General features: G+C 39.9%; 5 protein-coding genes and 2 pseudogenes across 5 annotated transcripts; all 7 read left to right on the top strand.

The window, feature by feature from the left end:
- Positions 1 to 19,343: 19,343 nt before the first annotated feature.
- LOC130070984 (erythroblast NAD(P)(+)--arginine ADP-ribosyltransferase-like) lies at positions 19,344 to 20,405 on the top strand. Its single transcript, XM_056235587.1, has 2 exons — positions 19,344 to 19,391; positions 19,464 to 20,405. The coding sequence occupies exons 1-2, from the start codon at positions 19,344 to 19,346 to the stop codon at positions 20,262 to 20,264; spliced, it is 849 nt and encodes a 282-aa protein (XP_056091562.1). The 3' UTR covers positions 20,265 to 20,405.
- Positions 20,406 to 53,313: 32,908 nt separating this feature from the next.
- LOC130071008 (ecto-ADP-ribosyltransferase 4-like) lies at positions 53,314 to 54,280 on the top strand. The gene has a single exon (XM_056235613.1). The coding sequence runs from the start codon at positions 53,480 to 53,482 to the stop codon at positions 54,278 to 54,280; it is 801 nt and encodes a 266-aa protein (XP_056091588.1). The 5' UTR covers positions 53,314 to 53,479.
- An 8,146-nt stretch (positions 54,281 to 62,426) lies between these two features.
- On the top strand, positions 62,427 to 99,724 carry LOC130070997 (ecto-ADP-ribosyltransferase 5-like; annotated as a pseudogene).
- LOC130070983 (ecto-ADP-ribosyltransferase 4-like) lies at positions 62,638 to 66,849 on the top strand (annotated as a pseudogene).
- A 6,689-nt stretch (positions 99,725 to 106,413) lies between the features above and the next one.
- LOC130071006 (ecto-ADP-ribosyltransferase 4-like) lies at positions 106,414 to 107,447 on the top strand. Its single transcript, XM_056235611.1, has 2 exons — positions 106,414 to 106,566; positions 106,643 to 107,447. The coding sequence occupies exons 1-2, from the start codon at positions 106,450 to 106,452 to the stop codon at positions 107,417 to 107,419; spliced, it is 894 nt and encodes a 297-aa protein (XP_056091586.1). The 5' UTR covers positions 106,414 to 106,449; the 3' UTR covers positions 107,420 to 107,447.
- An 18,424-nt stretch (positions 107,448 to 125,871) lies between these two features.
- LOC130070998 (erythroblast NAD(P)(+)--arginine ADP-ribosyltransferase-like) lies at positions 125,872 to 127,010 on the top strand. The gene is made up of 2 exons (XM_056235602.1): positions 125,872 to 125,919; positions 125,996 to 127,010. Exons 1-2 carry the CDS (start codon positions 125,872 to 125,874, stop codon positions 126,743 to 126,745), a joined length of 798 nt encoding a protein of 265 aa, XP_056091577.1. The 3' UTR covers positions 126,746 to 127,010.
- A 10,146-nt stretch (positions 127,011 to 137,156) lies between these two features.
- Positions 137,157 to 138,163, top strand: LOC130071001 (T-cell ecto-ADP-ribosyltransferase 2-like). Its single transcript, XM_056235604.1, has 2 exons — positions 137,157 to 137,300; positions 137,377 to 138,163. The coding sequence occupies exons 1-2, from the start codon at positions 137,253 to 137,255 to the stop codon at positions 138,106 to 138,108; spliced, it is 780 nt and encodes a 259-aa protein (XP_056091579.1). The 5' UTR covers positions 137,157 to 137,252; the 3' UTR covers positions 138,109 to 138,163.
- The last annotated feature ends 6,016 nt before the right edge of the window (positions 138,164 to 144,179 follow it).

Genomic DNA, 144,179 nt, shown 5'->3' with positions numbered 1-144,179 from the left:
TGGGCTCTCTGATACACAACTTGACCTTCCCTTAATTGTCCATGACGTACCTTAAGGTCGTTTGATCGGGCACGGTGTTCTGTGGCACATTGAAGGCGGGCTCGGGCCTTACTAAATATTTGTTCCAAATTATTTTTATGGTCCATCACCCAGTCTACTTCACTCTGGACGTGGTTATCTAATCCCAACAGAAAGTCAACAGGTAAATGGGGCTGTTGTCCAAACATCAGGACGTAAGGGGAATATCCCGTAGACTGGTGATCTGTGGTATTGTAAGCATATACTACCTGAGCAAGATGGTCTGGCCAATGACATTTCTTCTCCGGAGGCAAGGTATGCAGCAAATCATGCATTGTTCTGTTAAAACGTTCGCATTGACCGTTCCCTTGCGGTCGGTAGGGCGTGGTACGAGATTTTGAAATCCCATACAGCCGGCATAATTCTTGAATCAGCCTACTTTCAAAACACCGACCTTGATCCGAATGAATTTGTCGTGGGACCCCGAATAGGTGGAACCAACGTTCCACTAGAACCCGTGCCACTGTTGATGCCGTTTGGTCTCTAGTTGGGATGGCTTGTGTAAACTTTGAAAAAACGTCAGTCATCACCAATACATTTTCAAGTCCATTTGATGCAGGTTCGAGCAGCGTGAAATCAATGGCCAGAATATCCAATGGCCTCTCTGCCATCAGGTGCCCCATAAAACTTCGTACTTTTGGTCGTACTACCTTGGCCAGGGTGCAGCGCTGACATTTCTTACACCATTCCTCAATAAATTTGAACACACCAGGCCAGTAACATCGAGATCTCACTAAACTTGCTGTCCGCTCAATTCCTTGGTGACCATGGTCATCATGCAAACCTATAAGGACTCTTTCCCTGAGAACAGCTGGTAACACAACCTGACGAATTTCACGATGTTCCTCTTGGGGACAGAACCTCCGATACAGTATGCCCTCGATCTTGACCAACCTCTCCCACTGTCTCACCAACTCCAGCACTTCTGATGGTTCTGATCCCCTCTCCTGTGCATCTGGTGGCCTTTGACGATCCCAATAGACAAGGAATTGCCCAATAATGGGGTCAGTTGCTTGCAGAACACTAAGATTTTCTCTAGGCTGTTCGGGGAGGGCAGAAATTGTTTCGCTTACGACTACGCGATGACCATCATGGACATGCTGATAAAGTTCCTTTGGTAAACCAGTGGTCATAGCCAATTCAGCTACAGATGCAACATTTTTTCTAGACAAAGCATCAGCATTAACATGAGAACGTCCAGGCTTATACCTAATCTCTAAATCGAAGTCTGCAAGCTGGTTAGCCCATCGTTGTTCCAACGCTCCCAATTTCGCTGTCTGCAAATGACTGAGTGGGTTATTGTCTGTAAACACCAGGCATTTCTGACCCAGCAAATACTCTCGAAATTTTTCGGAAACAGCCCATTTAAGAGCCAAAAACTCCAACTTCATTGAGCTGTAATTCTGCATGTTGTGTTCAGATGGTCGCAGACCTCGACTTGCAAACGCGACTGGTCGAAATTTGCCTCCGTGTTCTTGAGATAAGACTGCACCCAAACCTTGATGGCTTGCGTCAACATCCAAGATGAAGGGCTTACTGAAATCAGCATAGGCAAGGACTGGAGCATTTGTTAGAGCCGTTTTAAGCGTCTGAAAAGCATTTTCACATGGGTCAGTCCAATTGGTCCCCAGATTAATCTTTGGTCGTTTACTTTTCTGTCCCCTAATCATTTCTGCCACCAATGTGTTCAAAGGTCCCGCAATATGTGAAAAGTTTTTAACAAACCGCCGATAATAACTAGCGAAGCCAAGGAAGAATCGAAGTTCTTGAAGGCTTTGCGGACGATTCCATTTAGCTACAGCCGAGATCTTTTCTGGGTCTGTACTAACCCCTGTAGAAGAGACCACATGCCCCAAATAACGCACCTCTGGCCGAAAGAAGCAGCATTTACTGAGTTTTATCTTCAAGTTCTGTTGTCTCAGACGATCCAGCACCAGCTCAAGTCGCTGAAGATGTTGCTCAATGGTTGTTGAGAAGACAATCACGTCATCCAAATAGAGCAATAAAGACTGAAAACTTTGATCCCCAAAAATTCGCTCCATTAACCTTTGAAATGTGCTTGGGGCATTGCACAACCCAAAAGGCATCCTATTAAATTCAAAGAGACCAAATGGGGTGCAGAAGGCAGTTTTAGCACGGTCATTGTCAGCTACTGGCACCTGGTTATATCCACTAGCCAGATCTAAAGTCAAAAACCACTTAGCTCCAGTCAAGGCATCCAGTGACTCCTCTATCCTTGGTAGGGGATAGGCATCCTTGCGAGTTCTGACATTGAGTTGGCGATAGTCGACACACATCCTCAGAGAGCCATCCTTCTTCTGCACCAATACAATTGGTGAGGCAAATGGGCTACAACTCTCCCTAATGACTTGACTGTCCAACAATTGTCTTATGTGTGCCTTCACTGCCTCAAACTGACTAGGAGGAATTCTACGATATCGCTGGCGTACCGGTGTTTCGTCTATTAACGGAATCTGATGCTCTATTAAATTTGTGCACCCCAGGTCACTATCATGCTTAGCAAAGACGTCAGAGTATCTTGTTAGCAATCTCACAACTTCCTCTTTCTCAGCCTCTGTAAGCCCAGGCAATTTTAAACCTTGGACATCAATGTTTGACATTGATGTAATAGCTTGACACTGAACAGTCACAGTATTAGGATCACATGGTAGATCTTCCTTAAACACAATGTCTTGATCTGATCTTATGACCACCTCAGCCTCAACCAAACTACCCAGTCTAATTCTTGGTGGCAAATATAAAGGTTCTGTACCAACATTAACTACCGGTACATGCACTACCCCTTGTGTACATTGCAGTAGGGAAGGTGATATTAACACTCCAGCAGGCAGTCCCCCCTCACTGAAATCCTGGGGTTCTAAAAAATACAGACTGTACAACTTTTTATGTTTTCAGGGCACAATGCAGGTACTAACCTCATGGTGCCAGCTGGAATCTGCACAGGATGGCAAGACTGCACTTTCACATAACCAATGAATCCAGGAAAAGGGGAACCATCTGCCCGGTGACACTGTGAAAAGGCGTCTCTCCATCCTAACTCAGCCTGCCTGACCTGTGGAGCTGAAAATAGTGCTGGGCCATGTTTTTCACACAGGTCATTATAACACTGTCCAATCACATTCATACCTAAAAGCCCAGGAGTCAGTTCTTTCCTCTGATGGAACAAAGTATCGACGGGATCTTTAACAACCAAAATGCCCTGCCCCAAAAGGGTTTGCCCCAACACAGTCACATCGGTTTCAAAATATCCCACATATGGAATCTCAAGACCATTAGCTGCTTTTAATTGAAGCCAACTACATTTTTTAAGTGCATCTACTCCTTGTCGGAAATGCTTCTCAAAAAATGACTGGGTTACAGTGGTCACCATTGACCCTGTATCTAGTAAACATGAAATCTCCACCCCCCCTATCTGGATATTTACAACAGGGCATCTGCCCACAAGACGCTGTAAGATGGTAGGGCAACAAGGTGATGGTGAAGCTTCACTATCTCCTATAACCTGACTCAGTACTGCAGGTGCTACACTGTCAGGCTCCCCAACAGATGTCTCATTTACATTCACCTGAGGGGATCTAGGGTTTGACTAGGGTTTGACTCTATGGGCCATGGTTGTCGACAATATCTGGCTATATGCCCAACTCTATTACAGCGAAGGCACCGTCGTGAGTTATTTTGCCGAGTTGCATTAACAAAAGGTTCATTCTTTTGAGACATAAGGCTATCAAGACGCTGGGTCAGTTCAATGATTTGGGTTTGTTGCTGTCTCAACATGTCTTTAATCTCTTTTAATTCTGTAGACTCATGAAATCTAACCTTAGGTTCAAGCTCAACTACCCGGCCTTGAGTAACGTTACACCATGGCTGAACATATGAAGCAGCTGCTTCTCTATTCCCCTCTTCCACCCACCTAAGAGCTTCACTTCGAACCTCTAGTAGTGTAGAAGTTGGCTTCTCCCTTACCAATCGCTTTAATTCACGCTTCAGCATCACATCTCGAACATGTTCAACAAACTGATCACGAAGCACTCTATCAGAATTTGGAACACTGCCTGGGTTGCTATTGAGAATCAAGTCCATCAAGGACATTAAGGCATGGGAAAATTCAGTAAAAGATTCATCTTCTTTTTGTTTACGTTCATAAAACCTTTGTTGTAATTGCACAAATGTCTGTCTCCCCCCATACAAATCTCTCAAAATATCAAAAACAGACTTTGGGGATTCTCTAGTAGCTGGTGAGCGGAGTTTTATCTCCATTCTGGCTTCCCCCCCCCCCCAGATGGTCAAGCAAAAACACCACCTTTTCTTTATCAGACCAACCCCTGCCCTCAATACACACCTCAGCCTCCGCAGTCCAGTCTTCAATACTCAAAGTAGAGTCCATGTTCCCATAAAAACGTGGGCACTTCCGCTCCCGGGGGACATAAAGTACCCCACTAAAAGACAAAGGAGATGAAGCATTGGGATTAGCCACAGAAGAGTGCGGTTGGTTAGAAGCGCTGCTACTGGCCGGGGGGCGCTCTCTCGTCAGCTGCTAATTTTGTGCCTGCAGGTTCCGTATTTGCTCCCGCAAGTCTATTATTTCTTGTTCCATGTCTGTTGATGAATGGGGAAAGTTCAAAGCGAAGAAAGGTGAAAATGGTCCCACGGAGACTGCGATGCTCGTCTTCACACACGATTACCGTTTACTTGAATGATATATAAAAAAAAAAAAAAAAAACACAAATATGCCAGAAAACACAACCACCTTCGCCAAACAAAAGTACCCAGCCGACTACGCCAATTGTAACATGACCCACAGGGGTAAATAATCAGGCGCAAGGCGGTTGTGCAGTTTCCATCAATAGGCACATTTTTATTCAAATAATTCAGCAGTTAAAGAAAATAAGTCCTTAAAAGCAAATACCCACAAAATAATAAATGAAAACTAGAAAAAAAAAGAGAAAAAAACCAACCCACAAATGGCCACAGGTTACCTATATCGTGAAGGCAGTAGTCTTGAAAGTGCTCTCACCACAGCAAAACTCACAGCAATCACACTGCAACCCTAAAGGTAAAAAATACAAATAAAGTGACCAACACCACGCGATCCCAGCCACCTCACCACCGCCATCCATTCAGTGAGGGTAACCAAGCAGCCATCATTGGGTTAAAAAGAAATCTACAAAAGGAAAGAAAAACAAATTAACTGTGGGTAATGCCAGTAGGACAAGCAAGTCAGCACCATTAGACCATCACTCTTATTTTACGGTCAAGGGTTTCCCCACTTGATCCAGCATCAGACAAAATAATAAATAAACCAAAGAAAATTCAATCTAAAGTAAACGGTAACCGTGCATCCCTGTAAGGGGAAACACAATTAATTACAACAGAGAATTATATACAATATACAAAAACACAAAATAAGACCCAATATAAATTATGCACAGATAGAAAACATTACAAGTTCCCTTTCGAACGGTCACTTCGTATTGCGTAGCTATACGCAGTGGGGGAAACTCCTTTTCCTCGATTTATTGAAGCCTATATGTAAAACGCATTTGCAGCTGCACAGCTAGCACACTGAGTGTCTGACACGCTCATAGGCTGTGCTGCAGCAACTGCACATCCAATGGCGCGGGCGACTCTGACGCGCGACCAATGAGCTAGCCCAACGTCAGAGCCCGCCGAGGGGGCGTGGCCCAGCCTATATAGACCCCCGAATTCGCCATTATAGCAGATTTTACTCCTTCAGCGACAGTACACATGTCCCTGAGCTTTTTACTGTGTATTCGCCGTCGAACAAGCCTTTCAGCCTGAGCGAGCTTCTCTTCAGCAGACTTCGCCTGCACGTCGATTGTCTCCTGACGCCGTCTCACCTGTGGCTATCCGGCGACATCCTATATCCTTTGCATTATTATATTGTGTTCTTTTCAGTATGCCTCGTTCATCCTGCGCCACGTGCGGAGGCCGTCTGCACGAGGCAGACCAGCACACGAGCTGCATTTCCTGCCTGGGTGTCGACCACGCAGAGAATGCTCTCTCTGCCGGCGGATGTGAGGCCTGCGACAGCATGCCTATCTCCGTGCTGCGCAATCGGCTAGCTCTCTCTCGGGACGGCGAGGCCGCTTCAACCACGCTTTCCATTCCGAGGAAGAAGAAGCGTCGCAGCCAACGGCAACCGGAGGGTATGGAGATTTGTGAACGCACGCCGGCCGCGTCCCCGCGTGCTTCACTTTCTCCGACTCAAACGCCATCACCGGTCCTGGTCGCAGGAGACCAGCGCCCCCCCCCCCCCCCCCCCACACGTGGCGGGCCTCGTCTCCTTCGGCCCAAAAGGGTTATGAGTCTTTGCCGCCCCTTGAAGAGGCCGTGGCAGCTCATCTTTGCCCGAACACTGCAGCTAGCTGGCGAGCTAGAGCCGCTCATCCCAACAAACCCTGCCGTAACACCTCAGCCCTCGCTGGACGCGCGTACTCCGCCTCCGGTCAGGCTGCATCGGCCCTGCACACGATGGCCGTGTTGCAGGTCTACCAGGCCAAACTCCTCCGGTCCATGGACGAGGCTGGTCCGGACCCGGAGACCTTTCGGGACCTGAGGAGTGCTACTGACTTAGCGCTGTGTGCTACTAAGGCTACAGCACAGGCCATCGGAAGAAACATGGCTAGCTTGGTCGTGCTCGAGCGCCATCTTTGGCTTAACCTCACCGAGATCAAGGAGGCTGACAGAACGAGGTTTCTCGACGCCCCGGTGTCCAGCTCCGGTCTCTTCGGCCCGGCGGTGAAGGGATTCTCGGAAAGGTACACTGAGGCACAGAAAGCGTCCCAGGCCATGCGACACTTCTTGCCGAAACGTTCGAGCTCCGCGACCAGCAAGCCCAAGCCGCCGCCTTCGCCTCACCCAGCCAAGCCGGTGAAACAGGCCTCTCAGCCCCGCCCTGCGGCTGATAGCCAACGCCAGTCAAGGCCCGCGAAGCGCTACCCGCTCCCCAGGCGTCAAGGCCCTCGACCCAGCGCCGTAGCCGACCAGGCGCCTCCGAAGTCATCCTAGCACGGAGGGGAAAGAGAGAGGGCTCGTGTCTCGCGCTAGCCGGACCACCCTCGAAAAAACCAGCAAAACTTCCCACAGCTCCCTGTTCAGTTCAGGCGGCTGGGGATTTTATTATTGTAAACAGGCCCGCAGCAGTGAGCGCGTCTTTGCAAACAAACGCCGTTTTCACGGCGACCCAAATAAAGCACAAAAAGAGCATGTTTCACAATCACAACACACGGGTTCACGGTCCCCCTTCACTAGGCGGCCCCCGCCCTGTTGTAACACTGACTTCCCCCCGGGCAAAAGCCTATATAGTCAGTCAAACGCTCAGTATGTGCACAAATCACATTATAAGGGTATCAGGTCCCCCTATGTTAGGCGGTCCCCCCATTCAGTGTGTCACGCCCTAGCCACACGAGTGATGGCCTGGCAAGCCATCCCTGGTGTGTCGAGTTGGGTCATAAACACGATAAAGCGAGGCTACTCGCTCCAATTCGCTCGCAGACCCCCGAAATTCCAGGCGGTTATCGAGACATCGGTGAGAAGCGGCGTGGATCATGTGCTTCGCACCGAAGTTCAGGAATTATTAGCAAAAGGAGCGATAGAGTCAGTCCCTCCCGCGCTAATGTATTCGGGGTTTTACAGCCGCTATTTTCTAATTCCAAAGAAAGACGGCGGGCTCAGACCCATACTAGATCTGAGGCGTTTGAACAGGGCTCTCATGAGATGGCCTTTCAAAATGTTAACACTCAAACAAATTCTCGCGCAAGTTCGCCCGGGGGATTGGTTTGTTTCAATGGATCTGAAAGATGCATACTTTCATATTCAGATCGACCCTCGTCACAGGCCATTTTTGAGATTCGCCTTCGAGGGGAGGGCATATCAATACACCGTTCTGCCGTTCGGTCTGGCTCTGGCACCCCGTACATTCACGAAATGTATGGATGCAGCGCTCTCCCCGCTGAAAAGCCAGGGAGTGCGTGTGCTGAATTATCTCGACGACTGGCTGGTGCTAGTGCAGTCGAGAGACGAACTAATGGTTCACAGGGATTTGATTCTCGGCCATTTAAAATGCCTGGGTCTCACAATCAATGTTGCCAAAAGCGAACTGAACCCCAGCCAGACTGTGGTCTTTCTGGGCACGGTTTTAGACTCGGTGACAATGAAAGCGCGGCTCACTCAAGAGCGCGCGCTCTCTGTGCAGACACTGGCAGCCGCATTCAGGTTTCAGAAACTGCTTGGTCTAATGGCAGCCGCATCATCAGTACTCCACATGGGATTACTGCACATGCGCCCGCTGCAGCACTGGCTGAAACGTCGTGTGCCAACCCATGCATGGCAGTCAGGCAGCCTGCGCATTATGGTGAATCACGGGTGTTTAAGAACACTGATTCCCGGGCTCAGGACTGGTACCGCAAGGGGGTGACCATGGGGATAGTTTCCAGGAGGAAGGTGGTTTTTACAGACGCATCCAACATGGGGTTGGGGAGCGCTGCACGAGGGCAAGCCTGCCTCCGGCCTCTGGTCGAGCACGGAGCACGCTTACATATCAACTGTCTGGAAATGAAAGCAGTTGGTTTGGCCCTGGAAGCTTTTCTGTCGAACCTCAGGGGTCACCACGTCCTGGTCCGTACAGACATCGTGTCTGTGGTGGCCTACATAAATCGCCAGGGCGGCATCAGGTCAGGCAACCTGTATGCTATGGCGAGGGACCTCCTCATGTGGGCACAGGCCAATCTGAGCTCTCTGAGAGCAGCGCATGTCCGGGCGTCCAGAATGTGGGCGCGGATATGCTCTCAAGGGGCAACACTCCCCTAGGCGAGTGGTCCCTGAATCCTCAGACGGTCAGTCTAATATGGGAGATGTTCGGCAAAGCCGAAGTCGACCTTTTCGCCTCGAGAGCCAACACTCACTGCAGGGTGTTCTTCTCGAAAAACAGGGACGTGCTGGCTCATCTCTGGCCCAGCCGCCCCCTTTACGCTTTTCCCCCCGTCTCGATGATCCCACAAGTTATCGAGCGGGTCAGGGAGAGCGGATGCCCAGTCCTTCTGGTGGCTCCTCTCTGGAAATCCAGACCATGGTTTCCGGAACTGGTTCAGTTGTCAGACACGACCCCCTGGCCTGTTCCGATGAGGAAGGATCTCCTCACACAGGCCAACGGAACGATATGGCATCCCCGACCCGATTTATAGGCCCTCCATGTGTGGCCCCTAAACGGGTACCCGGGGACCTTCCTGACAGGGTCTTAAGCACTATCTCTGAAGCAAGGGCCCCGTCTACTCTGCGCCTTTATGCTTTAAAGTGGTCGGGTTTTTCCAGCTGGTGCTCGAGAAATCGTATTGACCCAGAGTCATGTGAGGTTTCGGTGGTGCTCTCCTTCCTGCAGGAGCTACTGGACGCGGGCCGCACCCCGTCCACGCTCAAAGTGTACGTGGCAGCCATCGCAGCGCATCATGCTCTGGTGGCCAGCCAATCACTAGGAAGGAATGACCTGGTGGTAAAGTTTCTGAAGGGTGCTAGGAGGATTAACCCCTCCAGGCCCCCTTCGGTGCCGCCTTGGGACCTCTCCACGGGCCTTAGGGCCCTGAGGGGACCACCTTTTGAGCCGCTCCAGTCGGTTGATCTAAAACCACTTTCGCTAAAGACTGCTCTCCTGTTGGCATTGGCATCTATCAAGCGAGTGGGAGATTTGCAGGCCCTCTCTGTGAGTCCTGCATGTTTGGAGTTTGGATCGGATGACTCCAGAGTCATTCTCAAACCCAGGCATGGTTATGTACCCAAGGTGCTCTCAACGCCGTTTAGAGCACAAGTTATTACGCTGTTAGCCCTTCCCCCTTCTGCCGAGGATGGGGAGGTTATTCTTCTCTGCCCTGTCAGGGCGTTGAGAATCTATCTGGAGCGTTCTGCGTCTTTTAGACAATCAGAACAGCTGTTTGTCTGCTTTGGTGGCCGATCTAAGGGTGATCCAGTCACTAAGCAAAGACTGTCCAGATGGATAGTGGATGGCATTTCTTTGGCCTACACCTCAGTGGGTCAGGTTTGCCCCATAGGTGTCAAGGCCCATTCGACCAGAGGTATGGCCTCGTCGTGGGCTTGGTCATCTGGTTTTCCCATTCAAGATATTTGTGATGCGGCCGGCTGGTCCTCGCCTTCCACATTTATGAAGTTCTATAAAATGGAGGTACCTTCCCTGCAGGCGAAGGTGCTTTCGGTATGATTGAGACCTGACAGTGGCTGGTCTTGTCTACAAAAATTACTGTGCATAATCACTTACATATTAATATAAACCCGCTTCGGCCGGTAATAAAGGTATACTAATAATCCCGACGGTGTCTGGTTTTGTTAGTATATTCTGTTAGTTGTTACTGACTTTATATATATTATTCAGACCCAACGGTGTCTGGTCTGTTATATACATATACGTATATGCATATGTTATTGGGTTCTGGCTTGTTCTGTTAGCTCAGGGGTCCGGAGTTGCAGTGCAACCAGTTACTCGGGGTGCGGCGTTTTGCATGGCGTCCCCACTGCGTATAGCTACGCAATACGAAGTGACCGTTCGAAAGGGAACTACTCGGTTACTATCGTAACCTCAGTTCCCTGAGAGAGGGAACGAGTATTGCGTAGCCGGCCGCACTATGGTAACTGGTGAAGTTGTCGCTTCAGTCGTATAAACCTGCTATAATGGCGAATTCGGGGGTCTATATAGGCTGGGCCACGCCCCCTCGGCGGGCTCTGACGTTGGGCTAGCTCATTGGTCGCGCGTCAGAGTCACCCGCGCCATTGGATGTGCAGTTGCTGCAGCACAGCCTATGAGCGTGTCAGACGCTCAGTGTGCTAGCTGTGCAGCTGCAAATGCGTTTTACATATAGGCTTCAGTAAATCGAGGAAAAGGAGTTTCCCCCACTGCGTATAGCTACGCAATACTCGTTCCCTCTCTCAGGGAACTGAGGTTACGATAGTAACCGAGTAGTTCCCTTTAATAAAACAGTACCTCAAACATCCAATATTTCTGACTGACGCTCAGGCAACAATCAGTCAGGCAATAATCCGGCAAAAACACTAAAAACCAAAGAACAATAAAATTATTAAAACACAATCCTAAAAAAACAATTAGATAAAATAATAAAACTACTACCTCCTAAATGGTATGTAACATATGCTCAGCTCTCCATGACGTTAACATAACTGCTTATCTGCTACAATCCTTCAGAAGGGCTCAATCTGTCGTGACATGCACACATAACTCAATCGCAGCAAAAAGAAGTAAGAGCAAACTAATCTCTCTACTTACTAACCTTTGAAGATTTAAATGTGCCGCCTCCACAACACACACGACATCCCCAACACACGATCAAGGAAGGGAAGTGAGGGAGCAAACAAACCTCACTACTTCCTTATATAGCGCTGGGGCTGATGGGACTTGTAGTGCCCCAACCCTGTCCCATTACATACAGACAATGCCTTGGACTACCAACCTGAAGCTGCTGCCGCGATTTACACGATTGGAGGTTAATATCCAATATAGGATATGTATATAGTTCGTTCCTGCTTCTTTTTTTACGTTCTGAATTATATATAAAAAATAATTTTATTTATAAATGAATTTCACTGTATACAGTCTAAAGTTTGAAAGAAATGTATGTACATTTTTAGAATGACTAATTTCTACATTAAACACAACAATACGCCATCGCTTTCGCGACTCTCCTATGATTAAAGGCGACACTTTTCTTCCCACTGGAGCCATTTCAAAATGGCGGCTGTGTGAAATAAGCGTAGGGTTGCCTACGACTCAGCGTATGTGTTTGAAATGGCATACTATCATACTTCTCTTACTCTTTCTGCAGTATCCAGTATGTGCGTAGTGCAAATTTTCTGTATGCATGGAATACCCAGATATATTTGCCAGAATCAGCTAAATACAACTCAAGAACACTGAAATCGGTGTGGAAGCTGTGTTCGGAATGACATACTACTACCACCATACAACTCCTATTTTATTACAAAATGCAATGTGAATATTATGCTAAAAAAAAACATGTTATCTAGGCCTACTCCATTTAAGATCAACTTAACTGAATTGTGTAAATTGTGTAAATTGTGGCCTAATGGCTACGCTACTGCTACAGTCAGAACTGTGTAAAGAGAAAGACATCAACAAAATTGACTCTGCAGACTCCAGAATGTTATTCAATGAGTTTACTGATGACAATTCAAATGTACATTGGTGTGATTCTGGAACACAAAACAGAAATAAACTTACATGCGTGAGTAAAGAATTTACACAAACATTGTACAGGCACAATTAATATGCAAAAATCAATCTTCAAAGGTATGAATTAATAAATAAATAAAACACCCTATTATTTATAGGCAAATATATTGAACAGTCATTCTATGTAGGCCTATGCCCACAAGATGGCGCCCTTCGAGCATTACTGTTAACTGAACACATTTGAGATAGCTAAAATAAACAGCTACTTCATAGTCACACAATAAAAAGCAAAACATTGATATATTTCATGGTAAAATCGTGTGTATTACTTGCAGTAGCTATAGTGAAAATTAAAAGAAAGCTTAAAAGCTATCCCAGCTAACAGGGAACGTTAACTTTGGCTAACGTTCTGACAAGGAGTTAGGCCTATGTCTTCAAGAATTTTCTCAAAAGGTAAGCAAACTTTATTCATACATTGTTAGATAATGTTAGCAGAAAACAATCTTTGAACAACATTCTTCGAATATCCTTTAAATATTAAGGATCAGTAACTTTCTGGTTTAAAAATGTCTTAAGGTTGGATGTTACACAGCAAAATCTCAGTGTTCATATGTGTCCTCAGAGTGTTAAAATAACACTGAACAGTGCTGGGGATTATTACATATTCAGGTAACGCTTTAGATTACAGCCCAGAAAGTACTGTGTAATTAAGAGGAATTTACAGAGTAACTTTCGGTAATTATAGTGTACCTAAGTACTCGCATGTAAGTATAAGGGAACAATATGTAAAGTTTGGGGAATAAAGGGGTAACAAGGAGAATAAAAAAAAATATTTATACTGTAAGTATTATAGAACTAAGGGCCAAGGGGTACTTATTCTACTATTATGATACAACAATCTTACATTTGGGAACAATTTAGCGAGAACATAATTACCGAAGGTTACGCTGTAAAATTGCTTTAATTAGGACTTTCCGGGCTGTAATCTAAAGCGTTACCCATATTCATTACTTCAATGAGCTCATTGTTTCTGCCTTAAATCATTACATTGTTTAAATTAATGCATTTGTCGCTTTTTTCTGTATTTTTAACTGTGCGATTTGCATTTGTACATTTCTGTAATACATAACTTAGATACAGTGACCTCTGATAGGAAATAACTCTAAAATCAAAGCAAGGAGAGTCTGCTTTTAGTTATTATGCCAGCTGCAGCTGGAACCAGCTTCCAGAGGAGATCAGATGTGCTCCTACTAGTCACATTCAAATCCAGACTCCAAACACATCTGTTTAGCTATGCATTTACTGAATGAGCACTGTGCCACTGTGCATCCGACTCTTTGTACTGTATTTTATGTTCTCTTTTTTATTCTAAACTGTTTTAATTATTCTTATTTCTTTTGATTATTTTAATTTCTTCTATGTAAAGCCCTTTGAATTATTGTGTATGAAATGTGCTATATAAATAAAGTTGCCTTGCCTTGCCTAAAATGTAATGTAGACATGCATTTTATGTAAAGCTGCTTTGAAACGATTTATATTGTGAAAACTAGGCGCTGTACAAATAAAAGTGAATTGAATTGAATGAAGTGATTTTTGAGCATTAGTGATGAAACACTAAAAGAAAGAGGAACAAACATTTGAAGTCATCATTGTGTCGATCAGTGCTTCCTTTTAGTTTTTCTCCAACTGCTGTATTAGTGTTCAGAAAACACTTTTACTGTGTCAGAAGTCGAGATGCAATAACATCAGGTGATGTTGACTGTTAAATAATGTCATTACAAAAGGGTTTGATTCACTGATCAGAGTCGTGTTTACTATTATTTGTATACATTTCATGTTACTGGCCAAGTGATGCTACGACAATCAAATACACTCAAAAAAATGATATGTTGGCTTTACTTAACTTTTTTATGTAAACAGGTTCCACCGGTTCCACATAACTATGTTTCGTTAAACAAACATAATATGTTCATGTAACTTCAACATCATGGAATTTGGTCATTTTAAGCGACCCAATTAAACTCTGAGCTAATGAGCTAATTAAGTGAATAATTGAGTGATGATTGAGCATTATTGAAGACACCTGATGTTAACAAGCAGAATCTCTGAAGGAGAAAACCGGAATGTTTAAGTCACCATTATGGAGATAAGTGTGTGTTTTAGTTGGGCTCTTGACCATTAACTTATTAACTTTAGATTTTGTTTGGTTGCTGTACATGAGTTATAACAGCCAGATGAACAATGAACTAAGGAGATCTGATGATGTTGGTTGTGATTTAACATTTTTCATATTTCACAATCATTTGACCTCAATCACTGAACTTATATTGAACCCAATTTCTGAGTTAAGTTTACCTTACTGTCATTGTAGAGCATACTATTTTTAGGCTTTTCAATGAAATTCAAATGATCAAATCAGGAAATAAAAAATAAACTTCTTAAAAAATATCCTGAGTAGGCACACACAGACATCAATAATCAGCATATGAATCTCAGCAATGGTGACAAACAGATCATAAGCTCATTATTTATTCATGCAGCAATGCATGATGGGAGCCATGAATGAGTTTTGATTGGTGGCACCCAGAATGCACTGCAACATGCTTTATAATTGTCACCATTGTTGAGATTCACAGGCTGATTCTTGATGTCTGTGTGTGCCTACTCAAAATATTTTTTAGGAAGTTTCTTTTTTATTTATTGATTTGATCATTTGAATTTCATTGAAAAGTCTAAAAATAGTATGCTCTACAATGACAATGCTGTTATTATTCAAAAGGTTAACTTAACTCAGAAAGGTTAACTTCGGTTTAATATAAGTTCAGTGACTCAGGTCAAATGATTGTGAAATAATGATTATGTTAAAACACAACCAACACCATGAGATGACCTTTGTTTATTGTTCATCTGGCTGTTATAACACATGTACAGCAACCAAACAAAATCTAAAGTTAATAAGTTAATGGTCAAGAGCCCAACTAAAACACACACTTATCTCCATTATGGTGACTTAAACATTCCGGTTTTCTCCTTCAGAGATTCTGCTTGTTAACATCAGGTGTCTTCAATAATGCTCAATCATCACTCAGTTATTCACTTAATTAACTCTTTAGCTTAGAGTTTAATTGGGTCGCTTAAAATGACCAAATTCCATGATGTTGAAGTTACATGAACATATTATGTTTGTTTAACGAAACATAGTTATGTGGAACCGGTGGAACCTGTTTACATAAAAAAGTTAAGTAAAGCCAACATATCATTTTTTTTTGAGTGTATTCAGAAAAATGATGAAAACATTATGAGTAAAAAGTTATTAACCGTATTTAGACACAGACATCAACAATCACCATTTGAAATTCAAAAATGGAGACATGCTTCATTGCCTGCACACAAAACTCATTCATGGCTCCCAGCATGTATTGCAGCATGAATACATTTTGCCACATTTTGATGAATAATGCCGTTTAGAGTGCGGTGTCTACTGATTTTAAGACTAGATGTGGCCAGTTGTCTTCACAAAGAATTTTTTTAATATAATATTTGCGACTGACACCAGCAACTAACTGCACCTGTTTCCGAATATGTAGGCTAATAATTTAAATAAAGAATTAACAACAACAACAACAACAAAAAAATCACAAACATGACATTTCTAAATAAAACAATTTTACAAACTTATATAACCTTAAACTTATTATTGGTTTATGTCAAGTTGTCATGACAAAGACACTGACAGGTTATGATGTATTGGTTTATGTCAAGTTGTCATAACAAAGACATCTCAAACAATGTCATATTTGCATTTAAAATGTCATAATTGAGCAAATGCCACTTAATGACAGTGTCATGATTATGAAAGTGTCATGTCAGTCTTATGCACACCCCTTCAAGTAAAGTGTTATACAAACACACAGTAACAGCAGCCAGAGGAAAAGAAAAAAAAAGCACTCAAAGGTCAAGGATCAAGAGGCCAACTAAATCAAACACTGATCACCATAACGGTGACTTCAAATTAATGTTCAGGTGTTGCACAAAAGAGGCAATTCAAGAGATTCAACACACTCAATTAATCTGTTCAGAAACAAAGTTCTAATGACATAAATATTTTTTTAATTTATATTTAAACAGGACAGGACAGTTTGACAGGACAGTTTGAAGCGAAGCGAAACATCCGGGAAAAAAACGAGAAAGGAACAGAACATGCACATCATGAGTAAAGAGCCTGAAGGGAACCAAAGCTTATTTAAGAATTTGCTTTAGTGCAGTTTCACATCCTGGTGCAAGATTCTCTGAAAACCTTGATACATTTTACTTAGGATGACCATATGTCCTCTTTTTCCCGGACATGTCCTCTTTTTGAACGTAAAAATAAAAAAAGCGTCCAGCCGGGATTTCTAGATTGCCCAAAATGTCTGGGATTCGGCTTTTGCTTTCTACAGTCTCCATTCCTTATGTTTACATGCACAACTTTTGTTTCAAACGGACTGAATTCATTCCCATTGATGAATCTGAATGTAGTGTTTACATGAACGCTTGTGGATGGCTTGATGTGCGTTTTTGTATTGTTTTAGGTCCAGCCTTCTCGCAAGCCACCATTGGTCGGTCGGTCATGTACGTAACATAAACATTGGTCAAACTGCGTGTTGTAACAAAAAAGTAAGGTTCCTTTTTTTATGGTTTAAATACAGCTGTTGTCGACTGACTGGATGACTTTTCTGATCTTCTCTCATCAATGTTCCTGAACAAGTGAAGAACCTTACAAAAAAAATTCCAAGGTAATTTACATTTTACATGTAATCATTTAACAGACACTTTTATCCAAATCGACTTACAAATGAGGAGAGCAATCAAACTAACAGTAGGACATGCAGTCTCAGTTACAGTACATGTAGAAATGTTTTTTTTTATAATTTTTTTTTATAATAGATTAAGAATAGTAAGTGTTAATGGGTCAAGTTGACGAAAGAGATGCGTCTTCAGCAGTTTCTTGACAATTCGTCCCCTTGGAATTATAAGGTTCTATCTGCGTTCTGAGCAGTTTTGAGATATTGAGCTTCAAAGTTTTTGCATTACATATAGGAAAATTTATATGGGGAACAAGTTTCTTTCAAACATGAAAATAACAGGGACCCTAAATGTATTCTAAATATACAATATCAAAATCCTCTCAAATTTGTAAATGGTTTTTTTTTGGAATGGGTCAAACGCAGATAGAACCTTCTAATTCTAAAAAAACACTTTTCGCTTAGAATTATAAGGTTCTATCTGCCAAAACATTATTTGAACATTAAATATAAAATTAATGTTGTAACAATGTCTCAACATGTGTTAGAAAGTAAAATTTTATCCTTTCTATGACATTTATTTCATATTTTTTAGCACTTCCATGTATTTAGGACATTTCAAATTAAGCAAGGTAGGTCTAAATATTTTGTCCAGTGCAGAATCTTAATTTTCGTTACCAATTTGGTGGGTAATTAAACACATTATTGCAGAAATTGTTACTTTAATCTTTCTTTTGTTTAGACAGAAAGCAGCTACTGTAATACATCTAAGCAGGACTTTATTCCAGCTAAAGTGGGCCAGGTGAAATGGCTTTCTCTCTAGACATCAGTAATATGGCTGAAATAACATGCTAACGTTTATTGTTGTAATTAAGACCCCATCAATGAAATTGTTAACTATTTGACCTTTAAGGCTTAAAATTGTAAAAATTAAGACATTTCAAGACTTTAAAAACTACAAGAAAATCGACATGCTTCAGCAAATTAATTCATAAAGTTTAATAATCATTGAAAAATTATTCACTGACTATTATGATCACAAAAAATGTCAGACTAATTTTTTAATCACACACACACACACTCTCTCTCACTCACACACACACAGTCACACACTTTCACACACACACACACACACACACACACACACACACACACACACACACACACACACCAACACACTTTCACACACACACACACACACACACACACGCGCGCGCGCGCGCACACACACACACACACACACACACTTTCACACACTCGCACACACAGTCACACACACACTTTCACACACTCGCGCGCACACACTTGCATGTTAAATGTTTTTTTTAAAATATTCAATTTACCCACTGCATATTTGTATAATTCAGATAATAATAACTATAATAATAATAGTTATTAATAATAACCTCATTGATCATTAATAATAATAACCAATACACTATAAAGAAAATGGCCAAATTAAAGCCACTTCATAACACTACACAATTTAGTGAATATTTAATTTACTGTAAATGTATAGCATTATGCCTTTATTGGGGTTTCTTTTTGTCTTCAAGGAAAAAGCCTGCGACATGACATATAAAGTTGATTCTGATTGGTCCTCTTCTGTGCATTCGAAGTGCTGATTGGCTCACGCAGATAGAACCTTATAGAGCCAAGTTAGAGTTCGATTTTGTAGATAGAACCTTTTTGTTTTTTCAATAAAAAGTCCCACAATGGACACAATTTAAAAAAACACATCACATAATGTAAATAAGTTGTCACAGAATAAGAATATGTGAATAACTCAATTTTGACAAAAATGTCAGATAGAACCTTATAATTCCAAGGGGACGAATGGCTAAAAAATTTGCAGCTCGGGTTGAGTTAGGCAGGTCATTCCACCAGCTTGGAACAGTCAAGTTAAAGGTCCATGCTAGTGATATTGTGCCTTTTTGGGATGGCACCACAAGGTTCACTTGCAGAACGCAAGCCTCTGGATGGCAAGAAGGTATTTTAAAAGATTTAAAGGGGTTAAATGTATTATTCTTGTTTTATAAATTCACTAGCAGAACAGTCCAAGAACACCTGGGTAAAACTTTATTGTGTAACATTTTTAGTGTGTAAATCTGTACATATTCCTCTTGGAATGATTTAGTAAAAAAAAAGAAAAAAAAAAAGTTTTAATTGTCTTTCATCATCTGTTCTTCACTAGATCTACCTGATCATCTGAGGGATTTGCCTGAATCAAGATGCTGCTGATCATTGAAGCTCTTATCATTTTTGCTGCTCTAGGACAGGTAAGCTTGTGTTCTAGTATGAATATTACAGACATGAATATGATGTGATCATTATGATTTCTGTTGCTGCAGGATCACAGCGCTGCTGCTGCTGCTGAAGGACAGATATATCAAATGGATATGGCACTGGATTCAGTTGATGATCAATATATGGCCTGTGGAAAGAAAATGGCATATCTGGTGAGGAATAAATATCTAAAGAAGGAAATCAATAACTCAACTGAATTTAAAAAGGCGTGGCAAGAAGGTGAAGAGAATGCCAGAGCGCCAGAAGATAAATTGACAAAGAATCATTCTATTGCCTTGTATGTGTACACTAACCTTAATTCTAGCATATATAGCAATTTTGATATGGCTGTTTATAATGGTAAACAAAACTACAGAAACCAGACATTCAAATGGTATTCACTTCAATTTTTGTTAACAGATGCAATAAAGATATTGACTAAAAAACAAAAGAAATGCAAGTCAACATATCGTGGTACAAAAGCTGAATTTTATAAGAATGTCACAGGCACAGAGGTTCGTTTCGGTTCATTTGCTTCATCCTCTCTTGATCGTAAAGTAGCACAGGGTTTTGGAACTAAATCTTGTTTTGAAATCAAAACTTGCAAAGGTGTTAATGTGATCAAATATTCTAAGTATCCTGAACAGAAAGAGGTGCTGATTCCTCCAAATGAGAAGTTTAAAGTCACTGCTGTCAAGACAAGAAAAGACCAGAAAAATCTCTGGTGTGAGACAGTGTACAAGTTGGAAAGCTCTGGAGAAAGAAGTGAACTGAATTGTTCAGTGGCTTTCGAGAAATCAGCGGTGTCTAAATGCAGATGCTCAAAGGCAAAGGGCAGTTGCACAATGTATATGATATCACGGTGAAGCTTCTTTGAAACTACAATCTGTATTGTATAAATAAATATATAAAAGTACTATATACATAAAGGTGACAATAATGTATCCAACCATTCAGTGTGAGGGCTTTTTCTAGGGCGGAACGAAAATGAAAGGATAACAATTGAGCGAACTGATGGAGAAATTCACATTGGGCAGAAAATTGGGCAGAACGGCACTGCCACCCATTCCCTGTTATTTGATCCCATGATCTTGGCATTACTAAAGCCTTTCTGTACAGCTTGAACTAAAGTAATACTTCAAAATGCTGAGTGCTTTGAATTTACATCCTTACATTGTTTACTTCAAACAAAATGCTGAGTGCTTTGAATTTACATCCTTACATTGTTTACTTCACTTCCACACTTAATTACCCAATTTTTTTTTATTCTTCGAAATTAATTTGATCATACAATTGTGACGTAAATGATTTAAAGATCTGTATTGATTTACTTGTTTTTTTTTTCTATTACTGTAATCTTATGTTGTGTGCTGTATTGTCTTCACAAGTTAGATATAAGCGAATGACAATGTTGTGTAGCAGTTTCCATTGCTTTTGCTTTGCTTGAATAACAGATGTTGAATTTGTGCTAGTCAGATGAAGATTATTCAATAAACACAATAAATGCTCATTTTTATTATAACTTGGTCTCCTGAATCATGCTCTGTCTGCATCATGGCCATCATGGCCAGTTAGTTGGAAAGTTGTCTTGAATCTGTTATTCAAGACAACTTTCGTGAATCCTAAATGATTCTTTTTATCCTAGGCAAAAATCTCAAGTCTTTGATCACTTTTGACATGTTCGCCGAAAGCCGATTAATGACCATTGTGATCAAATTTTACCAAGACGAAATTCTGGCAGTGTCAGAAGTTTTGAGACACAGTCCTGCAGTGTGACTTCTTCGACAAACATCAAATCAAAAACCAATAGGAGCACAGAACCTGAAGACGAAACTTTAATGAGACAACAACAAACCACCACTTTTTACCAGGTTTCTTTTTTAAGAAAAGCCGTGATCAAAATGAATGCTAAATTGTTTTTCTTTGCTAGCCACTATTTCTCTCCTGCATGCAAATTCAGCTCACAGTCACCAGACATGTCATAAATGAATGATTTAAAACTCTTGGCAAGTCTCTTCTTGTGCATCTTTTAACACCTCTTGACTGCCGGCCTGACATTGATTTCCATTACACGAGAGTAGATGTTAAAACTTCATGCTGATTTGTACTCGGCTTTCGCCAAGATAAGCAAAACTAAGACGTAGCTTTACAGTAAACTATGCTTCTCCATCCATTTACGCTTCTTTCCATAAGGTAGTGTGACTCCCCTTCTGTCCGGCGTTAACGGCAGCAGTGTACTTGGCGCGTTAGCGCACGCGACGGCTGCAACTACAGGACCAGCACGACAACCGTCTGGATTGAACAGAGTAGGGGACATCTCTAGGGTCTTCAAGTGGGCACCTTCCGTCCTCAGTGTTTCGTCGACTAGCCCACGACACCTCAAGAGGGCTCGACAGTGACTCTGGCGTCCCAGAGTCACCCCCCTCCGTCCCCCACTCAACTCAGCCCAGCTTACTGACCTCTACATCCCTCCTGCTGCTGAGACCTAACCACAATATCACAATCTCCGCGACCCAACCATACGCGCCAACCCGTTGACTAAGGCTGTCGAGCCCCACTGGTGCGTTAATATGCAGTTTCAGTGGACAACGGTTCCGTATGGCATACCACCTACCGCAAAACACAATATCTACCCAACCACCCGTCATTCACGCAATATCCACAGGAACGTATACAAACAAACCAACAGACTCTTCAAGTTTTCAAGAACTCTACGAAACCGTAGCGTGGCGGCCTGTACACAGCCAGCTAGAATCTTTCCGTCTCAACCACAGCCAGTTGCTGCTCCTTTCTGCTGCTTCAGATAAGTTCTTTACTGTGCGACGCAACTCTTGGCCACTGAATCCGACGTCTCTGAGGAACCGGGTTGTAGAGTGTGCCACAAAACCTCGACAACCCACTTCCACTGGATAAACCTGGACTCTCCATCCTCGCTGTTCTGCTTCAGTGGCCAGATGAGCATACCGCAGTTTCTTCCTCTCATATGCCTCATCTACCGCATCCTCCCATGGCACTGTTAACTCTATCAGTTGAACAATGCGTGCTGATCCAGACCACAAAACAATATCTGGTCGTAGGTTAGTGGTGGCAATCTCAGGTGGAAAAATAAGCCGTTGGTCAAGATCAGCCAGCATCTTCCAGTCCCTAGCAGCTTCCAGTTGTCCTGGGCGAGAATTGGTGTTAACACCTTTTCTTGGTGGTTGCTCGCCTGGGCGGAGGAATATTGTCTTCTGCGTGTAATGTTTTGCTAGAACAGGTGGCAACTTATTGGTCATGTTACGCTTGCCTTCTAATGCTAAAGCCAAACATCGCAGTACTTGGTCATGGCGCCAAGTAAACCGACCTTGGCTAAGAGCCACCTTACATCCTGTCAAAATGTGCCTTAATGTGGCAGGTGATGAACACAAAGGACAAGAGGGATCCTCTCCTACCCAGAGGTTTAGGTTCTGCGGTGATGGGAGAACATCATATGTTGACCTAATAAGGAAACTGATCCTACTCTCTTCCATTAACCAAAGGTCTTGCCAGCCCATCTTACGTTGTTCCACACTCTCCCATCTCGTCCACTCTCCCTGCTTGGCCTGTGAAATGGCCTTTATACACCTCATCCTCTCCTCCTGCTGTCGCACCTCGTTGACTACCAGCTTCCTCCTTTGAGCTGGGCCTGCCTTGTGCCATTTAGGAGGAGCTAAACTGAGCCCAAAACCCCCTCTTCCATGCTGTACCTGTCCCACGATATCCCTAATTTGAAGGGCAGCCTTTGCCTCTACTACAGATTTCTTTGCTGACCACTTTCTACCAGTTTTTAACACAGGGGCTGCCTCCCTTACACATTTGTCGCGTGACTCTACTAAGGTCATTTCCAGCCTGACCTTGGCACACTTGAACTCCTCGGTTAAAGCAGAGACTGGCAGCTGCAATATTCCTTTACTATAAAGTCCTACTCTGCTGAGGCAGCGTGGAACTCCCAACCATTTCCTGATGTATGAACTTACCAACGCTTCCAGCTTCTCCACTGTTGTCAAAGAAACCTCGTACACGGTCAGTGGCCACAGCAACCTCGGCAGTAGACCAAACTGAAAGCACCAGAGTTTTAGTTTACCAGGTAGAGCACAGCTGTTTATGCTCTTCAACCCTTCCACTGCTTGTCGTCTAACTTCTCCCACCCGAACTGTGTCCTTTAGATCCCCATCGTACCATCTCCCAAGACTCTTTACTGGCTTCTCAGAAACTGTTGGTATTGCCTCACCATTAATGAAGAATGTTTTATCTACTACCTTTCCTTTAACTATCGAGATGCTCCTTGATTTAGAGGGCTTAAATTTCATTCGTGCCCATTCAATATTATCTGTTAACTTCCCCAATAACCGATTAGTGCAGGCTACTGTTGTAGTCATGGTTGTCATGTCATCCATGTATGCTCTGATTGGTGGTAGTCGCATCCCAGAAGCCAAGCGCTCTCCTCCTACTACCCATCTTGATGCCCTCATGATTACTTCCATCGCCATGGTAAAAGCCAGTGGAGAAATGGTGCATCCTGCCATTATTCCAACCTCTAGGCATTGCCATGCAGTGCTGAATTTTGGAGTTGAGAAACTGAATTGCAAATCTCCAAAATAGGCTTTCACTAAATTTGTTATTGACATTGGTACTCTGAAAAAATCAAATGCTGCCCAAAGAAGCTCATGTGGCACTGAACCATATGCATTAGCCAAATCCAGGAATGTCACATGGAGCTCCTTCCTCTCCTTTTTAGCTGACTGAATTCGTTGCCAGATAACATTGATGTGTTCTAAGCATCCTGAGAACCCTGGAATACCCGCTTTTTGAACTGAGGTGTCAATGAAGCCATTCTTTAACAGGTAGGTGGACAATCTCTGGGCAATAATGCTGAAGAAAATCTTACCCTCAACGTTTAATAGTGAAATAGGACGAAACTGACTGATGCTTGTAGCATCTTTTTCTTTAGGTATAAAGACTCCACCTGCTCTGCGCCATGCTCTAGGTACAACCTGTTTTTCCCATGCCACTTTTATCAATTTCCACAGAATTCGCAGAACTCCTGAAGCACTCTTGTACACTCTGTACGGAACTCCATTAGGCCCTGGAGATGATGAAGCCCTTGCCTTTCTCACAGCCTGCTCTACCTCTTTCCACTTAGGTGCACAGACCTCCATTTGGTATTCTGGTGGGTTGATAGGTGGTATGTCTGATGGAATTGACATAGGCTCATGCCTTTTTGCATCTGTATGCGTGTCCTCCAAATATCTCTCTAGCTCAATCCTAGATGTTTTTAAAGTGCCATTCTTCTCACTGGTGAATAACTTCTTTACGAATTTGAATGGGTCTTTATAGAAATTAGCCCTCGCACGTTCCTTCTTTTTGTAGCGTTTCCGTAGGCGCTCAGCTCTGCGTAATGTTGCCAGCTTATCTTTTATGGCCCTTTGTAAGAGATTGAGTCCCTCCTTCTGACTTTGTTCGGCTCTTTTCCATTGCTTCCTCAGCTGTCTCCTTTCTCTAACTAACCCTTCAATTTTCTGCTGCCGTCTAGACATTCCAGGAGTAGTTTGTACTTTTTCCTTCCTTTTTTCCACACCAAACCTCTCACTTCCATATGCGTAAATGATGTCCCCAAATTTATCCAGCTTCTTTTCAACTGTACCAGTTAATCTTTCCAATGCAAAGCATAGATCTGTGTTTACCGTGTCCCATGCAGTTTTCTCACAAGCTCTTGGCCATCTAACTCCAGGCCTATGCCCGTTGAGGTTCTTTTCTCTCTTATGCTCCCAGCCAGCACAGCCATGTGGGGCCCACATGGGTTAGACCTGGGCTATCTAACTGGGACCCAGACAGTTTTGCTCCCGGTTTCCATGTAGGCCCCACATGGGTTTGCCCAGATGAAATGAATACTGCTCAGTGTGCACACTATAGGCTGTTAAATGTAACACTGACCAGTGTTGGAGTTAATTAGATAATTAAGTGATTGAATAATGATTGAGCATTATTGAAGACACCTGATGTTAACAAGCAGAATCACTGAAGGAGAAAATCACAAATTGTAAGCCACCGGTATGGCGATCAGCGTTTGCTTTAGTTGGACTCTTGACCCTTAGACTGTCACTTTAAATTTTGTTTGTCTGCTGTTATTGATTTATAACAGTCAAATGAACAAAGAAAAGTGTGATCTTATAGTGTTGGTTATGTTTAGGCATAATCATGCTGTGATCTGATAAATGAAACTTATTGAGATGGTTCAACTTCTGGTTCAACTTGTTAGCAACAGCTTTGTGATTCCACAGCATATGATTATCAGTATTTTTTTTAATCCAAAATATTTAATAAACATTGTTCTGATCAAAACACTTTCAAATGAATTTATTTAGAAACACAGACATCAATAATCAGTCTGTGAATCTCAACAATGGTGACAATAATAATGCATGTTGCAGTGGCTGCCACCAATCACAACTCATTACTGGCTCCCATCATGCATTGCGGTATGAATAAATTATGATCTGAATTGTCTATGTAATTTACTTTTCCTAATTGAATATTCTGCTCGTCACCATTATTGAGATGCATTGACTGAATCTTGACGTCTGGGTGTGCCTAAAAGAAAGTTTTTTTTTTGAAAACAACTTTTAAGAAATCCTTTATATTATATCTAAAATTCTGGATATTTATGCAGAATCACAGTTATGCTGTAACCAACAGCATAAATCACTAAACATAAGGTTCAAATGATGACATAAATTTCATAATATAACCAACACCATTACATAACTTTTTTTTTTTTTTTTTTTTTTTTTTTTCTTCTGGCAGTTATAAGTCAGAAACAACAGCCAAACAAAATCTAAAGTTAATAACATAAGGGTCAAGAGCCCAACTAAAGCAAACAATGATCGCCATAACGGTGGCTTACAATTTTCTCCTTCAGTGATTCTGCTTTAGGTGTCTTCAATAATCTTCAATCATATTCAATCACTTAATTATCTCATTAACTCCAACACTGATCAGTGTTACATTTAACAGCCTGTAGTGTGCACACTGAGCAGTGTTCATTTCATCTGGGCAAACCCATGTGGGGCCTACATGGAAACCGGGAGCAAAACTGGCTGGGTCCCAGTTAGATAGCCCACGTCAAACCCATGTGGGCCCCACATGGCTGTGCTGGCTGGGCTGGTTAGCCTGACCGGGTTCACAAGTATGAATATGTTCATCACTAACTGTGCAAGCCCTCCTTTCGTCAATGACAGGGGTGCTGATATCCTGCGAGCTGTGGTTTGCTTCCTGTCGCTGGATTTCATTCGACTGACTTGACTGACTTCGTAAGAAGTACTGATCAATGCGAGGCCCTTGTCCCTTCTCCCTCAAGCATTTCATTTTCCCTTGATGAACCTTCAAACCCCTGACCGTTGTCACCTTGCTCCAGCCACAGACACAAACTTGGAGTTCAATGACTTTACTTACTGCAGATCTTGAACTAGTCTTACTCTCCATACTCATATCCGTTTCCATTCCTAAGTCGTTAACCATGTTGTCCAACATTGAGTCATCTTCCGCCCCCGCTCTCGCAGACTCTAGGGGTATTTTTCTCTTTAATTTCTCAGAAGCCTTGGGCGGGTGTCTCCAGCATCCTGTAAACACGGAGCTGGATACTGCCGACAAGGGTAGCTAACCCTTACCAGCCCCATTGGGGTCTCTTTCCTCCTGTCAGCTGTCTCTCCAGGCTGTCACAAGGTCTTTCCCTGGTTGCCAGCAGCACTATTCACCGCAGTCACTGGATGTATCCAGATCTTCATGATTTCTATTACACGAGAGTAGATGTTAAAACTTCATGCTGATTTGTACTCGGCTTTCGCCAAGATAAGCAAAACTAAGACGTAGCTTTACAGTAAACTATGCTTCTCCATCCATTTACGCTTCTTTCCATAAGGTAGTGTGACTCCCCTTCTGTCCGGCGTTAACGGCAGCAGTGTACTTGGCGCGTTAGCGCACGCGACGGCTGCAACTACAGGACCAGCACGACAACCGTCTGGATTGAACAGAGTAGGGGAACATTAATGACAACTGAGATCGTAATGTAATGGATTTAAGTTGATTCAACTGTTATTTCCTAGTCCAGTCAACAAATGTTGTGTTGTTGTATAAAAGTTAATTAAGTGGGGAAAACAAATTCTATTTTATAAGTTAAACTTTAAAAAAATTGAGTTAAAATGCCTTGTTAACTTAATGATTTAGACAACTTTTCATGCACATTTTAATCAATTCTTACTGCAAATAATAAGTGATCTAATGTCAGACATAGAAAAACTAAAAATCTAATAAATTAAATTACAAACCAGTTTGACTTCATTTCTGTCATATGTCTACAGAAGTTCTTATTGAGAATTAACAGAGGTTTGGATGTTGATGTTTTATTTAAAATATTTAATTTGAAGCCACCATTATGGAAATCAGTGTTTGCTTCAGTTGGGCTCTTGACATTTTAACTTAAGTTTTACTCTGGCTGCTGAAACTGCACTGTAAAAAAGGATTAGTTGACTCAACTAAGTCAAGTCATCTTGTTGCTTTGACTGAGTTAATTTGAGTCAACTTATAGGGCCCTATTTTAACGATCTGAAACGCAAGTGTCAAAGCGCAAAGCGCAAGTAACTTTGTGGGCGGATCCCGGCGCTGTTGCTATTTTCCCGGCGGGATAAATGCCTCTTGCGCCTGGCGCAAATCTAAAAGAGGTTGGTCTGAAGTAGCTTCATTATTCATAGGTGTGGTTTGGGCGTAACGTGGAATAAACCAATCAGAGCGTCATCTCACATTCCCTTTAAGAGCAGGTGCGCATGTTGCATGGCGGATTGCTATTATAACGGCGGATTCACCAGGCGCGCGTCAGGAGCGGTTCACAGCCGAGGAGACCGACGTTCTTGTCAGGACCGTGAAAGACAGAGAAGTGACGTTGTATTGCGTGTTTTGCGTGCACCTGTAAACTATGGCATAAACCCTCATTCAGTAACACCCTCAGACGGCACTGTTTATTGACTGTCTGAGAATGCATGCAGAAATAACAAGAAATTCAACGTTCAAATCAGACTTATCTATCTATTTATCTATCTATCTATCTATCTATCTATCTATCTATCTATCTATCTATCTATCTATCTATCTATCTATCTATCTATCTATCTATCTATCTATCTATCTATCGTGGGTGGGTTTCTCCCATCCCCATACAAATCAGCGTCGGTTAAACAGGCGTGGGAGGAAAAAAACTAAATTTTCATGGACACCACAATGATTTCCCTCATGTGTTAATATTTTTCCTTGTTATAATGTATGATTTGCAAAAATAAAAACTGCTGCATCTGTGTTGATGAGAGAATCAAAGTGTATGCGCGTTGTGCACCCGATACATTATGGCCAAGCATGCGCGCTTAAAATAGCATAATGAACAACGCGCAACGCGCCACTGACTTTAGACTAGTTTTTTTCTGGTCAGTGGCGCAATTGTTTTATAGAACAGCAAAATAGCATGAGGGAAAGTTTGCGCCGGAACACGCCTCCTCTTTGCGCTGAACCGCCCCGGGGAGCGCAAGTGTATTTCTTAGTTAACCGACGTGCGTCTGTGGAGGGAAAAGTCCGCTTTGCGCGGGTGCAAAATAGGAATGATACATGCGTCAGTGTACAAAGTCATTTGCGCCGAGTGCAAGATAGAGCCCATAGTGTCAAGTTTATTACACTTCAAAACACGAGTTGACTCAACTTCCTGTATCAAGTAATGTGGACTGGAAAACATTACTTAAGAGAACTAAAAAAAAAGATGTTGGTTGAACTTATTTCGGTAAATGGATTCACCTCGCAGTCACTGACGGCAGTGTCAGCCATGCAAGGCACCATCCGGCTCGTCAGGAGCAGCTGGGGTTAGGTGTCTTGCTCATGGACACCTCGACACTTGGTCAGGTGGAACCGGGGATTGAACCACCAACCTTCCAGTTTGTAGATAACCTACATGAACCACAGAGCCACTGCCACTCAGAGTCAAGTTAGGGCAACATTATTATTATTGCATTCGGGGTGATATTTGTCGGTTTCGAGAAAGTAGCCTACAGGAATATACTGTGAATTAACAGAGCTCAAAGTCGACACTCAGAGGCTGTGTTCAAAATCGTATCCTATATCCTCAATCACTATTCCCTACATTAGTTCACTAATATAGTCCACTTGACTGAGTGAATAATTCAGTTAATTTTCTAAGTTCATTGAGACCCTGATGAACACCTGCTGTTAACAATCAGAATCACTGAAGGAAATAGGAACAAGAAAAACAGAAAAAAAGACGAAATCAAGATAAAAGACATTAAATCTTAGCAAAAGATCTCAGCAGAAGAGGATTAAACATCTCCACAAACAGCATTACCAGATTCACTTACTACTAACCAGACTGACTTTATTTCTGTCAGACGTCTACAGAAGTTCTTATTAAAAGGTGACAGAGGTTTAGATGTCATTTTATTTTCATTTGATATTACCATAATGGTGATCAGTGATTGCTTTACTTGGGCTCTTGACCCTTATATTATTAACTTTAGATTTTATTCGCCCGCTGTATTCGTGAGTTATACCTCCCAGATGAACAAAGAAAAAAAATGATCTAATGGTGTTGGTTATATTATGACATTCATCATTTGAACTAATTGTTTGTGATTTATGCTATTGGTTACAGCATAACTGAGATTCTAATATAAAGGATTTCTTAAAAGTTGTAAAAAATAAAAATAAAAAAAATCTTTCTTTTAGGCACACACAGATATCAAGATTCAGTCAATGCATCTCAACAATGGCGACAAGCAGAATATTCAATTAGGAAAAGTAAATTACATAGACAATTCAGATCATAATTTATTTATACAGCAATGCATGATGGGAGCCATTAATTAGTTGTGATTGGTGGCAACAAGGATTATTATTGTCACCACGGTTGAGATTCACAGGCTGATTATTGATGTCTGTGTTTCTAAATAAATGCATTTGAAAGTGATTTGATCATAACAATTTTTATTAAATGTTTTGGATAATAAGAAAAATTCAATTATCATATGTTGTAAAACCACTAAACTGTTGCTATCAAGTTAAACAAGATCATCTGAATGAGTTTCATTTTTCAGATCACAGCATGATTATGTCAAAACATAACCAACACTGTCAGATCACACTTGTCTTTGTTAATTTTACTGTAATAAATCAATAACAGCAGACAAACAAAATTTAAACTTAAAGTATAAGGATCAAGAGTCCAACTAAAGCAAACACTGATCGCCATAACGGTGGCTTACAATTTTAGATTTTCTCCTTCAGTGATTCTGCTTGTTATCATCAGGTGTCTTCAATAATGCTCAATGATCACTAAATTAATCACTTAATTATCTCATTAACTTTAACACTCTTGAGTGTTAATTTAACACTTTCATATATGCATCATATCGTCCATCTGAAAGCAGGTGAAGGTGATTTACTACTAATCAAGGAACCGGCTTTACTGATGAGATGTGCATAACAATATTGTGCGATTAATCGTGCAGCCCTAGTATAACCTTTTTAAAACATTATTTTTTGAACGTCAATTCCCCGATAGATCTCAATCTGTAAAATCTAAACTACAAGACATCAACCATTTAACAACTTTAGGCAACAAATGAGATCAGTAAATCAATCCATATGATAATTGTTACTATTAACAAACAGTCATTGTCATCCTGTTATCTTCAGCTTTGTGCCATAGCTAATGTATTTTAAAGACACAGCTATAACACCAAAGAACAGCTAATGTTGAAAAGTCAAGGGTCAAGAGCCCAACTAAAGCAATCACTGATCACCATTATGGTAACATCAAATGAAAATAAAATGACATCTAAACCTCTGTCACCTTTTAATAAGAGCTTCTGTAGACGTCTGACAGAAATAAAGTCAGTGGTTAGTAATAAGTGAAGCTGGTAATGCTGTTTGTGGAGATGTTTAATCCTCTTCTGCTGAGATCTTTTGCTAAGATTTAATGTCTTTTATCTTGATTTCGTCTTTTTTTCTGTTCTTCTTGTTCCTATCACTGTAAAATCTAACATTATTCTTACTAAGAATTTTTAAGTTAACTTTACTTAATGTCTAATAATTTGTTGAACTTACTTAAAATTTCTTATTAATCTGTACTATTTGCATGCTATTCCTTCGTTACTCAGAAAAACCTAGTAAACATTACTTGACTGGTTTGGGTACCATTTTGCCAAAGCAAACAAACAAAACAGGCGGGGCAAACGGTTTATGAGGCGGGGCAATTCTTAATAGACCTTTCACTCATTTCTTCCACTTCTGCAGTCATCATTCTTATTTGCATTCGTTCATTGTGCAGTCATCTTGGATATTATTGTCAATACACCTACAAATTTTAAGAGAACATCAAAATTCTTTGGTAACACTTTATTTTACGACCCGCAAACAACTGCGTAAGTACACCGAAATTACAGTGTACGTTTCTGTAATTATAGCGTACTTCCGCGTAGGTATAAGGGAATAATATGTTAAGTTTTGGGTAATAAAGGGGTAACAAGCAGATATACAACCTGTAAATAACTTCGTAAGTAAATCAAAATTACGGTGTACGTTTCTGTAATTATAGTGTACCTCCGTGTAGGTATAAGGGAACAATATGTTAAGTTTTGGGTTGGCTAATAAAGGGGTAACAAGCATATATACAAGCAAATTATTTATAATGTAATTATTTTAAAACAAACAGGTACCTATTATGTTAATATATTCCAGGCAAAAATTGTACGTCTGTTGTATATAAAAGTTATCATCACATTTCTGGCAAAATATGTTCTTGTGCAATTTTACAGGGTAATTTTGACATCTGTGGGTTGAAAATGAAACGTGTATGGAAGCACAGTATGATAAAAAATGAATTTATTGGCTTTTCTTACTAGATTAAATAATGTTAAATCAACCCACAGATGCCAAAATTACATATTTTGCCAGAAATTTGATAACTTTTATACACAACAGACGTACAATTTTTGCCTGGAATATATTAACATAATAGGTACCTGTTAAAATAATTACATTATAAATAATTTGCTTGCATAGCTTACCCCTTTATTACCTTATACCTACACGGAGGTACACTATATTTACAGAAACGTACACCGTAATTTCAGTTTACTTACAAAGTTATTTGCAGGTTATATACTATCTGCTTGTTACCCCTTTAATACCCCAAACTTAACATATTGTTGCCCTATACCTACACAGAAGTACCCTATAATTACAGAAACGTACACTGTATTTTCAGTTTACTTACGCTGTTGTTTGCGGGTCGTAAAATAAAGCGTTACCAATTCTTTAGTTGACTTCATAAATTCATGTTGATTTCCCTTTTCTCACCATTATTGTGATTAATGTTCCCTTTGGTTGGGCACTTGGAACTTAATTTATATTATTGTAATTATCTTCCAATTGATGCGATGCAACATGAAATCACAAATATTTGATTTCAAAGGAAGTGAAGTAATACATATTATATATATTTATACTTAAATTATTTCCATGTTATGAATTAATGTATTAATTATTACATAGCTATATTTCATGTATAATAATGATCGTTTAACATTTTATTGCTAACACTTATGGCATAAATGTTTCATTGGGTTGATATAATCCCTCTATATTTGTGATGATACTTGCAATTTTGCTTGAGTCACACACAGACTTCAACATTCAGCATGCAAACCACAACAATGGTAACAATTTAAAAAAAAAAAAAAAATTAATTAGACCATTACAATTTTATTTGCTGTCTCTTGACAGTATAACCCCAATAACGATAGCAAATAAAATTGTAATGGTAAAACAAAGCCAAAAATAGTAAAACAAAGCAATTCATTTATTCATGCCCCAATGCACTCTGGGAGTACACTTCCTCAGATCACAGATAGAATTAAGTTGACAAAACTTAAATGGATTAAGTAAGAATAACTTGATGCAATTAAGTTATGCTTACTTGATGAAATCAAGGCAACAAGTTTGCATAATTAAATTAAGTAAACTGAACTAATTGTTTTTTTACAGTGTTCAGTGATTCTGATTGTTAACAGCAGGTGTTCATCAGGGTCTCAATGAACTTAGAAAATTAACTGAATTATTCACTCAGTCAAGTGGACTATATTAGTGAACTAATGTAGGGAATAGTGATTGAGGGTATAGGATATGATTTTGAACACAGCCTCTGAGTGTCGACTTTGAGCTCTGTTAATTCACAGTATATTCCTGTAGGCTACTTTCTCGAAACCGACAAATATCACCCCGAATGCAATAATAATAATGTTGCCCTAACTTGACAAACTCTGAGCGGCAGTGGCTCAGTGGTTCATGTAGGTTATCTACAAACTGGAAGGTTGGTGGTTCAATCCCCGGTTCCACCTGACCAAGTGTTGAGGTGTCCATGAGCAAGACACCTAACCCCAGCTGCTCCTGACGAGCTGGATGGCGCCTTGCATGGCTGACACCGCCGTGTCAGCCATGAGTGATGATTGACCATTGATTGAGTGATGATTGACCATTACCGAAATAAGTTCAACCAACATCTTTTTTTTAGTTCTCTTAAGTAATGTTTTCCAGTCCACATTACTTGATACAGGAAGTTGAGTCAACTCGTGTTTTGAAGTGTAATAAACTTGACACTATAAGTTGACTCAAATTAACTCAGTCAAAGCAACAAGATGACTTGACTTAGTTAAGTTGAGTCAACTAATCCTTTTTTACAGTGTGTGTTTATAAAGAGTCGATCTGTTTATCTGAATCTGTTGTTCATTGTCACCATTGTTGAGATTTATTTGCTGATTCTTGATTTCTTTGTATGTCTAAATGATAAAGTATTTCAAAATATGTTTGTGCACAATGTGTTTTTAAAATTAGTATGATTGTCACAACACTACTGGATGCTGTAGAAACACTTGAATTGATTATTATAATCAGTTCAATTATAACAGTTCATATGATTATAAATAACATGAAATTAATCGCACATCCGTATAAACACAGATATAAACTTTGAATAAAATCAGTGAATCAAAACATTACATGGTTGATATAATCATCATCAAAATCACATGCTCACTTGATTTTCTTTACTATAACAAATGTGTCTTATAAACACAGTTATAGCAGCCAAAAAAAAAAAAAACTAATGTTAAAAAGTCAGGAGTCCAACTAAGCAAACACTGATCACCATATTGGCGACTTTAAATGAAACATTTTCAATAAAACATCAACATCTGAAGCTCTGCTAATGCTCTCTCAATAAGAACTTTTGTAGACGTATCACTGACTAAAAGTAGTTATCTGTTAATAGATGATTTTGATGATTAAAATATCTAGTAGTGATGGGAGAAAATAAGCTTTACTTAAAATTAAATAACTCTTCCCCAATTTCTCAATTTGTGTCAATGCACTAAGTACTATTCTTTTTGTTGGTATATACTGTAAAGTGAGAGGCATGTTATAACATGTTCATTTGACAGTTTAAAACTTTGTCTTATCTAAAAAATATAATAAAAACACAAGATAAACTAAAATATTCTTTCAATAGAAAAAAAAACGAATTAAGCACAAAGTCAGCAAAAACAATGTAGGTAAATAGATGAAGACACATGGTTATGGTGAACAAAGCAAACAAGCACAACTACACATTAAAGGCGCATTAGACCTTTTTTTATTCCCATTTCTTCACTTCAGACAAACAGATACAAATGCATTTTAAAGCTGTTGTTTCTCTTCACCTGCAGATCTAAAACATGTGTCCGGTTCTTGGACCCTGGATGAAGACGTGCCGGCTGCTGATGGAAAATTAGAAAAAGCAACTGGAGAGAAATGCAGGAGCTGCTGAACGTCTTAAGGGAGACTTTGAACCCGCTTGACTGCAGAGGATTCATCGACTCCTTTCCATACAAACAAAGCATACAAGTAAAGTATTATACAAATGTACATGTATATATATATATATATATATACACTCACCGGCCACTTTATTAGGTACACCTGTCCAACTGCTCGTTAACACTTAATTTCTAAGCAGCCAATCACATGGCGGCAACTCAGTGCATTTAGGCATGTAGACATGGTCAAGACAATCTCCTGCAGTTCAAACCGAGCATCAGTATGGGGAAGAAAGTTGATTTGAGTGACTTTGAACGTGGCATGATTGTTGGTGCCAGAAGGGCTGGTCTGAGTATTTCAGAAACTGCTAATCTACTGGGATTTTCACGCACAACCATCTCTAGGGTTTACAGAGAATGGTCCGAAAAAGAAAAAACATCCAGTGAGCGGCAGTTCTGTGGGCGGAAATGCCTTGTTGATGCCAGAGGTCAGAGGAGAATGGCCAGACTGGTTCGAGCTGATAGAAGGGCAACAGTGACTGAAATAACCACTCGTTACAACCGAGGTATGCAGCAAAGCATTTGTGAAGCCACAACACGCACAACCTTGAGGCGGATGGGCTACAACAGCAGAAGACTCCACCGGGTACCACTCATCTCCACTACAAATAGGAAAAAGAGGCTACAATTTGCAAGAGCTCACCAAAATTGAACAGTTGAAGACTGGAAAAATGTTGCCTGGTCTGATGAGTCTCGATTTTTGTTGAGACATTCAGATGTTAGAGTCAGAATTTGGCGTAAACAGAATGAGAACATGGAACAATCATGCCTTGTTACCACTGTACAGGCTGGTGGTGGTGGTGTAATGGTGTGGGGGATGTTTTCCTGGCACACTTTAGGCCCTTTAGTGCCAATTGGGCATCGTTTAAATGCCACGGCCTACCTGAGCATTGTTTCTGACCATGTCCATCCCTTTATGGCCACCATGTACCCATCCTCTGATGGCTACTTCCACCATGTCACAAAGCTCTAATCATTTCAAATTGGTTTCTTGAACATGACAATGAGTTCACTGTACTAAAATGGCCTCCACAGTCACCAGATCTCAACCCAATAGAGCATCTTTGGGATGTGGTGGAACGGGAGATTCGCATCATGGATGTGCAGCCGACAAATCTGCGGCAACTGTGTGATGCCATCATGTCAATATGGACCAAACTCCCTGAGGAATGCTTCCAGCACCTTGTTGAATCTATGCCACGAAGAATTGAGGCAGTTCTGAAGGCAAAAGGGGGTCCAACCCGTTACTAGCATGGGGTACCTAATAAAGTGGCCGGTGAGTGTATATATATATATACATAATGTGAGTAAGTGCTGCATTTAAACAAATATCGGTAACACTTTACAATAAGGTTCATTAGTTAACATTAGTTAACTACCTTATAGTTAACATGAAATAATGATGAACTGCACTTATACACTCAAAAAAATGACTCTTTAAACTTACTCAATTTAATTATGGACAGTGGTTCCACACAAGCAAATTATTTTTTATTAACATTAATGGAATTTGTTGAATCTATGTAAGCTCCTTGTGTTGTGACAACACAACTGAATCAGATAGAATCTATGTGAAATAGTAATGTCCAAACAAATCAATGGAATTGCTTCCCTGTACCCAGCCAGCACAGCCATGTGGGGCCCACATGGGTTAGACCTGGGCTATCTAACTGGGACCCAGACAGTTTTGCTCCCGGTTTCCATGTAGGCCCCACATGGGTTTGCCCAGATGAAATGAATACTGCTCAGTGTGCACACTATAGGCTGTTAAATGTAACACTGACCAGTGTTGGAGTTAATTAGATAATTAAGTGATTGAATAATGATTGAGCATTATTGAAGACACCTGATGTTAACAAGCAGAATCACTGAAGGAGAAAATCACAAATTGTAAGCCACCGGTATGGCGATCAGCGTTTGCTTTAGTTGGACTCTTGACCCTTAGACTGTCACTTTAAATTTTGTTTGTCTGCTGTTATTGATTTATAACAGTCAAATGAACAAAGAAAAGTGTGATCTTATAGTGTTGGTTATGTTTAGGCATAATCATGCTGTGATCTGATAAATGAAACTTATTGAGATGGTTCAACTTCTGGTTCAACTTGTTAGCAACAGCTTTGTGATTCCACAGCATATGATTATCAGTATTTTTTTTAATCCAAAATATTTAATAAACATTGTTCTGATCAAAACACTTTCAAATGAATTTATTTAGAAACACAGACATCAATAATCAGTCTGTGAATCTCAACAATGGTGACAATAATAATGCATGTTGCAGTGGCTGCCACCAATCACAACTCATTACTGGCTCCCATCATGCATTGCGGTATGAATAAATTATGATCTGAATTGTCTATGTAATTTACTTTTCCTAATTGAATATTCTGCTCGTCACCATTATTGAGATGCATTGACTGAATCTTGACGTCTGGGTGTGCCTAAAAGAAAGTTTTTTTTTTGAAAACAACTTTTAAGAAATCCTTTATATTATATCTAAAATTCTGGATATTTATGCAGAATCACAGTTATGCTGTAACCAACAGCATAAATCACTAAACATAAGGTTCAAATGATGACATAAATTTCATAATATAACCAACACCATTACATAACTTTTTTTTTTTTTTTTTTTTTTTTGTTCTTCTGGCAGTTATAAGTCAGAAACAACAGCCAAACAAAATCTAAAGTTAATAACATAAGGGTCAAGAGCCCAACTAAAGCAAACAATGATCGCCATAACGGTGGCTTACAATTTTCTCCTTCAGTGATTCTGCTTTAGGTGTCTTCAATAATCTTCAATCATATTCAATCACTTAATTATCTCATTAACTCCAACACTGATCAGTGTTACATTTAACAGCCTGTAGTGTGCACACTGAGCAGTGTTCATTTCATCTGGGCAAACCCATGTGGGGCCTACATGGAAACCGGGAGCAAAACTGGCTGGGTCCCAGTTAGATAGCCCACGTCAAACCCATGTGGGCCCCACATGGCTGTGCTGGCTGGGTAACTGATACAGACTTAATTGAACCGATATAGACTTTCATCGAACCTTCGTACAAGGTTAAAAACTAGTTCAAATGTGGCCATTGTGGACATATTTTCAACATCATTTATGGTCTCATTTAGACAGAATTACTTTGACTATTGCTGTCAGATGATCTTAGTGAGAATTAACAGAAGTTTAGATGTTGGTTTCATTTGAAGTGTCACCATTGTGGTGATAAGTGTTTGCTTTAGTTGGGCTCTTGGTCCCCTTTATTTTTACTTGAGCTTTTCTGTGGCTGCTGTATCTCTGTGTTTGTATAACACAGTCGATGTTGCAAAGAAAGTCAAGAATAAGTAAGATCAGGTGTTATCAGCTTCATGTTGATGTTGATGATGAAAGCTTTACAAAACATTCATCTAACGTTGTCAGACACTTTCGCATTTCTAGCCGCCACCATGTGGATCTGCAATACTGGCACCAATAGCATTTTTATGATCACTTATTTAGAGGTGGATAAAAATTATGTGCATACGATGTTCAGAGCAAACATATCATGTTGTCACACACAGACATCAAGATTTTACATATGATTCACAACAATGGTGACAATAAAAAAATGGTCATGCTGCAATGCATGATGGGTAGCTTTCATAGTTCAAAACTCATCATTGATTCCCAAGCTTTTTTGTTTTGATTGTCACCGTTGTTGTGATTCATATCCAAAATCATGATGTCTGTGTGTGACTACATAATACATTTGCTCAAAACATCATTTGCACATGCTTTTTATATTTTTAAAATATTTCTTATTCTATTGGCACCAATATTGCACTTCCACAAGGTTGGTAATGCCAAACATTAATACAATTTTAAACTCAACATTTGAAACTTGATTTGTGATGATTATGTCATCATCAACATTGAGCTGATAACACCTGATCTAACTTTTTCTTGGCTTTCTCTGCCACAACAATTGTGTTATACAAACACACAGTTACAGCAGCCAATGAAAAGTTAATGTAAAAACTACAGGGACCAAGAGCCCAACTAAAGCAAACACTGATCACCACAATGGTGACACTTCAAATGAAACAAATATCTAAATATCTAATAATCTAAATATCTAAACTTCTGCTAATTCTCACTAAGATCATCTGACAGCAATAGTCAAAGTAATTCTGTCTAAATGAGACCATAAATGATGTTGAAAATATGTCCACAATGGCCACATTTGAACTAGTTTTTAACCTTGTACGAAGGTTCGATGAAAGTCTATATCGGTTCAGTTAAGTCTGTATCAGTTACAGGGAAGCAATTCCATTGATTTGTTTGGACATTACTATTTCACATAGATTCTATCTGATTCAGTTGTGTTGTCACAACACAAGGAGCTTACATAGATTCAACAAATTCCATTAATGTTAATAAAACATAATGTGCTTGTGTGGAACCACTGTCCATAATTAAATTGAGTAAGTTTAAAGAGTCATTTTTTTTGAGTGACAGGTTAAGTTAATTTAATGCAATACAATAGTGTTTTGGTGGTAAAAGAAATATATGTGTGTTACTTTAACAAAACATACTTGGGTAAAAATAACAGAGCCACAAAACCATTTTTTTGAGTGTACAGCATTTATTAATCTTTGTTAATTTCAACATTTACTAATACATTATTAAAATCTTGTTAACATTAGTTCCCTTTCGAACGGTCACTTCGTATTGCGTAGCTTTACGCAGTGGGGAAAACTCCTTTTCCTCGATTTACTGAAACCTATATGTAAAACGCATTTGCAGCTGCACAGCCAGCACACTGAGCGTCTGGCACGCTCATAGGCTGTGCTGCCGCAACTGCACAACCAATGGCGCGGGCGACTCTGACCTGCAGCCAATGAGCTAGCTCAACGTCAGAGCCCATCAAGGGGGTGTGGCTTAGCCTATAAAAGACCCCCGAATTCGCCATTATAGCAGATTTTACTCCTTCAGCGACAGTATACATGTCCCTGAGCCTTTTACTGTGAATTCGCCGTCGAACAAGCCTTTCAGCCTGAGCGAGCTTCTCTTCAGCAGACTTCGCCTGCACGCCGTCGTCTCCTGACGCCGTCTCACCTGTGGCTATCCGGCGACATCCTATATCCTTTCTATTATTGTGTTTGTTTCAGAATGCCTCGTTCATCCTGCGCCACGTGCGGAGGCCGTCTGCACGAGGCAGACCAACACGAGAGCTGCGTTTCCTGCTTGGGTGTCGACCACGCGGAGAATGCACTCTCTGTCGGCGGATGTGCGGCCTGCGACTGCATGCCTATCTCCGTGCTGCGCAATCGGCTAGCTCTCTCTCGAGACGGCGATGCCGCTTCAACCACGCTTCCCATTCCGAGGAAGAAGAAGCGTCGCAGCCAACGGCAACCGGAGGGTATGGAGATTGGTGAACGCACGCCGGCCGCGTCCCCGCGTGCTTCACTTTCTCCGACTCAAACGCCATCACCGGTCCTGTTCACAGGAGACCAGCGCCCCCCCCCCCCCCACACGTGGCGGGCCTCGTCTCCTTCGGCGGATCTCTCGAGCGCGACGACAGCATATCCATCGCCGCTTCTGAGGACGAATGGCCGGGCTCTCTCGACCCCGTCTCCGCTTCTCAATCTGTGGCCAGTGGATTAGCGACCAGGACAAACTCCGACGCCGAAATGCTTCGGATCCTGACGAAGGCCGTCGCGGACCTCGAGCTAGAGTGGGCCTCGCCCGAGGAGCCGCCTCGTAGTCGGCTGGATGGATGGTTTCTGGAGGGGCGCCAGCAGGCCCCGCGTCACAAACCGGCGCCATTTTTCCCCGAGGTCCACGAGGAGCTAACCAAGGCCTGGCGCGCTCCATACTCAGCACGTGTGGGATCTGCAGTTTCCGCAACGCTCTCCTCCGTGGATGGCGCAGCGGAAAAGGGTTATGAGTCTTTGCCGCCCCTCGAAGAGGCCGTGGCAGCTCATCTTTGCCCGAGCACTGCAGCTAGCTGGCGAGCTAGAGCCGCTCATGCCAACAAACCCTGCCGAAACACCTCAGCCCTCGCTGGACGCGCGTACTCCGCCTCCGGTCAGGCTGCATCGGCCCTGCACACGATGGCCGTGTTGCAGGTCTACCAGGCCAAACTCCTCCGGTCCATGGACGAGACTGGCCCGGACCCGGAGACCTTTCGAGACCTGAGGAGTGCTACAGACTTAGCGCTGCGTGCTACTAAGGCTACAGCACAGGCCATCGGAAGAAACATGGCGAGCTTGGTCGTGCTCGAGCGCCATCTTTGGCTTAACCTCACCGAGATTAAGGACGCCGACAGAACGAGGTTTCTCGACGCCCCGGTGTCCAGCTCCGGGCTCTTCGGCCCGGCGGTGAAAGGATTCTCGGAGAGGTACACAGAGGCACAGAAAGCGTCCCAGGCCATGCGACACTTCTTGCCGAAACGTTCGAGCTCCGCGACCAGCAAGCCCAAGCCGCCGCCTTCGCCTCATCCAGCCAAGCCGGTGAAACAGGCCTCTCAGCCCCGCCCTGCGGCTGATAGCCAACGCCAGCCAAGGCCCGCGAAGCGCTACCCGCTCCCCAGGCGTCAAGGCCCTCGACCCAGCGCCGCGGCCGACCAGGTGCCTCCGAAGTCGTCCTAGCACGGAGAGGAAAGAGAGAGGGCTCGTGTCTCGCGCTAGCCGGACCACCCTCGAAAAAACCGGCAAAACTTCCCACAGCTCCCTGTTCAGTTCAGGCGGCTGGGGATTTTATTATTGTAAACAGGCCCGCAGCAGTGAGCGCGTCTTTGCAAACAAACGCCGTTTTCACGGCGACCCAAATAAAGCACAAAAAGAGTATGTTTCACAATCACATCACACGGGTTCACGGTCCCCCTTCACTAGGCGGCCCCCGCCCTGTTGTAAGACTGAAATCCCCCCCGGGCAAAAGCCGGTATAATCAGTCAAACACTCAGTATGTGCACAAATCACAGTGTAAGGGTATCAGGTCCCCCTATGTTAGGCGGTCCCCCCCATTCAGTGTGTCAAGCCCTAGCCACACGGGCGTTGGCCTGGCAAGCCATCCCTGGTGTGTCGAGTTGGGTCATAAACACTATAAAGCGAGGCTACTCGCTCCAATTCGCTCGCAGACCCCCGAAATTCCAGGCGGTTATCGAGACATCGGTGAGAAGCGACGTGGGTCACGTGCTTCGCACCGAAGTTCAGAATTTATTAGCAAAAGGAGCGATAGAGTCAGTCCCTCCCGCGCTAATGTATTCGGGGTTTTACAGCCGCTATTTTCTAATTCCAAAGAAAGACGGCGGGCTCAGACCCATACTAGATCTGAGACGTTTGAACAGGGCTCTCATGAGACGGCCTTTCAGAATGTTAACACTCAAAAAAAATTCTCGCGCAAGTTCGACCCGGGGGATTGGTTTGTTTCAATGGATCTGAAAGATGCATACTTTCATATTCAGATCGACCCTCGTCACAGGCCATTCTTGAGATTCGCCTTCGAGGGGAGGGCATATCAATACACCGTTCTGCCGTTCGGTCTGTGTCTGGCACCCCGTACATTCACGAAATGTATGGATGCAGCGCTCTCCCCGCTAAAAAGCCAGGGAGTGCGTGTGCTGAATTATCTCGACGACTAGCTGGTGCTAGCGCAGTCGAGAGACGAACTAATAATTCACAGGGATTTGATTCTCGGCCATTTAAAATGCCTGGGTCTCACAATCAATGTTGCCAAGAGCGAACTGAACCCCAGCCAGACTGTGGTCTTTCTGGGCACGGTTTTAGACTCGGTTACAATGAAAGCGCGGCTCACTCAAGAGCGCGCGCTATCTGTGCAGACACTGGCAGCCGCATTCAGGGCGCGCGAGCGCGCGCCTCTGAAGAGGTTTCAGAAACTGCTTGGTCTAATGGCAGCCGCATCATCAGTACTCCACATGGGATTACTGCGCATGCGCCCGCTGCAGCACTGGCTGAAACGCCGTGTGCCAACCCATGCATGGCAGTCAGGCAGCCTGCGCATTATGGTGTATCACGGGTGTTTAAGAACACTGATTCCCTGGCGGGCTCAGGACTGGTACCGCGAGGGGGTGACCATGGGGGTAGTTTCCAGGAGGAAGGTGGTTTTTACAGACGCATCCAACCTGGGTTGGGGAGCGCTGCACGAGGGCAGGCCTGCCTCCGGCCTCTGGTCGAGCACGGAGCAGAGCTTACATATCAACTGTCTGGAAATGAAAGCAGTTGGTTTGGCCCTGAAAGCATTTCTGTTAAACCTCAGGGGTCACCATGTCCTGGTCCGTACGGACAACATGTCAGTGGTGGCCTACATAAATCGCCAGGGTGGCATCAGGTCGGGCAACCTGCATGCTATGGCGAGGGACCTCCTCCTATGGGCACAGGCCAACCTGAGCTCCCTGAGAGCAGCGCACATCCCGGGCGTCCAAAATCTGGGCGCGGATATGCTCTCACGGGGCAACACTAAGCGAGTGGTCTCTGAACCCTCAGACGGTCAGTCTGATATGGGAGAGATTCGGCGAGGCCGAAATTGACCTTTTCGCCTCGAGAGCCAACACCCACTGCAGGGTGTTTTTCTCGAAGAACAGGGACGCGCTGGCCCATCCCTGGCCCAACCGCCCCCTTTATGCTTTCCCCCCCCATCTCGATGGTCCCACAAGTCATCGAACGGGTCAGGGAGAGCGGATGCCCAGTCCTTCTGGTGGCTCCTCTCTGGAAATCCAGACCATGGTTTCCGGAGCTGGTTCAGCTGTCAGACACGGTCCCCTGGCCCGTTCCAATGAGGAGGGACCTCCTCACACAGGCCAAAGGGACGATATGGCACCCCCGACCCGATTTATGGGCCCTCCATGTGTGGCCCCTAAACGGGTACCCGGGGGCCTTCCTCACAAGGTCTTAAGCACTATCTCTGAAGCAAGGGCCCCGTCTACTAGGCGTCTTTATGCTTTGAAGTGGTCGGGTTTTTCCAGCTGGTGCTCGAAAAATCGAGTTGACCCAGAGTCATGTGAGGTATCGGTGGTACTCTCCTTCCTGCAGGAGCTACTGGACGCGGGCCGCACCCCGTCCACGCTCAAAGTTTATGTGGCAGCCATCGCAGCGCATCATGCGTTGGGGGCTGGTCAATCACTGGGAAGAAATGACCTGGTGGTAAGATTTCTGAAGGGCGCTAGGAGAATTAACCCCTCCAGGCCCCCATCAGTACCTCCCTGGGACCTCTCCACGGTCCTCAGGGCCCTGAAGGGGCCGCCTTTTGAACCGCTCCGGTCGGTGGATCTAAAACCACTCTCGCTTAAGACTGCTCTCCTGTTGGCATTGGCATCTATCAAGCGAGTGGGAGATCTGCAGGCCCTTTCTGTGAGTCCGGCATGTTTGGAGTTTGGAGCGGATGACTCCAGAGTCATTCTCAAACCCAGGCATGGTTACATACCCAAGGTGCTCTCAACGCCGTTTAGAGCGCAAGTTATCACGCTATTAGCCCTTCCCCCTTCTGCTGAGGATGGGGAGGTTAATCTTCTCTGCCCTGTTAGGGCGCTGAGAGTCTATCTGGAGCGTTCTGCGTCTTTTAGACAGTCAGAACAGCTGTTTGTCTGCTTTGGTGGCCGATCTAAGGGTGGTCCAGTTACCAAGCAAAGACTGTCTAGATGGATAGTGGATGCCATTTCTATGGCTTATACTTCAGTGGGTCAGGGTTGCCCTATAGGTGTCAGGGCCCATTCGACTAGAGGCATGGCCTCGTCATGGGCGTGGTCATCTGGGTTTCCCATTCAAGATATTTGTGATGCGGCCGGCTGGTCCTCGCCTTCCACATTTATGAAGTTCTATAATATGGAGGTGCCTTCCCTGCAGGCGAAGGTTCTTTCAGTATGATTAAGACTCGATGCTGTCTGGTCTTGTCTACAAAAAATTACTGTGCATAATCACATACATACATATATAAAACCCGCTTAGGCCGGTTATAAATTGTACTAATAATCCCGACAGTGTCGGGGTTTGTTAGCATATTCTGTTGGTTGTTACTGACTCTTATATATTATTCAGGCCTGACAGTGTCTGGTCTGTTATATATATATTTATATATTGGGTTCTGGCTTGTTCTGTTAGCTCAGGGGGCCTGAGTTGCAGTGCAACCAGTTACTAAGGGTGCGGCGTTTTACAGGGCGTCCCCACTGCGTATAGCTACGCAATACGAAGTGACCATTCGAAAGGGAACTACTCGGTTACTATCGTAACCTCAGTTCCCTGAGAAAGGGAACGAGTATTGCGTAGCCGGCCGCATTTAGTAACTGGTGAAGTTGTCGCTTCAGTCGTTAAACCTGCTATAATGGCGAATTCGGGGGTCTTTTATAGGCTAAGCCACACCCCCTTGACGGGCTCTGACGTTGAGCTAGCTCATTGGCTGCAGGTCAGAGTCGCCCGCGCCATTGGTTGTGCAGTTGCGGCAGCACAGCCTATGAGCGTGCCAGACGCTCAGTGTGCTGGCTGTGCAGCTGCAAATGCGTTTTACATATAGGTTTCAGTAAATCGAGGAAAAGGAGTTTTCCCCACTGCGTATAGCTACGCAATACTCGTTCCCTCTCTCAGGGAACTGAGGTTACGATAGTAACCGAGTAGTTACTGCACTGTGAACTAACTTGAACAAACAATGAACAGCTGTATTTTTATTAGCTGACATTAACAAAAATTAATAAATACTATAACAAATGTATTGCTCATTGTTAGTTCACGTTAGTTACACTCAAAAAAATGATATGTTGGCTTTACTTAACTTTTTTATGTAAACAGGTTCCACCGGTTCCACATAACTATGTTTCGTTAAACAAACATAATATGTTCATGCAACTTCAACATCATGGAATTTGGTCATTTTAAGCGACCCAATTAAACTCTGAGCTAATGAGTTAATTAAGTGAATAATTGAGTGATGATTGAGCATTATTGAAGACACTGATGTTAACAAGCAGAATCTCTGAAGGAGAAAACCGGAATGTTTAAGTCACCATTATGGAGATAAGTATTTGTTTTAGTTGGTCTCTTGACCATTAACTTATTAACTTTAGATTTTGTTTGGTTGCTGTACATGAGTTATAACAGCCAGATGAATAATGAACTAAGGAGATCTGATGGTGTTGGTTGTGATTTAATATAATCATTATTACACAATCATTTGATCTCAATCACTGAACTTATATTGAACCCAATTTCTGAGTTAAGTTTACCTTACTGTCATTGTAGAGCATACTATTTTTAGGCTTTTCAATGAAATTCAAATGATCAAATCAAGAAATAAAAAATAAACTTCTTAAATATGTTGAGTAGGCACACACAGACATCAAGAATCAGCATATGAATCTCAGCAATGGTGACAAACAGATCATAAGCTCATTATTTATTCATGCAGCAATGCATGATGGGAGCCATGAATGAGTTTTGATTGGTGGCACCCAATGATGTTTTCGTCAGTGATGACGATAACGAAATTATTTCGTTGACGCACTTTTTTTTTATGACGATAACGCGACGATGACTAGCTAAAAATGGCTCTAAGGTGACTAAAACATGACGAGACGTTTTCGAGTTTTCGTTGACGAGACGAGACGGAACGAAAATGATAATAAGTCTGACGTTCACAATGCATGTCATTTCTGCCTGTTTTGCGTGCAATCTGTCTGTATTGAGCTAAAAAAAAGTATCAGCAATGCTGCCGTTTCCTATCCTTCTTTTGGGTAACGTTACGCGCAGCACCCGGCCGCAGAGCGCGCGCGCACCAGATTCAACACAACAACAACACAGGTTTTATCGTAGTTTAGTCAAGTCAATGGAGTCGGACAAAAACTACGATAAAACCTGTTGGAAAGCATCTTTTGCAGCGATTTTTTGTGTGAGCATATCAGTGAACATCCCTGACCACTCGGTGAGTTTCACGTCTTTGTAAACTAAAGTTGAATGCGTTTTATGAATGATTGTTCCAGTGCACATAGAACCATTGTGTAGGTGGGGGGTAAACCTAAAATTCTCAGGACAACAGCATTTGTCCAAATTTCAATCTTAACCGTTCTATTTCATCAGAAACGATCTTAAAACAGGGCTTTAAGTGTAAAATACTGAACTAACCATTTAAAGACCAAATTGTTTACAGTATTCAGGAATTGTCTTATTCATTTTTTTGCTCAACACACTTCAAGTGTCATGTTTGTTTCATACTTTATATTCAAGTATGCATTCCTACACAGCAAAAACTCCAGTGTTAAATTAACTCTCCTGGGAGTTTATATGGCTCCAGACTCAGTGTTAAAATATGAGTGTTAAATTAACACTCAAGAGTGTTAAAGTTAATTAGCTCATTAAGTGATTAATTGTGTGATGATTGACTAATATTGAAGACACCTGATGTTAACAAGCAGAATCACCAAAGGAGAAAATCTACTTTTTTAAGACACCGTTATGGAGATCAGTGTTTGCTTTAGTTGGGCTCATGGCCCTTAAATCGTTAAATTCAGTTTTTGTTTGGCTGTTGTATCTGAATTATAACTGCCAGATGAACAAAGAGAAAAGTTGACCAGGTGTTGTTTGTTATGTTTTGACATAATCATAATTTGACCTGAATATCAAATCTCTATTAGAGAGTTATGTCTACCTTGTTGATTACATCAGACCTGTGATTCTACAGCAAATGATTTTCAGTATTATCAAAACAGTCCAAAATATTTCTTAAAAATTGTTCTTATAAAAAGACTTGGGAGTTTACTGTAATTAGACACACTGACATCAAGAATCAGCCTGTGATTCTCAACAATGGTGACAATAGTAAAGCATGTTGCAGTGCATTCTGGGTGCCACCAATCAAAACACATTCATGGCTCCCATCATGCATTGCGGTATGAATAAATTATGATCTGAATTGTTTTAGTAATTTCCTTTCCCTAATTGAATATTCTGTGTCACCATTGTTGAGATTCATACACTGATTCTTGATGTCTGTGTGTGCCTAAAAGAAAGATTTTGTTTTATCAGAACAACTCTTAAGAAATCCTTTAGATTATTTAGAAAATTCTGGATCTTTTGCCGTAGAATCATATTGACGCCGAAAGCAACAATATACATTTAAGTCAGAGATTAGACTCTAAATGAGTTCAGTGATTCAGATCAAATTATGATTATGTCAAAACATAACCAACACCACCTGATAAACATTTTCTGTGTTCATCTGGCAGTTATAGCTCAGATACAACAGAGAAACAAATTTAAGGGTCAAGAGCCCAACTAAAGTGAACACTGATCACCATAATGGTGTCTTAAAAAATTCGATTTTCTCCTTTGGTGATTCTGCTTGTTAACATCAGGTGTCTTCAGTAATGGTCAATCATCACTCAATTAATCACTTAATGAGCTCATTAACTTTAACACTCTTGAGTGTTAATTTAACACTCATATTTTAACACTGAGTCTGGAGCCATATAAACTCCCAGGAGAGTTCATTTAACTCTGGAGTTTTTGCTGTGTAACAACCTATGTTCAATGCACCGTATTATTTATTTATTTTATTATTTTGTTTCAGAATGTTTGCAACTTTGCAGTTTGCACAAGTTAAAGATAGACAGGGTTGTATGATGTTTGTGTTTACAAATAATATGCATCTTGTTGTTGCACTGGCAGACAAGTTGAAGTGCAAGTTGTAGATCATAAGTATGTGTTCCTCAATAGCTTATATTTTGGCCACGTTGTTCATTGCACTTTAGCAATTTCTCAAATAAAGCCACAATTACCAAAGTAAGAATGTTTTTATTCCTGGCTTTTTAGGAGTAAAACAGTGATTCCACTGTTACCACTTTATCTGTGTGTAATGTTGTAGTAGCTCAATTTTTTTGCTGTTTAAACTTTAAACCATTCCTTTATTACTGTGATTACTGGTGAAAATAGCATTTAATATTCATGGAAAAACTATAACTTGAAATGGGGATAAAAGGTTTCTGCCCAATGTGAAAATGAAGTACAGCTTGGCAATGGCACTGCATCTCCATCAATGAGAAAGTCTTTATTATGCAAAGGTTAAGGTTAGCTGTTGTTTTATGAATTGCAACACTTGCAACCTGTCAAACCTAAGCCCATTTCCAAAACTTTTTAACCTAAATGAATTTGTTAAAGACTTTTTTTTTTTTTTTTACTAAAGTTGACTAAAACTTTACTAAAACCTTTTTGTGTTTTCGTCGACTAAAACTTGACTAAAACCTTTTTGTGTTTTCGTCGACTAAAACTTGACTAAAACTATTCAGTTTATAAGTGACTAAAATGTGACTAAAACTTAAAAGCATTTTCGTCCAAAAGACTAAGACTAAGACTAAAACTAAAAGGGCTGCCAAAAACAACACTGGTGGCACCCAGAATGCACTGCAACATGCTTTATAATTGTCACCATTGTTGAGATTCACAGGATGATTCTTGATGTCTGTGTGAGCCTACTCAAAATATTTTTTAGGAAGTTTCTTTTTTATTTATTGATTTGATCATTTGAATTTCATTGAAAAGTCTAAAAATAGTATGCTCTACAATGACAATGCTGCTATTATTCGAAAGGTTAACTTAACTCAGAAATTCGGTTTAATATAAGTTCAGTGACTCAGGTCAAATGATTGTGAAATAATGATTATGTTAAAACACAACCAACACCATCAGATGACCTTTGTTTATTGTTTATCCAGCTGTTATAACTCATGTACAGCAACCAAACACAATCTAAAGTTAATAAGTTAATGGTCAAGAGCCCAACTAAAACACATACTTATCTCCATAATGGTGACTTAAACATTCCAGTTTTCTCCTTCAGAGATTCTGCTTGTTAACATCAGGTGTCTTCAATAATGCTCAATCATCACTCAGTTATTCACTTAATTAACTCTTTAGCTCAGAGTTTAATTGGGTCGCTTAAAATGACCAAATTCCATGATGTTGAAGTTACATGAACATATTATGTTTGTTTAACGAAACATAGTTATGTGGAACCGGTGGAACCTGTTAAGCCAAGTAAAGTAAAGCCAACATATCATTTTTTTGAGTGTAATACATTAATTAATGAACCTTATTGTAAAGTGTTACCCAAATATATTATCCGTTACAGTTGGTTTACAGTATTAGAGGCCATTCAGAAAAGTTACATTGACATCTATTGTATCTGTATGTTTTCTTATTATTCTTTTGCTCTCTTTGCCACTGACAGGCAGAACTGTACGATAACATGTTATGAAATTTGGCACAGTTATAAGGGCAGTTTCTGAAAAATAATCTGACCAAATTTGTCAGTCTCTCAAACCCTCTAGCCCCACTGTAAAATATAACAGTTGTTCTTACTAAAGTTAACTTTAATTAATGTCCAATAATTTGTTGAACTTACTTAAAACAATTTAGTAATCTGTACTGTTTGCATGCTATGCCTTTGTTACTCAGAAAACCCAAGTAAACATTACTTGACTAGACTAACTAACACTTTTTAGTAAACTTTACTTAATGTCTTAACTTAATTGTAACTCAGAAAACCCAAGTAAAGATTAATTGATTGGTTTGAATGTGGTTTTTGTGGCGGGAAAAATCTTAATGGACTTTTCACTAATTTCCTCCACTTCTGCAGTTATTTTTCTCTGTTTGCATTCACTCATTTCCCAAAGTCATCTTGAATGTTGAATTGTCAATTTTGAGAGAACATAACATAAGCTGACTTCATAAATTGATGTTGATTTTCCTAAAATATTTTTAATCACCATTATGGCGATTAATGTTCCCTTTGGTTGGTCACTTGGAACTTCATTTATATTATTATTTTTCTCTTCCCATTGATGCAGTGATGCAACAAGAAATCAATTATATGATTTCAAAGGCAGAGAAGTAATATATATATATATACACACACACACATACGTATATATATACACATATATATATATTGTATGTACACACACACATATATATTGTATATACACACACACATATATATTGTATATACACACACACACACATATATGTATATATATGTTTGTGTGTATGATTGATGTATAACTATATTTCACGTCAATTAATGATCTTTAATAAAAACAAAAAACACTTATGTCCTAAACACCTTGTGAAGCTTTAAATTGAGTTTATATAATCCCATATAAAAGTTTAATATAAAAGTGACAATCTTGTAATTGATCATGCTTGAGTTACACAGGCTTCAACATTCAACATGCAAAACACAACAATGGTAACAATTAAATTGTATTTAAAGTAAATTATCAAGTACTCTCTACAGTTCTTTTTTAGTGTCTAGAACTCTTGTGTAAGTGAACTATACTAACTAAGCATTTGTCAGTTCAACATACAATTCCTATTTCACTTTACTTGAAGAAAATGTGGAAACCGATTGCACATATTTTTTTTAAGTCTCCATAGCTTAAAATGGCAGATTAAAACCATGTTGAGAATAATAGTATTTAAGATGTTTGCAGAACACATTATAACACTGTTAGTTAAATGGAATTACTCAAGTAATCTTACTATTAAATCGTAAGTAAGATTAGTAAATATTATTTAGTATATTAACTAGAATTGACATTAAACTAACTTGATCTTTATACTTAATTTACTTGGGAAGAGTTAGCTTTCTTTATTTTCAGCCGATTAACTTAACTTCAGTTTACCCTTTAAGTTTGCTTTGCAAAAATAAGGCAATCGGTTTCCAAACTTTTTTTAAGTAAACTGAACTTGTTCGAATTTACAGTGCAACAGTTTATATTTTACTTCGTTTTTAGCTAATGATTTTTTTAAATAAACGGTCTAACCAAGTTTAAATGGTGTTGTCTTGAACATACTTGTTCAAACTAGTCCTAGAGCTTTCAACAGATCAACTCAAATTTGGAAGAGATGTTCTTCAGACAATAACAGTCAAAAATATCTTTGTGATATTGTCAACCGTTGTGACACAATGAATGAATGATGGTGTAGACTCCAAACCAGTTTGGCTTTGGATGGTGTAAAGCAAGTGAGGACAGATGTTTGATGTATGAAAATGGTGTTTTCATACAAATAATGGCAGATTGAATTCAACTCACTTTTTTGTTAACAGAAGTGATACAGATTCAAAAGAAAACACAAAATGAATGCTGTTTCACACTTTCACATGGGTTTGCTATCTTGCTGACTTCCAGGCAGGTTTTTGAACTTAAGAGATTTCTAAGTAATGTTAAGAAATAGCTTGAATGTTTTTTGTAGCAGAAGGAATTTATTATTTTGTGTAAACTGAAAAAGAATAATCTAAACATGTTGCTAACAAGGACAAAACAAAGACCATTGTGTTGACTTGACTGAAATCAAGTCAAATGTTGTCCCAACTTTACAAATATCTGGACAAACAATTTTACACTAAGTATACCAGTATACGCTGCAACGAGATAGCATGGTACCAATATATTTTCCTAATATTAAAGTAATATATTTAGACGGTTCACAGAGGGAAATAATTATGACAGTTTTTGAAAAACATGTGTTTTACAGTGTACTGTAAATGCATCATATCTCACACACACAGACACACACACCCATAAGACATGGACATGGATGATTTGCAATATACAAAAGCCACATTCCTTTTTCTCTTAGATTGAAGAGTCGTTGTCATCTGGCTGTGAGCGACAGACCTTTCTGATCTTCTCTCGTCGTTGCTCCTGAAAAAAATAACGAAACGGTATCAGACAACAAGAATCAACAGCATTCTCAGGTACGTTTGTGGTTAAGGTCAATATAACACTTCCATCGGTGAACATCACAGGTTCTATTGATTATTCAAATAGTTTTGCCATTAGAATAAATATGAATTTTTTTACTTTTTTATGTTGGTGAACAGTATAATGTGCAAATTATGCACATATTCTTATTGCAATGATAGATTAATTTGTGAAACCCTGTTGTGTTTGTCATCGTCTGTTCTTCACTAGATCTACTAGATCATCTGAGGGACTGAATCAAGATGCTGCTGATCATTGAAGCTCTTCTTCTCATTTTAGCTGCTCTAGGACAGGTAAGCTTGTGTTCTAGTATGAATATTACAGACATGAATACTGATGATGTGATCATTATGATTCATGTTGCTGCAGGATTACAGCACTGCTGCTGTTGAAGGACAGATATTTCCATTGGATTTCGCACTGAATTCAGTTGATGATCAATATGACGGTTGTACTGTGAAAATGGCAGACCTGGTGAACACAACTTATCTAGAGAAGGAAAAATCGACCTCAGCTGAATTTAATAAGACTTGGCAAGAAGGTGAAGAGAAAGCCAAGAAAGCAGAGGATAACTTGCAACAGATTCATTCAGTCGCCATTCATGTGTACACTAACAAAGACTCTAAAGTATATAGTAATTTCACTAGTGCCACTCGTACTGACAAACAGAAATATAAAGAGGGGACATTCAAGTGGTTTTCACTTCACTTTCTGTTAACAGAAGCGATTCAGATTCTGAAGAAAACACAAAATAAATGCTATGTAACTTATCGAGGTACAAATGCTGAATTTGATGTTCAGAGCAAAGAGGTTCGTTTGAGCTCATTTTCATCCTCCTCTCTTGACCGTAAAGTAATACAGGGTTTTGGAAATAAATCTTGTTTTGAAATCTACACTTGTGAAGGTGCTAATTTGACAAAATATTCAAAGTATCCTGATGAGAAAGAGGTGCTGATTCCTCCATATGAGACGTTTAAAGTCACTGCTGTCATGAACAGATTAGATCAGCCAGATCTCTGGTGTGAGACCGTGTTTGTGTTGAAAAGCTCTGGAACAAGAAGTGACCTGAACTGTGCATTGTTTAACAGTGGAAACCATGCTACTTTCTTTAATGTTTTACTAATTTTGCAAATTGTATTTTGCATAGTGTTTACCTAATCAGTTAAAGTTACATGTTTCTCATTGTTACTGAACTTGAAGTGCTTGTCATGCTTAACCCATAAGAACCCGGACCAATTTCCCCTTATAGTAAAATTATGGGGCATATAAAACAGACTAATTGGACCACTTAAAACATGTTTCTGCCGTTGTTTTTTAAAAACAACCACTCCTTGTCAAAGATCTGTAATGTGACATATATGTCACATTGGGCGTTTATGGTGCATTTTTAATGTGACATATATGTCACATTGGGCTTTTATGATGCATTTGGAAAAAAAATAATTTGGTCAGTTTTCTTGCTAAATAACATTTTTTTTCTGTTTATTTTCTTTTCCACAACATTTTCTAAATTATTACTTTTCTGTGAAGATAAATAATAAAAAAAAAAATTTTCAGAAGTAATAGTTTTTGCATTTTATTTGCTTTGCCACATATTTCAAAACCACACAACTGTGACCATTACATTTTACAACAACTGTTTTGTAACTTCAAAAGTTAACCTTCTCAGTTATACGGTTTAATCATAAATACATTTTTAGATTATTTTTTCACAACTCGAAAATGTGCAAAATGAATAAAAATAAATAACTACCTCACACCGGAGGTCAACATGTTGAACATGCATGTAGTGCAATAACATTGCAAAATTCTACCTTTTCAGGTATACGGTTTAACCAGAAATACATTTTTTGATTATTTTTTCACAACGCGAAAATGTGCAAACTGAATAACAATAAATATGGTGTTTTGTACCATATGTTGCATAGCTGTTTTAGTTACAGGTATGCAACATATTTTCAAAATACATTTCATAAAAGGGTAAACCCTAAACCAACTTTCTTTAGTTAATGATCTGTAAGACTGGGGCTTTATTATTGCTGTTCATTGATTCAAGTCATTTTTTAGACATTTGGGTATAAAGTGTTTTAATTCTACAATATATGGTGTAAAAACATCTGAGTGCTGTCCTCTTCAGGTTGAACGGTGGCTACTGCAGTTGAATTTTCAATTTGTGGTGCCCTGTGAGGTAAGCAGGCACCAGCTAACCACACCCATGCCTACAGAGAGATGCGTCTCAGGTGCACGCCCCTCCGTCCGCTGGGCTCTGCCCACTTTTACAGCATTTTTCAAATATTGCCAGTGGGTGGAGTCAGGCTCTGATCAGGGGCTTAGTTACCCTTTAACAATGTTATTAATTTAAAAAATTTTTGTTTAAAATATGCTTTGAATTGAGCAGCAGAATATATATAATACTAAAATAATTGAATCAGCTAAATTATTTGAGCAGTTCATTAGCATTTTTCTTAATGTGACACATACGTCACATCAAAATTCCACCTACTGTTTTACTGTTAAAAGCCCGATGTGACACATATGTCACAACAACATTTGCAAAACTTGTTTTATATCAATTTGTACAAGAAACGTTTTAAAATCAAGTCAAGTGTAATCTAGGATATGTTATTAAAACATTAGAATTGTTGCATGGGTTGAAACATACCTTTAGTAACAAAAATAAGCATCTTTAAAAAGTGCTGACACTGCAACATGTGCACACAAGACAGACCACCATTTTGGAAATGTTACCATGGCAACAAAAATGCACATATTGTCACATGACTGAACCTGGATGTTCCTTATATGTCCCTTAGGGACTTCCTGGGTTGAAAGTGAGGTATAATCGTTTAAAAAAACCTTTTCCAATGATCATTAGTGTTTGTGACACCCACGTCACATCGGGTTCTTAAGGGTTAAAAAGGGACAGTTTGATAATATTTAGTAATGATGGGAGATTTTTTTTTTCTGAACTTAAAATTAATTGTTTTTCTAAATGTGTTGCTTAGTTGTTTTTTTAATATTACAATTATTTGGTCTTGTTTCATGAACACATTGTATATTTTACATCAAATGTTTGAAAATGCGCCCACTGTAAAACCTTGCTGTAAAAAAAACTGGCAAAATTCTGACAGTAACATACTATTTTCCATTAAAACTGCAATATAGCATATAAAACAATGCATTCTGGGTCGTTTTTTGAAATTTTCAAGAACCTACAGGAATATACTGTGAATTAACAGCGCTCAAAGTCGACACTCAAGGGGATGATTCACAGGGCAACTTTTTGAGCAATGTTGCAATGTTGCCGTCAACGGGCAACCACGTGAGACACAGGGCCCACGACCGATCTAAATTATCCAGATAGAAATTTTTCAATGGGAAAGTGCCCAAGCAACAATTGCTTGGCAAGATTGCCCAGCAACACCTGCTGATAACAAGCAGAATCACTGAAGGACAGAAAAACAAGAACAGAAAAAAGAGAAACACAAGAACTACAACTGACTTCCAGCCACAGCCTTAAGCCTTTTCACACTGAGTGTGAAACCAGTTTACAAACCAGTTTCTTTCATACATGTACAGAAGTTCTTGTTGAGAATTGACTGAGGTTTAGGTTGTAGATAGGGCAGTTTCTAGCCATTTTGACGCTCTAGGCCAAATCCTTATTGGCGCCCCCCAGTCAAATCTTAAAGAGCAACATTAGTATTTCTGGTATTCATTTCAGGTATTAAAAAAAAGGTGGTTAAAAAAAAAATCGTTACCTTGTCAAAGCATTGACCGAGCTCTTTGATCTAATGGTGTTGTTGAGCACTCCAAAATCAAACTTTACATGCAACAGTCAGACAGTAATTGACAGTTCTCTGATCCAGTGGCATAGGAATCATCAGATTGACAGTACTCTAGCCCAATAGTGTTGGGAGAACCAGTGGGGGGGTGGCAATCATATTTCAGGGTGGCTGTGACACCCTTTACAAACACCCCTGCTAAAGTGCCAAACATGCGCTCACTGGCGCCCTTCCAGCTGATGCGACCGCGACCGCCTTTGCCTATGCCTAAAAACAGCCCTGTTTATAGACAGAGCTGCAAGTCCTCTCTCATCCTTCACTGTCATTGCTTCTCCTTTTATCCTACCGGAGCTTCTCTGTAGGACTCGAGACCGCTATGGCGCGCAGATGACAGTTGTGATGAGGGGGGCGTGGTTTTCGCGCCGTCTGTAGTGAGAGACAAGTCAGAGAGCGCTGCGGTGAGTAAGTGGGTCAAGTGCAAATGATAAACACCTGTGTCTGATTGCAGTGATTGGCGTGGGGAGACGGATAAAAACCGCAAAGTGAGAGAATGAGGGGAGAGAGAACGGCTGGCGACTCGTGCGGGAGAAGTGTGGAAACTGTGAAAGCTGAAACCAGCGTGGAAAGAGTCTATCTGAAGCTGTGGAGGACTTTGAAGCTGAATCAGCGTGGAAAGAGTTATTATTGAAAGTGTTGTGTTGCTGTAGTTCGACTACGGTGAATGCGCTGTGTGCGCACCATTTATTATTTTGTTGGAAAATAAAACCGTAAAACCGTACGAGTCCCAGTCTCGCCGACCCTGTCTCCTTCTTCCTCCACTTATAACGCGAACCTTGTTACAACGGTCATTAACACTCACGCCATGGCCTCGCTCCGTTCCTACAGCTCTCGGCCTCGCCCTGCTTGCCATAACATGTCAGAACGTTATCCCCTAAAATTCTTATAAAGTTTATAGAATTAAATTTCCCAGCGGGCACTCGACGTGGACAACTCTACAAACAGTATCACCAGCTTCACTTTCTCTCATACGTCTACAAAAGTAACAGAGGTTAAGATGTTGATGTTTTAATAAAATGTTTGACTTGAAATCACCATTATGGCAATCAGTGTGTGCTTTAGTTTGACTCTTGACTCTTAACTTTTTGACATCAGTTTTTCTCTGACTTCTGTAACGGTTTAAAAGACACATTTATTATGTTGAAAAAGCCAAGCAAAAATAGAATAAGGAAGCAGCCTGTTCTCATCCAGTGACTAAACTTTGATCGTATGGGTGATGTTTTAAAGATTTATTTTTTTATTATTATTTTGATTTGTGTCTCTGTAGCACAATGTTCTGCAGTGTTTTATTCAGATAATATCAAGTATTTTGAAACCACATTGTACACTAAACACTTTGAACACATGCTTCTATTAAACTCACTTAGACATCAAGAATCAGTGTATGAATCTCAACAACGATGACATGCTTTATGCTGCAGTGTATTCTCGGAGCCATGGATGAGGTGTGATGCAACCAGAATGGAAAAACAATGTCTCATGCATTGAAAAAAAAATTCTCAAAATGTATTTTCTCTTTTTTATACAATAGCTTAAAAAGTAATGATTAGTTTATCAGTTTTTCACTTTTAATTAGTTTGTTGAATCTTTGGTTCAATCAAAATTGGTTCAGATCATTGGTGTCTTTAGCTTTATAACTTCTGCTTGCAGATATATTTACAATTTAGATGTGTCCAAAGGTTTGAGCAGTATCATTCTGTCCATCTACTGACTCATTTACTGCCACCCTTAATAAGACTGAACTGATGGATGTGTTTGTGTGTCCTGCAGGAATCTGGAGTAAAAGATTAACTATTCCATGATCACAATCTGCTCAACACAATATCTCTCTTGTTTTCTGCCGGTACTGACACGACAGGCACGACTCTGCGCTGAGGTCTCTATGAATGGAGTGAATATTTTCCATGATTCTCCCTCATATGATCAGCTGTGACGTTCACTTCCAAGAATACTTTTTCAAGAAGGTTGGTCCTGCTTGGTATATGATATATTTTGTTGTTTTTAAGTGATGTTCACCAATTACTCTGATCTACCTATTAGCTTGCCGTATAGAAGTAATTTTAACTGCTAATATGCTTATGGCTTATTCTCTATTTTGAGGGACCCAGTTGACAGGGAACATTCTCATAACTTTGGCTAACGTTCTGGCAAGGTGCTCTCAAAGTTATGAAGAAACATACTTCCAGTAAAGTTATTAGAACGTTTGTTCAGTGTTATCTGGTCTTCAATAATGTTCTCAAAAGGTTAGCACAAAAAAACTTTATTGATACATTGTTTGTAGAAGGTTTTTAAAATGTTCCTCATAATGTTTGGAGAAAATGTTCTTAGAACAACATTCTTTAAACACCCCTTAAACATTTAGAATGACAACTAACGAATAAGCCTGTGTGTGCTATTTCTCTGAATTTCAAATGGTTGCCTATTCACTTCACTTTCTGTTAACAGCTGCAATATGAAGATAAACCAAACAGCATGCTATGATGGAATATATCGAGGTACAAATGTTAAGGCATTTGATAAGAATGTTCTGAACACAGAGATTCGTTTTAGAAATCTACACTTGTGAGGGTGCTAATTAGAAAACATATTCTAAGTATCCTGATGCGAAATATGTGCTGATTCCTCAATATGAGACGTTCCCTGCTGAAAAAGCCAGCATAAACCAGGTCTTGCCATAAGGTCAGGTCAAACCATGGTCTTGCTGGTTTGAGAGGGAGTAGACCAGCTGTCTGTATGCAAGCAGTGTTTTGGGGGCAAGCATTGTTTTTGCTCTCATATTTCTATATTTAACAAATTAATGATGTAAAGGAAAAACAATATGAGGTTAAAACATGTGGTTATTGATTTATATGATTGTAACTTAATTTATTTTGCCCCCGCTTCAGAACTGAAAATGTTAATTGTGTTAGTAATGATTACATTAATCAATGTCACTGGTAAACTGGTAAAACGTTTCAAAGCATCAAAAATCAAATCTCCTGTTTCAAAAGATCTGTACACAAATCAGTTCCAAAATCAATTAAAAAGAGCTTGTGTACATTACAAACCAAAAACATATAGAGATATGAAAACCAAGGAAAATGCCTAATATAAGCATAATCATAAGCAGTTTGTTTAATAACAGGTATTATGAGCTCTTTCAATTGAACAGTTTTTAACAATTTGAAAATGAAATTTCAAAACTGAACGTTGTTGTTTTTAAAGACTTTCATACTCATTGGACACTCACATGTGTCAAAATCCAGCAGTGTGTCACTGATTCCAAAACGTGCATATTGTTACGGGTGGTGTTGGCAGAAGAAGAAGGTGAGGCACAAAGGTTCCAATACCAATTACTTTTACTTCCAATAACTTTCGGTAACGGGTACTGGCAGGATAACACAACACACACTTTACATAAACGAGAACGGACCGAACACAAACGAGGAGCGGGAAAACTGGAACACAGGACTGAACCAAAACCACTAAGCAGGGGGAAACACAGGACACACATGTAACACATATAAGTTATGTCAATGCAGTCCGGAGCATGAAATATTATCGAAAATAGTGATAGCATGCATTTCCAAAAATTGCTGAAAGATAATTAATTTAACCAAAGTCAATGGCCAAGTGCCCAACTAAAGGGCTTCAACAACCTTTGTACATATGAAAGAAATAAAGCCAAACTGTTTTGTAATAAGTGAATATGGTAATGCTGTTTTTGGAATTGTTCAGTCATCCTCTGGTGAGATCATTGATTTTATTTGCAGATGATTTCATCGGCTGTCTGGCTGTGAGTCAGTTGTAGTTGTGTTTCTGCTCATCTCTTCTCTTTTTTCTGTTCTTGTTGTTCCTCTTATCTTCAGTGATTCTGCTTTTTAACAGCAGGTGTCTATTGCTCAATCATCACTTGCAGAGTGAATCTACTTTATATCACTAACTGCAACATTGCTTCAGTCGTACTTTTACTCTCTATAGATTGGGACCATATATGAAAACTAAGCAGCATAACCAGCAACATGTGTTTTTTATTATTAAATAATTTATTAAAATAAATGTGGAAAATGGTCTTTGTCTTTATTTAACCACGAACACACACTAAGAAACAGGATATGTAACACATAAGCAAGTTTTGTTGTGGACTTGCATACTAGCACTCAAACGACAACACATGCTGGTCCACCAGCATCCCAAGCTGGTCCCAGCATGCAAAACATATGTTATGCTGGTCCACCAACACCAGAATGCCATGCTGGTCCCAGCATGCAAAACATACCTTACACTGGTGTAAGTACAACCCATCAGGCCAAAAAAGCAGTTGTTTAAACCACTTTAATGCAGTAATTTGTCCATCAATACAGACGTGCAACTGATGAAAAAAGCAACTTAAAAAAAGACTAGGGTCAAGAGCCAAACTAATGCAAACACCGATCACCATAATGGTGACACAATGTTAATTCTCAATAAGAACTGCTGTAGATGTCTGACAGAAATAAAGTCAATCTGGTTAGTAATAAGTGAAGCTGGTAATGCTGTTTGTGGAGTTATTTAATCCTCCTCTGCTGAGATCCTCAGAGATTTAATGTCTTTTTATTTTCAGTTGATTTCATCTAAGGCTGTGGCTGAAGAAAGTTGTAGTTCTTGTGTTTCTGCTCGTCTCTTTTTCTGTTCTCTTTCCTTCAGTGATTATGCTTGTTAAAAGGCTTAGTAAGGCTGAGATGACTCCATATTTAATATACACAGATTGTGTGGCTCAGATAAGGTCCAGTTCTGGTTTATTTATTTGCTCTTGGCTGACTGTGGCATTGCTATGGCCTGCTTGTGGCCCAAATCTGGCAAACAAGAGTGAGCCACCGAAGGGCCGTCATTCCATGCTGCACGTGGGCCAGATCATCTTTCCACATGTGCCAGATCTGGGACATCAAAATGTTGCTACGTGGGTTCTGACCTGTAAAAAATCATAATCATTCACTGTTTGTTCGTTGGCCAGAAGAGAACTGGCCCCCAACGGAGTTAAGGGTTAAGGTTTTTTTCTCCATTCTGTCACCTGATGGAGTTTTGGTTCCTTGCCACTTTCGCCTTTGGGTTTAGACATGCTTAGTTGGGGAAATTTTACATTCAACAATATTATTGAACTGACCTGGACAATTATATCACTGTTTTCTCCAGAGCAATATATAAATGAACTAAATTAATAACTTTTTTTACAACAGAAATGAACCATCATTGAACTTACTTAATAAGTTCAACTATGACGCTATTTTCTTCTAGATCTGCTGTACAGCCAAATGAAACTTTGTTGCAATCTTTATTGAAGACAATCTGTATTGAAGAAAGCTGAGAGAAAAAGACATTTTCAGAGAGAATTAAAAAGTGGAACTTTTTTCAATAAAAGTGAGTGCAGCAAGGATGTTCAGTATTCTTTGTTTATTCATTATAGACTCATTATTAATACTGATATTTTATCGGGGTTTTTTTACGGATTACAGATGCATGGGAGTGTCAAGTAAAATGAAAAGGAGAATTCTTGAGATTGCTCTGCAGTATGTTCAATGTTGTCATTGTCCTGGAAGAGGAGGTTGTGATGGAAAACGTGGGAGACTTTACAGATGTATTCATTGTCCGTTTTGGCTTGTTGTATTCACTAAACTTGGAGAACAATACAGAGTTAAAATACATATAGATTTGAGTTCATTCAGAAGGTCTTCTTTGTCATTAGGACCAAGAGCACCAGAAGAGTATAAAATCTGAGGACCAAGTTATTGCAAATGTAAGTAGAATTTCACTGAACACTTTTGAGGGAAATTTATTAATACGGTTTTCTAAAATGCAGTTTGTTTTTATGAGTGGTTTCAGGTTTAAGATTGGCTTGGTCACTACTGGTGACCCCCGGGGTTCAATTTTAGGGCCCTTACTTTTTAGCATTTATATCTTTCAGCTTGGACTGCTCTTAAGATCACTTGGGCATTTGTATCACTTTTATGCAGATAATACTCAGATTTATATTCACTGGTATAGCCTGGTCACAACGTGGATGTTTCTTTTCTCTCACATTGTATTTATGAGATATAAATACGGATGACTTAAAACTTTTTGTGTCTTAATATTGATAAGACAGAGGTCTTGCTTATTGGCTTCGTAAAGCTGGTTTTGGAGTTCCAAACTAAATAAAAAAATGTAGGAGTTATATTTGATTCGAGTATGTCTTTTGACCCACATGTGCAATATACTGTTAAGAATTCATTTTTTCATCTCTGAAATATTGCTAGACTACGACCTATGCTATCATTGTCTGTGACTGAAAGGCTTATCAATATTTTTGTATTATCCTGCATTGACTACTGCAATGCCCTTCTTGCTGGGGTTCCTAAAACTACACTCAACAAATTGCAATATGTGCAAAATTCTGCTGCTAGGATCCTGACTGGAGTCAAAAGAAGTGAACACATCACTCCAATACCGAAGCCCTTGCACTGGCTCCCGGTCAGGTTCCGTGTTGATTTTAAAATCCTTATGCTCAGGCACTGCATGCCTGGGCCCTCAGTGTCTGTCTGCGCTTTTAACTGTATATATTCCCAAGAGTCGTTTGCGCTCCTCTCCAGCTCGTCTTTTGGCTGTTTCACACACTCACACACACGCACGCACACACACACACACACACACACACACTTGCGGTCTGTAGGGGACAGGCCTTTCTTGTCCTATGCTCTTAGATTATGGAACGCACTTCCTTCTCATATTAAGGTTGTACAAAAAAAAAAAAAATCCAACCTAAAAACTCACTTTTTTAGGTTAGCTTTATCCTAATTGTTTTAATTATTTAAGTGTGTTCTTTTGTTTTTTTGTATGCTTTGTATTTCTATCTGTGTATTTTTTATTTTTATTGTGTAAAGTGCATTGAGAAGCTACTTTATAGGCGCTATATAAAATAAAGTTTATTATTATTATTATTATCAACAATACACCTGAACACACCTCTCTTTCAGACCAGCACGCCCATAGGCAAACAGATGGGTGAAAATGCATTTTCTATTCAAACAATGTGCCGCAGGATGTAAAAATGATAACTGCGTCAGGCTGAAACTTGTGTTGCACCTCCATGTGTATGGGCCCAATGGAATGGACCTCATACAGGTTGAAGTGAAGCCCTGAGTGAACCTCTGCAGTGTGATTATAGCATCATCTACTGGTCACTGTCTGAAATTCTAATTTAACTTTACCCTATACACATGATTCATTCCGATATATTCCTAGGGATTTGTGCAGGAGATTGTCCAATCTTCACCAAAATGGGCTCAGATCATTGGTGTTTTTGTACCATATTTGCTGAATAATTATAAAAAATTCTGTTGTGCTACGGTTTCAAACCTGTCCCGTGTGATGCCAGATGAGATACAGTAGATGCATCAAAGTCACACTTCAGCTATTATATCTCAGAAACACACACAGGCACACATGCACACACATATCTTGGGTTTCCATATTTTATGGGAACATTCCATAGATATAATGATTTTTATACCGTACACACTCTATGATATCCCCTAACCCTAACAATTACAGATTTTTTTTTGCATTTTTATATCATTTAGTATGATTTATAAGCTGTTTCCGTCAAGGTGACCAAAATGGGAATAGACCACACACACACACACACACACGTCTGTCTGTGAGCAACTGACTTTTTTGCCTTATGTTCTTTGTCCTCTCTTCATACTGGTCCTCAACATGTCACATCTTGTCAAGAAGGTAAAAAGAATGACAAGATATCAGCTAAATCTTACAGTGAATCATTCCGTCACCATTTATGTATACACTGAAATTAAAGTCTATAGTGATTTCTTTTTTTTTAAAGGCATCCAAATAGTTTTCAATGAAACTTTTTCAGATTCAGAAGAAAACACAAAATGAATGCTGTCAACTTATTGAGGTAGTAAACTTGAATTTGATGAGTGTTTTGAACAAAGAGGTTGGCTTAGGTTCTGTTGCATAATTCAAGTTTCTTTGGAACTGTATCTTGTCCTGAAATCCACACTTGTATAGCTGCTGAAATATGTAATCTTTTTGTATAACTTTTCTTAACAGTTTTATAGGAGTTTGCCTTCTGTCTACTTGCCAGGCAGGTTTTCTGAAATTAAGAGATTCCTTGGAATGCTCAGAGATCAGATAAGCAAAACTATATGCATTATATGACGACAGAGATTATTTGCAATATAAAAAGCCATGTTGTGCTGTGTCATTGTGCCGCTGCTGTCTGACTGTGAGCAAATGACTTTTCGGATATGAAAGCTTCAGCATAAAGTTCTGCCAGGAAGACTTAATTATTACGTCACTTATTACCTTCACATCTATCCAATCACGTCCTTATACTCGCTGTATAAAAGATTGGTACTTACACACGTTTGAGTTCGCAGATGCTGTCGCGACAACTACCTCCATCCTCCCCACCACCACCAGGATGGTCCCGTCCATAACTCCCAAGGGGGTCTGCTGCGCCCCTGCCTTCATCTTCAGGCAGGAAATGCAGATCCGCTACCCTCGGATCATGAACTACGGACGGGGCCTACGCCAAAGAACTTTATAAATAATTGCTTGCTGGGCTGTCAATAAATGTATGCTTTGTTATATCATTATATCTCCCGAGTCTTTCTGGTAGAACTTCACTTCTCATCGTTCCTCCTGAAAAATAACGAAAATAAAACATTATCTGACAAAAAAAAGACAACAGTATTTTCAGGTAAGTTTTGGGATAAAGTAAAAGGTCAAAATATCAGTGAACATCACAGGCTTAAGAAATTATTTCAAACAGTTCTGCCACTTTCATGAATTTATAACTGTCTTATGTGAGCACAGTTTAATTGTACATTCTATTGCAGTGATAGATTTAGTATTTGTGAGACACTGTTGTGTTTCTGGATGTCTTTCATCATCTGTTCTTCACTAGATCTTCTGGATCATCTGAGGGATTTGACTGAATCAAGATGCTGCTGATCATTGAAGCTCTTCTTCTCATTTTAGCTGCTCTAGGACAGGTAAGCTTGTGTTCTAGTATGAATATTACAGACATGAATACTGATGATGTGATCATTATGATTCATGTTGCTGCAGGATCACAGCGCTGCTGCTGCTGCTGAAGGAAAGATATATCCATTGGATTTCGCTCTGAATTCAGTTGATGATCAATATGACGGTTGTACTGTGAAAATGGCAGACCTGGTGAACACAACTTATCTAGAGAAGGAAAAATCGACCTCAGCTGAATTTTATAAGACTTGGCAAGAAGGTGAAGAGAAAGCCAAGAAAGCAGAGGATAACTTGCAACAGATTCATTCAGTCGCCATTCATGTGTACACTAACAAAGACTCTAAAGTATATAGTAATTTCACTAGTGCCACTCGTACTGACAAACAGAAATATAAAGACAAGACATTCAAATGGTTTTCACTTTACTTTCTGTTAACAGAAGCGATACAGATTCTGAAGAAAACACAAAATAAATGTTATGTAACTTATCGAGGCACAAATGCTGAATTTGATGTTCAGAGCAAAGAGGTTCGTTTGAGCTCATTTTCATCCTCCTCTCTTGATCGTAAAGTAATACAGGGTTTTGGAAATGTATCTTGTTTTGAAATCTACACTTGTGAAGGTGCTAATTTGACAAAATATTCAAAGTATCCTGATGAGAAAGAGGTGCTGATTCCTCCATATGAGAAGTTTAAAGTCACTGCTGTCAAAAACAGAACAGATCAGCCAGATCTCTGGTGTGAGACTGTGTTTGTGTTGAACAGCACGGGAACAAGAAGTGAACTGAACTGTGAATTGTTTAACAGTGGAAACCATGCTGCTTTCTTTAACGTTTTACTAATTTTGCAGATTGTATTTTGTGGTTACCTGGTAACGAATTAACAGTGTAGTTAAAAACTCTAAACAACTGCACTAATTATGCAAGATAGAAAGCAATGTATTGACAATTTAACATTGATTGACTATTGATTTATAGGCTATATTGAATTTAAAATGTTGATACTGGTCAATATGGATGCACATCCCTCAGTAAATAATAGCCTAACCATAAATCAAGAATTGCTTCAACATGCATAATAAAAAATTCTCAGGCTGTACCAAGAGAACCAAAGTTAATCCCAAAAGCCAAAGCTCAGGGTTATAATTTATTATTTTCTTCTTATTTATGTTTACGTTAATATTCACTTGTTATCTTAACATTCTATAGAAAATACTCTATTCAATAAATATTGTTTGTTTGAACCTCATTCTGTTCTATATTGTTGTACTTATTATTTGACTGTTTTGTTTAAAGGAGGGAGGATTGTATTGGGAGCACTGAAGTGTCAGGTGTGGCTGTGTGGCAATGGCAAATGGTTTACATAGCTCACGGCGTCACAGGTCAGGTAGAGGGCCCCTTAGCAGAATTTTGGGGGTGCCCTTTTTTCAGGTCAGAGCAACTGCCCCTCAAAATTCCTGTGCACGTCCCTGAACTTGTAGATTTTACATGTTTCTCGTTGTTTCTGAACTTTGTATTTCTTGTCATGCCTAAATCTAAACATTTTGATACTATGTAATGATGGAAAAAAAAAAAAAGCTTTTCTAAATGAATCGAATCTTTTTTTTCTCAATTTGTGTAAATCTACTTTGGGTTCAACAAATTATTTTTATATTAATTTTGCACATGGTCATTGTATATTTTGTTTGAATGTTTAAAACATCTTCTAATCTAATAAATAAAAAACAAGACAAATTAAAATATTGTGTCAAAAGCCATTGTTTTATATCAGTAGTAAACAAACTCACAAAAAACCTTAAAGTCAGCAAAAACAATGCAGGTAAATAGATGAACACACACAACCCAGAAACAAACAGACAGGATTTAAAGCAGCACTATGCAGGATTTCCGTTTTTGTCAAACAGTGACCCCTAGAGTCGCTGTGGAGTACTTTTACTGTCGTAAATAGCACTCACGCAGAGATGGCTCTGCACTCACAACCCAGTCTCACGGCAATTCGTGATATGGCCACGTAATTTAATCTATTGATTCGTGACACGGGCACGTTTATTTCGTTATTTTCGTGATATCAGCACGTTTTTTTAAACTAATGTATTTCAATGGGAAACATCTTTCGTAATCACAGCACGATTCTTTCGGCCTGTCAGGCTGTAGCAGAGAAGCTGTTTAATCAACATTTATTCACGAGATCTTATCATGGTTTATGTATTTCTTTTAATGTTATTTTTTCGGTCTTATTGCCAGGGAAGCTGGATTGCTTTGCTGTTTATTGATATTTTAAAATTATATCAGAGAATGTCTAATATGGGCTTTGATTATATTTTATCAGTAGGAAATCGCGCTGAAGCAGGCTCATTCCGAACACATCGCGATATTTGGCATTAGTTCACGTGTGCCGGATGTTGGTAAGTAGTCGTAAATACGCTGTCCTAATAATGTTTGATATAGGCTAATGTATTTTCTGTTTGTCGATATTAATCAGATTAGATCACGTTCAGTCACTGCATTATATCTGTCATCTCCACGGAGGCTTTGCGTTTCATTGCTTTCTAATTCAAAACAGGGTGATTAAACACTGTCTGTCACGTTATGTTATAGGCCTAGAACTTCAATCAGTTAATCATATACATATCAGGTTTAAAGTAGTACAATTAGTACATAATAGTACATATCATTTGTATAAATATAAATATACTTGACTTGATATAATTTGTAGTAGAAGCACAGTAAAAACAACACTTACCATGCTTTTACTATAGTAACATTAGTTTTACTGTGATACAGTACTTATTGTAAATGCACAGTAACCACAACACTTACCATGCTTTTAATGTTTAATAATGTAACATCCTATATTTGTAAGTTGAATCAGTACTTTTTCCTTGAAATAATTCTATATATTATAAATAATGATATTTTCTTTTCTCTTTCTTCAGCTGAAAAGACCAAAAGGGCCTTTCGAACTCAGTCAGCTCATTATTGTTTGAGGACAAGTAAACCGAGGAGACGGACAGCTGCAAAGGCAAATATTCGCAATGGTATGTGTTGGTTTTAAACCTAAATCAAACATTTTATAAAAGCATTTGTTGTTTCTTAAACCTTTTCTTACAAAACCCATAGCCCAATCAGTATGAACATAGTCTCAAAGTCTTAATAATTCACAAGATTTAACAAGTTGTCAAATTCGTACGATACGCGTACATATTTGTATAGTATACTCGTACAAAAACCTGCAGCTTTTACTCCTAGTGCTGTCATTGGCTACTGCCTCGATTCCTGTACATATTTATCGCGATATTTGTAATTCAGTTGCGCCCCTTCTTGAAAAGTAGTCGGATGTCCCACACACTGTCAGAAAGTTTATATTAATTGCATTGTATTCATTAAAATTATTACAAATTGGTCCCTGTCTGTTCATGTTCCAATGATACATGATTTCTCTTCACACCTCATGACCTTCCTCTGTTTGCAAGAGTGGAAAAGCTACTTTGACTTGTCACATGACATCATATATTCGATTATTTTGTAGTAATCAGATCAGTTACACTGCTGATAACTGTCCCATTTGCATGTAAATCATGTTATTTTTAAAAGGGTTCATATGATTATTGCTTGCTATTAAAGACATACTTTTATTCATAGGAATGCCCACATATCAGTGAATTTATTACATAAAAATGCTTTTAACATTTAATTATGCAACACTCTTTACAGAAATAAATCCTACAGTTATATATAAACTGACTACTTGCATGTAATGTATTAAAATTACCTTGCTTTCTCTTTTGCAGGATTACTTAGTCCTTTTTTTAAAGCTCTACAATATCAAACTCAGCAGCAGAGCCAACCCTCACAAGAGCTGAAACGGCAGAAACGGCAAAGAAACGGCAGTGAATCATGCCGTGATCAGCCCTTCCCAGGTAAAGTTTCTACAATATTTCAATCAGTATTTAACTCATCAAATGTTCTCTCCTGAATCGTATGGTAGATTAACTTATTCTTAATTTATGTTTCAAGAACAATAGTAATTGCACATGGAGTAAGTAGACTTTCTTGTTTTACAGCAGAGAAGGAAGACCTGTCCTTATATCGTGACAAGCTAATCGAATAAGTCCTTTGTTTCGGGTGAAGAAGAAACATCTGGTGCCCAAAGAAGAGAGAAAAGGTGCGCGAGTCCACTGGTATGTCTTGTATTGAAACAATGCTGTAATATGTAGTACATAATTTGATGTTGACAATTTTACATTGTACAGGTTATCACTTGGTTTTTGACCAAGTGAAGCTTTTGAAACAAGTTGACAGAAGAGTATGTTGTCTTGAAAGAAATCAAGCATCACTTGCAAAGGCTCAAAAGAGACCATGCCATTCTAAAAGATCTTTTAAAATAGGTTCCTGTTGATATGTGTAAAACTGTTTTTGTTCAGTACTTAGCTTATATTATGTGCTGATATATATATATATATATATATATATATATATATATAATACTGCAATGTGTATATTATATAATGTACTGACTGCTGCTTTGTAAATGTAAATAAGGAACAGGCAACTCTGGCCCTCTTGCATTCTCCTTTTTGAGGTGGGGAGTTTATCTCCAACCCTAATTGAGCACACCTGACATTTTTAACCAAAGTCTTCAGGTTTACTTGTAGACAATAGGCAAGTGGGTTAAAGGTTGGAGCTAAGTCTGCAGCACAGTGGACGCTGAGGGCCAGAGTAGCCCATCACTGCTGTAAATAACACAGAATTTAAGCTGACCTGACTGTCCATTACACAACTTCATTTGAATTGTTTGTGTTTTTTTTGTTTTACTTTCAGACCAGGACTGGAGAACGCCTGACGATGGGATGTTGAGACTTCTTCCTCTGGTTGAGAAAGATCTACACCACATCAGTGATCACATCTTCTGTTCATCTGTTGTACTTTAGGGTACAACTGAACAAACTGTTTCGACGAGGAAGAAGAACATGAACACGATAGAGACATAGATGACAGGATAGATGACATGATAGATGACATGATGGCGCCAGTATGCACGGCAAGCCGTCTGTCTCTGTCCCGTTTGCTTAGTTTGATATTTGCTATCGCCCTATTTATTTCTACACACTGTCAAGATGTCTCTGCTCTGCTCGTTTATGATCGCGACACACTTTTCAGCATTAGATTATCTGCTGATATATTGTCTGAAAGACATGATTTGGGAGACCGCTGGGACTCGAGGCTTCCTCCTTTGCTGTCGGATATACCCGAGGACCTGCGCCGTTTACCTGTGGCTCTTCCCCGTAAGAAACGTTACAGGCGACGGGGAAAACGCGGAGGTGTGCTGGTCAGATTCAAGGCTTACCTGGCGTCCACCTGTGTGACGTGTCCTGATGGGCGCTACGTTCCTGCTGCCGGGCGCTTGCCGGGGATGAGAGATCGCTGGCTCCGTCCCGTTTTTCCTGGCTCATGGATTATTTCCGAGGCTCATCTGCTGACGGTTCCATCTTCTCCCAAGTGGGCTCGGATTAACCGAGCTGGTGTGGTTTTTTCGAATCTGCGCCCGTTAGATCGTGCGCCACCCCAAGCCAGCGAGGAGCAAACTCTTCGTCTGGCTTTGTTTAATGCTAGATCGCTAGCTAACAAGACTTTTCTCCTCAATGACTTCTTCACTTCTCGGGAGCTTGATTTTATGTTCTTAACAGAAACCTGGCTTCATGATGGTGAGCTCACGTCTTTTTCAGAACTTCTTCCTCCCCAATGTGGATTCCTCAGCTCTCCTCGGATCACAGGTAGAGGTGGAGGACTAGCCTCTGTGTTTAAATGTACCTTTCAGTGTCGGGAGATTCCGTTTGACAGTTGCTCTAGCTTTGAGCTGCAGCTGTTTGAGACTAATCTTCCTGCGATCATACTATGTGCGGTGGTTTATAGACCTCCTAAGTTTAACAAGGATTTTATTCAGAATTTTGCTGACTTTGTGGCTGGGATTGCATTGAAATATGACCATTTTATAATTGTTGGTGATTTTAATATACATGTGTGTTGCGAATCCAGACCTTTGTCTAAGGATTTTCTTAATCTAATTGATTCTTTTAATCTTGTGCAGTCTGTCACTGGCCCGACAACTGAAAAAGGTCATACTCTGGACCTTGTGCTGTCTTATGGCTTAGATGTGGCCATTAGTGAAATTTGTGACACTTGTATGTCGGATCATCTGCCTGTTGTATTTACTGTAGTTGGCCCCTGTTCGGACACTTTGCCTGTTGTGCCCGCACGCAGTGTGCGTGCAATTAACCCTTTAACTGCCTCACAGTTTTCTGCTGCCTTTAAAGACTCAGTACTGTACAATCTTGAAGATTGTAATCTCAATGTGGATGAACACACTAATCTCTTTAATTCTATTTGTATTGATATACTTGACTTTGTTGCTCCACTAAGGGTTAAACGCACTAAAGCACTAACAGAACCTTGGTTAAATGACCATACCCGATCTCTCAGGCGTGCCTGCAGAATAGCTGAGAGAAAGTGGAAAAAGGACAAACTCCAAGTTTCATTTCAAATTTTAAAGGACACATTACATAAATACCAGGGAGCGGTTAAATCTGCTAAAACTCAGTTTTTATCTCTCCTGGTTGCAAATAATACACAGAGGCCTCAGGTTCTTTTTAAAGTGTTTAATTCTCTTGTTCACCCGTGTGAAACTGTCTGTGCTGTGCCATCCACATTGTTGTGTGAAAACTTTCTGATATACTTCATAGATAAAATTTCTGGCCTGAGCTTTTCATCCCCTACTTCTACCAGTGACCCCTCTGTTCACACAGTATGCCCAGCTGTCTTCCAGCAGTTTGAGCCAGTTACGCTGCATGGTCTCTCTGACGTAGTTAAGCAACTTCGTCCGGCAAACTGTCTGCTGGACAGTATCCCTGCTCGCTTATTCAAAGATGTTTTTAACACTGTTGGGCCTAGTATTATATCTATGATTAATGCTTCTCTCTGCTCAGGGGTTGTTCCAGCTGTTTTTAAACATGCTGTTGTGCAACCACTTTTAAAAAAGAAAAATTTGGATCCTTCAGTTTTGTCTAATTTTAGACCCATTTCTAAACTTCCATTTTTATCTAAAGTTTTGGAGAAGGTAGTTTTTAATCAACTTCAATCATTTTTAGATGAATTTAGTATTTACGAAAAATTCCAGTCTGGTTTTAAACCCCGCCACAGTACCGAAACTGCCCTTCTAAGAGTTTATAACGATCTTCTCTTAGCAGTCGATTCAGGAAAATCTGCTGTTTTAGTGCTCTTAGACTTGAGCTCTGCCTTTGACACCGTCAACCACTCTATCCTCTTATCCCGGCTCAAACAAAGTGTTGGCATTACGGGCTTAGCCCTTAAATGGTTTGAATCATATCTGGCAGATAGGAGTTTTGCTGTCCACCTTGGCAATTGCTCTTCATCGGTTGCTCCTCTTTCTTGTGGGGTCCCCCAAGGTTCCATTTTGGGACCTATGCTCTTCTCTTTGTATATGCTGCCATTAGGGTCCATTTTTAAAAAACATAACATTTCTTTCCACTGCTTTGCTGATGATGTTCAAATTTATTTGCCTGTAAAAAACAATGAGAAGGATAATATTCAGCCTTTGCTGAACTGCTTGAGTGAACTAAAAATTTGGTTGAATCAGAACTTTCTCTCTCTAAATGATAATAAGACTGAAATTGTTGTGTTTGGTCGTGCGGTACATTATAATGTCTGTGTAGATGCTCTTGGTATTTTAGGATCACATGTTCGACCTTTTACCAAGAATCTGGGTGTGATTTTTGATAATGCTTTTAAATTTGATAAACAGATTAGTTCAGTTGTTAAAACCAGTTTTTTTCAGCTGAGGCTTCTGGCGAAGGTCAAGCAATACCTGCTACGCAAAGACTTTGAAAGAGTCATACATGCTTTTATTATGTCCCGTTTAGACTACTGTAATTCTTTGTATGTTGGATTGGAGCAGTCATCCCTTCGTCGGTTACAGTTAGTCCAGAACGCAGCAGCTAGACTTCTAACCGGGACTAAAAAGCGCGACCATATTTCACCAGTCTTAGCCACGCTGCACTGGCTTCCTGTTTGTTTCAGGATTGAATTTAAAATTGTACTAATGGTTTTTAAAATTTTAAATGGGTTGTCACCGTCTTATTTAACGGAGCTCTTACATTTCCATACACCTGTCAGAGCACTGAGGTCTTGTGATCAGTTGCTCCTCGATGTGCCCAGATCTAGGTTGAAGAATAAAGGTGACAGAGCCTTTGCAGTGGCTGCTCCACACCTCTGGAATAGTTTACCTATTCATGTAAGGAAAGCTCGGACCATTGTAACATTCAAGTCCTTGCTTAAGACCCATTATTATGCCTTGGCTTTCAAATCAAGTTGAGCTTTGATATCTTGACCTATTGTTGCTTAGTTTTATTGTATATTGTGTACTGTTTGTGTATTTTTATTTTAGTTTATTTTTATCTTGAATTTTGTTAAGCACTTTGGTCAATCATGGTTGTTCTTAAACGTGCTATATAAATAAACTTGAACTTGAACTTGAACATGTACAGGGAAGAGCAAGAAACCAGTTTAGCTGTGATAATGAATCATTATTTTTCAACACAATATCAAATCTGTTTTCTGTATCATAGGTGACTGGATAGGATTCTCTGACACTCATTTGTGTGGGTTCAGCAGCTGTGAATGGATTAACGTTAATGTATTTTTGAAGACACATTTTTATTTATCTTGAATCTCATTGGTCTTTATGCTACTTTATCAACTTTATGCTGTGTCCTCCAATAAAGTGTTGTTTAATAAAGTATCGTGAATATTCTGTATTTAAAGTGGTGTTTGGTACAGTAAAACAGAATTTTATTTGAGAAATTTTAATTTCTTATTTCTTTAGTTTAATTATTTTAAAACAACTACATATAATTAATTACCATGATTCTTTTATTTAGGACATACAAATTTAGATCTTGTTAATGATATTTGGGACAATGCAACTGTCACGATGCGTGGTGAGGAATAATCCGTGGATTCAAGTGCAGAGTGAAAAGTATTTAATAAAGACCGAAACATAAAATAAACAAATCAACAAAAGAACACAACAACGTACAAACTCAATCCAGAACAAACTAGGCAGGGCAGGAACAGGCACAGAACTCAACACGACGAACACGCGTAACAAATACAACGAACGAGCACAGGACAGCAAACACAGGAAGACTAAATAGGGAGGCAAACAAGGAGGGTAACGAGACAGACAGGTGGAGCAAATAAACCAATAATCAGATAACAAGAGGGAGGGGTCAAACAATGACGAGAGCACATGGCTCAACATAACAAACACCCATGTGCAACACAAGACCGGACAGACATGTGACATAACCCCCTCCCTACGGAGCGGCTACCAGACGCTCCATCAGGCCAAGGCGGGAGAGTAAGGAAACATCAGGGCGGGACGGGAGGGACAGACCAAGGGGGGAACGGGAGGGACAGACCAGGGAAAAACAGAGTTCATCGGGCGGCCAGGGCGAAACAGAGTTCATCGGGCGGCCAGGGCGGTGAAGACCCCTCGGGCGGCCAGGGCGAAACAGAGTTCATCGGGCGGCCAGGGCGGTGAAGACCCCTCGGGCGGCCAGGGCGGTGAAGACCCCTCGGGCGGCCAGGGCGGTGAAGACCCCTCGGGCGGCCAGGGCGGTGAAGACCCCTCGGGCGGCCAGGGCGGTGAAGACCCCTCGGGCGGCCAGGGCGGTGAAGACCCCTCGGGCGGCCAGGGCGGTGAAGACCCCTCGGGCGGCCAGGGCGGTGAAGACCCCTCGGGCGGCCAGGGCGGTGAAGACCCCTCGGGCGGCCAGGGCGGTGAAGACCACTCGGGCGGCCATGGCGGTGAGAACCCTTCGGGCGGCCATGGTGGTGACTCCGGCTCAGGAACAGCGGATACCGGCTCAGGAACAATGGACACCGGCTCAGGAACAACAGACACCGGCTCAGGAACAACAGACACCGGCTCAGGAACAGCGGACACCGGCTCAGGAACAACGGACACCGGCTCAGGAACAACGGACACCGGCTCAGGAACAACGGACACCGGCTCAGGAACAACGGACACCGGCTCAGGAACAACGGACACCGGCTCAGGAACAACGGACACCGGCTCAGGAACAGCCACAAGAACTGAAACAGTTACAAGAACAGACACAAAAACAGAAACAAACACTGGCTCTGGCGCTGGAACAGGCACTGGCTCTGCCCCCGGCTCTGGAACGGGCACTGGCTCTGCTTCCGGCTCTGGAACGGGCACTGGCTCTGCTTCCGGCTCTGGAACGGGCACTGGCTCTGCCTCCGGCTCTGGAACGGGCACTGGCTCTGCTTCCGGCTCTGGAACGGGCACTGGCTCTGCCTCCGGCCCTGGAACAGCAGACACTGGCTCCGGCCCTGGAACAGCAGACACTGGCTCCGGCTCTGGAACAGCAGACACTGGCTCCGGCTCTGGAACAGCAGACACTGGCTCCGGCTCTGGAACAGCAGACACTGGCTCCGGCTCTGGAACAGCAGACACTGGCTCCGGCTCTGGAACAGCAGACACTGGCTCCGGCTCTGGAACAGCAGACACTGGCTCCGGCTCTGGATCAGCAGACACTGGCTCCGGCTCTGGAACAGCAGACACAGACATATCCAGAATCCGCGCCAGACGTTCCAAATAGTCCGTAAGTGCCTTGGCGGCCACACAAATGGACATTTCCGGATCGGTCTCAGACTGGGCAGACAGAGCGTGTACTGTCTCTCGCTGGGCAGACGTGACGTGAACAGTCTCTCGCTGGGCAGACATGACGTGAACTGTCTCTCGCTGGGCAGACGTGACGTGAACAGTCTCTCGCTGGGCAGACGGGACGTGAACAGTCTCTCGCTGGGCAGACGGGACGTGACCAGTCTCTCGCTGGGCAGACGGGACGTGAACAGTCTCTGGCTGGGCAGACGGGACGTGAACAATCTCTGGCTGGGCAGACGGGACGTGAACAGTCTCTGGCTGGGCAGACGGGACGTGAACAGTCTCTCGCTGGGCAGACGGGACGTGAACAGTCTCTCGCTGGGCAGACGGGACGTGAACAGTCTCTCGCTGGGCAGACGTGACGTGAACAGTCTCTGGCTGGGCAGACGTGACGTGAACAGTCTCTCGCTGGGCAGACGGGACGTGAACAGTCTCTCGCTGGGCAGACGGAACGTGAACGGTCTCTGGCTGGGCAGACGGGACGTGAACGGTCTCTGGCTGGGCAGACGGGACGTGTCTCCCCCTTCTCCTTCTCCGTCCCTTCTGACGGATCTGTGCAGACTCGAGGTTGGTCAAAACCATAGACGGGATCCCCACGCTGGACGGACTCAACGACGATGATCCCATTCCCGAAGAGACCAGTGAGGAAGACTCTGCTGCCCTCCTCTCCTCATTCCTCTGGGCACACAGAGAGAAATATTTAAAAAGAGAAATCCCATTCTCTCTCTCAGCCGGACACAGTTCGCTCCGCTGAATCCACATAGGCTCGTTCGTTCTGTCACGATGCGTGGTGAGGAATAATCCGTGGATTCAAGTGCAGAGTGAAAAGTATTTAATAAAGACCGAAACATAAAATAAACAAATCAACAAAAGAACACAACAACGTACAAACTCAATCCAGAACAAACTAGGCAGGGCAGGAACAGGCACAGAACTCAACACGACGAACACGCGTAACAAATACAACGAACGAGCACAGGACAGCAAACACAGGAAGACTAAATAGGGAGGCAAACAAGGAGGGTAACGAGACAGACAGGTGGAGCAAATAAACCAATAATCAGATAACAAGAGGGAGGGGTCAAACAATGACGAGAGCACATGGCTCAACATAACAAACACCCATGTGCAACACAAGACCGGACAGACATGTGACAGCAACAAAAGTTGCACATACTTGCATGTATGCCAGTTTTCAGTGAAATAAAGGGAAGCTATGTGAATAACAAGAGGCTGCAGTGGGCTATCTTGCTATAAACACTTAAGTATAATTGAAGATGATCCATGTTGATCATTCTAGTACATCTACTGCATTTATAATGAAAGCGTATACATTACTAATGTCAGGCATATAAGAAACAATCAGAGGGGGTGAAAAGGAAATGTTGGCACTGTTTTTTTTTTTTTTTTTACTAAATGGTGCATTATCTTTGTGTAATAGTAATAGTGTGTGTAGATCTGTGTAGATTGTCCTGCCCTTCCACCCCCAGGGGCCCTTCTTTTCCCTGTTTTTCTTCTTTCTGCCTTTTCCTGATTTTATTTCATCATCATCATCTTGTCGAGTGCTTGCTGTGAATTGAGTTGATGCTGCATTGAAATCGTTGCTTTCCGGATTGGAGTTCCTGGATTCCTGGGTTTCGTTCCAACTCTCGTGTTCGCGGAGGGAGTCGGGACTGGCGAGCCGCACGGACCTAACAGTGAGCCGTGATTGCATGGATTTGACATTAGTGTTGCCGATGGATAATGGATGGTAGGAAATTGAACTAACAGCACTTTACATTTTTCACCGTTCAATTGAAAGGATTCACCCACAGAGGACAGACTGAGTAACGAACAATACTGTTGTCGTATAACGATTCACATTCACAAGGTTGTGAATATAATTTGAGAGACTCATTTCTGGAAACTGCTGGGTTTAATTCCAGAGAAGGGGGAATTAAATGTGAATTTGTTGGGTTTATTTTTTTTGTTTGTTTGTTTATTAACGATGTTACTTGATCAAATGTGACTGCTTTCATTTTATTTTATTTTTTTTCCTTTTATATTGATTGAAAACTAAGAAAAACTTATCCAACATAAATCTTCGAAAGGGATCAAATAAGGAGTTTAACTTAAATGGATTATATCCTAAATTGAGCTTTTCAGCTATAAGGTGAATTCACTGTGGTGATTAATTAGAATTTTGTTATTTTATTTTTATTTTTCCAAAGAAACGAGAGGTTAATGTATTAATTTACATAAACAGTGTGACAAGTGATTATACTTGCCTTCTGAGTCTTTGAAACTCATTAAGAACAGACAAAAAGGTGTCTAAAGAAATTATTTTATTTGTTTGAGAAGCACACTTTGAATTTTATTTATTTTTTCTCTTTCCTGTATTGTTTTCCTTCTTTCTCTTATACGTTCAAGTTTTGAATTCTAATCAAACCAATATATTTCAATTATACCTTATACCTTGTGTGAGTGACTCATTATTGTTGTGACATCCTTATTCTCTGCAGGCGAATTTAGTTCTTCTGATTTGACTGGTCCATACTCAGACTTTGTCTGTACGAAATTCAGCAAAGGGTTACAAATTGGCTATGAAGGCTACCCATCATGCATTGCAGCATGATGATTTTTTTTGTCACCATTGTTGTGAATCATATGCAAAATCTTGATGTCTGTGTGTTACAACATGATATGTTTGCTCTAAACATCGTATGCACATAATTTTTATCCACCTCTAAATAAGTGATATTATAAATGCTATTGGTGCCAATATTGCAATTCTACAAGGTAGGCGGCTAGAAATGCCAAAGTATCTGACAACATTATATGCTTGTTTTGTGATGATTTCATCATCATCAACATGAAGCTGATAACAGCAGCCAAAGAAAAGCTAAAGTAAAAATAAAGGGGACCAAGAGCCCAACTAAAGCAAACACTGATCACCACAATGGTGACACTTCAAATGAAACAAATATCAACATCTAAACCTCTGCTAATTCTCACTAATATCATCTGACAGCAATAGTCAAAGTAATTATTTTGGATAAAAGCGTCAGCTAAATGAATAATTATGTCTAAATGAGACCATAAATTATGTAAAAAATATGTCCACAATGGCCACATTTGAACAAGTTTTTAACCTTGTACGAAGAGGGTCCATGAACGTCTATATCGGACGTGCAGAAACCGTCAAAAAAAGACGTCATAAAAACTTTCATTCTGGCTCCTCAGTGGACGTCTTTTCAACGTCCGACTTTTGTGACAAAGACGTTGAAAAGACGTCTTTTGGACATCATTGTGTTTAGTGGGTAACGGTCAAAATGACCGCTTGTGGCAGTAGTTATGGAATTCTGGCACTTCTAGTGTTAATGCTGAAAAATTCATGTAATAGTAATTTCTGAACATACAGACATTCCATCTTGAAATGATATTACATTACCTCCTCAGACCTGGTTGTCCACATACGTGGACATCACAAAGTCCAGGGGTCAGAAAGTAAAAGTCCTGCCATATTTTTATTCCACCCACAGCAAAAACTCCAGTGTTAAATTAACTTTACTGGGAGTTTATTTGGATCCAGACTCAAGAGTGTTAAAGTTAATGAGATAATTAAGTGAATAATTGAGTGATGATTGAGCATTATTGAAGACACCTGATGTTAACAAGCAGAATCACTGAAGGAAAAAAAAAAAGCCAGGTAATTTTAAGTCACCATTATGGTGATCAGTGTGTGTGATTATGGTTGGATTTTACTTGATCATTGATCATAATGATCACACATCATTAGATTTTGTTTGGCTGCTGTACATGAGTTATAACAGCCAGCTGAACAGATAGAAAAGGTGATCTGATGGTGAGTCATCTTCCTGCCATAAAATAGACCACTTGGCTTAACAGACAATTAAAAGGTACTTACAAATGTGGGTCTTGCAACCATTGTTCTAGTATTAAAGAATGCAAAGAAGTCTGTAATTTCAAGACAGATAAAAGGTACAACGTAAAGGCATTCATTAATTGCAACACCACTTTTGTGGTATAGGTTATCATGCAAATGTGGATGTTTTTATGTAGGCTGGACCAAGAGACGTCTCAAAGCCAGAGTATCGGAGCATAAGAATGCCATTAGAAAAGCTAACTTAAATTACCCTATGGCAAAACACTTTCTAAATGTGCACAACAGTAATCTAGAAGGCCTAATGGTTGAGGGTTTAGAAACGATTAAAAAGAATATTCGGGGTGGTGACCGATTAAAATGACTTTTACAGAGAGAAACTTTTTATATATACGAGTTACAGGCCACAATATACCCTGGTTTGAAAGAAGAAATAGATTTCTGTCCCTTTTTGTGATATGCCTTCTGTCTGTTTTTTTTTTTTTTTTTTTTTACTATGTAACCCCCTAGAGGGCCTTCTCTGTATGTGCTTGTAATTTGTCAATCAGGTGTTTCTAATTAGCATCTATAAAAGAGGAAATTGTTTGATTGAAAAACATACCCTGAAGTAGGCTGTTTGTGCCGCTATGCGTGGGTTGTTATTTCCCCCATGTCTTTTAAATTTTCTATTATGAAATAGCCAGTCAATTAAAGGCTTTTTATTAATTCCTAAGAAGAGTGCCTTGGATTTCCTTCTACTACATGTTATTGATAAGCCTTTCAGTCACATTTTGACCTTTTACTTTATCCCAAAACTTACCTGAAAATACTGTTGTCTTTTTTTGTCAGATAATGTTTTATTTTCATTATTTTTCAGGAGTAACGATGAGAAGTGAAGATCCGAAAAGTTATTTGCTCACAGTCAGACAGCAACGGCACAATGACACAGCACAAAATGGCTTTTTTATATTGCAAATAATCTCTGTCATCATATAATGCATATAGTTTTGCGGTAACACTTTAGAATACGGTTCCTTCGTTAATGAATAACTACACAGGAACAAATGAGTAAGACAATATTAACAATCTAGTAACTACTATTAACTAACAAGAAATTCTGATTAACAAATTAGTAAGTAATAGCGCACAGATGAAAGTGGTAGTTCACTATTAACTAATTGATAACTACTATTTTTTAATGCTTCCCAGAGAACTACCGAAAAAGATGAATAAATAATGCAAAACTAATCAATAACTAATGCAGGACAAATGACTAGCACAACATTAACATTAATAACTGCTACTGTAAACAAATACACAAGGTTTATTAATATGTAATAGCATAGCAGACTTTTGATTTGGGAAATAATTAGCCTATGCTCTCTCCTAGAGAACTATTTATCAACTGAATAATTTTAAAGAAATGGCTTTTTAAATGCAGTTGTCGGGACCTTACTTGTCCTGTAGTGATTCAATGCCAGTCCAGAGGAATGCCAAAAAATTGGCCAGAGTCACAGTGACGGCTGGAACATATTATTTCAGTTTTCAGCCATCCAAAGAGTTATCAGCCATCCAAATACCTTAATACAGTGATTTTATTATTTAACCTACCTCGTTTTTATTTATGTCTTCTAGCTCATATACGTGTGTGCAAATATCTTGTGAAGGATTAGAAGATTCTACACTTTAGGATTGGCTTTTCATGTAAGAATCATGGTAACTAACTACTAATGACTCAAGTGTTACTACATAGTTCTAAAGGAATTACTAATTATTTGGATCCGTATTCTAAAGTGAAGATCATGGTAACTAACTAGTAATGACTCAAGTGTTACTACATACTTCTATGGTAATTACTTTCTAAAACTTCACCAAAAACCTCAAAAGCTTAAAAGAATTAGTAATTCCTTTAGAAGTATGTAGTAACACTTGAGTAATTACCAGTTAGTTACCATGATCTTCACTTTAGAATACGGATCCAAATAATTAGTCATTCCTTTAGAAGTATGTAGTAACACTTGAGTCATTACTAGTTAGTTACCATGATTCTTACAGTAGTTCTCTGGGAAGCATTAAAAAAAAGTAGTTATTGATTAGTTAATAGTGAACTATAACTTTCATCTGTGCGCTATTACTTACTAATTTGTTAATCAGAGTTTCTTGTTAGTTAATAGTAGTTACTAGATTGTTAATATTGTGTTACTCATTTGTTCCTGTGTAGTTATTCATTAACGAAGGAACCGTATTCTAAAGTGTTACCAGTTTTGCTTATCTGATCTCTGATCATTCCAAGGAATCTCTTAATTTCAGAAAACCTGCCTGGCAAGTAGATAGCTAGAAAGCAAACTCCTATAAAACTGTTCTGGAAAGTGATGCAAAAAGATTACATATTTCAGCAGCTATACAAGTGCGGATTTCAGGACAAGACAGTTCCAAAGAAACTTGAATTATGCAACAGAACCTAAGCCAACCTCTTTGTTCAAAACACTCATCAAATTCAAGTTTACTACCACAATAAGTTGACAGTACTCATTTTGTGTTTTCTTCTGAATCTGAAAAAGTTAGTTGAAAACCATTTGTATGCCTTTAAAAAAAAAAAAAAAAACACTATAGACTCTAATTTCAGTGTATACATAAGTCCCAACTGACACAGTCCGATACACTACAACTCCTACATTGTTTTTATTTAGTTTGGAACTCCAAAACCAGCTTTACGAAGCCAATAAGCAAGACCTCTGTCTTATCACTATTAAGACACAAAAAGTTCTGGGTCATTCCTATTTTTATCTCATAAATACAATGTGAGAGAAAAGAAACATCCACGTTTTGACCAGGCTATAATATACTAGTGAATATAAATTTGACTATTATCTGCATAAAAGTGATAAAAATGCCCAAGTGATCTTAAGAGCTGTCCAGTAAATCATTCACAAAAATGTTCTGGGATGCATGCTCATTTATAGATCCATTCATTGATAAATTAATGTAGGGAAGTCTGTTTTAATGTCTAAGTTCTAATGGCAGGGGCCCTGACCACATTTTTAACCGCAATTAAACTAACTTATCTGATCGTAGTCATGGTTACTAAAATCTTCTTGCCCTCACTGGGGGATGGGACCACAGATCCCAGAGTGAGTTTGATTGTTTGGTACATATAGCATAATTGTGTCTGATTTGTCTCAGTCGTTACACATGATAACAGTCGTATCATACTTGTGCTTAGTATGCGTAATGCAATTTTACGATTTTTGATTGTGGATTAAAATGTCTCCACGATCTGCTTTTGAAGAAATATGGTAGTATCGTGCTACAGCGGCACATTCTATCACCTGTCGCCTCTGTCCCAACACTGTACAACTCGACATACATTCACATCACACGTTAACGCAGCGGTAGAATTACACTTACATGACAGCACATGTCAAACAGCGCCTGATCATGTTTTGGCTTTAATTAACTTTTTTATGTCAACAGGTTCCACATAACTGGGTTACGTTAAACAAACCAACAGAGATTCCACATCCAATGTGACTAAGAAGCAGTTGTCTGGAACTATCATATCGCTTAAGATCTTCAACACATGGGTAGTATCCTATATATAGGAAGAAAGTTGTTGAGCCAAAGGCTTAATTTGGAAGTCTATAAATTGCGAAGCTGGTTCTGTGAGAGACCCATTAGACAATATAATGGGCCTGCCTGGAGGAGATTCGAGAGACTTGTGGATCTTTGGGAGCATGTAGAAGGTGGGTATTCTAGGATGTTGGCATAGGAGGAAATCATGCTCCTGTTTTGAAATCCACCCAGTATCCTTCGCTGTAAGCAACAGAACTTTGAGTTGATCTCTTATGTCGTCGGATTAGACCGCAACCGTTGATAGTAGTCTTGATTGTTGAGTTGTCGTAAGGCTTCTTCAACATATTTATCTCTGTCCATTTTTACAACTGCTCCTCCTTTATCAGCAGGTTTTATAATTATAGACTCATTCTTTGTTAAATGATTGTGGCGGGGGAGGCGTGGTTCAGCGAGGTCTGCGATGAGAGAGAGAGTGGAGAGACGAGCGGCGGTAAGTGAGTCAAGTGCAAAATGACTGACACCTGTGTCTCGTTGCAGTAATTGGCGTGGGGAGACCGTATAAAAGACAGACTGGAACCAGCATTCGGGAGAGAGAGGGCTGAGGACTCGTGGGAACGTTCGAGGAAAGAGGACAAGACAAAGCTACTGAGTATTTTGAACTGTGAATGAGATTGTGTTCGACGTGCGCATGTGGCGCGAGTATGTTTTGAGTTTATGGAATAAATTACCCACGAGCCTCAGCCAGCTGACCCGGGTCTCCTTCCTTCTCACACACACACACGAACGGGGAAATACTACACTGGTGCCGAAACCCGGGACGGAAGGAGAACGCCGACCGCCAAGATGCAATCTCCATCAGGAACATCGGGAACGCCATTTGCGGACATCATCACATCGCTCACGGGTCTGCATCAGGAGAACCACCAAGCCCTGCTGGACTTGCGGGCGGATCAAGAAGGTCGGTTCCAAGCCATGATGCAAGCCCAGCAGGCAGACCGCGAGCTGTTCCGGAGCTTGCTGGACCGGGAGGTTCGGACGGAGCCGGCTTCCCCCAGCTCCATTTCAGGCGCTCACATGTCACTAACGAAGATGGGTCTCTCTGATGACCCCGAAGCCTTCTTGGACTTATTTGAAAGAACGGCCGAGGCATGTGAGTGGCCATCGACCAGCTGGCCGGTACGGCTAATACCACTGCTGTCGGGGGAAGCCCAGAAGGCTGCTCAACAACTGCCCGTCCAGAACCTCCTGGTATACGCCGATTTAAAACGAGCCATTCTCCAGAGCGTCGGCCTCAACCCAGAACAACATCGTCAACGCTTCCGTTCGCTGGAACTGGCGGAAGCAGGCCGACCCTTTGTCTTGGCGCAGCAGCTCCGGGACTCGGGCCGCAAATGGCTGTTGGCCGGAGGAAGCGACGCCGAGGCCATCATCGACAAGGTGGTACTGGAACAGTTCGTGTCTCGGTTACCGAAGAGGACTGCCCAGTGGGTCCAGTGCCACCGGCCGGCGTCGCTGGATCTGGCCATCCAACTGGCGGAGGATCAACTGGCGGCGTGCTCCGGGGTCGGCGAACCCCTGCCATCCATTTCTCTCTCTCTCTCTCTCTCTCTCTCTCTCTCTCCCCCTGTCTCTCTCTCTTCCCATTCCCCTAAGCCCGTTCCTTTTCCCAGGACTCGATTCAACGGACCACCGAGGGCACCTCCCCGCTGGAAGGCTGGAGCCGAGGGTCCAGTCGGGCCGCGAGGGTCCGTCAGGGGAGGGGGGCCGGGACACCATGAAGGGCTCGATGCAGTTCCTGCGCTCTCCCCACGCCAATTCCTTGACACACTTCCTGCCACTAGGGCGGCGGGGAAGCCTGGGCCGGCCGGTTGGCGTTGCGGGGATCCGGGCCATTTCGTGGACCGCTGCCCGGTCATGGAGGTTGGGACATTGGTCCGGATCCCGGACGTCCCGCAGGCCGCCCCCGATCAAGCCGGGTTATACCAGATACCTGTGAGTATTAAGGGGGGTACCTATCAGGCCTTGGTGGATTCGGGTTGTAACCAGACCTCCATCCATCAAAGTCTGATACAATCCGGGGCATTGGATATGGGCCGCATGGTTAAGGTGAGGTGTGTGCACGGGGATATAGTGGAATACCCCTTAAAGGCCATCACTATTAAATTCAGGGGACAAAATCATTGTGTGGAGGTCGCAGTTAGCCCGCGCCTCCGGCATCCGTTAATTTTGGGGACGAATTGGCCAGCTTTTGAACAATTATTGGAATGTTTGACAACGGATACCTCTGGGAAAAAGAAAAGGCGGGGAAGGGGGGCGAGCGCTCAGGTCAGAGAGGCTGTTCCTGGACCCAGCGGAACTGCTTCAGAGGAACCGAGCGGCGTGGCGAGGCTAAACCTCTCCAGTGGCGATGACTTTCCCCTGGAACAGTCCCAAGATGAGACGTTCGAACAGGTCCGTTCCATCGATGGGCAGATCCTCCAGCCTGACCGCACGCTCTCCTATCCTTATTTTGCCGTTATTAAAGACAGGTTGTATCGGGTGACCCAAGACACTCAGACAAAGGAGGATACAACCCAATTGTTAGTACCACGGAGCCGTCGGGAAATGCTTTTCCAGACGGCACATTGTAATCCGATGGCGGGGCATCTAGGGATGACAGCTACGTTAAATCGTTCAATGACCCGATTCTTCTGGCCGGGCATTCACGAGAACGTACGCAGGTGGTGCGCGTCGTGTCGTGAATGTCAGTTGGTAAACCCACCGGCCGCCCCAAAAGCGCCATTGCGCCCTCTACCTCTTGTGCAGGTCCCCTTCGAGAGAATTGGTATGGACCTCATCGGGCCATTGGAAAGATCGGCACGGGGGCATCGCTTTGCGTTAGTTATAGTAGACTACGCAACGCGAATCCCGAAGCAGTGGCGCTACGCACTATATCAGCGAAGAGTGTGGCAGACGCCCTGTTTCGTTTAATCTCCCGCGTGGGAATCCCGAAAGAGATTCTCACGGATCAAGGCACCGCGTTTATGTCACGCACGTTAAGCGAATTATATGAATTATTGGGCGTTAAATCGGTGCGTACCAGTGTCTATCACCCACAAACGGACGGGCTGGTCGAACGATTTAATCGCACGTTGAAAACAATGATTCGTAAATTCGTACAGGAAGACGCGAAAAATTGGGACAGATGGCTAGAACCCCTCTTATTCGCCGTGCGAGAGGTCCCGCAAGCCTCCACGGGGTTTTCCCCCTTTGAGCTTCTGTTTGGACGTCAGCCCCGTGGGGTGTTAGACGTCCTAAGAGAAACTTGGGAGGACGGATACTCAGACAGCAAAAATGAAATTCAGTATGTCATGGACCTGAGAGGAAAACTCCATACACTGGGGCGGCTCTCTATGGAGAATTTGCTTCAGGCTCAGGACAGACAAAGCCGGCTGTATAACAGGGGAACTAAGCTTCGAGAGTTTGCACCGGGAGATAAAGTGCTCATTTTACTACCAATTTACAAGTAATCGAGGAGTCCCACAGTGACTGGGCAAGCCCGATAGTTTTAGTTCCTAAAACGGACGGCTCGGTACGGTTTTGTGTGGACTATCGCAGGGTGAATGCAGTGTCGAAATTCGATGCTTATCCAATGGCGCGGATTGACGAGCTGCTTGATCGGTTAGGTACGGCTCGTTTTTATTCGACGCTGGACTAAACGAAAGGATATTGGCAGATCCCCTTGTAACGAATCACACAATAATAATATACATAAAATGTATTAAAGGGGGGCCGGAAGGCCAATTTAGCTCAAAAGGAATGATTCATCGATTTGCAATGAATATTGACCGAATCACGATGGAACCGAGCAAATGACTCGTTTAGAGTTCATTTGAACGGGCCGTAATTATAACCTTGGCAACAGATATGAATATCCAATCTATAGTTAAACACTATGTATTAGCAAGGTAACTTTAGATCGACAGTACAAGACATTAAATGTGCAAGCACAACACAAGGCAAATATCTTTTCAAATATATTGACGACTTTATTAACTATTCTAAACACATAAAACTAAGGTCTAAACACAATCACACACATGCATTCATACTTGGCGCAGAGGAAGAGGGAGAAAGAGTGAGTTTTCAGAGTGAGATGCACTTTGTAAGACATGACCTGAACGAACCACCAAGCATTAATTTAAACCTTCGTTTCTTAGACAGGTTATTCAATTTACATTTAAAGCACCAGTTCAGTTAGAGTCTGGAGTACTTGCTTGTCTTTGCGTTGCTTAGGGAGTTCCCTTTTTGCGGTGCTTCGTCGAAGGGGTTTCCTGGCCGGGTCCGTGTGGCTGGTTGTCTTTGAAGTGCCTGGATGGAAGTTTCTGAACAGCCGGTCACGTGTGATTGGCAGGCGAATAAGAGTCTTTACAGTTCGAAGCGCGTTGCAAGAGAGACGTTTAAACGAACTTCGCAGCAACTTAACTTTGAACCGAGACTTTTACGAAAAAAGAAAATAAAGGAAGAAATGAAAGTAAGACGAGTTAGATGGCTTGAATGAGCTGTTTCAACCCCAATCTTGATGGGTTATTTGTCTGCTGGTCTAATTTGGTCTGGTCGATGCAGAAGCGTGCGAACACGCTCTTTGTTGTTTTCAGAGAGAAGCACGAACAGGAACACTCTCTTGCTGTTGCTAGAGAGAGGCGCAAACTTAATTCAACACCGAACCGAACTCAAAACCGAACGGCAACCCCGAACTGCCCTCTGAACCGAACTCCCACTCTAACTCCTTTGTTCGGGTCTTTAACTTAAAAGTTAGTCCAACCTCTTTTGGAGAATTCTGACCAATGAGACAATGGCATCATTTTAGGAGGTGGAGCTAGTTCCTACTTATCGTTATCTGGGATCTGCTTGGGTTCCAGCACTTAGCAGAGAACAAGAGACCCCGGTTTAAACATTATAGACTATTATAATCATACAAAACATTTTACACAGATTTCAAACAAGCCACCTTTTGAATTAAGGGCATACGATTATTTTGATTGGAAGCACGATACTCTTTCATCCATACACACAGTTATATCACAATTACATGATTTAAATGTGATCTAAGCATAATACAAACATGAATTGTAGGAACAACAAGAATTATGATGTTTGATTATACCCTTACAGAAAAAACACATGAATTTCACATGTTATCACATGTTTTCCACATGTGCCCACATGTGACCACATGTGACCACATATGCCCACATGTGACCACATATGAACAACATGTCATCACATGTGAACAATGTTTCACCACATGTGAACAACATGTCACCACATGCAGTAATGTTCGACCACATGTGAACAACATGTCACCACATGTGAACTTAATGGAACACGTGGCACATGTGGAAAACATGTTATAGGTAATAATGTGGAGCTCATGTGAAATATATTTGCACGTTGTAATAGGTTTTAACATGTGAATTATGTTACCACGTCACAAATACTGTACATTTTTAGCTTCAATAGCCTTTTTCACACAAAATGCATAGAACATAAAGCTTATAATGCATGTGTATATACTAACACTTATATACACGTATAGTTTTTAATGAGTTTTTGCAATACTTTTATTTCAACACTGTTTACCATTTCTAAAGCTATATTATAAATATATTTTACATAATCAACAGTATATTATATTTGATATAATCAATAGGCTACTGCAAGCACGTTTTCAAATAAAATAAAGTGGATATTAAACTTTTCATTTTAAGTGCTGCATGATTTTGACGTGGTTTAATCAATGCCGTGCGCGTGAACTTTCGAGTATTTCAAACACTTGAGCGGCCGACGCGCAGAGTTGCCATGGAAACGGCGCGGGACCACTGCTACTGGTAAGCAACAAAACTCCCTCTCTCGATGTTGTTTAAACTTTTCACGGCTTTTCCCAGGTGAGATTAGTCTCTAAAATCACACGAATAATACTCACAACTGTTTTTGACATTTCTCTTACTTGTAATTGACACGATTCTGTTAAAAATTTACATGGTGTAGTCAGTGTCTTCGGAAAAAGTCCGTTAGGATCTCAACCGTTTTCAGAAGAGGTAGCAGCTAGCTAGGCTAACGTAATGTTAACTCGGTTGAACTTTTATTTATTAAAGTTTGGGCTTTTAATCACCTCTTATGTGTAGATGAGAGGTTTTGTAAAGGTTTTAGCACTTGGAAGTGAGCTAATTTATTTAACACAAACGTAAACATAACGTATCGGTGATGTTACTTTCAGGAGCAAGAAAATTGGCTGAAACTAACGTTAGCTCAATGGTAACGTTAAACACATTTTGATTAAAAAATGTTCTGTGATTTCAGTAGTAACAAAATAACCCATAACAGAGAGAAAGCTCCACGACTTCAACATTTCTGGAGAAAGCTGCTGCCGGAGAAGTAACGTTAGGACACAGGTGAGCCGAGGAAGCTCATTAAATAACCTCATTTTATTTCTCAATTTGTTTTTTTAAATTGTTTATTTTAAGAAGGTTTTGACATCCAAACGAAGTTACACCGTATGAGCAAAATTAAATGAATAAGTAAACCCCAATACAAATTCTGTTATCCTAGTTAAGAAATTATATTCTGTATATTCTTTAAATTCTTTCTCTTTTCTGCATTTCACCTCTGCTGTAGCTTCTTTCCTTTCAATAAACCTGGCATTGCATTGTTGGCTCAGTGACAAATGGCTTGTTGTGTTCTTAGATCCTTCAGTGCTGATGCCCTGCAACATAGCGGAGTGGAGCTGATCTTCATCTCTAAAGCACTATTGATGAACCATATGATTAGTAAGTAAAACGCCAAACATACACTAATGTCAAACATACACTAATTGTCTTGGTACAAATGTTTATGTCTCTTTCTCTTATGTTCACCAAAAAACATTAAAAACAATAATATTGTGAAATAATATAAATAAATAAAAACTGTTTTCTATGTGAATATATTGTAAAATGCAATTACTTCCTGTGATCAAAGCTGAATTTTCAGCATCACAGCTTCACATCATCCTTCATAAATTATTCTAATATGACGATTTGATGCTCAAAAAAACATTTATGATTATTATCAGTGTTGAAAACAGTTGTGCTGCTTCATATTTTTGTGTTTTTCAGGATTATTTGATGAATAGAAAGGTTAAAATAACAGCATTTATTTGAAACAGAAATCCTTACTCTCTCTTTTGATCAATTTAATGCATCCTTGCTGAGTAAAAATATGAATTTCTTCTTTTTTTTCTGTTCATTTTTAAATCTATCATTGACCCCAAATGTTTGAACATTAGTGTAAACTACCCTTCATATGTTTGTGGTCTATTTAACAATGAATCCTGGAGGGGAAAAAATGGTTTAAACTGTTACAATGGTTTACACAAACACATTAATCAGCACAACTGTTTTCAACATTGATAATAATCAGAAATGTTTTGGATGTTTACATGGTAAGAATGTATAGTATTCAAATATAAAAAACACTGACTCGTTAGGTCATGTTTACTCATTAAAGTCAGATGATTTCCTATTAATTCAATAGAATATGGTGACTTCAATTTACATGACGTCATGAGCAATCAAGTCATTTATATAGATCAGTGAGTAGTGCCCAGCATATCTAAGTCCACTAAAGGAGATTTCTCGCATTTTACCCCTAAACTCTGGAATAACTATGAAGGTAAAAGAGTAACAAGACTCGAGCATGAACAATAAATACTTGTATGCTAAAATTTACACTCACAGCTCCAAAGTGAAAACCTCACCTAATACGCAATAACGTTGAAAAGATCACGGTTTCTGTCCTGACGAAAATGTTCTATTTTTTATTTTATTTTTTGCTTTGCAGAACAAGTCTGTGACTGACTTAATGAACCCAGTTGCTTTGGATCATGCTCAAAGATGTAAGGGTTACAAAAAGTTAACCAGAACTCTTATGGACTCCATCTTCTCTTTCGAAGAGATGGCAGCATGAACGGAAAAAAAGGGGTTGTTGGTGAAAAAAGAGCCTTGACCTACAAAAGGTGCAGCTAATAATTGGTAAGCATGTCTGAATATCTTTTATCAATAGTTATTATATATGACAAGCGCTGAGCGCGTCCGTCAGCGCCAGCCATAGCGCGGAAAGCACAGTTTGAATCTGACAGTTATGTCACTTCATGTCAAACTTGTTTTCAAATTTTAATGTAATCAATCTCATTTCTTACAGACCATGTCAAAAAGAGGCACCCAGGCATCGGAGGCACTGAGATCAAGGTCTGCATGGCACAAAAGTTAAAAGATCTGAGGAGACGAGCAGAAAGGTAATATTCAGACGATCCAACATCCAAGTGTGATCCCCATGTGGTCTGTTCACATTTGCGAAACCGACATGCGCGAGGACTGATGACTCAGTTTATTCCTCAGTCTACATTGTGATCTATTCACAAACTGTCAATAGTTTTTTTTATAAATGAGACGCACCACTCGTCTTATACAGTTGTTTAAGCAAGATGTATTTCCATAGCATATTTACGTAAAACGTTTAATGACATAATAACATTACAAATGAATAATAATTAATTATTAAGCCCCATAAAATTGCTTTTCAGAAACCTACGGGGTGACGTCACGGACACTACGTCCATATTTTTTTTTACAGTCTATGGTTTGCACTGCCCTAATCTTTGATCTTTTTCTATCCCAAAACAGGATGCCTGCTGCAGGAGACACAAAGGACTGAGACAACACACTTTCACAAACGCACACCACACACACACACATGCGCGTATACCTGCGTTTTTTGCGGCTTTTTATGTATAATTTTAATTTGGTTTTGCTTTGTTTGTTTTAAACATTCAATTTGTATTGCATATTTTGAAATGAAATAAAAAGTGAAAAAAAAAAAAAAATTTGAATTATTTGTTTTAATGTTGGGAAACATTAGGCTATAGAGCCTACACAAGAACATGGTAGGCCTACCGTTTTCTGTGGTATATTGCTTAATGATTTTTACATGGATTTCACATGAAGTTACAGGTTTACATGGTGTGTAGCTTTAATATGGATTCTTGATGGGTTTCAAATGTCATTCCATGGGTTTCACATGAGATATTTTACATTTCACATGATATCTCATGGGTTTCACATGTGATTAAATGTTTCACATGGGAATTTTACGTTTCACATGTAAGCTCATGGATTTCACATGGGGATTTTGGGTTTCACATGTAATCACATGGGTTTCACATGTAATCACATGGGTTTCACATGTAATCACATGGGTTTCACATGCAATCACATGGGTTTCACATGCAATCCCATGGGTTTCACATGTAATCACATGGGTTTCACATGCAATCACATGGGTTTCACATGCAATCCCATGGGTTTCACATGTAATCACATGGGTTTCACATGTAATCACATGGGTTTCACATGCAATCACATGGGTCACATGTAATCACATGGGTTTCACATGTAATCACATGGGTTTCACATGTAATCACATGGGTTTCACATGTAATAACATGGGTTTCACATCCCATGGGTTTCACATGTAATCACATGGGTTTCACATGCAATCCCATGGATTTCACATGTAATCACATGGGTTTCACATGCAATCCCATGGGTTTCACATGGGAATATACATGGGTTTCACATGAAAATGTTCCAAAACCACACGTTTCCCATGTGCAAATTACCTTTAACATGTGCAAAGCACATGTGTTCCACATATTTCACATGTTAAATTTCACATGTGCAAAATCACATGTCCACGTTGTCACATGGGATCACATGTGTTTTTGCACATGTGAAACTCATGTGGTTTTTCTGTAAGGGTAAGTCCACTGAGCATTGTTCTGCGTGAGTTTTAATGGGTTTGATATTTAAAGTCTGTGTAAATCTCTCACGTTCCATGAAAGCGTGGTCTGTTTTACATCGCTGTCCTGCTCAGCAGTGGTGATGCTGAGGGAGGTCAAAGGTGGTCAGGCCCCTTGGTGGTCAGGCCTCGTTTCACCATTTCTGAGCAGCTTTGTCTTGCTTAAGATGAAACAGTGACAACGTTCTTCCTGTTTAGGCTTATATCTGGGGCCTGCGGGGCCATAAACGTCTTCTCTGGGGGGTTTTCTAGACAATTTGGAGCCGTCTTTTGGCTTTGGAATGTGGTGTTCAGATCCGAAATGCTGAATCTCATTTGAATGAATCCCATGAGAGATTAGAAAGATTAATTTGTGTTTGGTTCATCCTTAAAGTCTCTACACCCTTGTCTCCCATGTCAAAAAAAAAACAGCCTTTACCACGCCGTTTGGATTACACCAATTTGTAACACTTCCTGTCGGGTTGTTCGGGGCTCCGGCCACGTTTCAGCGTCTCATGGACAGAATTCTGCGACCCCATGCTCCATATGCCGCTGCATACTTGGATGATATCATCATCTACAGTAATGACTGGCAGCGGCATGTGGAGCATTTAAGGGCCGTCCTCGGGGCGCTGAGACAGGCGGGGCTAACGGCCAACCCGAAGAAGTGTGCAGTTGGGCGGGTGGAGGTAAGGTATCTGGGCTTCCACTTGGGTCATGGGCAGGTGCGTCCCCAAATTGACAAGACAGCAGCAATTGCAACCTGTCCTAGACCTAAGACCAAAAAGGAGGTGAGGCAGTTCCTGGGGCTGGCGGGATATTACAGAAGGTTTATTCCTGACTATTCGGACCTCACCAGCCCGCTGACTGACCTCACTAAAAAGGAGGTACCAGATACGGTCCAGTGGACGGAGCAGTGCCAACAGGCTTTTACCCAGATTAAGGCTGCTCTGTGTGGTGGACCGCTCCTGCACTCTCCTAATTTCTCTCTCCCTTTTCTGTTGCAGACTGACGCGTCGGACAGGGGGCTGGGCGCTGTCCTGTCCCAGGAGGTGGAGGGGGGGACCGCCCGGTGCTGTACATTAGTCGTAAGCTCTCAAAGAGAGAGACTAAGTACAGCACCATAGAGAAGGAGTGTTTGGCCATCAGATGGGCGGTCCTCACCCTGCGCTATTACCTCCTGGGGTGGGAGTTCACCCTCTGTTCGGACCACGCGCCCCTGCAGTGGCTCCACCGCATGAAGGACACCAACGTGCGGATCACCCGTTGGTATCTAGCTTTACAGCCTTTTAAGTTCAAGGTGATCCACAGGCCGGGGGTGCAGATGGCTGTGGCTGACTTCCTCTCTAGGAATGGGGGGGGGGGGGGGGCTGCAGGCCGGATGGCTCCCCGGCCTGAGTCGGGCGGTGGGGGTATGTGGCGGGGGAGGCGTGGTTCAGCGAGGTCTGCGACGAGAGAGAGAGTGGAGAGACGAGCGGCGGTAAGTGAGTCAAGTGCAAAATGACTGACACCTGTGTCTCGTTGCAGTAATTGGCGTGGGGAGACCGTATAAAAGACAGACTGGAACCAGCATTCGGGAGAGAGAGGGCTGAGGACTCGTGGGAACGTTCGAAGAAAGAGGACTCTGGGAAAGCAAGACAAAGCTACCGAGTATTTTGAACTGTGAATGAGATTGTGTTCGACGTGCGCATGTGGCGCGAGTATGTTTTGAGTTTATGGAATAAATTACACACGAGCCTCAGCCAGCTGACCCCGGTCTCCTTCCTTCTCACACACACACACGAACGGGGAAATACTACAATGATCCATTGCAATTTTTTGGGATTTGGTTCAAGTTTTCCCTGCTTTTTTGATTTGATGATGAAAATAGTCTCTCGATATCATAATCCACCTTTTTTGTAAAAGCTGTCAAAGTCACATTCGAAACTGGAGGCATAACATATGATTTTGGTCTAAAAGAAGATCTTTGTGCTGTGCAGTCATTTCTCTGATTATTGATGATACCAAACTTTGAGGTGGAGGCTTCGGTAGAATCTAAATAGATCCACCTTGGTGTTAAACACATTAGTGTAGTAAGTGGGAGAAAAAGAAAGTCCTTTGGATAGCACACTCACATGGTCAGGGGTAAGAGAAGTTTTTGATAGGTTGATTACCGTCTGCTCTTGTTCCGGTCCCTGAGAATCCATGGTTGTTGTCTCAGTCGTTGTCTTTGTTCTTGACCGTTTTCTGCCTCTCCTTGTTTTCTTCTTTTTATGTTGGGTTTTATGTGTTTGGGTCTTTCGTCCAAAAAATCAGACGTAGTAGAAGCAGCTGGTGAAGACATATTAGAGATCGAAGTAGATTCTTCATCGCTTGTAGTAAAATTGAAGGACACAGATCTCTGTTTTGGTCTATCTCTATAATTCTCTATAATAAGGCTTATCAATACTTTTGTATTGTCCTGCATTAACTGCTGCAATGCCCTTCTTGCTGGGGTTCCTAAAACTACACTCAACAAATTGCACTATGTGCAAAATTCTGCTGCTAGGATCCTGACTGGAGTCAAAAGAAGTGAACACATCACTCCAATACCGAAGCCCTTGCACTGGCTCCCGGTCAGGTTCCGCGTTGATTTTAAAATCCTTATGCTCAGGCACTGCATGGTCTGGGCCCTCAGTATCTGTCTGCGCTTTTAACTGTATACTGTATATTCCCAAGAGTCATTTGCGCTCCTCTCCAGCTCGTCTTTTGGCTGTTGACACACACACACACATGTTGTGTTTTCATGTTTTATGGGGACTTTCCATAGACATAATGATTTTTATACTGTACAGACTGTATATTCTATTCCCTTACACTAACCCTATCCCTAAACCTACCCATCACAGGAAACATTCTGCATTTTTACATTTTCAAACAACATCACTTAGTATGATTTATAAGCTGATTTCCTCATGGGGACCAAAAAATGTCCCCACACGAACAAGGATTTCGGATATTGCCATCCTTGTGGGGACATTTTGTCCCCATAACGTAGGGTTTACCAGGCCACACACACACACACACACACACACACACACACACACACACAGACTTGCGGTCTGTAGGGGACAGGCCTTTCTCGTCCTATGCTCTTAGATTCTGGAACGCACTTCCTTCTCATATTAAGGATGTACAAAATCAAAATAACAAATAAATCCAACCTAAAAACTCACTTTTTTAGGTTAGCTTTATCCTAATGATTTTAATTATTTAAGTGTGTAATTTAGTTTTTTGTATGCTTTGTATTTCTATCTGTGTATTTTTTACTTTTATTATTATTTATTTTTCTCTTTGTATTTGTGTTGTGTAAAGTGAATTGAGAAGCTGCTTTAAAGGTGTGTTATAAAATAAAGTTTATTATTATTATCAACAATGCACCTGAACACACCTCTTTTTCAGACCAGCACGCCCATAGGCAAACAGATGGGTGAAAATGCATTTTCTATTTAAACAACGTGCCGCAGGATGTAAAAATGATAACTGTGTCAGGCTGAAACTACCAAAAAACAATTGTGTCGCACCTCCGTGTGTGGGCCCAATGAATGAATGATGGAATGGACCTCATACAGGTTGAAGTGAAGCCCTGAGTGAACCTCTGCAGTGTGATTATAGCATCATCTACTGGTCACTGTCTGACATTCTAATTTAACTTTACCCTATACACATGATTCATTCCGATATATTCCTAGGGATTTGTGCAGGAGATTGTGCAATCTTCACCAAAATGGGCTCAGATCATTGGTGTTTTTGTACCGTATTTGCTGAATAATTATTAAAAATTCAGTTGTGCTACGGTTTCAAACCTGTCCCGTGTGATGCCAGATGAGATACAGTAGATGCATCAAAGTCACACTTCAGCTATTATATCTCAGAAACAATCTCTCTTCATACTGGTCCTCAACCTGTCACATCTTGTCAAGAAGGTAAAAAGAATGCCAAGATATCAGCTAAATTTTACAGTGAATCATTCCGTCACCATTTATGTATACACTGAAATTAAAGTCTATAGTGATTTTTTTTTTTTTTTTTTAAAGGCATACAAATAGTTTTCAACGAAACTTTTTCAGATTCAGAAGAAAACAAAATGAATGCTGTCAACTTATTGTGGTGGTAAACTTGAATTTGATGAGTGTTTTGAACAAAGAGGTTGGCTTAGGTTCTGTTGCATAATTCAAGTTTCTTTGGAACTGTCTCTTGTCCTGAAATCCGCACTTGTATAGGTGCTGAAATTTGTAATCTTTTTGTATAACTTTTCTTAACAGTTTTATAGGAGTTTGCCTTCTGTCTACTTGCCAGGCAGGTTTTCTGAAAATAAGAGATTCCTTGGAATGATCAGAGATCAGATAAGCAAAACTAGATGCATTATATGACGACAGAGATTATATACAAAAGCCATGTTGTGCTGTGTCATTGTGCCGTTGCTGTCTGACTGTGAGCAAATAACTTTTCGGATCTTCACTTCTCATCGTTACTCCTGAAAAATAACAGAAATAAAACATTATCTGACAAAAAAAAAAAGTTTTGGGATGAAGTAAAAGGTCAATATATCAGTGAACATCACAGGCTTAAGAAATTATTTCAAGCAGTTAATGAATTTAGAATTTGTCTTTGTTGGTGAACACAGTTTAATTGTACATTCTATTGCAGTGATAGATTTAGTATTTGTGAGACACTGTTGTGTTTCTGAATGTTTTCCAGCATCTGTTCTTCACTAGATCTACTAGATCATCTGAGGGATTTGACTGAATCAAGATGCTGCTGATCATTGAAGCTCTTCTTCTCATTTTAGCTGCTCTAGGACAGGTAAGCTTGTGTTCTAGTATGAATATTACAGACATGAATACTGATGATGTGATCATTATGATTCATGTTGCTGCAGGATCACAGCGCTGCTGCTGCTGAAGGAAAGATATATCCATTGGATATGGCACCGAATTCAGTTGATGATCAATATGACGGTTGTAGAGAGAAAATGGCAGACCTGGTGAACACAACTTATCTAGAGAAGGAAAAATCGACCTCAGCTGAATTTAATAAGACTTGGAAGGTGAAGAGAAAGCCAAGAAAGCAGAGGATAACTTGCAACAGATTCATTCAGTCGCCATTCATGTGTACACTAACAAAGACTCTAAAGTATATAGTAATTTCACTAGTGCCACTCGTACTGACAAACAGAAATATAAAGACAAGACATTCAAATGGTATTCACTTCACTTTCTGTTTACAGAAGCGATACAGATTCTGAAGAAAACACAATAAATGCTATTTAACTTATCGAGGTACAAATGTTGAATTTGATGTTCAGAGCAAAGAGGTTCGTTTGAGCTCATTTTCATCCTCCTCTCTTGATCGTAAAGTAATACAGGGTTTTGGAAATGTATCTTGTTTTGAAAGCTACACTTGTGAAGGTGCTAATTTGACAAAATATTCAAAGTATCCTGATGAGAAAGAGGTGCTGATTCCTCCATATGAGAAGTTTAAAGTCACTGCTGTCAAAAACAGAACAGATCAGCCAGATCTCTGGTGTGAGACTGTGTTTGTGTTGAACAGCACGGGAACAAGAAGTGAACTGAGCTGTGCATTGTTTAACAGTGGAAACCATGCTTCGTTCTATAATGTTTTACTAATTTTGCAAATTGTATTTTGTGTTTACTTGCTAATGAGTTAACTTGATTTTACATGTTTCTCATTGAACCTATGACATTTTGATACTATTTAATGATGGGGAAAAATAAGCTTTTCTAAACATAAAATGAATCAAATCTTTTTCTCTTCTCAATTTGTGTAAATCTACTGGGGTTCAATTATTGTTATATTAATTTTACACATGGTCATTGTATATTTTGTTTGAATGTTTATAAAACGGTTATTCCAGTCCTTGATTCTGATTGGTCAATAGCTGTGCTTTATTCATGATAAAACACGACTATGACCGCTTCACCCAACTGTTCTATTTATCACTGTGCAAATTTAAATAAACAACAATGAAAAAAATGTGTCTCTTGTTAGGCCGCATTCTAGCAACTAAATTAATAACATAAATAAAATGGATAAAATAGGCTACCTATCAAATTATGTGCCCTTGTGTTTTAATTTATGTAAATATTTAGTAAGGTTTATTTATAAGTGCAGAAAGAAATTAACGGAATAAATGGAAAATGAACGTTAATTGTCTAATTGAGAGATAAGCTATATTTGTGTGAGGAAATATTACATTCTGTGTTGTAAAAAAAAATGAAACAAAGTTTGAGAAGGGACTATTTTTTTCTAGCGGAAGAAAGGCTTTTAGTGATTTTACTTCATGAAAGTTGCACTAAAACTTTCAAAAACTTTCAAACTTTCAAAAAAAATTTTTTTTTTTTTTTTTTTTTTACTTTAATATTTTCATTGTGTGGTAAACATTTTATAAAAGCAATAAGGTACTCGAGGCTAGTGCTTCGCGTCGTGTCGTGCCATAACAACGCCCTTCAGCCGTGACTTATTCACGATACAGCACAGCCTCTCGAACCTAATTGCGTAATTCAATTAAGCCTCGTACGTTATTGCTTAATTATTGTGTCAAAAGCCCTTGATTTATATCAGTAGTAAAAACAAACTCACAAGTCAGCAAAAACAATGCAGGTAAATAAACACACACAACCCTGAATACAGACAGACAGGAATGAATTCTGAAAAATTAATGTAATAACAATTTCTGAACATACAGACCTTTCATCTTGAAATTATATTACATAAGAAAAACATGACCATTTAGTTTGGTGATCCCTTATGAAAATAATAACATATATTTCCCTATATGAATGATCAACATATTAAATGGTTTAACAGTATATGTGAAAATATACAGAATAATATATTGTGTTAATATTACATTTTATTGAATAATACATAAGGAATTTTCATATATTTAAAAATAGGTGACAATTAATTATAATTGTCAATAAATAGGTGACAACAATTAAAATAGGTGACAATTATTATAGGAATAATATATTGTGTTAATATTACATTTTATTGAATAATACATAAGGAATTTTCATATATTTAAAAATAGGTGACAATTAATAATATATCATAAAAATGGTGGGTTGGTTTAACCCAATTTTGGGTCAGATTTGGAAAAACCCAGCCGTTGGGTTACATTTTTAAATTGCATTTTTAATCCAACGTTTGGGTTTGTCCATATTGGACCCAAAATTGAGTTAAAACAACCCAGCATTTTTTAGAGTGTAAGTAATTTTATATTCAATTATACACTCAGATATAGTGCTGCATGTGTAATATATTTACATTTTACATTTATTAATTTAGCTGACGCTTTCATCCAATGCAACTTACAATTGCTATATATGTCAGAGGTCGCACGCCTCTGGAGCAACTAGGGGTTAAGTGTCTTGCTCAGGGACACATTGGTGTCTCACAGTGGATTCGAACCCAGGTCTCTCACAGGCATGTGTCTTATCCACTGCGCCATCACCACCCCCCGCATGCAGCATAAATACACATAGAGCAATATATAATGCAATACATGTCTTAGCTTTTATTTTTTTACATTGTAAATGTTTCATATTTACAAGTTAGTTAAAGCTGCAGTCCACTGTTTTTCCTCTTTGTCGCCACACAGCAAAATCCCCAGTGTTAAATTAACACTGAAAAATGTGAATCAGGTGTGTTTGATTAGGAAGACAAATAAAACCTGCAGTGTAGTGTTGGTGGGTCGCCAGGAGAGGTTTGGGAACCACTGCCTAGCTTACGGATCTCTATGTCCTGAACCACTGAGACCTCACAGCCCATTGCTTCACCCAAAGGTTCATTACCGGAAGATTCATTCAGCATTGCTCACTAGTGACACCTAGCTACTGTACAAAGAAGTAACAGACAAATTAATTAATTCTGAACCAATGACCTGAGCAGACATTTGTCCATTGCCTGGATATAAAATAAAATATGTATCTTTCTCTGTCTGAATTTACTTGTGCAGAGACAACTGTCACACACACAGTGATGAGTGCAGTGCTTGGAGGGAGTTATAAATAATAAAGTAATAAAGTAAACTGCACAGAATAGTCTGGGGTGGGAAAAGTTAAGAATTGTTTCTGGTGTGTTTTGTGCAGTGAACTGATACTAGTTTGAGTGCAGTGTTATGCTTACGGGACTGGGGATATAGAGGAGCAAACTGCAAAACTGCAGTTTGGGGTGGGAGAAGGAAGGACTACAATAGATTTTTATTGAGAAACAAAAACTGTTTCAACTGTGTTGGGGTTTAGACGATCCCTCTTTTTGGACAAAACCTCGAGCTCCAGCCTTGGAAAAGATCCTTTCAAAAGGAACAGAGGATACAGGGGAACATACAAATGCCAGTGCCAGTTGGTTTAAATGAGGATACTGATGCTTCTGTTGAGCCCAGAACAAGGGAGGATCTCCTCTTTCTTGCTGGCTCCATTACCAGGAAAAAGGAAGAGTCGCAAAAAGCAAAGAAATCCAAAAGGGCAATCCAAAACAAAAAGCAGTCCAGTCCAGATCCAAAAATCCAAAGCAATCCAAATAATGTTATCTAATTAATATAACAAGACATAATATAATATATGTAATAATATATAATCAGAGGTGGGTAATCCAGGGGCCAAAGAGTAAACGTCCTGCCATATGTTTATTCCACCCATAAACTCAGTCATCTGATTTCACTAATTAGTTATATCTCCTGTCTGAATTAGCAAATCCAGGTGATTGGAACAAAATACTGAGGAGGACTTTTTCTTTCTGAACCTGGACTTTACACCTCTGCATAGCAATGCCACATGTCAGCCAAGAGCAAAGAGCCTTAGCTGAAATCCAATGAAGAGAAAAAAAGACATTAAAACTGTGAAGATCTCAGCAGAGGAGGAATAAACAACTCTACAAACAGAGTTTATATATAACTCATCAGCTCATTATCACATGGGTTAATGAGCTAATGAGTTGAATCAGGTGTGTTTGATTAGGGAGACAAAGAAAACGTGCAGTGTTGGTGGGTCGCTAGGACAGGTTTGGGAACCACTGAGCTAGATGTCTCGTCCGCGCTGCTGGCCAATGGAGGTTGACATCTGCACCTGGCGGCCATCTTGTCACAGGCAGCTCGCTCACTCGTAACATTGTGTTTTAATGGTGTACTTTTTAAATAACCGTAACTTGCTCAATTTTATACTGATTTTCAAACGGTTTGGTTTGTCATAAACGTCAGAGATGTAGTTATGACACTGCATACTTATGAATAATAAGTGTATCAATAAATAATCATCCAGAATTGTAGTCACGTCAATAACGTTTGTAAGAAACCAAACCATTTGTAAATCCGTCAAGATTTCAATGAGATAAGAGTATTTGTGTTAGTGCTGATCACTCATCTTAGATCAGGTACCACAGTAGAGGTCTTCACGGGTCCACTTGGATCCGAAAACCCGAGGTCCGACCCGAGACCCGAGCTGGTTCGGGTCCAATACTCCGACGTGTGTCTCGGACACGGGTCGGGTTCGGTATTAGTGGCCTTGGGTCTCGGGTAATTTAAAATAAATATGCCTTTTCCAAATGGACCCGAGAAGACCCGGATTATTTTAAACTATGTTGGGCATTTAAGAAAATTGCAGTATTTAAAACAACTCTATGACACCGTTCTCTCACTTTTTCTAAGTGAGAGAGCGAATCCGCGCTTCTACGTGCACATGGGCTAAAAGCACGGTTGCCTCCGCATTTATTTACTCAGTTGTTCGCTCCACATAAACCAACCCCTCCCTTTGCCAAAAAGAAGTAGTGCGCCATCATGTGGATGGATGTTTGACTAAATGCAAGTATTTGAATTGTCGTTTAGCCAGGCCTGTCAATCAATTTTAAAAATACGCGACACTGTCAGAAAAGCATGGAGGCGATAACAGAAATTGCGAAAAATGTCAGGGAAAACGAATGGTGGTTCTAATCATCGTATGGTCCAGTAAATAACATTATGCCAAATTTTATAGGACGTAATGGGTTACAGTGATGTGTGATTGACATTTAAGCACTTCAGCACGCAACACTTGCGCGTCTATGTTAAGTGCATTTTTGAGAAACGCAGGGCTGCAGGCTGTGCACAATGTAAATGCCGTTTACGTTCGGGCCCAGTCGGGTTCTAAAGGAAATGGCGTCAGGTCGGGTCGGACTCGGGTCTAATTTTATCGAGTCTGTCTCAGGTCGGGTTTTTCTTTTAAAAAAAATTATTTATGCACGTCGGGTTCGGGTAAGTAGTGATTCGGGTCGATTCGGGTCGGGTACAGTTTTTAGGACCCGAGAAGACCTCTACACCACAGAACCCGCCAGAAAGCTTGCCTGTGACAAGATGGCCGCCGGTGATGACGATAGAGACTCCACCGTATCACATCTAACCTTTATTATGGATATCTATGGTTCAGGAAGCCTCATTTTGCCATCACTAGTCACAGGTGAACGGGCCATATAAAGGGTGTGTTGATGAGGGAGTGCAGGTGCAGCGAGTCAGCACTCTGGTGATTGTGAACGAGTGGGCGGGTCCTGGTGATTGAGTGATGATTGGGGCTGTGACGTGTGGCTGACTCTGCGACAAAAACTTTGTGAATATTACATGTAATGCTATTTTCTGTCTTAATTTATAAATATTTTATATTTATTAATATATAGCCATGATCAATGAATATATTGCAGTATATTGAAAAACATAAGCACTAGTTTCCCATATATGGAAATGTATTATGTGATATATCGCATTATATTTTGCAGTATATTCCCATATATTTTTGTTCTGTAAGGGATGCCCTGGCAGCTGTCTTGATTCAGTGATATTAGTTCCAAGTGTCCACACATATAGTATACACTCACCGGTATACACTCAACCACTTGATCTGTTCAACTGCTCGTTAACGCAAATAGCTAATCAGCCAATCACATGGCAGAAACTCAATGCATGTAGACATGGTCAAGATCATCTGCTGAATTTCAAACTGGGCATTAGAATGGAGAAGAAAGATAATTTAAGTGACTTTTAATGTGGCGTGGTTGTTAGTGCCATGTGGGCTGGTCTGAGTATTTCAAAAACTGCTGATCTACTGGGAAATTCACACACAACCATCACTAGGGTTTACAGAGAATGGTCCGAACAAGAGAAAATATCCAGTGAGCTGCAGTTTTTGTTGGAGAAAACACCTTGTTGATGCCAGAAGACCTTGTTGAAGTCAGAAGAGAATGACCAGACTAGTTCAGCTGATAGAAAGGCAACCGTAACTCACTCAAAAATACTAAAAAAAACAACGAAAAACTGAACGCACATGTCCAACTTTGAAGCAAATGCATCAGAAGACCATGCACACCAGGTCAGATAAGAACAGGAAACTGAGTCTACAATTCAGAAAATTGGACAATAGAAATGGGGGAAAAAAAATTGCCTGGTCATATGAGTCTTCATTCGACATTCAGATGGTATAAGGTCAGAATTGGGCATACACAGCATGAATCCATCCAGCCATGTATCAATGCTTTAGATCAAATTCTCTGAGGAATGTTTCCAGCCCTTGTCGAATCTACGCCACAAAGACTTAAGGAAGTTCTGAAGGCAGAAAGGGGTCCAACCTGGTACTAGAGAAGTAATAAAGTGGCCCGTGACTGTCGAAAGAAAGAAAGCTCATGACTGTCCTGGTTCAATGTGTTTGATAGGGTTGGAGCTGAACTCAGTGGGTCCCCGGGAGAGGGGCTGAAGACCTCGGTTTCAAGTGTTTACATGGGTTTTGCAGGAAATTCATGATCTTATACAACTTTTTAAAATATTATTTGAGAGAGAAAGTGGAGATGAGTCAGGAATTGACAGGGGAAAATATTTGGAGGATGGACCCGGGATAATTTTCTTTTATATTTCTTTTATTTAATTTTATTCAGAATGTCTTCCAAATGCCACTTTCATCGAGTCAGAACTTCTCGAAGTACAACTTAGGCGTTAAAGTTATTTTTTGCCTTTGTCCAGTGAGAAACCACAAAGACCTTTACAAGTGTTGCTTTATGATGAGCTCAACAGTTTAGTTCAGCTAAATGCATCAAGGTCACACCTCAGCTATCTCTCATAAAAGACACACACACACACACACATACATTATAAGCAATATAAAAAGCAACTTCAACCACCTCATGTTTGTTTGAAGAGTTGTTGTCGTCTGACTGTGAGTGACTGACTTTTCTGATCTTCTGCTCTTGACATTGAGCTCCTGAAAAACAACAAAAAGAATACTCATAATTTGACTAAACCAGACAGTTTTTTCAGGTAAGTTTGGGGGTAAAGTAAGTCAAGGTCATTGTACAAATCTATGCACATTCCTATTGAAGTTATTTATATATATATATATTCAGTATTTGTGAAAGGTTGTTGTGTTTCTGATGGTCTTTCATCATCTGTTCTTCACTAGATCTACTAGATCATCTGAGGGATTTGACTGGATCAAGATGCTGCTAATCATTGAAGCTCTTCTTCTCATTTTAGCTGCTCTAGGACAGGTAAGCTTGTGTTCTAGTATGAATATTACAGACATGAATACTGATGATGTGATCATTATGGTTTCTGTTGCTGCAGGATCACAGCGCTGCTAAAGTTGAAGGACCGATATATCCATTGGATATGGCACTGAATTCTGTCGATGATCAATATAAGGGCTGCACAGGAAAAATGGAGCGTTTGGTGAAGACCAAATATCTGAAGAAGGAACTTGATAACTCAAATGATTTTAGAAATGCTTGGAAACTTAGTGAAAAGAATATTTCATTTTGGAACATTGCCAGCAAATTAAAAAGAACACATAAAATTGCCATCTCTGTGTACACTCACCCAACTTCTAAAATATATCTTAAATTCAACAATGACACTCGTAATGGCAAACAAAACTACACAGACATGACATACAAATGGTATTCACTTCAATTTTTGTTAACAGATGCGATACAGATTCTAAAGAAAACACAAAATGCATGCTTTAAAACTTTCCGTGGTACAAATGTTATATTTAATGGGAATGTTTCTACAGAAATTCGTTTTGGCTCATTTACATCCTCCTCTGAATATCGTTCAAGAGCAAAAGTATTTGGAAATGTATCTTGTTTTGAAATATACACTTGTGAAGGTGCTAATGTGACTAAATACTCAAAGGTTTCTTATGAGGGAGAGGTGCTGATTCCTCCATATGAGAAGTTTATGGTCACTGCTGTCAAGACAAGAGGTGAGCAGAAAGGTCTCTGGTGTGATACTGTGAACACTTTGAATAGCACTGGAACAAGAAGTGACCTAAACTGTGCTCTATTCAAGAAACCATCCAAGACCAAAACAAAGTACTATGCGCTGAACAATGTGCTTTGAATTTACACAATATAATTATGTACATCAGTTTTTTGTTACCATGAAACATATCTGGGATAAACATATTTGGAATAAACTTATCTGGAAAAAACATATCTGAAAAGGCTCTGAAAAAACAAGTTACCTAAACTCTACAGTAGCATCCAACAGGGGACATCAAGATGCTTTCTTCACAGTTTATTAATTTGAACATTATTTTGAAATTTGTTAACCAGCTTACCAGTTAATCTGTATACTGCATGTTTCTTGTTGTTATTGAACATTGATTGTCTTGCTTTATTGAATCATGGCATTTGTCTGATTGTACGATTTCACAAGGTAAAATTAGAGTGCTGAATTATTATTATTATTATTATATTGTAATGACCTGGCAGTCAGCGCTAGCAGCGGGGTAATTGTTTATTGGGAGTTGATTTATGTGTTATTACAGTAAGATCTTTAAGTTTTTGTGATAGTAAAGTTATGTCTGTTAGTGTTCAAGTTAGATCAGATGTTCTTGGTTCATTTACTGCCTAATGTAAAAATGTGTCTCTCACCGTCATGGAGAGAGATGTGTAAGGCAATAGGGCCTTGCCTGAGTAGTTCTTTTGGTGTTCTTAATAAAAAGAAGGAAAAGCCAGTGTTACTGCCTCCTGTTGGTTTATTTAACCAATGCTCCTGTAGAAACACTCTGGGTCGTGCGGTGTATGGGACATGAGTGTTCTTATCTCATGTTAGGACTTAGCTTAGCAAAAGTGTGAATAGCTTAATTTAGCTCCGGTTAGACCCACGTTTTATTTGATAACTACCAGTTATTACAATATTTTAAGATTCAGGTTCAACTTATATCAACTAAATAAATCTCGCAAAGCATCATACTTTCTCTCATATTTCTCTTTGATAAACAAAACATTTTGTGATTGCATGTTATGGTGGTAGCATAAATCAAAGTGATCAACTGGGAAACTTTTTCAACTGGAAAAATTATGATTCACAACATTATCCTGTGATGAAACCTTGTGGTGGATAATCTCTTACACGCTACAAGATAAATAAAAAATATATATTTTACATTTTTAAAATATTTTTCTTTAAAAGTAAAATGAAAGTAAATGATATATAAAATTAATTGGTAACTCTTTAGAATACTGTATCTTACTTACTGCATAACCAATAGAGAATTATTGAAGAACTAATAGGTAATTCTTCATTAACTACTTCTTCACTACTGTTAAGTAAGATGTGTTAACTAATCAGTAATATAATTTTATGATTGTGTTAAGTAACAGTAAATCAATAACTAATGAATTATACTTCCTGAAGAACTACTGCTATAGATAATTATCTATTAAGGTTCAAGAAAAATAACTAAGAAGTAGGCCTAACTAATGAACAGTCATACAAAACCACAAACGGGCAACAGGCACATCTTTTGGTAATTTATCAGTTTCTAAATTAACCGCATGTTTATTTGTTTAATTGTTTATTTATGACCTTGTGGAAAGTATTGCTATGAAGAACATTTGTTGCATTTTATAGACATGCACTTAAGACAGCTACTTTCATTAAACAAATCTTTGTTTACAGTTTTCTCATAATTAAACCCTATTTGCATGAAATATGAGCAAGTAAAAGAAAAGGAATGTGCTATGAAAAGTATTAAATGCAGAGATGGGAGTAAGTCACAGATGTTCAAGTCTCAAGTCCCTACCATCAAGCAGAGGTGGAAAGTCCAGGGGTCAGAAAGTAAAAGTCCTGCCATATTTTTATTCCACCCATGAACTCACACAGCAAAAACTCCAGTTTTAAATTAACTTTCCTAAGAGTTCATTTGGCCCCAGACTCAAGAGTGTTAAAGTGTTAAAATGAGTGTTAAATTAACACTCTATAGTGTTAAAGTTAATGAGCTAATTAAGTGATTGATTGAGTAATGATTGACTGTTATTGAAGACACCTGATGCTAACAAGCAGAATCAACAAAGGAGAAAAATCTAATTTTAGTCACCATTATGGTGATCGTTATTTGCTTTAGTTGGGCTCTTGATCCTTAAACTATTAACGTTTGATTTAGTTTGGCTGCTATAATTGAGTTATAACTGCCAGATAAACAACATGAAAAGCTGATCAGGTGGTGTTGGTTATGTTTTGACATAGTCATCATTTGACCTGAATCACTGAATCCATTTAAGGAGCCAGGTTTACCTTAATAATTACATCAGCCTGTGATTCTACAGTATACCATTTTCAGTATTTTCAATTTAATCCAAAATATTTCTTAAAAGTTGTTCTGATCAAAAGACTTTGAAAAAAATATTTTATTTTAAACACACAGACATCAAGAATCAGCCTGTGATTCTCAACAATGTGACAATAATGAATCATGTTGCAGTGCATTCTGGGTGCCACCAATCAAAACTCATTCATGGCTCCCATCATGCATTGCAGTATGAATAAATTATGATATTAATTGTCCTAGTAATTTCCTTTTCCTAAGTGAATATTCTTTTGTCACCATTGTTGAGATTCATACACTGAATCTTGATGTCTGTGTGCCTTAAACAAATATTTGTTTTTTATTTTTATTAGACCAACTTTTAAGAAATCATTTGGATTATATTGAATAATATGGATCTTATGCTGTAGAATAACTTTAATGCTGTAATGACCAATATACATTTAGGTCAGAGATTAGACTCTAAATGAGTTCAGTGATTCAGGTCAAATGATGATTATGTTAAAACATAACCAACACTACCTGATGAACGTTTCTCTTTGATCATCTGGCAATTATAACTCAAATATAGCAGCCAAACTGAATCTAATGTAAATAGTTTAAGGATCAAGAGCCCAACTAAAGCAAATACCAATCACCATAATGGGGACTAAAATGTGATTTTTCTCCTTTGTTGATTCTGCTTTTTAACATCAGGTGTCTTCATTAATGGTCAATCGTAACTCAATCAATCACTTAATTAGCTCATTAACTTTGCCACTATTGAGTGTTAATTTAACACTCATTTTAACACTTTAACACTCTTGAGTCTGGAGCCAAATGAACTCCTAGGGAAGTTCATTTAACATTGGAGTTTTTGCTGTGTGAGCTCATGGGGGGAATAAAAATATGGCAGGACTTTTACTTTCTGACCCCTGGACTCTCCACCTCTGCTTGATGGTAGGGACTTGAGACTTGAACATCTGTGACTTAGGGTGTATTCACACCTGCCTTGTTTGGTTCGATTGAATCGAACTCTAGTTCGTTTCCCCCCTTGGTGCGGACCTTTTGGGCAGGTGTGAATACAGCAATCGAACTCGGGTGCGGACCAAACAACCGAACCGAGACCCAGCTGAAGAGGTGGTCTCGGTACGGTTCCAAACGAACTCTGGTACGGTTCGTTTACGGTGTGAACATGAACCGACCCAATTGCAAGAAAGCACTGTGCCTTTGAGTTAAAAGGCTTCCGTAGTATAGTCGGAGATTTTGGCATAATGGTTTGTGTTATTGTTGCTCAAGTGCGAAAGAGAATTCCATTCCGGCGCGCTGTCTGGCCACACGATACTGTTGCGCGTCTTTCTGCGCGTCGTGTGTCCATCACTGGAATGAATGATGAATGAGTGTGTGCATCAGGACATTCACATACAGACCGTTCTCTTTAGTCTAATCGCGCATAGATGCAAAAAAAGCTTTTGCAGTTCATATAATGTAACGATAGTTACAATACAAGGATGATGGTGCGTTAAACTGGACAAACTTAATCGCAAGCGTTAACATTGACAGCACTTGTTAGCAGTATATACAATAAGAATCTCATTATTTGAATGTGTGACCAGCCCCTCTCTATGAATGAAAACTTTATACCTTATCCGTCTTCTGCGCAGTTTCTTCATATTGCGTTTGTACAGAATAACACAAAATTAGTAAAATAACAAATATTGCAGTACGAAATATCTCCATGCTGAGCCTTTTTTGCACTTCCTGATTTCCCTACTTGAGAATCCTTATTGTCCAATGAATAGACGACCCTTAGCACACGTGTGGTTTTGTTTACAAATTTTGGTTCACTTGCAAAAAGAGCAGTGTGAAAGCGAACCGTACCAAAAAAAAAAAATAATAATGTATTTGGTCCGGACCAAAGCAAGTGAACTATCGGACTTTCCTGGTGTGAATACACCCTTACTCCCATCTCTGATTAAATGCCGTTTTCTTTTATTTACTTCCTGGTGACAGGTCGGATGACAGTAAAAAAAAAAAGAAAAAAAAAGTTACATCCCTATATCTCTGGAAAGTGGAAGACTATTCAAAACACATTACTCTCTCTGTGAAAAGAAGAGTGATATATCCTTGCCAGTATAAAAAAAACCTACAAAAAGTCACCAAAAACAGATGAGTTGGTATGTTCTAAAGTCTGCACACATTTTCATGAGCTTAATGTATTATGTTGTATATACTTATAAAACGGGTAATTCAAGTCCTTGATTCTGATTGGTTGATCTGCTTTGGAAGCCGTTGTAATTTACTCGATAAACACACCTGTGACCTAATTACATCAGTATTTTTGGATGAAAATAAATATTTTTATGGACTAACCTTTGGATAAGAGCAATAAGGTATGTAAGGTAGCCTTGTTTTACAGTGAATTTAGAACAGCTAAGTGCCCCCTAGCTGTTCTAAATTCTTTGTAAAACACTGCTTTGTGGGGCTTATTGCTTTAATTTACTTCTAAATAAAATTGTAGGCATAGGCCTACCTATTTTTTATTATTACTACTATTTTTGCCTGGCCCTAGAAATGAAATGTAGTGATGTAAAAATAATTTGTCTTTCAATCTGCAGCATACTGAACATGAATATATCAGCAGAAGAAGATTTCACATTCAAAGTAGCAAGAAAGTTGATTGCCCAGCAATATTATATGTCAGATATATACTAAGGTAAATTTGACTGTCATGGCTCATTTAAATGCACTCATTTAATATGTATAACTTTATTACCACTATAAAGGTAATGGTGAAAAGAGTGCACTTTTTAGTTCTGTCTCATGTAAGGGTGTTGCAACATAATACATGGGACTACTTAACTAGATATTTTTCAGACAGATACTCATTATGGTATGATGTTCTTAACAGATATGACAACTTTGCTGTTGGAGACAAAAGTTCTAGAAGTGAAAAACAAGCAGCTATAAAGAGGCTTCTGGAGTCAATAAAAGAGAACCCCACAGCCACTTCTGAAGTAATTCATGCCAAAATACCTTTGGCAGAAGCACACAAAAAGCACAACATTTCAGAAAACTGTCATTTCTCAAATAAGATCCATCACGGGGTGCGTGACAAAATACACGAATATGTTTCACTTAGAATGACCTCTGTCCCTTTCCTGAAGAAGGTTTTGAAAACCTTTGTCCAGACAGAGCTTTCTTGCATGGGAAGTGTTCTACCACACCCACGGGACCCATCATACTACCCATCAAGCCATGTTATTCAAAACCATGTGCACCAGGCCTTACTTGCTGGAAAATACTTTGGCTTTGATTAACTGCAACTGGAAAATAAAATTGATGAATGGAAGCTAACAGATTCAGGTGCCTAGTTTTTGTCTAGGCAGTGCACAGAGAACTACAGACATCAGACAGAAATACATGTTGAAGTGAATGCTCAAAGAAATGGCTTTCCAGTCACCGAAAGACTCTGATTTTGAGGACAAACACACACCGGAGATGACCACATCACAAGAAACATTCTTGTTTATTCATCAAAACATACAACAGCAGCATTTACTTGAGCGTTATGGAGATGGTCCTACTTGATGCCACTTACAGAACCACCAAATATGCACTGTTAGCAATTGATGTAATTTTTACAATAAATTTTACAACAACATATTGTATTCATGTTTTTATTGTAAATGCAAATGCATGATGGGAAATGTATGGACAGTCCTGTAATTTTATTGTAACTACACTGTAGAAGCATTATTTTACAGCCACCGCATAGCATTGTGGGATCGCTGCTGTTTGAATTTTAAAATTGCGCGGCGGCTGCCAACGGTACCAGAATCAAACATTTTAGGAAGAATCAGGTATGAAACATTAACATGAAATCTATTTTATAAGTCTATGGATATCCAGTCACAGCCTTAAAATCAGATAAAGATAAAAAGAAGACATTAAATCTCTGAAGATCTCAGCAGAGGAGGATTAAACAACTCCACAAACAGCATTACCAGCTTCACTTATTACTAACCAGACTGACTTTATTTCAGTCATAAGTCTATGAACGGAGGTTCGATGTCGATGTTTTAAAATGTTTGGTCACCATTATGGTGATCAGTGTTTACTTTAGTTGGGCAGTTTGACTCTTAACATTTTAAGTTAAATTTTGGTCTTTGTAACAGTGTTTACCAAAGCACATAATTTGTTACATAGGAAAACAAAACCAAAGGTGTTCAGGTGTTATAGTTTTCATTATCAAAAAGGAGAATGATTCACTAATCTTATCCTGGACCCTGACCAAAAGTTGTAATTTGTTATTAATAAATAACTTTGACCTTACTTGACACAGGGCAGACATTCTGAATTTTTGTATACATTTTTTGATTTTTTTTTTAAAATCATTAAAAAAAAAATGATTAACAAACAGACATCAAGAATCAGCATATGAATCTCAACAATGGTGACATGCTTCATGCTACAATGCATGCTGGGAGTTTTAAACTATGCAGCCTCCCAGAATGCATTGCAGCATAAAGCATGTCACCATTGTTGAGATTCATATGTAGATTCTTGATGTCTGTGTGTGTGATGTCCAAATATTACATTCCCAATTTTAGAAAAAATATCAGCTTGATGTCTGATCTGTATAAAACAAATGTATGTTGTTGAAAAAAAATCTATTAATAACAAATAACCACTTTCGGTTGTTTTTTGTACTTTATTATGTTGTAAACTATACGCCTATCACCAGACCACTTTTGTTTCTGACTTTCTTTGCAACAAATGATGACCATAAATTCACATAAGAAGTCTAGAGTCAAATTGCCCAACTAAAGGCAACACTGTTCACCATAATGGTGCCAAAATTGTACAATGGTACATTTTTACCATTGTTGTGTTTTTAATTGGCTAATACGGAACTTAGTAAATATACAGTAAATTGTAATAAATTACAGCATTTTACTGCAATAATTGTAAGGATTCAGGGCGGATCTAATCCGTGGGGAATTTGCATATCATAATTAATAATTGGTAATTAATAATTATTCATACATGTTTGGATTAGATCAGTCTTACATGTTAATAAATCTCCAGATAAGGGAGGATCTGTCATTTTACCTGCATGCATGTGACTCCTTGAAATTAACCACAAGTTGATTGCAATTAATTACACGGACCACGTTTCACAAAACAGGTAAAATGAATTAGCTCAATTGTCAGGATAATATTTGTGGGATCCACAATATCATCTTACTTTATAGGATTTCAGGAAACGCAATTCTCTGGCCAGAAGAATTGGGTTTCCCGCCCTATAAACACAACACATACTCTTTAAGGTATTTTTAATTTTAGTAAGCATGTAGCATAAGACCTTTTGCACTTAAGGGACTTGAAATTGAGCAAAGAGACAGCACTGACGGAATCTGCGGGCTGCAGATCAGCGACACCCGCTGCCCTGCCGAAGCCAAGCCACGCACTCAAGGCATCAAGACCCAAGCAGAGAGTGTAAGTGACAGGCGGCTCGCTAACACTCCTGTGCGCACAGCTGCACTCACTTGCGACCAGAATGACACTGACACCTGTGTCACCTCGCTCCACTAGAGCCTGTGAATCCAAGCACCGAAAAGTGCCATCCTTCACCTTGACGACCTGGCATGGTACCATCTTCCATGCAAAGAGTACAAATTAAACTGGAAATCCCATCCTTCTCCAGGAACCACACTTTCACCCTAACTCCAGAACGGGAGTTGTGGTTTGCGAAAGGGGGGTGATCCCAGCTAATTGACATTGCTCCTATCGACACAGCTCTCCAAGCTTTGTCTCGACTACCCATTCTGACTACCTCACCTGTTGTCCAAGCCTGGACCGCAGCCGACACTGCACTGTGTACCTCTATGGTAGTCAGACACACCCTGACACTGGGCTTGACCTTCATCCTATACAGGAGACTCAACGAGATACAAACATCTTCAGCCAAGCTCACGAAAGGTTTCGGACGAAACCCGCAAAAAGGGGGTGCCAAGTCAGAGACCAGGCCAGAGGCAGCTTCGAACCTCATAGAGCTGAATCCTCAGCACTAATAACCACCTGCTGCATGAGTCATGATTCACCTGCCATCCGTTATTCACCTGCCATCCGTCCATTGTGATGATTGTTGTCCGATTAAGTCCACACAGGGACTTCATCAGACAAAAAGGGGGACTGTAAGGTATGGACTGTCAGTTGACTTCCTCCTTTCCTCAAGCAAGAACGTGTGTACAACACACACACACACTCTCTCTCTCTTAGGAATGGCCAGAGTCATAAAAATGCTTGAACATTCCATGCCCTCCCCCATCTCTGCAAGAGAGAGAACAGAACTCTAACACACACACACACACACACACACACACACGCATCCCCCACAAGTGAAGCCTGCTCAGGACAGAGCGTGGTTTCCAGCTACGAGACACTTTTATGACTGATTTGGAATCTGATGTTCAAGAGAAAGAAACTTCTCTTTTTAAAAGACATTTAACCAGATATATTCAATGTGTTTTTATGTGTGTCCATTTGCCCATGTCACATTGGAATGACTGATTTTATCGTAGCTTAAAGTGAATTATAAATACCTTCATTATGCATTTTAAATATAACTGGTACACATAGTTCTGGACACCTCCAGAATGCTTTCGGTGTGATCAATCAGAATACGTACAGTAATATCCAGTAAAGTTTACTATGTTTTCCATCTTTGGAGTGAAAAGAGACCAAAACTAACATCACTGGTGTTCTTAGATAACAGCGTTTACGACCCAAAGGAATGTTCACAGAACTGTGGCTCTCTCTGAATTCTAACCAAGGAGGAGAAATGAATCCTGTATTCATATATATATGCTATTATATATCCACTTGAGAATTGTATGAACAATGTATCTAAGTCCCCTATTTCATGAGTTGCCTTTCTGTGGTTTGGTCTATGTTTCTCGACAACTCTAATGGGATGTTTCAAACTTTGCCAACTAAGGTTTAACCAAATCCCTTTGTGGCAAGTTTGGTCTCGATAAACTCCAATCTTCGTTCCCCATTTGTTAATTGACATTACATTTTGCTAAACTTTGTGACACATTAGTATTATAAGAATTGTGAAGATTCTTCTCTTAAACACCCAATGAAACTAGTGATTTAAATGCCTGGTTATAACACAAAGGGCCATAAAACCTCCCTCCCAAGGGACAGCTCCTGATTGGACCCTCTTCCAAAAGAAGGCGGAAACGTCAGGTCTTCAAAAGGACAAACCGCAGGCTAAAGCCCTCTCTTACTCCGCTGGTCTTCTCGTCTGCTGAACAATGTAGTCGTTGACTCGATTTCCCCTCGGGAAATCCCTTTTTGCTCTTTTGTTTCGTCTAAAAGTTTCGTCTTTTTCTTAAGTGTCCTACCAAGTTCACCTCCCAGGAAAGGAAGCGAACTTAGCCGAACTATTTCCTTTGGTAATGTTACCTCCAAGACTTTAAACCTCTGTTCAACACGCGCGCCAAGCAGCACCACGTGACGCTTCCACACGAAGCACTCCGTTCACGCATGCGGCCAGACAAGGCCGTACAGGAATGCCTCGACACAGAGAGACCATAACATAACTTGTGCAAGTATAATCTCTTTATAGAGCTTCTAAGAAGCTTTAAGATGATGTTTCGTGTTGTAATCGGAGAGGTGAATGTCTTAGGAGCAATCCTGCCAATGTTCTCTCTTTCCTCCCTTTCTCTCTCTCTCTCCCTCCCTCTCTTACTCGCTCACGCGTGTAAGTTATCCATTGTCCAAACTTTACGCATTTCTCGTTCATTGATGTCTTATTGTATTGTTCGTTGATGTCTTATTGTATTGTTCATTGATGTCTATGTGTTTGTAAATACATATATCCCGTGTAACCGTAGTAAATACATAAGTAGTCATGCCTCTATTAAATTAATTATATATTCATTTGATTGATGTGGTGTCTCTTTGCTCAATTTCAAGTCCCTTAAGTGCAGAAGGTCTTATGCTACATGCTTACTAAAATTAAAAATACCTTAAAGAGTATGCTGTGTTTATAGGGCGGGAAACCCAATTCTTCTGGCCAGAGAATTGCGTTTCCTGAAATCCTATAAAGTAAGATGATATTGTGGATCCCACAAATATTATCCTGACAATTGAGCTAATTCATTTTACCTGTTTTGTGAAACGTGGTCCGTGTAATTAATTGCAATCAACTTGTGGTTAATTTCAAGGAGTCACATGCATGCAGGTAAAATGACAGATCCTCCCTTATCGGGAGATTTATTAACATGTAAGACTGATCTAATCCAAACATGTATGAATAATTATTAATTACCAATTATTAATTATGATATGCAAATTCCCCACGGATTAGATCCGCCCTGAATCCTTACATAATGCTACTATAATCACAGTAGCACTGCTGTATAAATACAGTTCTTTATTGTAAAAAAAATTCACTGTAAACAGTAAAAATCCTGTATATTACTTGCTGTAAATTGACTGCAATTAGTTGCCAGGAAGTTCCTGTAAAATTACAATAAATTGTTAACAGTGTGCATTGCCCCTGTTTCTGGTTGTTGTTCAGACTAATGTTGGCTACAAACCGGTTGCTGAGTTTATATGTGAAAACAAGACAACTACAGCGATAGCTGAAGCTCTTAACATCCTGAAACAGTGGAACCTGCATTGGGAGCCAAAGTACTTCATGCTTGATTATTCACAACAGGAATATCAAGCTCTGGACCATACATTTCCAAATGCACAGAAGTATTTATGCTCATTCCATCGTGAGCAAGCTTGGATACGATGGACAAGACAAGGTACAGTCCAGCTGAAGTGAATTATTATTATCATTATTATTTTTTTATACCAGAATTCCATTATACTCTTTGGTTTTCGTTATTATCCTGGATATGTGATAATGTATATATTTTTTTTACCTTATTTATTTTATTTATTTATTATTATTATTTTTATTATTTTACTTTTCATTAGTAAACCAATACATCCTTGTGTCCCCCCCCCCCCCCCCCCCAAAACCTGGGCGACTCTAAAACTGCAAAAAAATCAAAGCCAAAAATCTGAACAAGTTGTGTTTCAAATTTTAGGTTGATATCTCAAAAAATTAGCTTTCAGTAAGATTTTGTTTGTACGCAGTACCAAACTTTTTCACTAGATGACAACCAGACTCCATTACTGCCCATATAAGGGCGCCTCCATTTCCATATGTGTTTTGAGTGATCTGAACCATTATTTCCACAATTTTCATACAATTTATGAAGTAGACATCCTATTCAGAAGTAATATGAGAAGTTTGGCAGATTTTGATATGAATTCAACCTCTAAGGAACACATAAAAAGAACACGCATGTGCGTTAGGGACCGTTCGGAATTTATGGAAAGGGCCACCGGAGGAAAATAGGGGAGGGTCATGTATTTTTATTCTTTGTTGAGGGGAGGGTCATCCAACTTTTTTTAGTCTATAGGGGAGGGTCACCCAACTTTTGTATTCATCAAAACAGCTAAATTTCAAAGTGGCTTGTTTGGTGCATATTTCTTTCCATGTAGCTACAGCTCTCTCTGTCTCGGCCCCCCATCGCTATCAGATGGGTCTGACCCAACAAAAATCCAGTTTGGCGCTGTCTGACAGTGCGCGCGCGCTTCAGTAGGCTACGCGCTCAGAAAAAGTGCATTAGAACAGAACGCCAATTAAATGTTTACCCGGCAAAGCTTTAAAGCACGAGCAAATAATGAACTTTTGGGATTGCGAATAAGTGCAGTGTCCTGTGAGTGCTAGTCTACCGCTGCATTAACATGTGATGTGAATGTACGTCGAGTTTTTGGGACTGAGGCGCCAGAACTGCAGCTGATGTGCGCTGTAGCACGATACTAGTTTAGTTTCCATTCTTATTGTGTTTCCACAACAATGTTAGTGAGCAAATCTACTGAAATTGCCACAATAAAAGTGGAGTGTGATGTGTTGGACATAGGGCCAGGCACGGCGTTATGGGTTATTCGTTTTTATAGGCCCGCACTTTTCAACAGGCCCACCCAAAACTTTTCTTCAAAAATGTTTTGTCAAGAATTATAACAATAAGCTCATAATTTGTGCTAAAATAGTCAAAATGTTTAGTTTTAAAAACAACTTTAAAAAGCTGGTTATGTCTATTTTGATGTTTCTGCGCAAGTTCAGCAGACAGTGTTCGGATTTGTTCCGATCAGAGCATGTGAGCGGAGAGCGCATTTCTGAATATTCCGCTCTGTTCGCTCATTCCGCAGGGTCGCTCGCTCAACCCAGTGGCCTGCTGGTTCGAACTTCGAATATATGTGGAATACGGCCTACGACTATTTTTTTTTCCCCTAGTCGACTAGTTGTTCATTTGTCCATTAGTGGGCAATCGCCCCTTTATATTAATTTAATTAGGCTACTTAAAAAGGGCAGGCTATATAGCCTAGGCTACTAAGCTTGTTTCCGCCATATAAAACATTTTAAAAGATAATTGCGACTTTATCTCACAATTGTGAGTTTACATCTCACAATGTGAGATGTATCTCGAGTTTCACAATGAGTTTACATCTCACAATTCTGACTTTATTTCTCAGAATTGCGTGAAATAAAGCCGCGATTGCGTGTTATAAAGTCAGAATTGCGTGAAATAAAGTCGCAATTGCTTCTTCTTTTTTTTCTTTTTTTTACCCCAGAATAGTTTATATCTCACAATTCAATTCTGACTTTGGAACACGCAATTGCGACTTTATATCATGCAATTCTGCCTTTATATCTCCCAATTGCGTATTATAAAGTCAGAATTGCGAGATATAAACATGCAATTCTGTGAAAAAAAGTCAGAATTTCAAGCTATATTTCTCGCACTTTATATCATGCAATTTTGACTTAATAACATACAGTTGCGACTTTAGGCCTATATCAGACAATTTTGACTTTATAGCTAACCTGCGATTGCCACTTTAGATCACGTAATTCTGAGATAAAAAGTCAGAATTGTGAGATTAAAAAATCGCAATTACATGTTTTATTTTTCACTCTGTGGCGGAAACATGCTCCAGTTGTCGTGCAATGCAAGTGATCGTGCCGGCGCCTTATTACATTGTCTGCTATATATTTGCTTCTTATTTATTAAATACAGGCATTTGGTTGATAAAACATTGATCAAAATTAAGATACAATTTATACAAAACGAAAATCTTTAAAAAAATGTCTTTCTACAAAACTCAAGTGGTCAAAATAATGTTTTACCCACTCCATGTCTCCAGAAATATTTCAGCGCTTATCATTAGCTTTTGAAAGTGTGAAAATAATTTCCAGTAAAGGACAATGTTGCAACAGTCGTTGTTTAGGTACCTTAAACGCGCACATACAGTCTCTGAGTCATCGCTGCAACCAGGAGATGAAGGAGAGTTGAGATCCACATCACCTAGCACATCTTCGTCTCTGCCACCCGCTATAGTGCGACTATCGCAGCTAGCGCGACCAGCGCCGTTGCTAGGAGGGCGCCAGCGCCTCTGCCTATCCCATGAGTCCTAATAAATGCAATTTCAACTATTTCTGAAGTGCTTCTTTTATAAAGAACACCGCTTTTTCTTTTATCGGGAAACGCAGCCCAAGTATGATGCGTAATGGAGATTCCAAAAGCGCTCTTCTTTTGGTCAGAACCAAGGAGAGCGATCGCGAGGTCCGTCCTGACTCCATATGCACCGAAACTTTTTAACAATGCAACAAAATATTTAAAGAGCATCAAGCTATTAAAATCTATATTATGTATAGCCTAGGTAGCCTACAGATATATTAGTCAGTAATTTTTATTAGGTTAAACAGTGATTGGATAACGTTTTTAATTTAAGGCCCACCCACAATTGGTCTGGCCCATCCAAACCTGGAATCCTGGCGCCGTGCCTGCATAGGGCTACCACATTTTTAAATTACTATTCGTATTATTTGAAGTTAACATAATAAAATACGTAGACCTACACCAAAAAAACTTGTTGAGGATAAATTCTTTAAAATTGGGCAATTCCAGCGTTGTGGACGTGACATTTGCAGTCAAAACTTGAAATATAAATTCTCAGAAAATGCATTTAATACTGTAACGTCTGTTTATATATTCATACTCCCTTAAGGCGGGCTTACACGGTGCGATTTTTTTGCTGTTTTACGAGCTCGCAGATGATTTTTTTCACTCTGGAGAAATCGCGTGGAAATCAGTTGTGCTCGCATGTTGGCCTCGTGTGTGCTAGGAAGATACGAGCCGAGCCGAACCTCTCGACCTCACGATAATTTTTAAACATGTCTAAAAAGTTCAGGAGAAGTAGGCTTGAATTCGTGAGGTGTGTGCGCTGTGCAGTTGAATGTGAATCTGAATTTGACCAATCAGGAGCTGAAGAAATCCACAGAAGAAAGACGAAAATGGCAGCGCGCGAATTTGGACTATTGAAAGGGAACCCTACTACTTTATTATGATTTTAGTATCATATTGATTAATAAATGCACGCACAATTATCAGTGAACTTGATAAATGTTGCAGATATGTTTTACTATGCACAAACAAATGCCTTTCAACTTGTGTGCAAAATTCTGAATTAAATGAATGTGCAGCAATATGTACAAATAGAGTCTGTAGCCTATGTGTTGTAGCCATAATAAGCGCATTTAGTTTCATATTTATTATAATGTTTTTTTTCATCTATGTTTATTATGAAAAGTATAGCCTATACGCAATATATCGGGAGACATGGCCAGATATGATTTTGACCACCTCATTAAGTGTTGTTTTGTAGAAAGCCTTTCTTTAAAGTGAAATTCGTTTTGTATAAATTGTATCTTAATTTTAATCAATTTTTCATCAACCAATTACCTGGATTGAATTAGCCTAATAAGAAGCAAATATAGCTGGATTTACAAATGCACATCTTCATTGTTGCATGCAGCACACATATGTCGAAATAAGACATAACCACAACAATCATCGAATTGTCCTGGTTTGAGACTGTTAATAACACAAAATATTATTTTTATTTTTTTCATGTTCGCATTTATGAGGGAATTTTTTTTTTACTGACGTGACAGTTCTCCGTTACGGACATGACCGCTCTGAAAGTGACTTTAAAACTTTTACAGATAAATATATAGAAAGCTTGACATGTCTACTTTTTAACAGAATAATTCAAAACGAAAGAAAACAGACTACAGACTCTGCTTCTGTAATCCGTAAATGTGCATTTCTCTCTGGCGCGTTCACTACTGCGAAGATCGCGAGTCAGCATCATCACCTTTATATTTGCAGCCACACTGACAAAGACTTGTTTATTAATAAACAATTAAAATGTCCCCTTGAAATTATTCATAATCATCACTTTTGCCGGTTCTTTGTGGCAGCTTTAAGATACTGTATTGGCAGCGCCACCCTTACATTTTACGTACATGAACGCGTCACCACGGCATCAGCACCGAAAACATGATTTTTTTAAAAATTATTTTTATTTTTTTCAAATCAAAAATCGTGATACGAACCGAATTGTAGGTTTGGTCTATCGTTACAGCCGCAAGATGAGAAAGCAGGAGTTTAGTCGTGTATCGTGGAATGGCTATCTGAACATCTATGCCAAAACCAGTACAAAAGTAATTAATAAATTATCGGGGAGGGTCATGCCTTTTTTCACAATCATTTTGGAGGGTCATAGAAAAAATTATTGCTGGCGAAGGGAGGGTCAAGTCTTTTTTGACTACAGATCTCAAATCTCCTCCGGTGGCCCCTTAAATAAAAAACGAACAGTCCCTTATAGCTTCCTGCAACAAATGGTGAATCTATCATTTTTTTTCTTTATATTTAAAAAAAAAAAATCAGACCTTTTTTTCTAAAATAATTGAATGGATGCTATCTTTTGAACTCTTGGCATGAAAACAAACTGAGGTTTCTACCCTTCCTTCATGATTTTTCATGTTCATCACTATTTCAAAATAAAGGTCTAAACACGCCTTAGGAGTATGAAAATATTCTTGTTGCAAATTGATAAATTACGGCTCCTCTGTAATTTATTTTGAAAATCAATCACCAAATATGGAAACTAGAGATTGTAAGCTTTCAAATGATATATAGTTTGTCAAGATTAGTTTAGGTTTAGTATAGGATATTACTGTTTTAAAAATGTAATGGATTTGGGCCCACCGGTGGGCCGGTGACACTTAAGGGGTTAAATTTCCATTTCAGTTTTTCAAAAACATATTTCAAAATATTTTCAATAATGTATTACATTGTTTTCTTAGTTTCATTTATTTACATTTAATTTGTACTGTAAATTAGTCATCTGAAACATTCCTATATAAGTTTTTTGAGGAAAAAATTTCTGGATTTTTCTCCACACAATGGGCTTCAACGGTAACCAAATTGTTGTAAGTCCAAATCAATGCAGTTTCAAAGGGCTTTGAAGTGCTTCAAATGGCTCTGCACGATCCCAGCTGAGGGATAATTCATTTATTTTCCACTGAAGAAAGAAAGACATGAACATCTGATTTGTGGATATTCCAATCACGTCTGCAGAACTGAAAGAAATAGAAATCTTTCTTAACTGGCATTAATAATGATACAAAAGGCTCTCTTAAAATGTCTCTTAAAAAATCTTTTACATTTTTTTTTTAACAATGTCATTGAAATGATGTGTTGAATCTGGTCAAACGTGATACTATGAGCTGTTTTCTATGCATTTTATATAAGGTTTGCAATTGTGCAACTATTAACCATAACCCTAACCCTAACATCCAAAACAGTTTAGAACACAGTTTTTCCCCCTAGCCATATACATTAAATAAGCATAAAAAATTAAAAATATGTAATTGCAATACAGCCCTGAGTGCACTTGTACAGTTTGGTCACAGCACCGCCGACTGGTCAAAATGTCTGCTGATATGGCATAATACCCTGTAGTGGCTTTCCTATAAGCCAGGGAAAGCTGATAAGATGTTCTTCACGCATAGTTTGGAATCACAATGTCCACAGAAAGATATCCATTTCAAAATGCTTTGTTGTCCATTTATAGAATGTCTTACACAGTTTAAAAGCATTGGTTCTATGGTAAGAAAACCATAAAAATGGCATGCTCTACAATGAAAGAGCTGCTGTAATCCATAAGGTAAACTTAACTCAGAAATTATGCTCTCAATGAGTTCAGTGATTCAGGTCAAATAATGATTATGTTAAAACACAACCAACACCATCAGATCACCTTTTTTCTTTGTTCATCTGGCTGTTATAAATCGGGTACAGCAGCCAAACAAAATCTAAAGTTAATGATTTGAAGGTCAAGAGCCCAACTAAAACCAGCACTGATCACCATAATGGTGACTTAAAAATTCCGTTTTTCTCCTTCAGTGATTCTGCTTGTGAACATCAGGTGTCTTCAATAATGCTCAATTATCACTCAATTATTCACTTAATTATCTCATTAACTTTAACACTGCTTCAGTGTTCATTTAAGACTCTGCTTAGAGTTTATATAATTCACACTCTCAGGGTTAATTTAACACTCTAAGTGTTAATTTAACACTCTAAGTGTTAATTTAACACTGGAGATTTTACTGTGTACACCTTTTAAATCACAATAATTTAATTTATATTTATTTTGTTTGTAGTTACTGCATCCTTAACTTTCATAGAGTCAGATCTGCTCAAAGTGATATGGAGTGTCAAGCTTTATTTGCACGTCTGCAGGAACTCAGTTTGTCCAGTGTAAAACCACACAGACTTCACATGTGCTGCATCATGATGAGCTCAACAGTTTACATTTTACATATCACAATCCTACATCAGCTGTTAAATCCCACAACATGCACATTATCAGTGATATAAAAAAGCCACCTTCCTCATCTCTTTCAAACGCCGTTGTCGTCTGGCTGTGAGTGACTGACTTTTCTGATCTTCTCCTCTCATCATTGAGCTCCTGAAAAATAAAGATAAACAGACAAGAATATTCTCAGGTAAATTTAGAAGTAAAGTAAAAGGTCAACATATCGATATAGATCACAGGTTTAATCGCATATTAGACGTTTTTTCAATCCAACAGAAAATACAAACAAATTTAAATATTTTTGGTATACAATTTAACCGTGAGGCATACAGTACTGTTATTGCAGTCATAGATGTAATATTTGTGAGATGCTGAGGTGTTTCTGGATGTCTTTCAGCATCTGTTCTTCACTAGATCTACTAGATCATCTGAGGGATTTGACTGAATCAAGATGCTGATCATTGAAGCTCTTCTTCTCATTTTAGCTGCTCTAGGACAGGTAAGCTTGTGTTCTAGTATGAATATTACAGACATGAATACTGATGATGTGATCATTATGATTTCTGTTGCTGCAGGATCACAGCGCTGCTGCTGCTGAAGGAAAGATATATCCATTGGATATGGCACCGAATTCTGTTGATGATCAATATGACGGTTGTAGAGAGAAAATGGCAGACCTGGTGAAGACAAAATATCTGAAGGAGGAAATCAATAAGTCTTCTGAATTTAATGATACTTGGCACGACGGTGAAATTAACGCCAAGAACCCACAGGATAATTTGGAACAGAATCATTCAGTCGCTATTTATGTGTACTCTAACAACAATTCTAATGTATTTCGTAAATTCAATAATGCTGTCCGTAGTGAGAAACAAAAATACAAAGATGGGACATTCACATGGTATTCACTTCACTTTCTGGTAACAGATGCAATACAGATTCTGAAGAAAAGACAAAGCAAATGCTATTCAACTTATCGCGGCACTACAGCTGAGTTTGACACGGATGTTCTGAACAAAGAGGTTCGTTTCGGCTCATTTACATCCTCCTCTCTTGATCGTAAGGTAGCAAATGATTTTGGACCGAAATCTTGTTTTGAAATCGAAACTTGTGAAGGTGCTGATGTGATCAAATACTCCAAATATCCTGACCAGAAAGAGGTGCTTATTCCCCCATATGAGAAGTTTAACGTCACTGCTGTCAAGACAAAAGGTCAGGAAGGTGCCTGGTGTGACATTGTGTTCAAGTTGAAAAGCACTGGGAAAATAAGTTACCTGAACTGTGGTGTTGATGCAAAACTGGTACAGGACAGGGCCAAACTTTAAATCTTCACTCATTGTGTCTCTTTAAGTCAGACGTTGCTTTCATTATAATGTTTGATGGCTTCATTAATTCTTAATTATAATCATCTTTACCATTTTTAAGTAAATCAATAATGAATTCTTCTGCTTTGTTATTGTTTGATCTTGTTTCCGTTTTCACATGTAACTCTGTGTGTTGTGCTAGGGGAAAGTGAATAGGCAAAAGCTTATTGGCAACATTTTAATTACATGTTAATACTATTGTACCAGCTCACATGGTTCCCTGTATTGTTTTGTTTTTTTTTCCCTTGAGAAAAATTAACATGTACTGTACATGATATATATTGAAATAAATCGATATTAAAATGAAACTGAATCGTAAGCTTATGAATCAAAATCAAATCAAATCCTGAAATTTGTGTCAATGCCCAGCCCTGATAAAAACACAGTACGCCTTCCATTGTAGCCTACCATGTAAACATTGTAATGTGTTGTCTGGAAGCATATAATAAAATTCTGTTCAGTTACCAAATGTTTTTACAAACACAATAGTTTTTGTGATGCAAGGTTTTTGTGTTTTGTTCTTTAAAAAACTCACTCACCCACCGCCCACAGGAATAATTCTTACTCTCAACTCAAAAGTTGGCAACCCAAGTATTTATTGGTTGAACTTCGTAGTACAACTTTGTTTCAAAACTTTGTTTTGTCTTGTCTGTCGGCGGCTTGTCAATGTCCTCTTTGCTCCACAATGTTTTTCACTACGTGAGAAAATGAATGTGGGGTGAGAACAGTGTCAATTGCATCAATTGAGTCTCAAGCTGAATTTGTGAGAGCTGGCATCCCTGCTTTCCTCAAGCTTACACAGTTTTGTGTGTGTGTGTGTGTGTGTGTGTGTGTGGGTGGGTGTGTCTGTTTCGTACGGAGCCGCTAAAGGGACCTTTGCAAAAATAAAAATATACAGACATTTTTTTATTCTTGCAAAGGTCCCTTTAGGGGCTCTGTAGTTTCTAAACAAAAACAGTAAAAGAAGAGAGGTGTTCAATCTCAAAGGGTTAAACTTAATATCATATGAGCTGATTCATTTCATATTCACTCACAACTGCAACACAATCTAGGATGCCTAAAAACTGTTTACAACCCTGAATTTGTTAGCATCAAAATCAAATTGACAAAATTCATTATTTGTCACAAAAGCAAAAAAATAATGTATCCAAACATGATCCTTCTGCAGGTTCTACTGTATATAATGTAGTTGTCCTTTGAATACAGCACCACCCACTGGTCAAAATGTATTCATCATATTTAAAAAAAAAAAAAAAAAAAACATTGTTAGAACATAATTTTGTTAGATGGGATTGCATCTGTAACTTTCAGAGTCAGAACTGCTCAACAACTGATATGGAGTAAAACACTTTTTTATTAATTTATGTTTTTACTTTTTAGCCAAGAACTTTGTCCAGTGAGAAACCATATACCTTCACAAGTTCTCCATTATGATGAGCTCAACAGTTTAGTTGGGCTGAATCATCCAGATCACACTTCAGCTGTTATACCTCAGAACACACACACACACACACACACGCGCGCACACACACACGCACACACACACACACACACGCGCACACACGCGCACACACGCGCACACACACACACGCGCACACACACACACACACACACACACACACACACGCGCGCACACACGCGCACACACACACACACACACACACACACACACACACACACACACACACACACACACACACACACACACAAGTGATACAAAAAGCAATCATCATCTTCGTTTGAAGAGCTGTTGTTGTCTGGCTGTAACAAATGACTTTTCTGATCTTCTTAATTCTTTCATAGTTGCTCCTGAGCTCCTGAAAACATATTAAAAAAACAGAATTTTACATACAAAAAAGACAATATATTTAGGAGGTAAAGCTTATTGTGCAATACTATGCACATTGCTAATTTCTCTCTCTCTCTTTTTTTTTTTTTTTTTTTTTTTTTTACATCAGATGCCCGTCCTGACACACATTTACACAACGTGCTCCTCCCGAACTTTGTTAATAAAACATCATTTTGTGAGACGCTGTTGTGTTTGGTTGTCTTTCAGCATCTGTTCTTCACTAGATCAAGATCATCTGAGGGATTTGACTGAATCAAGTAAACAGAGTTTGTTGTAACTTAATCAGAACTACTGACTCTATTCTTTCTGACTGCTGGTTTATACTTTCATCTCATACATTAAAAATCTGTTTCAAATTTTTTTTTTTTTCATATGCTAACATACAGGCTAGCAATTCACTAAAATGCTACTTTAAAAATATATATATACTTGTTCTTGTCTCGTTGCACAAACTTTCATTGTTGACTGATAGACTGATGTATTGATATACAGGGAGAATTTGTGCTTGTGTTTGTGAAACCACAAACACACCAGGCCTTCAGAGGTGTTTCATTTTCAGATGAGCTGAACACTTTCTTACAGCTAAACATGAGCTGGATGCATCCACATCACACTTCAGCTATATATAGATTAATCACAACAAGCTAAATATCTGATAATGAATATTTGCTCCATCGTAACACATTTCAATTTCAATAAGGATGTTTTGAACATATGCCTTTTTTCGTTTTCACTGCTCAACATCTTAGAGCAGAGATTTTTAAACGTTTGATGCCAATGAACCTTGAATATGCTAAACCCCCTTGTGATCGACCTAATAATCTTTCTCCCGGTTTATAAAACCTTAAAACCTACTTAAATATCCTAATTGAACTAAAGCCTAATCCTGGCTTAAAGGCTAAGCCCTGTCTGTGAAAACTGGCCTGTATTATAGATCTTAAAGGGATAGTTCACCCAAAAAATTTAAACCTGTCATTAATTACTCACCCTCATGTCGATCCAAACCTGATAAGAACTTCATTCATCTTCGGAACATAAATGAAGATCTTTTTGAGGAAACCTGAGAGCTTTCTGTCCCTCCATTGACAGCAATGCAACTGACACATTGAGGCTTTAAAAAGTTCATAAATAAATTGTAAATATAATCTGTATGAATTGAGCGCTTTAGTCCAAATTTTCTGAAGAGACATGATCGCTTTATATAATAAACGTCCAAGTTACTAATGTAACCCCTGTTCCCTGAAGGAGGAAACGGAGACGTTACATCAGTGAGATGTAAGAGACTCATTGGCTCTTGCAAAAGCTCAAACGTGCTGCGTAGCACATGAGAATTGAACCTCATTGAATTGAATTTTGAATTGAATTTTTGTTGAGGATAACCTCTTGAGATGAAACATCTCGTTTTCGAGACAAAGACAAAGATAATGCAGCACATATACATTCACTCACACTAAAGCTCTACCTCATCCCGCCTCGCCCGACCCACCAACTCCTTATTGGAAACAAATCCATGAGTAAAACATATTGCAGTATTAAGATGCATAACAACATTTAGCCCTGCACTGTAAAAAATATTTTAGCAATTTAGTTATTTCAACTTATTTTTTTGAGTAGAGATAACTAGATTGTCCAGACAACAAGAAATTTTAAGTTTTCTTGTTCTCAACTAGACTGAAAGTTGAATGAACAAGTCAGATTGTTATTTTAACTCAAAAATGTATGTTTAAACAACTGCACTAGCTTTTCTGTTGAATTAACAAATATAGTTGTTATTTTAACTTATAAATGTAAGTTGAAACAACTGCACTACAATTTCTGCAGGTTTTACTTCAATTATACTCTAATGCTTTGATATTAAACTAAACTTAATTTATCTATCTATCTTGCTGTCTGGTAGACTGTATGGTCTTAAAACCTAAACTTCAAGCTTTTAAAACCGCTTCAAAAATAAATCCTCAACTTCAACAATGTTTTTACAATATGAGCACAGATTCATTAAATTACACAAAAAAAAAAAATTCTAGCCGCTTTAGTTTTTATTCATGGTCAGATTTAATCCATAATGGGCGGATTTGAGCGATTCGTTAAAATGAACCGCTCAAGATGATTCGCTGAATCATTTTTTTCTCTGAGAATTTTCGAGAGAAGCCAGTGGAAACCGGATGATTTTCCATGTTGGACCTTACACGTGTCTTCAGAAGAAATAGACTGATACAGAGTAATTGTGACATTTTATATTGCGAGTTTTTAGTTCATAATAAGCGTTTATAGTCTTGTGTTAACAAATAATATCAAAATAAATCATACATTAAATTCATAAGTGCAAATGAACATTAGTAAAATTATTTTTTTCAGAATTATTCACAGCAAAAACTCCAGTGTTAAATGAACTCTCCTGGGAGTTTATATGGCTTGTTAAAGTTGGGAGTGTTAAAGTTAAAGAGCTAATTAAGTGATTCATTGAGTGATGATTGACCATTATTGAAGACACCTGATGTTAACAAGCAGATTCACCAAAGGAGAAAATCTATTTTTTAAGCCACCATTATGTTGATTAGTGTTTGCTTTAGTTGGTCTCGCCTTAAACTGTTAACATTATATTTTGTTTTGGCTGTTGTACTTGAGTTATAACTACCAGATGATCGAAGAGAAAAGATTATCTGACGGTGTTGGTTATGTTTTGACATAATCATCACTTGACTTGCATCACAAAACTCATTTAGAGCCTAATCTCTGACTTTAAATGTGTAATGTTGATTACAACATCACAGTGATTCTACAGTACAAGATCTAGAAATTTCTACACAATCCAAAGAATTTCTTAAAAGTTGTTTTAATAAAAAAAAAAAAAAAAGATTTTGTGCCTAAAAAAACTTCTTTTTTTTTAGGCACAGACATAAAGAATCAGTGTATTAATCTCAACAATGGTGACAAACAGAATATTTAATTAGGAAAAGGATATTACTAAGACATTTCAGATCATAATTTATTCATACCGCAATGCATGATGGGAGCCATGAGTGAGTTTTGATTGGTGGCACCCAAAATACACTGCAACATGCTTTATTATTGTCACCATTGTTGAGATTCACAGGCTGATTATTGATGTCAGTGTGTCTAAATAAAATGATTTTTCAGAGTGTTTTGATCAGAAAAACTTTTAAGAAATATTTTGGACTATATTGAAAATGCTGAAAAACGTTTGCTATACAATCACAAAAAATTCTCAAGTGATGATTATGTCAAAATATATCCGACACCATAGGAATCACCTTTTCTCTTTGATCATCTGCCAGTTATAACTCAGAAACAACTCCCAAATAAAATCTAATGTTATCAGTTTAAGGGCCACGAGCCCAACTAAGCAAACACTCATCACCATAATGGTGGCTTAAAATTCGATTTTCAAAAAACCACTTTAGTTGGCTGAACTTATTGGATGTAGTTTAGAAAACTTAACTTTAGTTGGCCGAACTTAGATTCAAAGTTTACTTAACTAAATTAAATCAGTTCATTGTACTTTATAATTTGTCAGGTAAACCTTTCCAAATTTGTCAGGTACACTTTTCGAAATAAGTTAGTTAAACTAAAAAAAAACCATGCAAAAAGATAACACAAAATAATGAGTTATGTCAACAAACATTTTTTTACAGTGTGGCTTACATACACATGTCTATACATACATATATACAAACATCATGTATACACGTGCCTACACCCATACTCGCATAAGTACACATAATAAAAAAAAAATAAAAAAAAATAAAAAAAATAAGTATCCCAGATATAAAGGGTAATATATAAACAAAAGTCCAGTCACGCATGAGGAAAACATTTACAGCAACAGTTTGCTTGCAAGTAAGTAAAGAGAGATATTTTGAAGGAACACAATGATGTGACAGATCTTAGAGACCCAGGCAGGCTATTCCAGTCTGGAGTAAGGGGAGGCTGCAGACCTGGAGCCGGCAGATATACGCCCCTGGCAGTTTTACGCCCCTGACAGTTTTACGCCCCTGTTGTTCCTGACGCGTCCAGTAGGGGGAGGCTGTACAGCGACACGAATTGAGTTATGTTAGTAAATATAATCTTCTTTCTTTTTTTTAAATTAAGAAATTTATTTATTTTGTGTTGCAAATGAAAGAATACAAGACATTAACAGTGAGAAAGAGAAAAAATAACAAAGGGGGACATCAAAAGAGATTGTGGCTACACAAATCAATTCAATTTTACATTTTGTCATAAAAAATTAAAGGTTTACAACAGACTCAATGATATTATTTATTTTAGAAACCTTTGAGTTTAAAGGTTTTGATATTTTCTTAAAAGAAGAAAAGGGGGACTTTATATCAGAGGAGAATATTCTTAAATCAGGATCATTGAATGGTTCTGTCTTTATGAAGATGAATCTTGCCCAGAAGACAAAGTAATAATACCGTATAATCAAGATTTTTATCGTTAGAATGAAAATCTGACAAAAAAATTATAGATTCTGTCATTTGTATGTTAAATAATCTGCTAAAGTTATTGTTGTTTAGCAATGATGCAACATTTAGCCTATTATTTATAAACGATTATTGGTATAGGTAGCCTAGATATCAATTCATTTCTATATCAATGGATGGGTCTATAATTTATTTCGAAAGACAAAAAGTTCTTGATGGTCAGGTTTATGTTCTATCTGGCTTAAACTTAGCTAACCACGTGTAGGTTTAGCTGCCCCTAGTCTTCTCACTTTAAAATTAATTTTCTTTTGTTGCCTGTCTTTAGCTTGCGTGAGATGGCCTCTTCTGGTAAGACCCTGTTTACTCCTTACATTAAAACATACTCCACATGGTTTCTGGGGCAACATTACAGTAGATATTGGAAATATATGAACTTGCTTTTTTACAGTCTATGGTGTGAACACACAAAAGACACATTTATAATAGGCATATTGTATACATGTATGTAAATCTCAAGTAAAGAGTTGAACTGCACACTCATTCAAATATTTTGATTATTTCCAACATCATTTCTTAAAATAGCTTACGGACTGAAATGTAGGGTATGTGCACTTAATGTGGGTTTTATCATACTCTGTCTTTACCAAATTCTTTTTAACTTGCATCTCATAAAGGTGTGTTTGCTTTAGCTATAAGAAAATGAAAATCTCTCTCTAAACTTAAACACCCATCTTTTTTTTACGACTTACAAAATAAACTTACAGAGACATACATGGACGTGGTTTTAATGTAATTTTCAATTTTCTCTGCACAGTCCATCATTGGTGGCCAAAAGAAATTAAAGTGGCTTGACACTTTTTTCACTATTGTTCCACCAACAATTATGCCGTTGTACATTGAAGATCAGGAGCAAATTGATGCAATCCACACACTGACATCAATTCTACACACACACACGATAAAATCACCATGGATGTCCTTTTAAAAAATAGTTAAAGAAGAGGGGCAAACCATAGGGGAGTCATGGAATTTTAGAAAAGGGATAAATTGTGTTTGTCTTCATAAAATGCTGTGTAGGACACTGTTTTGTAGCTGTATGACGACCAATAGAGAATAGTACAGCTAATCAAGGATCCATATGATTACACGGTACTGTATGTCTAATGGGCTAAATTTGGTTAATATCTAAATGTAACTATAAATTCACAACAACATATTTCACTCAGTCTTCCATATAACAACCTACGGTGAATAGGCCTATAACTGCAGTAGGTCATATACTTGTCATAACATAGTTGATCCAATTGTGTATTTTTAAATGTTCAATTCACAAAAACACATAGGCTTGTCTTCTGTAGGCTGAGTGAAGAGAGTTAAGCCCAACTGAATAGCTACAGACATTTTAATCCGTGCAGATCTACACTGTAACGTTTATATTTAAATGAACAAAACACACAAAAAATGTCTATGGACGGGTTATTAATGTGTAAGAGTCGATTTATATGTTATTTCGCAGTATATCCCCCTACTGGACGCATCAGGAACAACAGGGGCGTAAAACTGTCAGGGACGTAAAACTGCCAGGGGCGTATATCTGCCGGCTCCAGGTCTGCAGCCTCCCCATATAGCCAGTCTGAGGGGGCTTTGAATTTAAAGCTGAAGCTGAAACGTGTTGTGCAACACACGAGAATGAACCTCATTGGCTCTTGCTGAAGCTCAAACGTGCTGCATAACACGAGAATGAACCTCATTGGTTCTTGCAGAAGCTCAAACACGCTGCATAACACGAGAATGAACCTCATTCGTTCTTGCAGAAGCTCAAACATGCTGCATAACACATGAGAATTAACCTCATTGGTTCTTGCAGAAGCTCAAACACGCTGCATAACACGAGAATTAACCTCATTGGTTCTTGCAGAAGCTCAAACGCGCTGCGTAGCACATGAGAATTGAACCTCATTGGTTCTTGCAGAAGCTCAAACGCGCTGCATAACACGAGAATGAACCTCATTGGTTCTTGCTGAAGCTCAAACGTGCTGCGTAACACGAGAATGAACCTCATTGGTTCTTGCTGAAGCTCAAACGTGCTTCATATCACGAGAATGAACCTCATTGGTTCTTGCTGAAGCTCAAACGTGTTGCATAACACAAGAATGAACCTCATTGGTTCTTGCAAAAGCTCAAACGTGTTGCATAACACAAGAATGAACCTCATTGGCTCTTGCTGAAGCTCAAACGTGCTGCATAACACGAGAATGAACCTCATTGGCTCTTGCTGAAGCTCAAACGTGCTGCATAACACGAGAATGAACCTCATTGGTTCTTGCAGAAGCTCAAACGTGCTTCATATCACGAGAATGAACCTCATTGGTTCTTGCAGAAGCTCAAACGTGTTGCATAACACAAGAATGAACCTCATTGGCTCTTGCAGAAGCTCAAACGTGCTGTGTAACACATGACAATGAACCTCATTGGTTCTTGTGGTATCTCAAACGTGCTGCGTAACACGAGAATAAACCTCATTGGTTCATGCAGAAGCAGAAACTGAACACACATCTGTAAACTGTATCCAGTATAGACGGAGTCAGTGATTATAATGGGTTTATTTGCTTTTGACGTGACGCTCACATCCAGTGTAGGCAAACGTCAGCCGTAAAGCATCTAAACTCCAGTGGGCGGGGCCTGTGATGTGATGCTGTTAAACTATTCGTCGATGTCTTGCTCTGGAGGCAGTCATATGCAAATGTGTTTGCCCGTGTGTCGTCACAGATCCCGCAATATCAAAACGTGCCGTCTGTGGAGCTTGACTAAATAAATGCTTTAATGTTTAATGAGGAGGATATTTTAAGCTATAAAACTTGCAGATTGTTTTAATGGTCTTTGACCTCTTATGTCAATGTCAATGTCAAAAGATCAAGGCAAGTTGAATTGATCATTTCATGACCCCTTTAAATATCTCCAAAATATGTGTAAATGTATAAATTCTATTTAGAACAATTTCCTTTAATACAAAATGTGTTGCCATTTAGTGCACTGCTGAATGCAGTGCCATCAACTATAGACAAAAATGTAAATTGTTGTTTTATAATGCAAAAGTCATTATTCATTCCTTACCGATAGATAACACGAAACACACATCTGCATATCCAAACTGAATCACATACCTTGTTTCACTTTAACTCTGACAAAGCTTCAACACCATTCTCACGAAAACCCCATTGTACGTGTCATTGCCACAGCGAACAGAGAAACAAAACCACAAAAGTTTGGTTATCATCACACTATCAAAACCTACTGGAGGTGTCGTGTCTTTTCTTCTTAGCATGCAATTATGACAACTGACAACTTGAATTAAAATAAAACTGTTTGCTGAGGTTTTGAGCAGGGATTCAATTGTTTCTGCAGCACACATATTGAATCACATTCTTAGTTCCCTGCCCTGTTCCTCACAGCTCTTACTCTCTCCAAAGCATTATGGGAAGTGCATTTTTAAAGCTGAACAGACTAATATCAAGGCAGTTTACCCTGTTTGTGTAATTATTCAGCACTATTATGCACATTCAAAACTATTAATATTCTAAATTATTCACAACAAGGGTGCATGTCATGTGTTTGTCTCTGTAATTGCTGCAAGCAGCTGTACTTACTCTTCAGATCTTAATTTGTACATCAGTAGATGTATCTTAAAAAAAAACATTATTTAGTGTTGTCCTTAATATGAATGAACTGAATGATGCACATTTCCATGATCATAATCTGTTGTCAACCCTGCTTTCTGCTGGCACGGACATGACAGGAACGAGTTTGTCCTTTGTAAACCACACATACACCAGACCTTCACAGGTGTTGCATTATGGAGAGTTAAACTATTCACATGAACTGTTGCACAGTTGTTCAGTACTCAGCACAGACATTTTCAGCCATATAAAAAAGCCACCTTCCTCATCTCTTGGTTTAAAGAGTCGTTGTCGGATGGCTGAGCGACTGACTTTTCTGATCTTTTCCTCTCTTCATTGAGCTCCTAAAAAAATAGAAAATAAAATAGACCACAATATTCTCAGGTAATTTTAGGGGACATTTTGCCATTGGAGTATGGATTTAGTGAAACGCTGTTGTATTTCATCATCTGTTCTTCACTAGATCTACTAGATCATCTGAGGGATTTGACTGAATCAAGATGCTGCTGATCATTGAAGCTCTTCTCATTTTAGCAGCTCTAGGACAGGTAAGCTTGTGTTCTAGTATGAATATTACAGACATGAATACTGATGATGTGATCATTATGATTTCTGTTGCTGCAGGATCACAGCGCTGCTGCAGAACAGATATTTCCATTGGATATGGCACCGAATACAGTTGATGATCAATATGACGGTTGTAGAGAGAAAATGGCGAATCTGGTGAAGACTAAATATCTGGAGGACGAAATGTCTGACTCTGAATCTGAATTTACAATAGCTTGGAAATATGCTGAAAAGAAATACAAGCCACCAGGGGATAACTTGACAAAGAATCACTCAATTGCTATTTATGTGTACACAAGCTCCATTTTAAAGCTATATAAGCATTTCAATGATGCTGTTCGCAATGACAAGAAAAAATACAAAAACAAAACATTCGAATGGTATTCACTTCACTTTTTGTTAACAGACGCAATACAGATTCTGAAGAAAACACAAAAAGGATGCTATTCAACTTATCGTGGTACAAATGTTAAATTTAACAAGAAAGTTCTGAACAATGAGGTTCGTTTCGGCTCATTTTCTTCTTCCTCTTTGAATCGTAACAGAACAAGGTTTTTTGGAAATAAATCTTGTTTTGTAATCAAAACTTGTGAAGGTGCTGCTCTGACTAAATACTCTAAGCTTCCTCGTGAGAAAGAGGTGCTGATTCCTCCATATGAGAAGTTTAAAGTCACTGCTGTCAAGACAAGAAGAGATCAGAAAGATCTCTGGTGTGACACTGTGTTCACTTTAAAAAGCACTGGAGCAAGAAGTGACCTGAACTGTGCAGTGGCATTTAATAAACCATAACAAAGTACTACACTAATAGTACTATTCTAAATGTCATAATCATTTGTTAAAAAAAAAAAAAAGAGCGCATTGTCATCATCTTTCTTTAATTATTAAATTGTTTAAACTAATACTTTTTTAACTAACTGTGATTTTGTATATGTACATTTCTGAAATACATAACTTAGACAGTTACCTAAAAGATCACTCTAAATTGTAATGTGGACTCGTGCATTTTCTGTAAAGCTGCTTTGAAATGATGTGCATTGTGAAAAAAAGCACTATACAAATAAATGTGAATTGAATTGAATTACTATGAATCAATCATACTGAAAGTTCTGAACAAAGTGCTTTGAATTGATATGATTCAATCATCAGCTCCAACATCCCTTTGGTTTAGTTCATTAATACTTTGTCAGAAAACACAATTAACATAATTTCAACTAAATGAAATAAAGTCATTTTTAAGTGGCCTCAAAGTGATTTAATATGTCTCTAATTCATTTCTCCATTTAAACTTGCATCTTTTTGCATCACATTACTGAACATTTGTAGTGCTTTCTATATAACTGTCAGCAATAGCATATTGACTGAATGACTTTCTAAGGGCAATGCAGCTTGCAGCAATATTTTCAATATTTTAATATTATCAATACGCTAAAAAGTTTTTTGCTTCTTGTTGAACTTAATTGGTTTCAATTAACTTTGAACTTTTTGTTTATTATTTACATTTAAGGCAATATTTTTTACTTTAGTGATGTTGGAGTTTTTGTGGTTTTCATTGTGCAGAAGAGTGACGCTTGTGGTTTTGATGTGTTTGGCTTTACTAACACCATGACGCTTTATGAAATGAGCAATAGCTGCTAAAACCTGTGAAATGACGAGTCTCTTCTTAAGTGTTCATCCCTTTACATTCAGTCAAAAACTATGTTGCTAACTAGCAGAAAATGAAAAATATTCATTTCAGTTCAAAATCATTGAGAAATTGCATTTCTTTCAACAAAATATAGTTTGAATGGAATGATTATATTCATTTTATATTAAATGGGTGTAAATTTAATTACGTTCATTGAATAAAAAAAAAATAAGCTTGTGAAATATATGCAAGATTATGACAGAGATGATCTTAAGCAGAGATAAACTCTGCATGAGTTTGTCCTGCATGAAACCACAGGTCTTCACAAGGGTTGCATTATCAGATGAGCCTCATGCTTCATGATTATTTTATCTCTATAGTGCATGAAACCACAGGCCACAAGTGACAATCAATGATCTAAACCATTTAGATGACCTAGATGCATCACAAACACACACACACATTATCAGAGGTATGAAAAGGCACCTTCCTTGTGTGTTTGTTTGAAGAGTTGTTGTTGTCTGACTGTCAATGACTTTTCTGATCTTCTCTCGTCGTTGCTCCTGAAAAACAATGAAAAGAAACAGACAGAACCTGACAAAAAGAGACAACAGTATTTTCAGGTGAGTTTAGGGTTAAAGTACAAGGTCAATACCCACATGGCAATCCCACACGGTCGACACAGACCCTTTTCCCACGACCCACATGTCCCAAAGAATGATGGCCCTAGAGTGGCACAGATCTGGATTAAAGACAAAAGCCACAACTGGCCGGGTCTCAACCAATTACAAACCCATAACCCATAAAAAAATGCAAGAGAAACTCTGATCAGATAATTTTGTAGACTCTTTTGTGCTTATCTTCATCATGTAGTGCCCAGATTACATGATCCTAGAGTCTAATCTCTGATTAATTTGTTTAATTAAATCGCTAATTTCTCATGCCAGTACTGAGGAAGAGGATGCATATCCCTGAATCTGTTCCTGGTATAAAAACAGGATAAAACCATCAACAGGTATCCATCATCATCCCCACTAAGCAAAATGATGTCTAAAAGATGTATTTTCAACAAAAACAACAACTGCCGCAACAACTGTGTTTTACAAACACAGTGACCGCAGCCAAAGAAAAGATAACGCAAGGTTGGGGACCAAGAGCATAATCACATGGGTTAATGAGCTGATGAGTTGAATCAGGTGTGTTTGATTAGGGAGACAAAGAAAACGTACTCGGTTACTAACGTAACCTCGGTTCTCTCTAGAGAGGGAACGAGTACTGCGTAATAGCTTACGCTAGGGGAAAAACTCTTTTCCACGAGATATTGAAGCCAAAAATTATCCTTAATTTTTTATTAATGTAAAACGCTTTGCAGCAGCAAGCAGACATAGGCGAAACAGCTCGCGCGCCTATTGGTTGCTCTGCAGCAAATGCAGCAGCCTATCGAGAGAGACTCTGCGTGACGTAATGACCAATGGGGGCAATTGGCGCCCATATCGTCACGTCCCGCCAGAAGGGGCGTGGTCTCACCCTATAAATATGCTCGTTAGGCTGGTACAAGCTGGTTTTTATCGCTGAAGCGAACCAGAGCGTATTCCAAGCACGGCAAGATACGCAGTACTCGTTCCCTCTCTAGAGAGAACCGAGGTTACGTTAGTAACCGAGTACGTTCTCTTACGAGAGTATCTCTCGTACTGCGTAATAGCTTACGCTAGGGGAACACAATGCAACACGCCGTGCGTACAGGGATCCAACACCAAAGTCCCGGGGGCCGAAGCCCAGGGCTCATGTAGTGCATAAATAAACTCACATAGAGTGGAGGAAGAGAGGCTGGAAGCGTCATTCCCTATAAAAAAGCACCCAGCGGGGCTATCATATGACAATAAAACGCGCAGCCAGGGTGAAAGCTTTCAGCCTGATCTGGGTGGCCATACGTGTGTCAACACTCATGGGGCTGCAGTAAACTCAGCATCTGGGCCGCACAGCGGGGCAGATAGCACTGAATTTTAGACCGCCAAAAGCTTAGCTTGTAAGGCGGGTACCTCCAGGTTATAGTATTTTATAAATGTAGACGGCGAGGCCCAGCCCGCGGCCGTACAGATATCTTGCAGGGAAACCCCGCTCGACCACGCCCACGAAGAGGCCACGCCTCTCGTGGAGTGCGCTCTGACACCCAAGGGGCACTGTAGGCCCTTCGCAGAGTAAGCGAGCGCAATGGCATCCACTATCCATCTGGATAGGCTCTGTTTTGAGGCGGCGAGTCCCTTGGAACGCCCGCCAAACAAAACAAAAAGCTGCTCCGTCTGTCTGAAAACAGACGAGCGTGACACATAAGCTCTCAATGCCCTGACGGGGCAAAGGAGACTCGCATCCTCCTCCTCACTGAGAACCGGAAGGGCGGACAGGGAAATTACCTGGGCCCTGAACGGTGTATTGAGGGATTTCGGGACATACCCGTGCTTTGGTTTGAGAATGACCTTCGAGTCATTAGGCCCAAACTCCATACACGACGCGCTTACTGAAAGCGCCTGTAAGTCCCCTATGCGCTTCACTGAAGCGAGAGCCATGAGAAACACTATTTTGAACGACAGGTGTTTCATGTCCACCAGCTGGATTGGTTCGAACGGGGCGCCTTTCATGGCCTCCAGGACCGTGGAAAGGTCCCACGTCGGGACTGAAGGGGGCCTGGGAGGGTTCAGCCTCCGAGCTCCCCTAAGGAAATGCACGACTAAGTCGTTTTTTCCCAGCGACTGGCCAGACACCGGTTTTGCAAACGTTGCTATGGCCGCCACATATACTTTGAGCGTGGATGGGGTCCTGCCCTTATCCAGTAGCTCTTGAAGGAAGGAAAGCACTTCCGAAACCCCGCATTCCACAGGTGAAAAGCTCTGGGCTTGACACCATGCAGAGAAAACAGACCATTTCGAGGAGTAGAGCCGCCTGGTAGACGGAGTTTTCGTGGGACGCGATTAGGTCCACCTGTGCTCTGCCGAACGTTTTCCACAGCAGCTGGACCGTCTGCGGGTGCAGCGACCATTCCCCTGCTGGAACATTGTTCCTGGACAGTCTGTCTGGTCCCACATTCAGGTGACCAGGCACGTGCGCTGCTCTCAGTGAGAGCAGGTTGTGCTGAGCCCAGACCAGGAGGCGTTCCGTCAGCCTGTGAAGGTTTCGTGACCTGACGCCGCCCTGGCGATTTATGTATGCCACCACTTACATGTTGTCCGACCGGACCAAGACGTGGTGGCCTGTTATCTGGGGACAAAAACGCCGTAGCGCTTTGTCGACTGCTATCATCTCCAAGCAGTTTATGTGAAGGAGCTTTTCCCGTTCTGACCACAGGCCAGCTAGCGGTCTGCCCTCGAGCAGCGCTCCCCACCCCGAGGTGGAGGCGTCCGTAGACACCACCTTCACACTCGAAGCGGTCCCCAGACTCACCCCTGACTGATACCAGTCGGTTATTTTCCAAGGTTCCAGAGCTGAAACACACTGAAGGTCGACCCTGAGGCGAAACAGACCCGCTGTCCATGCCCTGGGTGGAACCCGCGCTTTCAGCCACATCTGCAGTGGGCGCATGCGGAGCAAGCCCAACTGGAGTACAGAGGCTGCTGAGGTCATCAGCCCCAGCATTTTCTGAAACCTTTTGAGCGGAACTATCGCGCCGTGGCGGAAGGATTTCGCGCCGCGCTGAATATTTAGCCCGCGCTCTGGTGACAGGCGTGCTGTCATGGACAGCGAGTCCAACACGGTACCCAGAAAGGAAATTTTCTGACTGGGAGACAGTGAGCTCTTCGCCCAAATGACTGTGAGGCCCAGCTCCTCGAGGTGCTCGAGTAATGCGGCCCTGTGTTCTATGAGCTCCTATCGTGATCGAGCTAGAATCAGCCAATCGTCCAAGTAGTTCAGGACTCGCATGCCCTGAAGTCTCAGGGGTGCGAGCGCCGCGTCCATGCACTTCGTAAATGTACGAGGTGCTAGGGACAGGCCGAACGGCAGGACTGTGTATTGATATGCCTGGCCCTCGAAGGCGAATCTCAAGAATCGCCTGTGATGGGACGCTATTTGTATTTGGAAATAGGCGTCTTTCAGATCTATTGACATAAACCAGTCCCCGTGGCGCACTTGCGCGAGGATTTTCCTGGTCGTAAGCATTCTGAACTGGCGCTTCACAAGCGCTCTGTTCAGCTGTCGCAGATCTAAAATGGGTCCGAGACCTCCATCTTTTTTCGGTACCAGAAAATATCTGCTGTGTAGGCCCCCTTTGCTCTGAGCTTGAGATAAAGGTTCTATAGCTCCTTTGCTCAGTAGTTTCGCTATCTCGGCTCGAAGTAGATGAGATACTTCGTTTTCCACCGTCGTCTCGACGCGCGCCGTATAACGGCGGGGACGTCGAGCGAACTGTAGCGAATAGCCTCTTTATATTGTGTTCAGCACCCATTCTGATACCCCAGGAAGCTGTGCCCACACTTTCGCGTGAATAGCTAGGGGTAGAATGAGATCTGGGCTCTGGCCGAGACATAGTGACGGCAAGAGAGCTCCGGCGTGCTGTAACGCAGACACTGTGTTTACAGTGTGTGAGGCGGGGGCCGTGCCGATCGCGGCGGGCAGCCTGGCCGCGCTCAAAACCCTTATAGCAGTTTGCTGAGGGAAAGAGAGCGGGGCGAGCCCCGTGGGGCTTAACATGTCTGTGAGTGAATGTGGGCGCAGGACAGCGGGCACATTTACTGCACTGAAAAACACCATCGGCCTGAGCTGACTGAATGCGTGTTGGTTTCGTTTTCACAGAACCCGTGGGACATGTGGTGTGTAGTGTTTGTGGGCACTGACATTTAGTGCACAATCGACATGAGGCGATTTTGTTTGTGCGAGCCCTGCATTTTTGCGGGCTGTGTTTGTGTGTAGAAATGAGCCCTGGGTTGTAGGCATTTTCAATACACTCATAACACCATCGGCTGTGGCCGGAATACCAGAAAATACACCATTTATGTGATTTATCTGGGTCGCCGTGGGAACAGCATTTGTGTGCAGGCAAGCGGGCATGGTACTGGCTTGCTTACTGCAAAATACACTGGAACAGTCACATTTTCTGGAACTGAACGAGCGAAAATTTCAGTGGAAGTCTGGCCACGGCGAGACTGAAACACCGTCAATTTCCTAGGAGGCTAGGAAGACTTGTGTTGGTTTCGTTTTACAGAAACCGTGGTAGTGTTTGTGGGCACTGGGTTGTGGGCACATTCAC

Source organism: Rhinichthys klamathensis, unplaced genomic scaffold (assembly GCF_029890125.1).
Source record: "Rhinichthys klamathensis goyatoka isolate OS25496 unplaced genomic scaffold, OSU_Roscu_1.1 h1tg000423l_1, whole genome shotgun sequence".
NCBI lineage: Eukaryota > Metazoa > Chordata > Actinopteri > Cypriniformes > Leuciscidae > Rhinichthys > Rhinichthys klamathensis.
Note: the sequence above shows the minus strand (reverse complement) of the source record. Positions and strands in the feature narration are given on the sequence as shown.

Bases quoted from the DNA above. Each gene is read 5' to 3' on its own strand.
- LOC130071006 (XM_056235611.1), top strand. From the start codon at position 106,450: ATGGTCTTTCATCATCTGTTCTTCACTAGATCTACTAGATCATCTGAG. The intron at 106,567-106,642 runs GTAAGCTTGTGT...CTGTTGCTGCAG, and splicing joins TTTTAGCTGCTCTAGGACAG to GATCACAGCGCTGCTAAAGT.
- LOC130071001 (XM_056235604.1), top strand. From the start codon at position 137,253: ATGCTGCTGATCATTGAAGCTCTTCTCATTTTAGCAGCTCTAGGACAG. The intron at 137,301-137,376 runs GTAAGCTTGTGT...CTGTTGCTGCAG, and splicing joins TTTTAGCAGCTCTAGGACAG to GATCACAGCGCTGCTGCAGA.
- LOC130070984 (XM_056235587.1), top strand. From the start codon at position 19,344: ATGCTGCTGATCATTGAAGCTCTTATCATTTTTGCTGCTCTAGGACAG. The intron at 19,392-19,463 runs GTAAGCTTGTGT...CTGTTGCTGCAG, and splicing joins TTTTTGCTGCTCTAGGACAG to GATCACAGCGCTGCTGCTGC.
- LOC130071008 (XM_056235613.1), top strand. From the start codon at position 53,480: ATGTTGCTGCAGGATTACAGCACTGCTGCTGTTGAAGGACAGATATTT.
- LOC130070998 (XM_056235602.1), top strand. From the start codon at position 125,872: ATGCTGATCATTGAAGCTCTTCTTCTCATTTTAGCTGCTCTAGGACAG. The intron at 125,920-125,995 runs GTAAGCTTGTGT...CTGTTGCTGCAG, and splicing joins TTTTAGCTGCTCTAGGACAG to GATCACAGCGCTGCTGCTGC.